This window comes from Lithobates pipiens, unplaced genomic scaffold (genome assembly GCF_037356315.1).
Source record: "Lithobates pipiens isolate NorthernLeopardFrog02 unplaced genomic scaffold, aLitPip1_a1.2 Scaffold_10, whole genome shotgun sequence".
NCBI lineage: Eukaryota > Metazoa > Chordata > Amphibia > Anura > Ranidae > Lithobates > Lithobates pipiens.
In genome coordinates this window covers 135,930,055-136,074,233 of record NW_027507686.1, presented here as the reverse complement: position 1 = coordinate 136,074,233, position 144,179 = coordinate 135,930,055, and positions in this window count along the sequence as shown.

The following is a 144,179-nucleotide window of genomic DNA, read 5'->3' as shown; positions in this document are numbered from 1 at the left end:
TCAAGAGCTTTCTCAGGCCAACCAACCTTCCTCAGACTCTTCCAAAGAAAAAGATGCAGGTCAGGATGACATTTATCCAGTTTGAGCCCTCCTTTTTTTTTTTTTTTTGCAATAAATTTTTATTGTGGTATACAAGAGAAAATAAAAAAAATATATAATGGAACAATAAAATAACAATACAAACTTACAATAAGCATAAATAAAATGGACATGCATTTAAGAAAAATAAATAAATTAATTAATTAAATAGGAACTTTAAATATCAAAATGCAGTATATGACAATAAAGATTCGCTAAATTATCGTAAGGATAATTGCGCATAGTCAGAGGATTTACAAAAGCAATTCCAAGAATCCCAAATCTTCCTAAAGATATCAGTAGTATCATTCGCTTGATGAATCAATTCTTCCATGCATTTAATTTTTTCTATACGATTAAACCAATCCAGAATGGATGGGGGAGTAGTAATGTTCCATAGAGCTGGAATACACATTTTTGCTGCATTAATTAAGTGTAGAGTAAGAGATTAATGATACATTTTTCTAGGGATATGAGAGTGATGTAAAAGCATCTGTGCTGGCGAGAAATCAATCGGGAATGTGGAAACTAGAGAAGTAATACGGTAGACTTCTTTCCAGAAAGGTTGAATAAGGGGGCAAGACCAAAAGATATGAAGTAAAGAGCCTTCTAAATCCATACATCTCCAACAATGAGAAGGTATGGAAGGAGAAAACTTATGTAGGGAAAGTGGAGTTTTGTACCACCTAGAGAAAATTTTAAAACCATTTTCCTGAGTAGAAACATTAATGGAACCTTTATGTATATAGGAATAAATCTTACTCCATTCTTTACTTGAAAGATCGAGAGAGAGATCTTGCTCCCATCGTTGACTGGCAACATTGGATTTGGAGTCAATATCAGAGAAAAAAAAAGAATACATTTTAGAAATAACGTGTTTTTGAGGTTCAGTTTGAGAGCATATTACTTCAAAGGAGGTTAGTGATTTTGTAAAAGCTATACGTTTGAGAGGGTTATTTAAAAAATTTCTTATTTGAAAGTATAGCCAGAAAGGGAAAGAACAACTTGAAGTCTGTAAATGTAAATCTGATAAATTTAAAAAGGAACCATCATGAAAAAATTGCATGGCCCTAACTATTTTATGGGGCCAATTAGACTTGAAAAAAGAGTTTAAAATACCTGGCGGGAAGTCAGGATTATCACAAATGGGTGTGAAGGGACCCGGAGAAGAAGAAATATTATGTTTTTTTACAAGCTTGATTGAATATTTGTATAGTATTGTGAATGAGATGATGTAGTCTGCAAGTGTGTGGTATATGAGCGGGAGAAATCCAAGGTAGTTGGTGAAGAGGAATATTAGTAAATGAATGTTCAATGGATATCCAATCTTTAATAGAAGAGTGAATATTCCAGTCAACTATTCTTGATAGGTGACAGGCCCAATAATATTTAGAAAAATTTGGAAGACCAATACCCCCTTTCAATTTAGGCATGGTCAGTCTATCAAATCTAATTCTTGGTCTGAGTTTACCCCACAGAAATAAAGAGCAAGCACTTCGGAGTGAGGGAAAAAAGGCGCGTGGTAGATTAATGGGTATAGTTTGAAAAAGATAAAGAAGTCTTGGAAGGATGTACATTTTTATTATAGAAGCTTTACCAAACCAGGAAAATATACCAGTGGACCAAGAATGTAAGTCTTTTTGCATATTTTGAAGGATGGGAACGTAATTTTTAGAGTAGAGTTTAGACAAATGAGAGGGTAATTGTATACCAAGGTAAGTGATTGAATCAGTATTCCATTTAAAAGGAAAATTTGATTTACATCGGGAAATATCATCAGCTTCTAGAGATATATTCAGAGCTTCGGATTTATTGAAATTTATTTGAAGATTAGATAGAAGTTTAAATGTGGCAAAGTCTTTAAGCAAGGATGGAATAGAAATATGAGGATTAGTAAGAAATAACAGAATGTCATCAGCAAAAGCTGCTAGTTTATAAGTGTTGTGGGCGATAGTAATTCCATGGATGTCAGGATTAGAATTCAGACAATGAAGTAAAGGTTCAAGAGTGAGTACAAAAATTAAAGGGGATAGGGGACATCCTTGACGAGTGCCATTGGAAATTGGAAAGGCGTTCGATAGGTGGCCATTAACTCTCACTCTCGCAGTCGGGGAGGAGTATAATGCATGAATAAATTGCAAACATGCGTTCGGGGAGACCAAATATTTTGAGAGCTTCAAACATATAATCCCAGGCCACTCTATCGAACGCCTTCTCCGCATCTAAAGATAAGAAAAAACCACGTTGTTGTGAGGAAGACAACCAATGATGTCGATTAATAGCTTTCGTTGTATTATCTTTTGCTTCTCTACCTGGAATGAAGCCTACTTGGTCTAATGAAATTAATGTGGGCAAGAAGGGTAAAAGACGATTGGCCAAAATTTTTGCATAAATCTTCAGATCCACATTCAGCAATGAAATTGGACGGTAATTAGAAATAAGGGATGGATCTTTATGAGGTTTAGGAATAACTGTTATATGAGCAGTAAGTAAATCAGGCGTAGCAGATTTGTGTAAAGATAAGAAATCTAAAGCATTTAGAAAATGTGGGCGGAGGATTTCTATAAAAGATTTGTAATAGCCCGAAGTTAGACCATCAGGTCCAGGACTCTTTCCAGGTTTTAACTGTTGAAGAGCCATATCAAGTTCTTTAGAAGAAATAGGTTGTGCTATAGTGAGAGAGTCTTGTTCAGAAAGTTTTCTCGTGGTATATTTAGATAAAAAATCTTGAATTTTTTTTATTTGGGTGTTTCGTTCAGAGTCTGAAATGGAGGGCAATAAATTGTATAGACGTGTATAATAATTAACAAAGTGATTAGCAATATCAGTATTAGTAACTAATTTGTGTCCCGTGGAAGTGGTGAGGGAATGAACAGTAGAACGTCTCTTCTTGAGTCTCAAAGCATTTGCTAATAGTTTCCTAGCTTTGTTCCCGTATTCATAAAAACGTTTTTGATTTAATATGTAATTGCGTTTATATTGATTGTGCAATTCGGCTAACAAATCTTTTCTAGCTTGAATAAGATCATTTAAAGAGGAAATAGCCTGTGAAGATTTATGTGCCATTTCCAAATACGAGATGTCAAGTTATTGATATATGATTGTTTTCTTTTTTTTTTGCGTTTTGTGGAAAGTGCAATAAAGTAACCTCTTATAACGCATTTGTGCGCTTCCCAGGACACTAAAGGTGAAACATCACGAGAGGTATTTTCAGCAAAATATTGATTCAGTCTCTCAACAAGGACGGGAGCAAATCTTTTATCTGTGAGAAGGGAGGGATCTAGACGCCAGATAGATGGTGTTGAAAGTACATCAGGAAATGACATGGACATGGAAATAGGGTGATGATCAGATAAAAACATAGGATCAATAGTGGCAGAAGTGAGGAAAGGTAGGTCTTTCTGAGAAAGAAATAGATAGTCAAGTCTAGAGTAACGTTTATGTGGTGCAGAATAAAAGGTGTAATCTTTCATTGTAGGGTATAGTGTACGCCATGTATCATGTAGAGATACATTTTGAAGTTGAGTTTTAATGGAGCGTAAAACTGTATAAGGGAGTGATGAGGAACCGGTAGATGTATCCTGAATAGGTATCAAGGGAACATTAAAATCCCCTCCTACAATGAGAATACCAGAATAAAAATCAGACAGTTTCTGCAAGGTTGATTTAAAAAATAGGGATTGTTTAGAATTAGGAACATAAACATTAGCTAAAGTGATAGGTTTACCATGAAGTGATCCTTTCAAAAAAAGATACCTTCCCTCTATGTCTATACAGGAGTCCAAAATTTGGAAAGGGCATTTAGCAGCAATTAAAATAGAAACCCCCTTGGATTTCGAATGGAGATTAGTGGCATGAAAAAAAGATGGATATCGGGCATCATGAAGTTTAGGAGTGGAATTCGTTTTAAAATGTGTTTCTTGTAAGAAAATTATATCAGCTTTGTTTTTATGCATATAGGAAAGCAATTGTGAACGTTTCTCTGGTACATTAAGACCTCTAATATTTAAGGAAATAATTTTAATGGTCGGCAAAGAAGATTTAATATGTGAATAAGCCATTGTACGATATGAGATGCAGGAGAAAAATAAGATAAAATATTATACTGCAAGTAAAAAAGAGAAAAGAAAAAAAAAAAAATTAAACAAATAAATAAATATATAAATAAATAGGTATGAGATCAAAAAGGGGTAAAACCGGGGATAAACAAGAACCCGCTTATTGATCCGTGAATGGTAGATAATAAATCTACCAAAATACCGGATATCGATCAGTGGTATGAGTAATAATGACATTTTTTTTATTATGAGTGAGAGTAGCGTATACCACTGTGAGAGAACGAGGTTGGACACAAAAAAGAGGTGTCTTTTAGTAATTAATAATAAATTTCCCGTTGAACAGAGATAATGAACAACATAAAATGGAGGAGGTATATACATAAAAAAAAATGAATAGAGTATTCGAAGAGTATCACAATGTAAAATATGGGTGTCATTAAAAAGTATGCTATGTTAAGCGCAATTTCTGTTTTTCCACTGTGTCCATATCGTACAAAGGTTAATATTTTTCAAAAAGAAAATTGTAGTCCCAATCTTTTATCATATTCCACCCAAACATTTACTCCTTCCTCCCTCCCCCCCCCCCCCCCCACTTCACTCTCCCCTATGGTAATAGCCATATAATCATAAATACAATAACTTCCTATAGAAAAACAAGAATTAATAATGATAAAATTAATATCAATTACACAGATATAGATAAACCAACAAATCCCGGAGGTCTACATGCCAAGGAAAAATAAATAAATAAAAATAACATTTGAAACATCCGACGATACTTCATAGAGGAACTAAACCACCGCAAAGGAGAAAAATGTGGCAGTGAGATCAGGTTGATTAAAACATGTAAAGAAAAGAAACAGATATAATTCATTACTAATGTATCGAGAATGAAATATAATGTATCATTTATCATAACAAGATTAGGAGAAGGGAGAAGAAAAATAAATAAATAAAAAAGAAAGGGAGGAGGAGAGAAAGGAAAGAAAGAAAAACAAAAGAAAACATCAAGCAGAGCAGGTAAATAGAAACAGCATTGGAAATCAAAGTAAGAAGTAATAAGCAGAGCATTAGAAAGTCAATGAAAGTCAATGACCCCTGCGGGCTCGGCGGGAATGAGGTGCTCTTGTGGAATGTGAATCACCGCCAGTATTAGCAGAAGCAGGATCCAAGGGACGTTGTTCCGACGGTGATCGTTGTCTGCGGTGACGAATTGTTTGGGTATCCATCTGTTCGCAATGAAGCTGGGCTGAGCCTGTTATCTGTGGACGAAAGTCCGCATACCAATCCGGAACTGCAGTAAAAGGGATATCCAGTGTAGAGCAGAAATGACGCAGATCTTCAGGCACTCTGAGTAGGGCTGTGCGGCCTAGTGATGACGCAGATAAACAAAAGGGAAATTTCCAGCGGTACGGAATACCGCGTTTACGGAGAACATCAAGAAGGGGTTTAAGTTCCCTGCGTCTCTGTAGTGTAATACCGGAAAGATCCTGGAATAGATGCAGTTCTGTGCCATTAAAAAGGATTTTAGAATCATTGCGAGCTTTTTTGAGAATGTCTTCTTTAAGCTGAAAGTCAATTAAGTGACAGATGACATCTCTAGGCGGATTAGATTCTCTACCTTTAGGTCTGAGAGCACGATGGAGTCTGTCTATTCCTAGAGGAGTTGCAGGGGGCTTTCCTAATAGATTATTGAATATAATCATAACAGTAGACTTAAGGTTGTCTGTATCAATTGATTCAGGAAGGCCTCTCAAGCGTAAATTATGACGTCTGCCACGATTGTCGAGATCTTCAATGTGTCTTTTGAAGTCACGTAGTTGAAGGGAGTGTGTATCAATATATTGATGAGCAGAGTTAATAGTAATAGAATGTTCATCTTGTATTTTTTCTATTGTAGTAACACGTCCAGCAATAGATTGGATATCAATGCGAAGATCAGATATAGCTGCCGTTAACGTAGTTTTAATATCTGCCGCAACTAAATGTAAATCCGAAATGCTGGGGTGTAGATTTTGCATAAGCATAATGTTATTATCAGACGACTGTGATAGGGAATTATCAGCCATAGGTATACCGGAATTTGATTGCGCAGTTGAAGATGAATCAACAGCAGTGGTATTGGACCGGAACATAGCCGGGATTGTAAGAGAGGAATAACAGCTCAGATTTCGGGGAGACCAAGTTTTTAAAACTTTTTTTTTGCATTGATACATGTCCCCTGGGGCAGGACCCGGGTCCCCAAACACTTTTTAGGACAGTAACTTGCATATTAGCCTTTAAAATTAGCACTTTAGATTTTGAACGTTGGAGTCCCATAGACTTTAATAGGGTTCTAAAGTTCACACGAAGTATGCTATATACTAGCTCCGTCGAATCTTCTTTATACATTCGACAGACACCATAAGCCTTCAAAGACAGATTCTACTGTAATTCATGTAGATTTTCGGACGAATGCAATTTTTGAACGAAAAATGAAATAAATAAAAACGAATTTCGGGAGTAACTAAATTAATTAATTTTTCGGACGAAAACTAAATTACGAAATGAAATATTTTACTCTGCACATGTCTACATTTGACCCCTAAAGAGTCCTCTGTAATTATAAGCCCAACTAATCATGGTTCAAAAAGTATGCCTTTCTCTGCTGCTAGTAAGGTACCGAATTGTCTTGGAGTTCTTCCCTTCACCTGTCAGCATCTGCATGCCTGGTGACTATCGGGATCATGGTCTCTCCTGTCCTTGTGTTGAATGGTTCAGTGATACTCTTTCCAGGGGTTTCTCTTCAACAGTGGATCAAGCTATTTATATCTCACAGACACCTAGTACAAATCTTCTCAGTTGCCAGACAGTGTCACAAGGTCAAGTTCTTTATCCAGCTCTGGAGAAGCTCAAGTTAGTGGCCTGGATTTTGAGAAGGTTTGCAGATTTAGGTTGCTCTTTAAGAATGGTAGTGTAAGGAAGTGCCCAGTGGAAAACACATTGCTGCTGCCTGAGCTGGTGCACATCTATGTGCATCATTGCACGGGTATGTGCATGCGATTCACAGCGCCAAACTGCCTATTTAAACAGGAGATGCAGACGGGACCAGTGCTGTCTGATCTTCAGCTTCCTGTGACCCCTGATCCTGTTGGACTTATCTTTCTCTCTGCCTGCTCCTGACCCCGGCTCACCTCTGACCTTGATCTTGCCTGCTCCTTTGAATACCACACTGCCCGATAGTTACTGACCCAACCTGTGACCCGACCTGCTTGCCTTTGCACCTGCTCATCCCCTTTCTGTGTGGAGATCCAGTCTGCCTGCACCTGCCTGTAGCCACACCCCTCTGGACTGATCGACTATCTTCCTGTTCCTGCATCTGGGCGTATGTGTGCGTCCAGATATCGGGTGTTCCAATCTCCAGCATGTCTGCTGTTCTGATCCTCCTGCCAGCTGGTCCTCATCCCTGCAGCATCAGGAATCTCTGAGTGGCCTTCCTAACAGCTGACCCGCCAGGCACTCATACCATTATGCACTCCCGTGCCACCTGTTTGCTCTACCAGGGGCCGCGAGTCAGATACGTAAGGGAGGCCTTCCTCTCCCATATCGGGCTCAACTGTCAGGTACATAGGGACGTGACTGGTAGATGCCCTCATGAAAGCAAGGAAGAGCAGCATGAACAAAGTCTACAACAAAGTCTAGCAAATTTCCAAGAATATGCTACTTCAGAAGTTTTCTCCAGGGAAGCAAGAGTCTGCCATGTCCTTAGTTTTCTTCAAAGAGGTCTCGATGTGGGCCTGAGAGCAAGCACACTCTAAGGACACATCTCTTCCACACTGGCCCTTAGGGGGACTCAGTGGACCTCTGATTCTTCAATTATTAAGGCTGTAGTAAAGCTAAGGTCTCCAAGAGCCCCCACATTTCTACATGGAACCTCACAATAGAACTCAACTACCTGTCTGCTCCAAAAATCCAGGGAGTTGTCACAATGGGAATTACAAGCCTTCCTGGTGGCAGTAGCCTCAGCTAGGAAGGTTTCTGAGTTGGTGGCTCTAGGGTATAAAAAGCCCTATAAATCCTTCCTGGCAGACAGTGTTATTTTGCTCCCGATGCTGGAATGTCTTCCAAAAGTCGCCTCAAGATTCCATTTAAGTCAAGAAATTGTGTTAAAAACAGTTGGTCCTCCCAGGAACGAATCACAAAATTCACGAACACGTGGGCATGTTGGATTCACTTTAAAACGACACCACGTTTCCGAACATATAGCCCTTGAATAGTGGAATCTGTGGCGATTGGACTGAAGGCCTTTTGACCCTCATGAGCAAACCGTACTGGAGAACGACTATTGATAACAGAAGAGATTCAACATAATGTCACCCCCCCCCTACCTCCCTGTCCTTCAATAGCCCCCCCCTTTTACCCTTCCCTTCTCCCTCTAAGTTTTCCTCGCCTCCCCCCCCCCCTGGGGATTTTCTTTTTGTTTTGTTTTTTGTTTTGTTTTTTTTTTGTTTTTTTTCTCTTTCTTCCCCCCTCTCTCTTCTCTTCTCTTTCTTTTCTCTCTTGCTCTTCCGTCCCCTTTTTGAAGTTTGAACCCTCCCCTGACTTATGGCACCCTACTACATAAGGCTCTACGGTGAATGTAAGGTTTATACCCTTTCTTTAGATAACTCCCTCACCTGCAGGGTTACCATCAGGGAGTTGATTCTTGTCTAGCTAAGGGAACTCCTTAACTTTAATATTGTACTTTCCTATCTGAATATTTCCTTCTAAAGTGTTGCACATATCTGTGATTATTGTACACTTATATTTTTGTATTTTAATAAATTTATTATGGAAAAAAAAAAAAAAAAACAGTTGGTCCAAAATAACCTGTGCACCCAATCTTTAAGTACAGCCACTGTGCCAGGAGTACCCTAAATGTGAAAAAGCTGCTACTTTAAAATAAGATAATATATAAAAAAATATTTACAATATGATATAAAGTAAATAGTAGTGCTGACGTAATAAACACTATAAATCAATAAACCCAGTGACATGTGATAGTGAAAACGAATACATTAATAAACACATGAAAAAAGAATAATAATAAGATCTGTGATTAAACAGTCCATAAATGAGACCAGAATGTCTCAAACGGAAGATAAAATTATCCTGATGGGAAATCTTCAAAGCTTTCAACACACTGCGTGCAATCACTGTTTCCACTCCCCTTTGGCTATGCACTCACCAAATAGAGATGCCTTGCACTCTCATGCTCAGCAAAACAGCATTAAACCTTAAAGGGCTAAACATCCAATGATATCCAGATGTGACACCCAATATCTTGGACTTTCCATATATAATAATAAAACAAAGTGCTCCAATAGTGCAGTATCAATGTGAAAAATGTACAGTATTTCAATTAAAAAGCTTCAAACATTGCACTCACATAAGCTAAGATCATTAAAGCATAAAGACATCTACTTGCAGCAGCAAGTACTGGTGAGGTATGGTCACAGCGGACACAGCATGTGTAAACTGAACATCACCAACGGGAGATTGTGCTCCTCGGAACGTCACTTCCATGACAACTGGTTCCACAACAACGGGTTGCAGTAAGGCAACATACAGCCATGGGACGTTGACTGTACGGCAACCATTTGTTGACCGTTGACGCTATACCGGTAGTGACATTCTGAGGAGTACAATCTCAGGAAGCACACATCATCAGAAAGCTCTTCCTGATGACATAGCATTATTAAATGTATGTAAAGGCACCTTCCGGTCACGTCACTTCTGGGTTCGAGCTTCTGGTTTGACTCTCAGCATCATTGGAACACACGCTCGCATTTAATAATAGAATCGATATTATGCTATTGGTCCTCCTCTTGTCTTCTATCGTACAGAAGTTATGGACCCATCCTCAATCTACTTATTCCAGTACTCCAATCGAGCAATCCCAGACCTTCTTTTTAGTTAAAGAAATCTGGTGAGCAGTTTTTCATTAGAGCACATTGGGTGTGATTTGGATTTCCTGTCAAGTGGTGTAGGAATGTCTGCACACTTCTGATTTGATTCAAGTTCACGTTTAATTTATTTATGGAAGAAACTATGGACTCTTTATTTGACATTTTGTATTTTTAATCACTCACCATTATTAATTCAATATCCATGATACATGGTCTGAAACTCTTTTGGTTAGCACGTTTTAGTGTCATTATCTATCGCCCCTATCAACACATTTCACTTTGTCTAGTAGCTTGCCTACATTAATTGGGGAGCAGCTTTATAGTTTTTATATATATTTGGCGCAAGGTTTATCTTTTTATTATGTACTCTCAAATACTTATTTTATTTCCATGTTTTTCTGGTATATTATTTATGCATTTATATTATGAGATTTGTGTCTTGAAATACTTTTATACCGAACCTTTTATTTGGTGTCTGTAGAATCTCAGGGACCACTGACTAGCTTAAAATTACTTCTCCTCTTCCTGCTGTTTTCTTGATAGGGCACTCATATTCTGTAAGCAGCTTACATATGACACAGCATCCCCTTAAACCATAGTCACTGCTGAGATCTCAGCAATATGTTTTGCTTTGAGCTTTATCATGGCATATGGAATCAGATTACCATCATGTTACTTATGCTGTGTTGCTTAGTCACTTTACATTAATACTACATGACGTTGCTTCTTTTGTTTCCTCTGTATTATAATATTTGTTTTCACTTTATACATGGCTGACATGCCCTTTTATTTTAGAAAAAGCCATCTATGAAATGAAAGGAAAATGAAGAAGTGTCTTTTCTCCATGAAATCATGATTTATCTGAAATGTACTTTTTGTACAACTAGCATTCACTGATCAGACGAGCATACAAATCTTTACCTGATTCATTCAAATTGAAATAATCATGTAGTATGTATGGAGGCTGTGGTTGTTTATCTCTTTCTGAAAATGCCAGTTTTCCTGCTCTAAATACAACGGCTTCAGTACTTTTATAGCCCCTGATCAAGAACAGATATACAGGTTTGGACCTCATTCTAACTTTTTAGAAAAAGCACTGACCCACATCAAAATTTAAGAAGGTGGCACCAGAGCTTATTTAGGACCACTCTAAGTTCTTGAAAGGTAAATATTTTTTTTTTTTATTGGATTATGTATTTTCTCCTCCTAGGTAATGCGCCCTCTGAGATAAATGATATTGACTAATAAGGAAGGGGTTAATCCCACATCCATTGGTTGATGGAGTTTGTAGTAGTATAAACACAAGTGCCAGCAGTTATGCACACATAGAAGTGCACAGTGTATTCTGTAATGCATGTCAATAGGCACAATTACACTGCAACTGTGATTTTCTGGTACTACTGTACAACGGGCAAATTTCACATGTTATGGCTGTATGCCGTAATATGAGGTCCTGTGCAAAATGCTCTCTGCCAATTTGTCTACATGTGCACATGTTCTAATGTTCTATGCTGGGTTCCAGTATTTGACATACACATTTCAGGCACTTTCTGTGCACATTTACCAGGAGAATTGTTTTAAATCATAATACATTGCATGGCTTTAGAACTGTGACAGATAGCCTTGGAAGCTTGGAAGGGCCAATTAGGGGACTTTTAAATAAGCCAGCCTGTCACAATAATTTTTATTTTTTCGGGGGGGGGGGGGGGGAGTGCAAAGAGTAGCCTTAGGCTAGCCATACATTATACAATCTTCTTGTACAATTTTCCTTTAGATTTACCAAAACAAAGTAATATGAGGTTGAACCTAAATACTTTCAATTTGTTGAAGGTAAATCTAAGGGAATTTGAATAAGAAAACTGTACACTTTATGGCCAGCATTAGTGTAAGTGAATTGGAAATTTTTGTAAGGAAATAATAGGGAATGCTAACAGACTAGGCCAGTTACAAAACTGTACTTTAATTCTGATTTCTGGCTGTTTAAGAAATCAATCTCTATCATTTGAGATCATCAATAAGGTTTAGCCGCTATCCCAGCCATAGCAATTTTTTTTTTCCAGCGCAACAAGTTCTTTTCTTTCAGAGGGTGGTTTTCAACAAAAGCACCCCTAGTATGATGAAAAAGTGAGCCAAATACAATAACATATAAAATATCATTAGATAATGTGATTTTATTTGTCAACAAAGCATATCCCTCTGAAGTCTGTGCTTGTCTCAATTAAGAGCACTACATTTCATTTCTGTCTGCTGCCTCATTCTTCTGCTATCTGCATGAGTCCCTTCTGACAAGTTTCCCTGCCACCAAGAGAAAAAGTATTAAGGGAGGAAGCTGCAGCTGATTGACAGCCTCAGCTCTGTTCCTGTGTAGTGTGTGAAGGGGGGGTGGTGTTCCTTCCCTTCAATCAGCTCTCAGAGCTCTCCTCACTGCACTGTGTGCAGTGTGTAATTTAAGCTCTCTGCACCATGTTTTCTGACAACCTTTTTACTTTTTTAAAAGGCATCATATATATACTAAATCTACAACTCAGCCCTGCTAATGTAAACATTAAAAACTTGACCTCTGGAAGTTTTTACCTCTTCCATGATCAGGGCATTTTCTGCTATTCAGCACTGTGCTAATTTAAATGGAAAGTGGATGTCCATGCAACACTGTACGCAAATTACATTTATATAATTTTCTTTATTCAAAGAGAGCTTTATTTTGGTGGTATTTGATCACCACTGGTTTTTCGTTTTTCTTTCTTTTTTTTTTTTTTATAAAAGAAAATTATGTATTCTGCTACATGTCTTTGGTTAAAAAAAAAAAAAAAAGTGATATTGCGCTAAGTGCATATAAAGTAAAAAAAATATGTGACTGACAGCAGCTCTCACAACAGCGTGTAGCGCTGTCAAACCACCCCCCTAATAATTAAAGTGCAAAAAAAATATAATGCAATAAAGATGAAAACTTGAAAAAATTAAAAATGTCCCAATTCCACGTCCATAAAGTGAACTCAGAAACGTGTGCTGATCCAATGCTCAATTTGCGAAGACACCCGGTGCTCCCCACAGGATAGATAGGGTAAGTATATCTACTTACCAGATTTTTAGACCCTCCGGGTTCTATATGCGCATTAGTAAGCTTTCACTGCTCACTATGGGCTCAACCGCATCCACTACCCAGCTTGCTTAGTTGGATTCCACAGATGTATACCCCACAGTTATCATCAGTCAAGGAAACTTCAGAGTTTGACGGTCACACATTCATCATATGAAAGAGGAAGATAAACTCATTGCGCAACATTCTTTTAAAAGCACACATGAGTTTATTACAAATTGTACTTACAACAAAACTGATACAATTAAGCTCAAAATGGAAACATTCATTTGTCCAGCACCCTCCATGAGTATTTGGAAGTCACCGCTGCTCCGTGCCTAGCCTGACATATGTTTTGTCCAATGGCATTTGTTCTGTGAGGCAGTAAGGGGCAGCGGTGCTCACATCACATCCTTATATTCAGAGAAAATTTCTGTTGCCAAACATGAGAGAGCGGTGCTGCTAGTATTCAAAACCAGCATGAACTGCACCGCCATATTTCCGTAGTCCAAGACAACTAACGTGTTGGCCATGTTCTAAGGGATCCACTGCGCTCCATTTCAGCAACATATAACCAAACGTATTGCCGTTTTAATCGGCATATACGATCGGTCCACACACTCATTTAAAAGTATACAGATCCTATATCTAAAACACAATTAATCCTACCATAACCATATCATCACTTACTAATAACCAAATAGCAGTATTAGTGCCGATCACTAGAGGGCAGCGTGTCCACTAACCAGCGTGGACCGCATCACCGTGTTACTGTAGCCAGAGGTTCCTCCCATGGCGGCTATGTTCCAAAGGATCCACTGCCCCCTATTCCAGCATCAATTGACCAAACGTATTGTTACCCTCAACTTAACATACATTCAATCTCCTCATATAATATTCCAATTACTCTAATGGCATATCTATATTAGTGCCTTATTTGGTGGATGGTAAATATTCTCTATAAAATACATATAGTAAAATAATAAACAAGGTAGTAAAGGTATTTGTAAAGGAGCGACATGCTGACGTCACCGCGTGTACGCAGGTCCCCCGGGCTGCTATTGAGAGCCGGCCGGCTTGATCTATTCCAAATGCTGTTTACTACTTAATTGTAAGTACAATTTTGTTCTTTTAAAGTGAAGAAAAATCAGGATTTACACTATGCAAGCCTTTATTATCTTTCCATTGGGACCTATTGAATACATTTGTGTATGAGGCTATTCATTGGTGAAGACACTAGGAGTAGCAGTGCACAGCACAGAGACCCGAGGCGGGGTAATAAGCCACAGGCTCATCTGATCTCCCGTAATAGGAGATCATTTATAGCTGGTAAGCAGCAGTGCATGCAGAGGTGGAGGCACTATCCTATTTTCCACTTCTTATATGTTTTTTTTGTTTGTGTCCCAATGTGGAGGAACACATTGATATATTACTTTCAACACATGGACTTTTTAGTTGGTTCTTTATCCGTCAAGGAATAAATAGTGACTCTTGCACTCTTTGCATCATTTTGGAGTATTTTAAATTTTCACATGTTACTTATATATTTTTTTATTTGACAATAATCTAAGCCAGTGTTTCTCAATCTTTTTACCTTGGAGGAACCCCTGGCAAAAAGTTTGAGATCTCGAGGAACCCCTGAAATGTTCACATCTACAGCTCACGGAACATTAGTATGATCAGCGAGCTGTTGATAACAAAAATTATTTGTAGAAATAGCATTAAATAAAATAATAAATATTAAAATGTACCTATTTAAAGTGAAACTAGTGCTTTCTTTTCCTGCAGAACTGATCCATTCAGATGACATTACATGGTACAGAGCATGGGACAGGGGACATTACATGGGACAGGAGACATTGCATGGGGCAGAGCACATTACAGGGGACATGATAGGGGACATTACATGGGGCAGAGCACATGACAGGGGACATTACATGGGGCAGAGCACATGACAGGGAACATTACATGGGGCAATGCACATGACACTGGGTACTAAAATTTATAGGTAAAGTTGATCCGGGGAAAATCCGATTGCCTCTCGGGGGATCAGGAAGGAATTTTTTCCCCTGCTTTAGCAAATTGGATCATGCTCTGCTGGGGTTTTTTGCCTTCCTGTGGATCAACTGTGGGTATAGAATTGGGTATATGGGCTGGTATAGGTATATATGTATGTATGTGTATATATATATATAGTATATATATATATATTTTTTTGGTTGAACTGGATGGACTTGTGTCTTTTTTCAACCTGACTAACTATGTAACTATGTAACTATGACAGGGGACATTACATGGGGCAGAGCACATTACATGAGGTAGAGCACATGACAGGAAACATTACTTGGGACAGGGCACGTGACAGGGGACATGACATGGGACAGGGGACATGACAGGGGGCATGACATGGGGCAGGGGATATGACAGGGGGCATTACTTGGGGCAGGGCACATGACAAGGGACATTACATGGGACAGGGCAAATGACAGAGGACATGACATGGGACAGGGGACATGACAGGGGACATTACATGGGGCAGAGGACATGACAGTGCACATTACATGGGATGGGGCACATTATATGGGACAGGGCACATTACAGGGGACAGGACAGGGGACATGACGTGGGACAGGGGACATTACATGGGAGAGGGGGCATTACATGGGACAGGGGGCATTACATGGCACAGGGTGTATTACATGGGACATGAGACATGGGACAGGGCACATGACAGGGGACATGGGACAGGGTACATGACAGGAGACATTACATGGGACGGTGCACATTACATGGGACAGGGCATATGATGGGGCACATTACATGGGACAGGGCACATGAAGGGGGGCATTACATGGGACAGAGCACATGACATGACATTACATGGGACAGGGGACATGACATGGGGCAGAGCACATGACAGGACATTATATGGGACAGGGAACAGGACATGGGACAGTGCACATTACATGGGGCAGAGCACATGACCGGACATTACATGGGACGGGGACATTACATGGGACAGGGCACATGACAGAGCGCATTACATGGGACAGTGCACATTACATGGGGCAGAGCACATGACAGGACATTACATGGGACAGGGGACATGACATGGGACAGGACACACAGCAGGGGACATTACATGGGGCAGAGCACATGACAGAGCACATTACATGGGACAGGGCACATGACAGAGCACATTACATGGGACTAGGGATGAGCCGAACACCCCCCGGTTCGGTTAGCACCAGAACTTTCGAACGGACCCCAAATTCGAACGAACTTTAGAACCCCATTGAAGTCTATGGGACTCGAACGTTCGAAATTAAAAGTGCTAATTTTAACGGCTAATATGCAAGATACTGTCCTAAAAAGGGTTTGGGGACCTGGCTCCTGCCCCAGGGGACATGGGTCAATGCCTAAAATGTTTTTAAAAATGGCCGTTTTGGCGGGAGCACTGATTTTAATGACGAATAAGGTAAAAAAAAAAGTGAAATATTCCTTTAAATATGGTGCCTGGGGGGTGTCTGTAGTATGCCTGTGAAGTGCCACGTGTTTCCCGTGTTTAGAACAGTCCCTGCACAAAATGACATTAAACGGAAATAACACCATTTAAAACTGCTTGCGGTTTTAATGTTATATCTGGTTCCTGCAATATGGTTGAAAATCATTGAGAAAAATGGCATGGGTAGCCCTCCCTGCCCATTACCAGCCTATTTGGGTCTTGTACGCATATTAAGGGGAACCCTGTACCCATATTAAAAAAAGGAAATGCGTGTGGCCCCCAGGCCCTATATACTCAGAACAGCAGTATACAGGCGGTGCAAACAAGACAGGGACTGTGTAGGTTTGTTGTGTTAAGTTGAATCTGTTTGTAATTTTCAACTGGTACATTTTTAAAGTGTAGCTCCAGTCAAAAAAACTATTTTTAAGCTTTTTGGAAAACATAGGGAAGGGTTATCACCCCTGTATAATTTGTTTTGTCGTCCATCTTTTTTCATCTCACTTGCTGTTATCTCCTTCCGTTTGCAAGTAGGAGATGTTTGTAAATTGGATGTTTGAAAGTAGGGGCCTGCCCTATATGCTCTGCAGAAATGGCGGAACAAGGTGTTGGTTTTGCCACAACATTGTAAGCCCTCAAAGTGACTCTTCGTGGGCGCTGGAGCGCCCTGCTGTGAACGATTATATCAAGAATTGTAATTACATGCCATTGTTGAACAGTGGTAGAAAAATTGACCTTTGGTGGTTGTGGTGCTGGTGCCACAACACTATAAGTCCTCACCGTTACTCTGGGTGGGCACAGGAAGGGGCCCTCCTGTGAAATATTATATCAAGAATTGTAATTACATGTCCCTGTTAAACAGGGGCAGAAAAATTTGGCCTTAGGCACTGCTGCTGGTGCCACCACACTGCAACCTCTCTCATATACTCTAGTTTTATTGCAGGAATTAGCCCTGCTGCAAAGCATTGCATCAAAAATTGTAATTAAACGCCCCTGTTAAACAGGGGCATAAAATTGGGCCTTAGGCACTGCTGCTGGTGCCACCACACTGCAACCTCTGCCATATACTCTAGTTTTATTGCAGGAATTAGCCCTGCTGCAAAGCATTGCATCAAAAATTGTAATTAAACGCCCCTGTTAAACAGGGGCAGAAAAATTGGGCCTTAGGCACTGGTGCTGGTGCCACCACACTGCAATCTCTTCCATATACTCTAGTTTTATTGCAGGAATTAGCCCTGCTGCAAAGCATTGCATCAAAAATTGTAATTAAACGCCCCTGTTAAACAGGGGCATAAAAATTGGGCCTTAGGCACTGGTGCTGGTGCCACCACACTGCAACCTCTTCCATATACTCTAGTTTTATTGCAGGAATTAGCCCTGCTGCAAAGCATTGCATCAAAAATTGGACTTAAACGCCCCTGTTAAACAGGAGCAGAAAAGTTGGGCCTTAGGCACTGGTGCTGGTGCCACCACACTGCAACCTCTCCCATATACTCTTGTTTGATTGCAGGAATTAGCCCTGCTGCAAAGCATTGCATCAAAAATTGTACTTAAACGCCCCTGTTAAACAGGAGCAGAAAAGTTGGGCCTTAGGCACTGGTGCTGGTGCCACCACACTGCAACCTCTCCCATATACTCTTGTTTGATTGCAGGAATTAGCCCTGCTGCAAAGCATTGCATCAAAAATTGTACTTAAACGCCCCTCTTAAACAGGGGCAGAAAAATTGTGCTGATGGCATCAATCAGAACCAGAAATGTTCTTCCAACATATCAGCGGAGGAGGAAGAGGATAGACAATCAACATAACAGGACAGTCACTCAGCATCAGCATAGGCAGTCTTGAAGGGATGTGATATTTCAAAAAAAATTATTCTGTTACATCAGCTTCAGGTGCTTGGTAGCTGTGGGTGATCCAAGACTGATTCATCTTGATGAAGGTCAGTCGATCAACTGATTCGGTGGACAGGCGCACCTGTGATCGGTTACAAAGCCTCCAGCAGCACTGATGGTGCATTCCGAAAGAAAGCTGGATGCAGGACAGGTCAGTAGCTCAATTGCATACCGTGCAAGCTCTGGCCAGTGATCCATCCTCAAGACCCAGTAAGCCAGAGGATTTTCGGTGGGAAAGGTGTCCAAGTCTGACCTCGCCCCTAGGTATTCCTGCACCATGTAAATCAGACGCTGGCGATGATTGCTGGAACCGATCATACCTTGGGACTGTGGACTAAAAAATTGTCTGAAAGCATCGGTCAGGTGGCCACCTTCTCCACCGCTCCTTCCTTGACTGACCAAAGCCTCAGTAACACGTTGTCCAGGACCCGGAGTTTGTAACCTCCCAGTCTCTGGGAACGCGTGGCACAGACCTTTCTGCAAGGGCTCCCAGAGATGTCTCATTCTCTGCTCCCTCTGCAATGGCAAGATAAGGTCCACAACATTACCCTTGTACCGTGGCTCAAGGAGAGTGGCCAGCCAGTAATAGTCCCTCTCCTTCATCTGAAGAATACGAGGTTCCTTCCGCAGGCTTTGCAGGATCAGGGAGGCCATGAAGTGTAGGTTAGCTGAGGCATTTGGTCCAGAGTCCTCTGGGTCACTAAGGACAACATGATCCACAGCCACCACCTCCTAGCCACGTACAAGTCCACGGGTTTCTTGGGACTGTAAATCATCCCTAAAAGACTGCTGCTGCTGAATGCCAGACTGCCACCTCCATGCTGACACAAGCCTCATCCTCCTCCTCCTCATCCTCTTCCTGTGTGATGGGTGGGACAGCAGGAACACTGTCTGGATAAAGGGGGCCTTGAGAGGCAAGGAAGTCCTCCTCTTCCTGCCTCTGTTCTGCCTCAAGTGCCCTGTCTATTATTCCATGCAGTGTATGCTCCAACAGGTGGACAAGAGGTACAGTGTCACTGATGCATGCACTGTCACTGCTCCCCATCCTCGTGGCCTCCTCAAATGGTGACAGGACAGTGCATGCATCCCTGATCATGCCCCGCTGGCATTGTGAAAAAAAACGAGCTCCCCTGACCCTGTCCTGGTGCCGTAGTCACACAAGTACTCATTGATGGCCCTCTGCTGAATGTGCAGCAGCTGCAGCATGGCCGACGTTGAGTTCCACCTGGTGGGCATGTCACATATAAGGCGGGTTTGAGCCCTTTTGGAGCTCAGTCAGCAAAACACTGGAATTAAATGATCGGTGGAAATGCACACAGACTTTCCTGGCCTGCCTTAGGACATCCTGTAAGCCCGGGTACCTGCCCAAGAACCGCTGCACCGCCAGGTTAAGGACGTGAGCCACACAGGGCACATGGGTCAGTTGTCCCTGTCGGAGGGCGGAGAGGAGGTTGGTGCCATTGTCGCAATCCACCATTCCTGGCTTAAGCTGGCATGGCGTCAACCACCTCTTGGCCTGCCCCTTCAGAGCTGACAAAATATCTGCCGCAGTGTGGCTCCTGTCCCCCAAACAAACCAGCACAAGCAAGGTATGGCATATTTTTGCCTGCATACTTGCATAGCCCCTTGAATGCCTACGGAGCACCGCTGGTTCAGAGGAAAGAGCACTGGAAGAGGCCATGGAGGAAGAAGAAGAGGATGGGGTGGAGGAGAGAGGTGTGTCACAACCAGTAGTAGAATTTTGGAGGCGTGGTGGCGGAACAACCTTCAACACTACTGCATTTTGTCCTGCATCCTTCCCAGCTGCCAGAAGAGTGACCCAATGGGTTGTGAAAGATAGGTAACATCCCTGTCCATGCCTGCTGGACAATGAGTCAGCGGTAATATGCACCTTACAGCTGACCGCTCTGTCCAACGAGGCCTGGACATTGCCTTCCACTTGCCGGTAGAGAGCTGGAATCGCATTCCATGAGAAAAAGTGGCATTTGGGGACCTGCCACTGAGGAAACTCACGAAAGGGGGCCGAGTCTACCTGTCACGTACCTTATAGTAGCGAGCCCGGATTGCGGAAAGAGGCCTCCCTTTACAACTCCCACTACCGATTTCCTGGTAATGTAACAGGGAACACAGGAGTAAGGAAGGGTACAGGTGCCTGGCAGGATCAGCAGATGAGAGGGATGACTTGGTGAGGTTCGGTTTTGCAGACTGGAGCACAACAGCAGGGGGAAAAGTCCAGTGGAACAAGTAATCACAGCGGATGGATCAGCAGGTAACTTATAACGAATGACACAGTTCAGTAAAGCAGGGAACTAATAGCAGGTGACACAGTTCAACGAAGCAGGTAACTTGCAGCAGATGAAACAGTTCAATATAGCAGGGAACTGGCAGCAGATGAAACAGTTCTATATAAGCAGGTAACCTGCAGCAGATGAAACAGTGCAGTGAAGCAGGCAACTTGCAGCAGATGAATCAGTTCAATAAGACAGGTAACTTGCAGCAGGTGAAACAGTGCAATATAGCAGGGAACTGGCAGCAGATGATACAGTTCAATACAAGCAGGTTACTTGCAGCAGATGATACAGTTCAATATAAGCAGGTTACTTGCAGCAGATGAAACAGTTCAATATAAGCAGGTTACTTGCAGCAGATGAACAGTTCAATATAAGCAGGTTCACCTTAGCAGATGGGTTGTCAAAAGCAAGCCGGGTCAGATATCAGACTGCAAGCGAAGTACAAGGGAACAGGCAGGAGAATTGTCACAACAAGCCGGGGTCGGGTGCAGGCAGATAGCAGATGGGTCACAGGCAGGCCGGGTCAATCAGAAACGAATGCTACGGATCAGGTTCACAGGTACAACGCTGTAGAGCAGACAGCAGAGACCATTAGCAAGAGACAGGTTTAAATAGTCCATTTGGCGCCAACACGCGCACTTGCGGTGACGCCCGCGTTTGTAAACCAGAAGACCTGGGGGTCAGTTTTTTCATGCGATTTTCATGACATTGCCCCCTCCCAGGGGGCAGCCTCCGGTGCCCCTTCGAGCACATTTTTCCGGATGGGCCCTTTTAAAGGATTGAATCAGATTTTTCGCATGAATGTTGTCCTCGGGCTCCCAGGAGTTCTCTTCGGGACCATATCCTTTCCATTTGATTAAGAACTGGTTCTGGTTTCCTCTTCTTCTGAAATTTAGGATGGCTTCTATTTCAAATTCTTCTTCACCATCTACCAAGATTGGATCAGGATAGATGGGCGTGGCTTAGCGGCGCATGTAGACGGTCGCACTTCTCTCCTGCTCCGCCGAAAATCCTGACACTTATCCAGTATATTTGAGGACACGCTCTGGAGCGAGCCCCGCTGTGACCGCCACGATACCGCGGAGGCGGCGACACGTCCCGAGGGGATCCGGGACGCTTAAATCCATGTCCAGGAGCGGTAAAGACTCCCGGAGCATGCAGGCCGAACTCTCCCAAGATGGCGCCTTGCCACAGCGCTCCTCCAGGGATCAATACAGGGAGGCTGCCCAGAAGCTTCTTTATGGAGGTAAAGCCTCGAAAGGGATGCCCTCTCCCCCCTCAGGTGCTGGGGATGCCATGAGCGATCACTCGGCTGCAGATGACGCGTTCCCGCTGGAGGATGCAGAGGGATTGTCCCCGGCCTGGAACGCTGTGAGTACACCACGGGGCGGCTTGGTGGGGCCTACTTCCCTTCCCTCTCCATCTGATGGCACGGAACCCACTCTCAGGGGCATTTTCTCCGCTGTAACCGCTTGCAATATGTCTATCTCAGCACTTGCTACTGAAGTGAAAGGGGTGAAAGCTGAGATTTCTTATGTGCGGCAGGACATGCAAAAGCTGCGGGAACGCACGGCAGCCATTGAAGGCAGAGTGAGTGCTATAGAGGATGATATCCCCCCTATGCAAAGAGACTTGCAATACAACTGTCACCTTACTGCACAGCATGCGTCTCGCCTAGACGACCTCGAAAATCGCATGAGACGAAACAATCCGTGCAATAGGCATCCCGGAGCGGGCTGAGGGCAAAGACCCGGTTGCATTTATTGAGAATTGGCTGCTTACAGTATTTGGCAAAGAGGCCTTTTCTCCACTCTTTGCGGTTGAACGTGCGCACAGGCCCTTGCCACCTGGCAATCATCCTAGGGCTTTCCTCTTTAAACTGTTGAATTACAAGGACAGGGACGCTATACTATCCAAGGCCAGAACCATGGGAGGCACACTGGCTATTGACAATGCTAAAGTTTCCTTGTACCCAGATTTTTCAGCTGAGCTGCAGAAGCAACGTGCAAAGTTCATTGATGTAAAGAAAAGATTGCGGGAGCTTAACCTTCCTTATGCCATGCTTTACCCAGCGCGCCTCAGAGTTGTTGCTCTGGGAGAAACCCATTTCTTTGATCGGCCTACCAACGCAGCTCAATGGTTGGACAGAGAAGATAGGGCCCTCAAAGCTAACCGAGTGCAACACAATGCCCCGGCCTGAGGAGAAGGCCCCGGGGACCTGGACGCCGCTGACTGCCTTGAAGTAACTACCTCTAATTCTGCAATGGCCATGTACGGGCTCGTTCTGTTTGAACTATTTTTTATCCCCCTTTTTTTTATTACATGTCTGATCTCTGTCCTACAATAGGCGTAAGGCGGCAAAGGGAGACCAACTGTCACGATACACCCTACGCGACACGGCGCACTCTTCAGGTGCTGTTGATGTGAAGCTCCTAGTTGAACTAACCTGTGGGTTTCATGGGAGCTTCCTCTGCCTTCCCCCCCCCCTCAGCAGACGCAGGGGGTTTGTTTGTTACGCAGCCCAAGCGGCTGGGGGCCCTGTTGGTCCCACACATAGAACTGAGCTTGCAGTCTGTCATCTACAATCGCAAAGTGTTCCAAGGTTTCTACCGTTCCTTTTTTGACTCTTCCACTCCTCTGCTCATAGTAGTCATGATGTTCGCCTATGTACGGATATTTATTTGCAAACTGGGTAATTTTGATGCTCTATTAACTGTAACTCTTCCTTGGTGCAATGCCATGTCCTTTTTGGAGGTGGGGTCGTACCGAGTATTGTATGTTATCCTGACATTATTTGTGGTAGGCCCCAATGGCGGTTGAGCTAAATGTCCTCACTTGGAATGTGCGGGGTCTAGGTAATCCGGTGAAAAAAATAGCTGTATTACGCCATTTAAAATCAATGAATGCAAGTGTTGTGTGTCTGCAGGAAACGCATTTTGCGGCTGATCCCCCCCCTAGCCTGAGCCCGCGCATGTATGATGTTCAGTACCACTCCACATACTCCTCATACTCCAGGGGGGTAAGCGTGCTTGTACGTAAAGGTGTCCGGTTTCAATGCTCTCAGGTACAGATTGACCCAGGTGGCAGATATATTTTTTTACTGTGCAAGGTCCATAGGTTAACCTGCATCCTGGCTAATATTTATGTGCCTCCGCCGTACTCGGCGGGGGTTCTCGGGAGCCTGGCAAAATTTATGGCACAATATCAGGAGGTTCCACTACTGGCAGTGGGAGACTTCAACAACTATTTGAGTCATACCAAAGACAAGTTCCCCATACCCAGTAACGTGGAGCCAGGCGCAGCGGGTTGTACTCCTTTTGCCAGGGTATTGCAGGAATTGGGGCTGACCGACGTATGGCGTAGCAGGAACCCGAACCTTAAAAAGTATTCTTGCCACTCGGCCTCCTATGGAGGCCTCTCTAGAATAGACCTGGGCCTGGGTAATGACAGGATGTTGCCACATATTAAAGACTCGGACTACGCTGACAGACACCTTTCTGACCACTCCTCGCTCCGCATCCGGGTATCTTTTCCTGATATGGTTGGGTGCACGGTTTGGAAGCTTAACCCCTTCTGGCTTACGCTGTTCCCGGAGCCAGATCCACTCCGGGACGCGATTAAAACCTTTCTACTGGATAATGTTGACACTACGAATCTGGGGGTGGTGTGGGATGCCTTGAAGGCTTACACAAGGGGGCAATGCATACAAATTATCAATCGAATCAAAACAGACACTAAAGCTTGGGAGGTGACGGTGCGCGGAGTGGTCTCCGAAACAGAAGACAGGTATATTGCCAATCCCACAGACGACACAAAAAGGGCATGGTTAGGAGCACAATCCATGTCTAGGCAACTGGCGTTGCAGCTGGCTGAAAATAAGCGCTTTTTTCTGCGACAGACACACTTCGAGGAGGGTGAGGCGACTGGACATATGCTGGCGGTTATGGCGCGAGCGCAATAGTCGTCTTCCACCATTTCGGCTATCTGCGACGACCAGGGGATTGAATATTCTTCCACCTCAGACATTGTTCGTGTTTTTAAAGATTTTCATGAGGACCTGTATACATCTAAAGTGAGACCCACGGAGGGGGAGATTGGGGACTTTCTAAATAGAAGCGAACTCCCGGCCCTGTCATTAGAAGACACTGCCATGCTTAATGCGCCACTGACAGAGGAAGAACTGGGTGTGGCTCTGTCACACTCCCAAAATAACAAATCGCCAGGGATGGATGGCCTTCCGTCTGAATTTTATAAACGGTACCCCTGTACTTTACTCCCCACCCTTTTGAAAGTTTATACTGAGGCTCTTGAGCGAGGGTTTCTGCCGAGTTCCATGAATGAGGCAATTATTGTGGTCTTGTTGAAACCAGGCAAGGAGGCTAGATCCCCGGGCTCGTATAGGCCTATATCCTTGCTGACAGCGGATGTTAAGCTGCTGGCAAGGGTATTGGCGAACAGACTGGCCAAGGTGATACATAAATTAGTGCATACAGACCAATCCGGATTTATCCCTTCTAGATCCACAGCGCAAAATATTAGGAGGCTCTTTTTGAACCTGCAAATCCCAACAGATGACACTGGCAACAGAGCAATTTTCTCCCTTGACGCAGCTAAGGCCTTTGACAGTGTTGAGTGGCCTTATCTGTGGCAAGTGCTGCGGTGTATGGGACTGGGAGACACTTTTATTAAATGGGTTCAGTTGCTATATGCTAGGCCCACAGCGAGACTTAGGGTGAATGGGGACTTGTCGGAGCCGTTTTCATTGTACAGGGGCACTCGGCAGGGGTGCCCTCTATCACCCCTGTTGTTTGCTCTAGCTCTGGAGCCACTGGCAGCTAGGATACGTGGGGACAAAGATATAATTGGGTTCCAAAGATCTATGGGTACGGATGTGGTGTCCCTGTACGCTGACGACACCCTGCTGTACCTAGGTGACACGCAGGGATCTTTACAAGGAAGTTATGGGCCTTATTAAGGCCTTTGGGGAATTGTCAGGTTTTGCCATCAATTGGGATAAGTCAGTGCTGATGCCTTTGGACCCCTTACTCGTCCCTCTCCCTGGTTGTGCAGCGATGGTCCAGATAGTGACTGAATTTAAGTATTTGGGGGTGCAGATGACCCCGGACCCTTCCCACTATATTGCGCGCAACTTGGCCCCCCTTCTTGGCAACTTTAGGAAAAAATGCACGGCCTGGTGCAAACTACCTCTGTTGATTGCCGGGAGAATTAACTTAATTAAAATGATTTGGGCTCCGCAATTACTATATATATTCAATAATTCCCTGGTGTGGATCCCTAGGAGATGGTTTGAAAAAATTGAGTCGCAATTTCGGGAGTTGATTTGGAGGAAAAAAGCAGCTAGGATTAAGTTATCTACCCTCCAGTACAATAAGGAAGAAGGTGGGATGGCGGTCCCGCATCCCAGGACTTACTTTTTAGCATCCCAACTGCAACAGCTAGGGGGGTGGGGTTTGACAGACCTGACCGACCCTATCCGTAAACTGTTAGACATTAAGGGGGACAGCGAAACTGCGCTTACGAGGTTGGAGGCGGGTTACCCGCACCTAGATTCAAAGGCCCCCACTGTGCAACTGTTGAATACTCTGTGGCCGTATGTCAAAAAGACACTCGGATTACGGGGGTACTTGCCCGACACGCCTAGATGGCGCAACAAACAATTCAAAGAACTTCAGAAACTGACAGGCTTCGGCAACTGGGAAAGGGCGGGTATTAAGTCTCCCAGCTGTATGCAGGTCATATATTTAAGTTGTTCTCTGATATTCAAATAGAATTTGGGGTTCCGCACAACAATTTCTTTAAATACCTACAGCTGCGCCATGCGTTGCAAATACAGGCAAGGTCCACTGTGCTGCGGCCTGCAGATCACGCTATTCTTCAATCCATCCTTATAAAGGAGGACAGGAAGGGGATGATCTCGAGCTGCTACAGTATACTCCTTGCACGAATACAGGACCCTGCTAAGCTGCCATGTAGACAGGGGTGGGAGGCAGATCTTGGCCCCATTGACGGGGAAAAATGGGAATTGTGTCTAGCGGCGACCCCTTTGGTCTCACAAATTGTCACAATTATACCTGTTACATAGGGCCTATAGGACACCCAAGAGACTCCACTCATGGGGCATCAGAGATTCCCCCCTGTGCCCAAAGTGTGAGACAGACCATGGTGATCTTCTTCATATGCTGTGGAAGTGCCCCAAGCTTTTTAGATTCTGGAAGGAGGTTACAGTTATGATTTCTACAGTATATAGTGTGACCATCCCAATGGATCCGGCCGTCTGTCGGCTGGGTGCCCTGGAAGATGATACGCTGACTTCACACACACACACCGCAGTCCTCAGATTGCTCTATGAGGCACGTAAACTGATTGCCCAACGGTGGATTACCCCAAGGGTGCCTACCAGGGGGCAATGGGTGGACAGTGTGAGCAACTTATTAATTAAAGAAAAATTAACATACCAGCATAGGAAAGTCCCACAAAAATTTTATTTAATGTGGCAAGCATGGCTGGAGGTTCCGGGGTTGGTCCCCTACCAACTTATCAAAGATAGACTGATTCTGGGATAGACACTCGGAGCACGATTGCCCAAAGGCTGCTGATAGGGACAGAGAGTGAGCCGTACGAAAACAAGCCATTTCTGTTATTGGAGGAGGGAACGTTGGAATACCACTTTATTATGCTGTTCTTATCTAGAATGTGTACACAGGAAACTAAAAGTACTGCAAAGGGTTACTTTGAATGTAATGTTGTTTTTGACATATTAGTTGCTATGTTTTTTTTCTATCTAAGATACATGATATTGGTATTGTTGCACAGTGGATAGCCTGGTGTATAAGGAATGACGGGGAGAGTCAGTGGACAGAATAATGGTACGTTGTAATAAGAACCTGGGAATAACGAGGGTATGTACCGAAAGGGATTAAATGCACACATGCAATGGAATGGGTTGTGAAAGCATTCTTTTTGGGACTTGATTATTCTCTCACTGCATCTTACGTTGTTGTAATCAATGTTTTGCTTTTGTTTCCTTATGTCTTTTTCTGCACTGTCTGGTGTATATTTTGTACTGTGCAACAAGCGAAATAAAAGTTATTTTCTGAAAAAAAAAAAAGATTGGATCAGGAGGAATGGTATTTCGGTTAGGAAATGGATTAGGGGTGAAAGGTTTCAATAAGGACACATGGAATACTGGATGGACCTTTAGTGAGTCTGGAAGTTCTAGTTCAAAAGCAACTTCGTTAATCTTCCTTTTGACTGGAAAAGGTCCTAAAAATTTGGGACCTAGTTTCCTTGAAGTGCACGCCATCTTCAAGTTTACCGTGGATAGCTACACCAAATCACCGGGTACCAGTACTAACTCCCCTCATCTCTTTTTGTCAAAGGTTGTCTTGCTGTGCTCTTGAGTTCTAGTCATTGTTTCTTGCAGAAGTTTGTTGTTGGTTGAGAAAAAGTTCATCTTTTCCTGGACTGCTGGCACTGAGCATTCAGGAAGGGAGTTGGGTAAAAATGAAGGGTGGAAGCCGTAATTGGCAAAAAAGGGCGTCTGTTTGGTGGCGCAATGAAGAGAATTGTTGCACGCGAATTCAGCTACTGGAAGCAGGGAGATCCAATCATTTTGTGCAAAAGAGGAAAAACAGCATAAATATTGTTCAAGGGTTTGGTTCGTCCTCTCAGTCTGCCCATTGGACTGGGGATGATAGGCGGATGAAAAAGACAGTTCGATATTCAAAGCCTTGCAGAGGGACTTCCAGAATCGAGAGGTGAACTGTACCCCTCGATCCGAAACTATATTGGCTGGTACCCCATGGAGCCTAATGATTTTTCTTAACGAATACTTGTGCAGTTTCAGAGGCTGAGGGGGTACCCTTCATGGGAATAAAATGTGCCATCTTTGACAGACGATCAACCACCACAAAGATAGTGGTATGATCGTCTGCCGGAGGCAACTCAACAATGAAATCTGGGGACAGCATTTTCCATGGCCCGTCCGGAATAGACAGTGGTTTAAGTAGGCCCCAGGCCTTAGTCTTACAGCTCTTACTTCTGATGCACGTAGTGCAGGTGTTCACATATTTCTTGCAATCTTCCCGTAATTGAGGCCACCAAAAAGTACGTTGAACCAAATCAATGGTTCTAGTGATATCAAAATGCCCGGCGAGTGCGTGGTCATGACACAGCTCTAAGATGGATACCTGCAGAGTTTCAGGGATGTAGATATTGTCTTTATACCACAGTAACCCACCTATGGCTAGTAGTTCTGGTTCTGAAAAAGGTCTTTGTCCCATGGAGGCTTGTCTAAGTCGGGAGAGAAGATCTTCCTGAAGCAGAAGGAAATTCCCATGAGCGAGAATGATATCTGGAGGAGAAATTTCCTGGGACTTGTGGAACATCCGTGACAAGGCATCTGGTTTTATGTTCTTAGACCCTGGGCGATAAGTTACATGAAAAGAGAACTGGGAGAATAAGAGTGCCCACCTGGCTTGTCTTGGTTTTAGTCTTTTTGCAGATCTTAAGTACTCCAGGTTCTTGTGATCGGTAAATATTAAAATTGGATGAGAAGCTCCTTCTAACAAATAGCGCCATTCTTCTAATGCACATTTAATCGCTAACAGCTCCCGGTCTCCAACATCGTAATTTTTCTCGGCGGCTGATAGATTGCACAAAAAGAAAGCCACAGAATGGAGCAGGGCCCTAGTTCCTTGTCTTTGGGATAATATAGCCCCTACGGCGATTTCGGATGCATCCACTTCCACTAAAACGAATGGCAGGGAGGAATCTGGATGTTTTAAAATAGGAGAGGAGGTGAAAAGTCCCTTGAGAGCCTCGAATGCTTCTTGAGCTTCAGAGGTCCAATGAAAACGGGTTCCTTGTCTAGTTAGTTGTGTGATGGGTGCAACAATAGCCGAGAAACCCTTTATAAATTTGTGATAGAAGTTGGCGAATCCAATAAAACGTTGGATTCCTTTCCTGTCTACAGGGGTTGGCCAGTCCAAAATCACAGCGATCTTCTGGGGGTCCATTTTTATACCTTTACTAGAAATAATCAGTCCCAAGAATGGTATACTTTCCTGTTCGAACAAACACTTATCTGCTTTTGCATATAGTCCGTGTTGGTGGAGTCGACCCAACACGCTTTTGACATGCATGCGATGGGTTTCAAGGGAGGAAGAAAAAATTAGAATATCATCTAAGTAAACGACAGCGAATAAGTCCAGAAAGTCCCGGAGCACATCATTGATAAAATATTGGAAATGCCTTTTGTTTACTGAACACGTCTAGGAATTCATGGTAAACTTCGGGAATGGCCTGACGTAATTCGATCTCTGAGTCGATAGATAATAAGGTTGCTGGTCTCAGGGAACTGGAGGAACCACAGCATTTCTGGCAGTAAGGTGAAGAGAAAGTAACTTTCCCTGTGGCCCAATTTATGGTTGGGTTGTGGGCCTGTAGCCAGGGCATCCCAAGTATTACAGGAAAGAGTGGAGAGGTGATAATGTCCATACGGAGGAGTTCTCAATGCGAACCAGAGATAACAGTAGATAGAGGTGCAGTTTCTTGAATTACAGGACCAGATTTAATAGCGGAGCCATCAGCCAAATGGATATAAAGTCCATGGGTTTTAGGCAGGAGAGGAATCTGATGTTGGGCAGCAAAGGATGAATCCATAAAACAGCTGCATGCCCCGGAATCAATAATGGCGGACGTCTGTAAAGTCTTTCCTGGGAACTGAAAGGAGGCAGAAATGGTAAGGTGAGATGAGAACTTTATTAAAGAGTCTGGGAGACCAGGAGGCATGGATGGACACTTACGGAGATTAATAGGGCAGTTCCTGACGTAATTTGTCCAGATTCCCCGCAATAGAGACATAGATTATTATTCCACGTCGTTTAAGTTCTTCGGGGGTAAGAGATGGTCGCAAGACCCCAAGTTGCATAGGCTCAGGTGTGTCAGACGTGGCCCCGGGTCGGGTGGCAGGTGTTGGATGTAAATGCCTTGGGGCCTTTGAAAGCATCCAAGTTTGGCGAGAGAAACCCGTGGCCCTCTCGGCTCTCCTTTCTCTCAGACGACGATCGATCTGTATTGCCAAGTCAATTAGTGCGTTTAAGGTCTGTGGAACACCGACTCTAGCAAGCTCATCTTTCAAGGAATCAGAGAGTTCCATGCGGAACTGATGACGGAGAGCAGCATCATTCCAATTTGTATCCGCGCCCCACCGCCTGAACGCGGCCACATAATCTTCGACCTCCCTTCGTCCCTGCTGGAGGGTCCGCAAGGCGGTTTCTGCAGTCGCTGAAAGTTGGGGATCTTCGTATAATTGAGCCATTGCATCAAAGAAGGTAGTAAGATTGGCCAAAACTGCGTCCTTCTGTTCTAAAAGACGGTGGGCCCAGGTCTGGGGGTCCCCAGAGAGTAAAGATACCACAAAACCCACCTTGGTGGCCTCCAAAGAAAAGGTCCGTGGTTGGAGGGCAAAATACAATTCACAGGAGTTACGGAAGGCCCTGAAGCCACTGCGATTCCCAGAAAATCGTTCAGGTGTAGGAACTTTAGGTTCTGGTGGTAGCATCACAACTGTAGGTGCTGGTCCTGCTTCAGCTGAAGAAGCTGATGGTTGAGGGGCTCCCAAGGGTCCAGAGGGGTTGGAAAGGGTGATCACCCATTCTTCCAGCTGGGTGTAGCCTTGCTGGAGGTTCTTAACTGCCTCAGAAAGTCCTGCCAGGTGTTGACAAATTTCTTCCATGGCGGAGGCTCCCCGCTCCGGCTCAGACATGGCTGTCTGCTACTGTCACGTACCTTATAGTAGCGAGCCCGGATTGCGGAAAGAGGCCTCCCTTTACAACTCCCACTACCGATTTCCTGGTAATGTAACAAGGAACACAGGAGTAAGGAGGGGTACAGGTGCCTGACAGGATCAACAGATGAGAGGGATGACTTGGTGAGGTTCGGTTTTGCAGACTGGAGCACAACAGCAGGGGGAAAAGTCCAGTGAAACAAGTAATCACAGCGGATGGATCAGCAGGTAACTTATAACAAATGACACAGTTCAGTAAAGCAGGGAACTAATAGCAGGTGACACAGTTCAATGAAGCAGGTAACTTGCAGCAGATGAAACAGTTCAATATAGCAGGGAACTGGCAGCAGATGAAACAGTTCTATATAAGCAGGTAACCTGCAGCAGATGAAACAGTGCAGTGAAGCAGGCAACTTGCAGCAGATGAATCAGTTCAATAAGACAGGTAACTTGCAGCAGGTGAAACTGTTCAATATAGCAGGGAACTGGCAGCAGATGATACAGTTCAATACAAGCAGGTTACTTGCAGCAGATGAACAGTTCAATATAAGCAGGTTGCTTGCAGCAGATGATACAGTTCAATATAAGCAGGTTACTTGCAGGTTACTTGCAGGTTACTTGCAGCAGATGAACAGTTCAATATAAGCAGGTTCACCTTAGCAGATGGGTTGTCAAACGCAAGCCGGGTCAGATATCAGACTGGAAGCGAAGTACAAGGGAACAGGCAGGAGAATCGTCACAACAAGCCGGGGTTGGGTACAGGCAGATAGCAGATGGGTCAATCAGAAATTAACGCTACAGATCAGGTTCACAGGTATAACGCTGTAGAGCAGACAGCAGAGACCATTAGCAAGAGACAGGTTTAAATAGTCCGTTTGGCGCCGACACGGACGCGCGCCTGCGACCGCGCACGTGCACACGCACCCGCGCATGAACGCACAAGAGCGCGCACCCGCGGTGACGCCCGCGATCGTGAACCAGAAGACCTGGGGGTCAGTTTTTTCATGCGATTTTCATGACACTACTAACTGAAAAGGCAGCAGTTGAAGTGCTAGCAATTTAGCCAAGCTAGCATTCAACTGCTGGGCATGTGGATGGCTGGGAGTGAACTTCTTTTGACAGTCCAGAAGCTGGGGCAGGGAAATTTGCCTGCTACAATCGGACGTGGGTGTACCCGCAAGTACTTGGCTTTGACACACCTAATTCTACACCTTCATTCCTCTCAGTGCAGGTTTCAGAGAGGACTGAAGGTCTAGTGGGGTTGGAGATCCCAGCTGATGAGGAGCAAGGAGAGGTCCGCTTTGTTCTTTGGTGTGGGTCTTTAAGGTATGCTTACCAACGAGCTGCATGGCAGGTCAACATCTGTCTGGTCAAGCATGTGCTGATGTTTTGGCCACGCGAGATACGCTTGAGACATATGTTGCAAATAGCAGCGGTGCGATCTGATGCACTCGTCTCAAAAAGGGCCCACACCAAAGAACTTTTGGAGTAACGCACAGAGGCAGCGCCCTGCACAGGTGGAGCTCTGCGGTGTGATTCAGTCGGTGTGCTTCCCCTAAGCTGGCCCCCGGAGGGCATCCTGCCTCGTTGGAGATGTGCCTCCTCCTCCTCTCTCCTATCAGGCACCCACGTGGAGTCAGTGACGTCATCATCCCCTCCCTCTTCATCACAGGAGCAAACCTGACAGTATGCTGCAGCTGGTGGAACATGACTGCCAGATTGCTGTCCTTCTTGAGTATCTCCTCTCTCTGTGCTCACGTTACTGCCTTCCTCTAGCTGTGTATCATCTAGACACGGGCAACGTAAATAAATTTGTTTCGTTTCATTCTGTTACGGTTCCTATTAGAATTAATTTGTACTTCGTAATTCGTGTCCGAAATTCTATTTCGATTCGTACGAAATACGAATTGACGTTAGGTTTGTTAACTTGTACGAACGTTCTTTACGATGAATTTAAAGGCAAATATATATATACCTCAATATGACAGTCGATGCTGATGGAAGTTTGGTTTTTATCCGAAATTCCGCTTTGTGGGTGTGCGCTGCTCAGCCCACCTTCTCCACCAGGTGGTAACTGACAGTTTTCGGTTGGTGGAGACCATTTCTGGCAGTGATGGAAGGCTGTCCAAAGTGGTGGACTCTTCTTGGAAGATGGCTGGCCACTTCCATCGGAGTGTGAGGGACAGCCACCTCCTCAGGGTGGAACAGAGGAAGGCAGGCCTTCCAGAACACTGCCTAAAACAGGATGTGGGGACAAGGTGGAATTCAACCCTAGCAATGCTGGAACGCATCCTTGAGCAGCAGAAGGCTCTCCATGCCATGGCCTGTGATCATAACATTGGCATGGAGAGACCTTTAGGCAGGGAGGACTGGACCATAATTGGGCAGATTGTGGCTTTCCTCAAACCTTTCCTCTTTGTCACAGAACACCTAAGCCGTGAGGATGCCAGCATTGGTCATGTGCTCCCACTCTTCAACCACCTTCAGAGCAAATTGGAGCAGTTCAAGTCGGCTGAGGAACCTTTGCCTTGTGGTGGCCCTCAATCTGATGTGTTGGCTCTGCTAATCATATTTCTGATGGAGTTGGGCAGGCACACGCAGGAGTTAACCGCCTCTTGCCGAGAACTGATTCTGGCTGCCATGTGTGACCCTCGCATCAAGGGCAAAATGGCTATGCAGTGTAGTGCTCTGACAACATGACAGGACAGATTAACCACTTTCAGACCGGACCAATTTGCTGGTCAAAGACCAGACCACTTTTTGCGATTCGGCACTGCGTCGCTTTAACTGACAATTGCGCGGTCGTGCGACGTGGCTCCCAAACAAAATTAACGTCCTTTTTTTCCCACAAATAGAGCTTTCTTTTGGTGGTATTTGATCACCCCTGCGGTTTTTATTTTTTGCGCTATAAACAAAAATAGAGCGACAATTTTGAAAAAAATGCATTATTTTTTACTTTTTGTTATAATAAATATCCCCCAGAAATATATAAAAAAACATTTTTTTCCCTCAGTTTAGGCCGATACGTATTCTTCTACATATTTTTGGTAAAAAAAAATCGCAATAAGCAATTATTGATTGGTTTGCGCAAAAGTTATAGCGTTTAAAAAATAGGCATAGTTTTATAGCATTTTTATTAATAATTTTTTATTCTTTTTTTTTTTCTAGTAATGGCGGCGATCAGAAATTTTTATTGTGACTGCGACATTGTGGGGGACACATCGGACATTTTTGACACATTTTTGGGACCATTGTCATTTATACAGTAATCACTGCTATATAAATGCAGTGATGCCTGTGTAAATGACACTGGCAGTGAAGGGGTTAACCAGTGGGTGGCAGTGTAGGGGTTAAGTGTTCCTAGGGGTGTGTTACTAACTGTGGGGGGGTTGGGCTTTCATTTAGTGAACACTGATCTCTGCTCCAATCACATGGATCAGAGATCAGCATCACTAGTTGCTAGGCAGAATGGAGAAATGCTGTTTACAACAACATTTCTTAATTTGGCCGCTCCGTGAGACGATCGCGGGTATGCCCACGGCGATCGAGTCCGCGGGTCCCGCGACCGGACTCACGGGGATCCCGACCATCGCGGGAGCGCGCCACCGCCGGCGCGCTCCCAATGGCAGGGCGGCAAATTTAAAGGGACGTACATGTACGCCCATTTGCCTGCCCATGCCATTCTGTTGACGTACATCGTCGTGCGCTGGTCGGCAAGTGGTTAATTGACAGGGTGCGTCAGAGGCAAAGGCAGATGGTAAGGCTGGGAAAGGAGAAAGAGGAGGAAGAAGATATTGAAGACCCCCTCTCCCATGCATCATCTAGTGAAGTGAGCAGAGCTCCTGCCAGCAGAGCATCTTCTGTCTTGGCTGAGGCATTTGACACCCTAACGGGAACCTCCAGCATAGTGCGCCCCAAGAAACCCATATCAGCAAAGGAGGTTGTCATGTTCTATTTGTCAGCCCCACCAGTGCACCCCACCACAGATCCAATGTTTTTTTCGGTAGGAGAAGAGTGAGGAGTGGCCTGCCCTGGCAGATATTGCCAAGGAGCTACTGTCCTGCCCTCCGAAAAGTGTCCAGAGTGAGCAGGTGTTTTCTGTGATGGGAAACATCCTGTCACCCCAAATATCCCAGTTGTCCCCCCAGCTAATGGAGCAGTTAGCATTTTTGAAAATCAATTTGCCAAAGCCGGGGTACCCCTCCCTCACTCTGAACATTCCTTGAACTGACTGTCTGCAGCCGAGCTGGCCATTTGGTCTTTTTTTTTTTAAAAGAGTATTTATTGAGAAATAAATAAAGATAACAGTACAGATGCAACAGAGACATGTACGATATAGTGGGACCATCATCACAGATGAGGCGCATAAGAAATGAGAGCAGATTGTAGCTGTATCATAATGAACTTATACCATAGACTGAAATACTTGAACCAAACAGAAGGTAGTGAAACTAGTAGAACAAAGCAGCAATCTGACAGTAACTGGATGGATCCTGAGTTAAGAGTTAGTTGCGAAAGTAATATATATATACCAGGATAATGGCATTTCCCATATCATAGGATCAGGGGTAGCTACTGAATGTAGAAAAGAAAAAAAAAGGGGGGGGGGAAGAGGGGGGACACATACATAAAGAAATAAAAGGGTAAAGAAGGGGGGGGGGGGTATGAGATTTTTGTGTAAAGTCCCTGAGGTAGGAGGTTCCAAGGGGCAGTCCCAGAGGTCAGTAGGTTGCTGGGCGCAAATTAGACAGTAGATGGGGGGGGATCTGTCCCCGAGTTCAGTTGTCGAGCGCCGTAGTAGAAAAAGGTGAAGTGGTCCATGTTAATGATGTCCACCGGAGGGAGAGTAGCAGATATGAAGGGAAGCCACAGTGCATAGAAGCGTGACTTCGCTTTTTCGTCCCGAAAATTTGCGCTACATCGGTCCTTATATAGGAGTGAAAGGAGTTCTTTCTGTGTCTGAGCGACGGAGGGAGGAAGAGATGAAGTCCAGCTCTTTAGAATGGATTTCCATTTGGACTTAATGTGTCCCAATGTGTCCCAATGTGCTTCAATATGCCTTGATGTGTCCTGATGTGCCGTGATGTACCGCAATGTGCTCCAATATTCCCTGATGTGCCCCAATGTCCCCTGATGTGCCCCAATGTGCCCTGGTGTTCCCCAATGTGCCATGATGTTCCCCAATGTATCCCAATGTGCCCTGATATGCCCCGATGTGCCCCAATGTGCTCCAATATGCCCTGATGTGCCCCAATGTGCCCTGATGTGCTCCAATATGCCCTGATGTGCCCCAATGTGCCCTGATGTGCTCCAATGTGCCCAGATGTGCCTTAATGGGCCCTTGTGTGCCCCCACCATTCTTTTCATTTACACATATGACTGCTAGAACAGATAAAAAGACATTTAGGGAAATTGATCAAAACTGGAGTGAACAGAATCTGGAGCATTTGCCCATGGCAACCAATCAGCTTCTCTTCAGTTCGTTCCGTTAAAATTTGAAAATAAAAGAGAGAAGCGGATTGTCTGCCATGCACTGCTGGTCCAGTTTTTGCCTGCTCCAGTTTTGATAGATCCCCCACACTGTTTGGGGTCACCGGGGATGTGCAGAGAGCACATGTGTGGTAACACCAAACAATTTCCAGTGACCCTGCACATCCCCGGTGACCCCATACAGTGCGGGGATCAAAACTGGAGCAGGCAAAAACTTGAGCAGCTGTGCATGGCAGCCATGTGCTCACTATGAGGGGCTCCCACCATCCCTGTGCTGTGCTGACTTCCTCCTGGGGCTGTACCCCTGCTGAGCTTAGTATGTCAGCACAGTACAGGGATGATGGAAGCCCCTCATAATGAGCATAATGAGTCGTCGACGACGACTGATTCGAAATTCGTAAACAGAAGTTCGTATTTCATACAAAATTTGGGCTCATGACAATTCGTATTTCGTTTCCTCCCGAACGTACGAATTTAGGGAAATTCGAACGAATTTGAGATTCATACGAAACTAATTGTACATGTCTTGTATCATCATCAGAGCCTTCAAAATGCTGGGCATCCTCCTGGAGCATGTACTCAACACTGTGCTCAAACAGTTTGGGGGACTCCTCAGGAGGACATGGTGGGTCTAGGGAAGAAGTGACTGATGACATTGAGACGAGGGAAGAGGGCGCGTTGGCAGCTGCTTTGTTAGTAACATGAGCCTGGGTGAGAGAGGATGAGGAGGGTGAGGTGGGCTTGGTCATCCACTATACCAAGTTTTCAGCATGATGCGGCTCAACACATCCAGCTGCCGAAAATAAGGACAAGCGTGTCACATGGCCACGTGCTGAAGACGATGCACCACGTCCACGACCAGCACTGTTCTCTCTAGACACAGAGCCTGCTTGCCCTCTTTTATTGGCTTGTGACTGTCTGCCTCTCCTTGTTGGCCTTCCAGACATAGTAATGGCCTGCAGGGAGATGAGAAAACCAGCAATTGGGTAGCACTTTAACTCCTGCAGGTGCCTGTATTAGAGAACACCAGCAATAAAGGGTAGATACAGGTGTATACTGTGCTGGAGGCACACAACACCCACTTTAACTCCTGCAGATGCTTGTGTTAGAGAACACCAGCAATAAAGGATACAGTGGGGATCGAAAGTTTGGGCACCCCAGGTAAAAATGTGTATTAATGTGCATAACGAAGCCAAGGAAAGATGGTAAAATCTCTAAATGGCATCAAATTAAAGATTAGACATTCTTATAATATGTCAAAAAAAGTTAGATTTTATTTCCATCATTTACACTTTCAAAATTACAGAAAACAAAAAAATGGCATCTGCAAAAGTTTGGGCACCCTGCAGAATTTATAGCATGCGCTGCCCCCTTTGCAAAGCTGAGACCTGCCAGTGTCATGGATTGTTCTCAATTATTGTCTGGGAAGACCAAGTGATGTCAATCTCAAATGTTTTAAATGGCCAGACTCATCTGACCTTGCCCCAACAATCAGCACCATGGGTTCTTCTAAGCAGTTGTCTAAAAAACTGAAACTGAAAATAGTTGACGCTCACAAAGCTGGAGAAGGCTATAAGAAGATAGCAAAGCGTTTTCAGATGTCAATATCCTCTGTTCAGAATGTAATTAAGAAATGGCAGTCATCAGGAACAGTGGAAGTTAAAGCAAGATCTGGAAGACCAAGAAAATTATCAGACAGAACAGCTCGCAGGATTGTGAGAAAAGCAATTCAAAACCCACATTTGACTGCTTTTTTGTTTTCTGTAAGTTTGAACGTGTAAATGATGGAAAAAAAAACTAACTTTTTTTGACATATTATAAGAATGAATGTCTAATCTGTAATTTGATGCCATTTGGAGATTTTTCCATCTTTCCTTGGCTTCGTTATGCACATTAATACACATTTTTACCTGGGGTGCCCAAACTTTTGATCCCCACTGTAGATACAGGTGTATACTGTGCTGGAGGCACACAACACCCACTTACTCCTGTAGATGCCTGCATTAGCGAACCCCAGTAAAAAAGGGTAGCTTCAGGTGTATACTGTGCTGGAGGCACACAACACCCACTTTAACTCCTGCAGATGCCTGTATTAGAGAAAACCAGAATTAAAGGGTAGATACAGGTGTATGCTGTGCTGGAGGCACACAACACCCACTAACTCCTGCAGATGCCTGTATTAGAGAACACCAGCAATAAAGGGTAGATACAGGTATATACTGTGCTGGAGGCACACAACACCCACTTTAACTCCTGCAGATGCCTGTATTAGAGAACACCTGCAATAAAGGGTAGATACAGGTGTATACTGTGCTGGAGGCACACAACACCCACTTTAACTCCTGCAGATGCCTGTATTAGAGAACACCAGCAATAAAGGGTAGATAAAGGTGTATACTGTGCTGGGGGCACACAACACCCACTTAGCCCTTATACACACGGTCGGAGATTCCGTCGGAATGTGTCCGATCGGATCGTTTTTTCGGATATTCCGACTGTGTGTGGTCTGTATTGGACTGTTTCCATCGGAATATCCGTCGGACCAACTTTTACAACTTGCCGGAAATATTTTCCGACAAAATGCTCCGATCGAACATACTCCGATCATGTGTAGAGAATTCCGATCGGACAAAGTGCCATGCATGCTCAGATCAAATTCCTACACCAAAGCTATTGGCTACTAGCGTGAACATAGTCCCGTCGTAATGAAATAACGTCATCATGTCGGATTTTCCCTCAACTTTGTCCGACCGTGTGTACACAACAGTTTCGGACAAAATCCGACGGATTTGGTTGTCGGATTCTCCGACCGTGTGTACAAGGGCTAACTCCTGCAGATGCCTGTATTAGAGAACACCAACAGTAAAGGGTAGATACAGGTGTATACTGTGCTGGAGGCACACAACACCCACTAACTCCTGCAGATGCCTGTATTAGAGAACACCAGCGATAAATGGTAGATAAAGATGTATACTGTGCTGGAGGCACACAAAACCCACTAACTCCTGCAGATGCCTTTATTAGAGAAGACCAGCAATAAAGGGTAGATACAGGTGTATACTGTGCTGGAGGCACACAACACCCACTAACTCTTTCAGATGCCTGTATTAGAGAACACCAGCAATAAAGGGTAGATACAGGTGTATACTGTACTGGAGGCACACAACACCCACTTTAACTCCTGCAGATGCCTGTATTAGAGAATACCAGCAATAAAGGGTAGATACAGGTGTATACTGTGCTGGAGGCACTCAACACCCACTTTAACTCCTGCAGATGCCTGTATTAGAGAACACCAGCAATAAAGGGTAGATACAGGTGTATACTGTGCTGGAGGCACACAACACCCACTTTAACTCCTGCAGATGCCTGTATTAGAGAACACCAGCAATAAAGGGTAGATACAGGTGTATACTGTGCTGGAGGCACACAACACCCACTTACTCCTGCAGATGCCTGTATTAGAGAACACCAGCAATAAAGGGTAGATACAGGTGTATACTGTGCTGGAGGCACACAACACCCACTAACTCCTGCAGATGCCTGAGAAAAGAACACACTGTCCCTGCCTATCTTGCTTTTTCCCTGCACACCGGAACGCACTACACAAGTCCCCTGCGCTGGCGGCCTTATATAGTGTGGGGCATGTACTAAACCTCCTTAGCTATAATTGGCCACAGGAATCCTGCAGATGCCTTTATTAGAGAACACCAGCAATAAAGGGTAGATACAGGTGTATACTGTGCTGGAGGCACACAACACCCACTAACTCTTTCAGATGCCTGTATTAGAGAACACCAGCAATAAAGGGTAGATACAGGTGTATACTGTACTGGAGGCACACAACACCCACTTTAACTCCTGCAGATGCCTGTATTAGAGAACACCAGCAATAAAGGGTAGATACAGGTGTATACTGTGCTGGAGGCACTCAACACCCACTTTAACTCCTGCAGATGCCTGTATTAGAGAACACCAGCAATAAAGGGTAGATACAGGTGTATACTGTGCTGGAGGCACACAACACCCACTTTTAACTCCTGCAGATGCCTGTATTAGAGAACACCAGCAATAAAGGGTAGATACAGGTGTATACTGTGCTGGAGGCACACAACACCCACTAACTCCTGCAGATGCCTGAGAAAAGAACACACTGTCCCTGCCTATCTTGCTTTTTCCCTGCACACCGGAACGCACTACACAAGTCCGCTGCGCTGGCGGCCTTATATAGTGTGGGGCATGTACTAAACCTCCTTAGCTATAATTGGCCACAGGAATCCTGCCTGTGGCCAATTATGGCTCTCCTCGCTGCCGGCACTGTGATTGACCAAGCATGCAGGGTCACAGTGCATGCTTGGCCAATCATGAGCCAGCAATGCACTGCGATGGCGCAGTGCATTGTGGGCCATGAGCGCCACATGATTTTGGCGCAAATGGCCCATAACGCTCAGTATTCGCCGAAAGGGCGAACAGCCGGTGTTTGAGTTGAACATGCATTCGACTCGAACACCAAGCTCATCCCTAGTTAAGATCAACGGCACAATCATTGGTCCCTCCACACATGCCAGGGTGCTGGGTTTAATCCTTGGCTCTGACCTCTCCTGAAGCCTCCACATCTAATCACTGACTAAATCCTGCTGCCTTAACCTCCGCAACATCTCCAGAATTCGACCCTTCCTAACTAATGACACCACAAAGCGACTTATTCACCCCTTGATTATTTCCCGCCTTGACTACTGCAACTCTGTCCTTAATGGCCTACCCTTATGCAGGCTATCCCCCCTTTAGTCTATTATGAATGCTGCTGCTAGACTAATACACCTCACTAATCGATCCGTGACTGCTGCCCCTCTCTGCCAATCCATTCACTGGCTTCCCCTACCCCACTGTATAAAATTCAAAATGCTAACCACTACATACAAAGCCATCCACAACATCGCCCCCAGCTACATCACCAACCTCATCTGCAGATATCGCCCAAATCATCCCCTCCGCTCCTTCCATGACTGCTCTCTAGCTCCCTTGTTACCTCCTCTCATGCTTGCATTCAGGTCATCTCCAGAGCCTCTCCCATCCTCTGGAACTCCCTGCCCCAGTATATCCGATCAGCCCTAACCTGTCCACCTTAAAGGGATCCCTGAAAACACACTTATTCAGGGAAGTCTATCCCACACCCACCTAACCGTCTCCGAGCCACCCCCATCAAATCATTCCCTGCATCTATTACCCTTTGTACCCTTTGTACCACCACCCCCTCCCTTTAGAATGTAAGGCCCTCTTGTCCCTTCTGTATTGAACTGTACAGTAATTAAACTATATAAATCATGTATAATAATAATAATCAGAACCGATCAGCAGATCCAGGCCAGAAATCATTGGCTGGACCTGAAGACTGATCGGTTCTGTAACAAAACTGATTGTCGCAGGCACGGCCCCTGCCCATGGGCGTGAGCTCTTTATGGGTATGGCAATTCTTGCAGTGGTTCCATTCTGCTGCCGTATATCGGCGTGAGCTGGTCGGGAAACGGTTAAAGGAATATTTCATGTTTATTGTTTTATTTTAAGCATTATTAAAATCACTGCTCCTGAAAAAATTATTCTTTTTAAAAACTTTTTTTTTTGCATTGATGCATGTCCCCTAGCCACTTTCAGACCGGACCATTTTGCTGGTAAATGACCAGAGGTCTTTTTACACTTTGGCACTGCGCTGCTTTAACTGGTAATTGCGCGGTCATGCAATGTTGTACCCAAACGAAATTTGCGTCCTTTTCTTCCCACAAATAGAGCTTTCTTTTAAAGGTATTTGACTGACTCTGCGATTTTTATTTTTTGCGATATAAACGTAAAAATACCGCAAATTTTGAAAAAAAATGATATTTTCTACTTTTTGTTATTAGAAAAATCCAATAAACTCAATTTTAGTCATACATTTAGGCCAAAATGTATTCAGCCACATGTCTTTGGTAAAAAAAAAGTCAATAATTGTATATTTATTGGTTTGCGCAAAAGTTGTCACATCTACAAACTAAGGTACATTTTCTGGAATTTACGCAGCTTTTATTTTATGACTGCCTATCTCATTTCTTGAGGTGCTAAAATGGCAGGGCAGTACAAAACCCCCCCAAATGACCCCATTTTGGAAAGTAGACACCCTAAGGAAATTGATAAGAGGCATGTTGAGCCCATTGAATATTTTATTTTTTTGCCGCAAGCGATTGAATAATGACAAAAAAAAAAATTTTTTTTTTTTTTTACACAAAGTTGTCACTAAATGATATATTGCTCACACATGCCATGGTTATATGTGGAATTGTACCCCAAAATACATTCTGCTGCTTCTCCTGAGTACGGGGATACCACATGTGGTCGACTTTTTGGAAGCCTAGCCGCGTACGGGGCCCCGAAAGCCAAGCACCGCCTTCAGGATTTCTAAGGGCATACATATGTCATTTTACTCCTCACTACCTATCACAGTTTTGAAGGCCATAAAATGCCAAGATGGCACAAAACCCCCACAAATGACCCCATTTTAGAAAGTAGACACCCCAAGCTATTTGCTGAGAGGCATGTTGAGTCCATGGAATATTTTATATTTTGCCACAAGTTGCGGGAAAATGACAAACTTTATAAATTTTTCACAAAGTTGTCACTAAATGATATATTGCTTACACATGCTATGGGCATATGTGAAATTACACCCCAAAATAAATTCTGCTGCTTCTCCTGAGTACGGGGATACCACATGTGTGGGATTTTTTGGGAGCCTAGCCGCGTACGGGGCCCCGAAAACCAAGCACCGCCTTCAGGCTTTCTAAGGCCGTAAATTTTTAATTTCACGCCTCACTACCTATTACAGTTTTGAAGGCCATAAAATGCCAAGATGGCACAAAACCCCCACAAATGACCCCATTTTAGAAAGTAGACACCCCAAGCTATTTGCTGAGAGGCATGTTGAGTCCATGGAATATTTTATATTTTGCCGCAAGTTGCGGGAAAATTACAAACTTTTTTTATTTTTTTATTTTTTTTCACAAAGTTGTCACTAAATGATATATTGCTCACGCATGCCATGGGCATATGTGAAATGACACCCCAAAATAAATTCTGCTGCTTCTCCTGAGTACGGGGATACCACATATGTGGGACTTTTTGGGAGCCTAGCTGCGTACGGGGCCCCAAAAGCCAAGAACCGCCTTCAGGCTTTCTAAGGGCGTAAATCTTTGATTTCACGCCTCACTACCTATTACAGTTTTGAAGGCCATAAAATGCCAAGATGGCACAAAACACCCACAAATGACCCCATTTTAGAAAGTAGACACCCCAAGCTATTTGCTGAGAGGCATGTTGAGTCCATGGAATATTTTATATTTTGCCGCAAGTTGCGGGAAATTTACAAACTTTTTTTTTTTTATTTTTTTTTTCACAAAGTTGTCACTAAATGATATATTGCTCATGCATGCCATGGGCATATGTAAAATGACACCCCAAAATAAATTCTGCTGCTTCTCCTGAGTACGGGGATACCACATGTGTGGGATTTTTTGGGAGCCTAGGTGCGTACGGGGCCCCGAAAGCCAAGAACCGCCTTCAGGCTTTCTAAGGGCGTAAATCTTTGATTTCATGCCTCACTACCTATTACAGTTTTGAAGGCCATAAAATGCCAAGATGGCACAAAACCCCCACAAATGACCCCATTTTAGAAAGTAGACACCCCAAGCTATTTGCTGAGAGGCATGTTGAGTCCATGGAATATTTTATATTTTGCCACAAGTTGCGGGAAAATTACAAACTTTTATTTTTTTTTCACAAAGTTGTCACTAAATGATATATTGCTCACACATGCCAGGGACATATGTGAAATGACACCCCAAAATAAATTCTGCTGCTTCTCCTGAGTACGGGGATACCACATGTGTGGGACTTTTTGAGAGCCTAGTCGCGTACGGGGCCCCGAAAACCAAGAACCGCCTTCAGGATTTCTAAGGGTGTAAATTTTGGATTTTACACCTCACTACCTATCACAGTTTTGAAGGCCATAAAATGCCAAAATAGCACAAAACCCCCCAAAATGACCCCATTTTGGAAAGTAGACACCCCAAGCTATTTGCCGAGAGGCATGGTGAGTATTTTGCAGCTCTCATTTGTTTTTGAAAATGAAGAAAAAAAAAAATAATGTATATTTTTTTTCTTTTTTTCAATTTTCAAAACTTTGTGACAAAAATGAAGGTCTGCAAAATACTAACCATACCTCTCGGCAAATAGCTTGGGGTGTCTCCTTTCCAAAATGGGGTCACTTGGGGGGATTTTGTGCTATCTGGGCATTCCATGGCCTCCGAAACTGTGATAGGCAGTGAGGAATGAAATCTAAAATTTACACCCTTAGAAATCCTGAAGGTGGTGCTTGGATTTTGGGGTACCGTACGCGGTTAGGCTCCCAAAAGGTCTCACACTTGTGGTATCCCCGTACTCAGGAGAAGCAACAGAATGTATTTTGGGGTGTAATTTTACATATAACCATGGCATGTTTGAGCAATATATCATTTAATGACAACTTTGTGCAAAAAAAAAAAAAAAAATAATAATAATGTATTTTTTCCACAACTTTTGTCAAAATATAAAATATTCCATGGACTCGACCTGCCTCTCAGCAAATAGCTTGGGGTGTCTACTTTCTAAAATGGGGTCATTTGGGGGGGTTTTGAACTGTCCTGGCATTTTATGCACAACATTTAGAAGCTTATGTCACACATCACCCACTCTTCTAACCACTTGAAGAAAAAGCCCTTTCTGACACTTTTTGTTTACATGAAAAAATATTTTTTTTTGCAAGAAAATTACTTTGAACCCCCAAACATGTAGTGTTTTTTTAAAGCAAAAGCCCTACCGATTAAAATGGTGGGTGTTTCATATTTTTTTTTCACACGGTATTTGCGCGGCGATTTTTCAAACGCATTTTTTGGGGAAAAAACACACTTTTTTTTATTTTAATGCACTAAAAATCACTATATTGCCCAAATGTTTGATGAAATAAAAAATATGATCTTAGGCCGAGTACATGGATACCAAACACGACATGCTTTAAAATTGCGCAGAAACGTGCAGCGGCGACAAACTACGTACATTTTTAAAAGCCTTTAAATGCCTTTACAGGTGACCACTTTAGATTTACGGAGGAGGTCTACTGCTAAAATTAGTACCCTCGATCTGACCTTCGCGGTGATACCTCACATGCATGGTGCAATTGCTGTTTACATATGCCACCAGACCAACGCTTGTGTTCCGCGTTGCGCCTTAGCAGGGGGGGACAGGGGTGGTTTTTTTTTTTTTTTTTTTTTTATTATTTATTTTGCTTTTTTTTTTTTTTTTAAACTGTTCCTTTCATTTATATATATTTTTTTATGATTTTTATTGTTATCTCAGGGAATATAAATATCCCCTATGATTGCAATAGGTAGTGACAGGTACTCTTTTTTAAAAAAATTAGGGTCTATCAGACCCTAGATCTCTCCTCTGTCCTCAAAGCATCTGACCACACCAAGATCGGTGTGATAAAATGCTTTCCCAATTTCCCAATGGCGCTGTTTACATCCCGCAAAATCTAAGTCATGAAATGCTCGTAGCTTCCGGTGTCTTAGGCCATAGAGATGATTGGAGCCATTCTGGTCTCTGATCAGCTCTATGGTCAGCTGGCGGAACCACCGGCTGCATTCTCAGGTTCCCTGTTGGGACAGGAGAGCCTGAGAAAACCATGGAAGATGGTGCGGGGGGGGGGACATTCCCTCCCACTGCTTGTAAAAGTAGTCTAGAGGCTAATTAGCCACTAGGATTGCTTTTACATAAAAGCCGACCGCTGGCTGAAAAGAATGATACCAAGATGATACCTAAACCTGCAGGCATCATTCTGGTATAAGCACTCAAAGTCCCGCAACATACCAGTATGTTGCTGGAACTGGTTGGGCATATATTGTATTTTTTTTTTCATGCAGCCTGTGGGCTGAACGAAAAAAAAATATTGATCGGTGGGCATGCCCACCATTAGATACCACCCTTCATCCACCCACTTTCTAATGGTGGGCATACATGCACCATTTATATATGCCGAAGCATGGGGGCATCCTCCCGCAAAAGGTAGGAGCAGATCGTTCCTCCACCCCGTATGCCCCCATGCTTCGGCATATATGCTCTTTTTTAACTGTGGTGGTGAAATCACCCCCGACAGTGCTGGAGTCGCGGCTTTATGTATCGTGGGAGCAAACGCTGTTGCTGTCAAGATAAATAAATCCGCTCTGCAGCAGAATGGCGTACCTGCTAAGCAAATGATGGTTAACAATAAAACAAAGTAACATTACAGTATAACAGTAGGACTTACCATACCTGCAAAGCAAATACAAAAAAAATCGCAAAAAATAACACATTTAACACAATCTGTGCCTAAAATATATATATGCCGAAGCATGGGGGCATCCTCCCGCAAAAAAGTTATGCCGCGTACATACATTCAAACTTTTCCACGGGCAAGCCCTCCGTCGGAATTTTGACTGTATGTACGCGGCATTAGGAGCAAAATCGATCCTCCACCCCTTATGCCCCCATGCTTCGGCATATATGCTCTTTTTTAACTGTGGTGGTGAAATCACCTCCGACAGCGCTGGAGTCGTGGCTTTACATATCGTGGGAGCAAACGCTGTTGCTGTCAAGATAAATAAATCCACGCTACAGCTGAATGGCGTACCTGAAAACAAAAAATGGTTAACAATAAAACATTGCAGAATAGAATACAGTACAAAGGAGCAGAACAATAGAGAGAGAATAGAGAGAGAGAGAACAATAAAACGACAACTATTTTTGGTTTTTTTATTTTATATTTTTTTTGGTTTTTTTGGTTTTTTTACTTTTTTTTTTTTTTTTTTTTTTAACACTTTTTTTTGTAACTTTAACACTTTTTCTGTTGTAACGGTTCCAGCGGTTTGGGTCTCTCAAAATGTGATGGCATCTTGGGAGACCCTGTGAACGTGTGCCTAGCTTGTGCAATGCTGTACCCTGCGCTAATACTCAACTAGTTCATGGTAGCGTTCAAAACACTCACCCTGACAAAGACCAGGCTGGTCAGGACAGCGGGGACAATAAGAACGGGTGTCACGCCTAAATCCGCGCTTGCTACAGACACGACATCTTTTTTGGGGGGCTCGTTGGGTAGGGGTACTCGGGATGACATAAGAATAATGCCTCTCATGCAGCCGGCTTACTGCATCTGGTAGGGGAAGGTGAGGTGGAGCACCGTCTGGATACAGAAGGGCTCTGACGATATCCTCCTGGAATTTGAGGAAGGATCCAGTCCGTCCTGAAGCTTTGTGTAGTACATAAGCATTCAGTATAGCCAATTGGAATAAATAAACAGACACTTTTTTGTACCAGCGTCTGGACTTACGGGCAACTAGATACGGCGCCAACAACTGGTCATTGAGGTCCACCCCTCCCATGTTAAGGTTATATTTGTGGACACAGAGGGGTTTCTCCACAACACCAGTCGCCGTAGAAATTTGGACCGTCGTGTCTGCATGAAGGGAGGTAAGAACGAAAACATTCTTATTATCCCTCCACTTCATAGCGAGCAAATTATTACTGCGCAAGCAGGCTCTCTCCCCCAGCCTAAGACGGGACTCTACAAGCCGCTGGGGAAAGCCCCGGCGATTAGGTCGCACGGTGCCACATGCTCCAATCTGCTGATCAAACAAGTGACTAAAGAGTGGCACGCTTGTGTAATAATTGTCCACGTACAAGTGGTACCCCTTTCCGAATAAGGGTGACACCAAGTCCCACACTATCTTGCCAGCGCTTCCTATGTAATCAGGGCAGTTCTCCGGCTCTACGTGACTATCTCTTCCCTCATAAACCATGAAACTACGTGTATAGCCTGTGGCCCTGTCACAGAGCTTATACATCTTGACCCCGTATCTGGAACGCTTGTTGGGGACGTATTGTTTGAAGGACAAGCGACCAGAAAATTTAATCAGGGACTCATCAACGCAGACAACTTGATCGGGAGTAAACAAGGCTGCAAAACGTTGGTTGAAGTGGTTTATGAGGGGCCGAATTTTGTAGAGCCGATCATACTCAGGGTCTCCACGAGGACGACAGAGTTCATTGTCGCTGAAGTGCATGAACCGCAAAATCATCTCGTATCGTGCCCTGGACATGGAAGCAGAGAACACGCGCATATGGTGAATTGGGTCAATGGACCAATATGACCGCAACTCACTCTTTTTGGTTATGCCCATGTTGAGGGAGAGGCCCAGAAAGATTTTAAATTCGGAAACCGTAACTGGTTTCCATTGTCTGGCAAGGGCGGACTGGGGAATAGTGGCGATGTGTTGAGCAGCGTACAAATTGGTTTGGTCCACAATAGATCTAAAGAGATCTTCGGTGAAAAACAGTGAGTAAAAGTCAAGTGTCGTAAAATCAACTGTTTCCACGTTAATGCCAGGTTGGCCAGTGAATGGGGGAAGTACGGGTTCTGCAGAAGTGGTGGGCACCCAAATAGGATTGGCGAATTCTGCAGGAAGGGCACTATGGGTACGACGGGCCTGTCTTTGTCTTCTTCTTGGTGGCAGCGGGACACTACTTGTGCTTGCCACCTCGCCAGCTTGAACTGCACTTATGGGACTCGCCACGTCACCACGTGTTACTGCAGTGCTGGATGTAGGTCCAGGGTGTACTAGGCCGCTGGTGCTTGCCAGTTCACCAGAAGGTTGAGCGGCTCTAGTACGTCTCTGCTCCATACGAGTGACCTGCGGTTCCTGCACCTCAACAACAGAATACATACGGGATTGGGCACACCTGTTCTTAACAGCGGCCTCATCTCCGTCGTCAGAGCTATCTGTCATGGAGCCGCTGTCCTCTACAGGATCGTATTCTGAGCCTGAATCTGACAGATGAGTGACGTCCTCTTCACTATCTGTCATGCTCAGAAACGTGTAGGCCTCATCACTAGTGTACCTTCGCTTTGCCATTTTGGGCTCTAAATTTAGGGGTACACTAGTGAGACTCACAGGTAAAAAAGCACCTAGCCTGTCAGCGACTGTTTCAAAACGCTACAAAAAAAACTGTTAGCGATCGCAGGGATCAAGCCTGACTCTGCGAACGCTGCAGTTATGTGTGTTGTGTTTTGTAAGTGACAGTGATCGATCGATACTGCACTTGGGTGGGCTGGGCTGGGCTTGGCGGAGGGGCTAAACGCAGGTGCTAGCGGGTATCTGGGCTGATCCCGCTAACAATGCGTTTTGGGAAACCTAAAATGCTGGCAACGCTAATATATATCTGATCAGATACTATATTACTAAGGGAGGTGTATGCTTTGCGCGTGGGTGTTAGCGGTACTGGCACTAACCTGACGCTGGGGCGACGCAGGCCTTATCTGACCCTAAAAAACTTATATCACCCGCCGGGTGATCAGGGGGTTAAACCTTTATTAGGTAATAAATGGCGGGTGCCCTGAAACAAAAAAATATAACTAACCAACCAGCGTCACCTGTAACAGTTATATGGTGATCACTGGTGAAAGGGTTAACTGGGGGGCAATCAGGGGGCTATGCGGTAGTATATGGGGGTCCCTGACGCTATAAAAAGCTGCGGCGAACCCAAATACTTACCTGCCTATCTAGCGTCACCTGTGACACTAATACAGCGATCAGAAAAAAATCGCTTATTAGTGACACTGGCGACGGGGGGTGATCACGGGGTTAAACCTTTATTGGGGGGGTTAGGGGGGCACCCTAGAGCTAAAGGGGGCTAGCCCTAACTGCCCTAACAGTTATTACAGTCACAAATGACACCAATGCAAAAAAAAAAAAAAAAAAAAAAAAAAAAAAAAAAATGCACTTGGTGTCACTGTGACTGGGGGGGGCAGGGGTGATTGGGGGTGATTGGGGGGTGATCAGGGGGGTGAAAAGTGTGCCTGGCGTGTTCTACTGTTAGTGTAGTGTTAGGTGCAACTCACCGATCCGCTCTCCTCGGTGCCGGAACGAAAAAGACCGACACGAGGAGAGAATACATCACTTCCTCTCCTGTGTTTACATTACAGGAGAGGAAGTGATGTCACGGGGGATTTTCATTCGTCGGGAGCGATCGCGAGGGGGTGGCCATGAATGAATGGCCGTCCCCTCGTCCGGGATCGCTCCCGAACGAAAACCGACCGCCGCAGGCACCGGGCGGGGGCCCGATCGGGCCCCCGACCCGCGGGAGGCAAATCACGTACATGTACGTGCTTATGCCTGCCCGTGCCATTCTGCCGACGTACATCGGCGTTAGGCGGTCGGCAAGTGGCTAGGGAAGTACCCAAGTCCACATACACTTTTTATGGAAATAACATGAGAATAAGCCTTTAAAATTAAACATAATTTTTCATGTTCGTGTCCCATAGACTTTAATAGGGTTCACATGTTCACTAGAACATTTTGCCTGTTCGAGGTCTTTTGGTGCGAACTGAACCGGGTGGTATTCGTGTTCAGCCCATCCCTAGTGATAACAATTTTACAAAAGCAGAGGCAAAGAAAATGCAATATTACCCAACAGAGCATGGAGACAAAGAGGTGAATATTTTAAACCTTAAAGCAAGAAATCAAAAATCCTTGTATAGAAATATCCCATAAACACATTCCGATTTATTTTATAAAGGTATACACACTTATTGTATAAAAGTCTATAGAAAAAAAGCTATTGAAACAACAATATACCTGTACCAACATTTAAAATCACAAACAATACACAATTCTATGGCTTTATAAAGAATATATTGTGCTCATATAGAGAAAGAATACTCTTTCCTTGGCTGAAAAAGACCTGAGTCTTAGGCCGCGTACACACGCGCGGACTGTTCGCCCAACCTTGTTCGTCAAACAGTTTCGGCAAACAGTCCGCTCAAAATTTGCATGAGCGGACTTGCCCACACACGAGCGGACTGTTTCAGCGAACTGTTTGCCAAACAGTTCGCTCAACTTTTGAAATGAACGGACTCGCCCACGTAAGGCGGAGGCAAGTCCGCCCATTTCGAGCGCGTGTGCAGGTAGGCGGGGCCCGCGACGGAGACGTCGCGGGCTCCGCCGCCTGGAATGGACTTAAAGGGGAACCCCAACGCCGAAAAAAATCGGCGTGGGGGTCCCCCCAAAGTCCACAACAGACCCTTGTCCGAGCACGCTACCCGGCCGGCCAGGAAAGGGGGGCGAGCGAGCGCGCCCCCCCTCCTGAGCCGTACCAGGCCGCGTGCCCTCAACATGGGGGGTGCCTTTGGGAAGGGGGGGCCGCGCGCCCCCCCCACCCCAAAGCACCTTGTCCCCATGTTGATGAGGACAAGGGCCTCTTCCCGACAACCAACGGCCGTTGGTTGTCGGGGTCTGCGGGCGGGGGGCTTATCGGAATCCGGGAGCCCCCTTTAAGAAGGGGCCCCCCGGATACCGGCCCCCCACCCTATGTGAATGAGTATGGGGTACAATGTACCCCTACCCATTCACCTGTAAAATAAAAGTACCCAAAAAATAAACACAACACACGAGAAAAAATATTTTATTGCACAGCTCCGGGGGTCTTCCGTCTTCGGGGGTCTTCTCGCCGGACTCCTCCGCTATCTTCATGTAGCTCTTTTACTAGCGGAGGAGTCCAGCTTTCTTCCTCCCCGCCGCCGGCCTCTTCTCCCGACTTCGGGGGTCTTGTCCCCCTCTTCGGTTCTTCTGCCGGGCCACCGCGCCTTCTTGTAGCTCTTTTACAGGCGGTGGCCCGGTCTTCTGTCGCCGCCGCCTTCCGTTCTTCTGCCGGGCCACCGCGCCTTCTTATAGCTCTTTTGCAGGCGGTGGCCCGGTCTTCTGTCGCCGCTGTCGCCGTCGCTGCCTTCCGTTCTTCTTCTTCTTCTTGTTCTTCTTCTTCTCCAGGAGATGTTGACACGACGCTCTCTCCGGCCGGAATGCCAGAGCCGCCCTGCGCTGCCACTTATATAGTGACAATGGGGCGGTGTCACATGGTATATGTCACATGGGTTGGTCACATGGGTTGATGTCACATGGTGACCCCGCCCCCTTACGATGTCATAGTCCCCATGTGACATCAACCCATGTGACAGTTTTTCGGAATTTCCAAAAGACTTTGTCCGTCAAACTGTCCGCTGAAACTGTCCGCTGAAAGCCCACACACGAGCGGACTGTCCGCCCAAACACTGTTCAGCGGACAAAGTTGGGCGAACAGTCCGCCCGTGTGTACGCGGCCTTAGAAATGTTTGCAATATAATGTAAACGCAGTATAAAATTCAGTATTCGTAAACCCAGTGCTAAGGTTAGTATAACATTAGTAAATGGAAGTAAACAATGGAGATGGGCTTCCTAGCATATTTTGTTGTAGATATAGACATGCTATCTGAAACTGATTTCGAACAAGCGTATCTTGTATGGTCCTTTAATGCAAATCAACCAGGTGAGGATTAAGCCCTGTTCCAGGCATTCGGAACCTTATTTGTGCTTTTGGGAGTATTTTTATTTTATTATTTAATTCTCCTTCTGTTTGTTTGCCTTTTCAATAGGTGGACAACTTTTTCTTCTGATGTTACATTTCCTGGTCCCACGTGGTCCAGTCTTAATGAACTCTCTATGATGGACTTTTGGTTTTTGTGCATCATGATGCATTTATTGTGCAACATTTTCAGTTTATGGATGTTTTGTAACATACTGTGGGAAAACTTTTCAATAAAAATGTATTATGAAAAAAAAAAAAAGGAAGTAAACAATATGTCAACATAGCTGAACTATGTGAGTTATCAAAGTTTTAAAAAAAAAATTTTTAAAAACCTCCAGCCATGAGTGTAAGAAACTCCAAGGAAAAAGGGATGTAAGTATACAAAACAACAATGTAAAATTAAAAATAATTAAGCACCAAAATGCATGATTTACAGATAATTGGTACTGCTGATTAATAAAACAGGAGTGAGATATCAGGTGACATCATTGGCCAAATATATTTATGACAATATTTGGTTAGTGACATAACTCAGGATCCTTGCCAGCAGGTCTACAAACAACAGTAATGGCAGTAGGTAATATCCCAATGGCAGTAATTAGCTACTTTTAAAAAAACCTTGGAAACTTACCTTGAAAAAAAAAGCCTGAAAAACACAATAAAATGCTGTTTCAATAGACTTTAATGGGGCGTGGCACTATGTCTGGGATTAGCAGACATTTTGCTGGGTTTTCCAAATCTCCTGCGAACCAAACTTTGCCCAGTTATTTATCCCTGTTGAGTAGTAGCAGATATATGGAACATATACAGTTATACACAGTAGGTTTTCATACCCTGGCCATATTAGGTCAGTGACATCTTAAGCATCCCTGCCCTTTTTTGTTCACATGTAGCTGTGGAGCAGGGACTATGCCTCAGCTGCAGCTGATTGGGCGGGTGAATATTCAATGTGACAGTGTCACGGTCAGGAGTGAGGCCGAGATGCTGAGAGGGCTCCCCTTGCGGCCGAGTGCAGCGCAACCCTGAAGTTGACACAGGGATGCAGTGCCCACAGGTTGCCAGGTGGTAGCAGCAGAGGTCAGGTACCGGGTAAGCAAGCCTCTAGGGGCAACTGTGCTAGGAAGTCCAAGAGTGGGCAGCAGAAGTCCGGAGAGTGGTCAAGACAGGCCGGGATCAGGTGCAGGAAGCAGATCAGGAGCGTCGGGTACAAGCCAGGAGTCAGAGCCAGGAGAATAACAGGAGCAGGTCAAGCAAGCCGGGTCGGTACACAGGAGGTCGGAATAACAGGAAAACACGGGTACAGGTTTCACAGGAGAGCTGACGATAATCCAGCGATGCAGCACTGTTAGGCAAACGTTTAAATAGGCGAGATGACCGGGTCACGTCGTGAGCGCGTCGGGGCGATCGTACGGCTACGTCGAGTACGTTGTGTATTCGTAGCATCACCGCGTATGCCCGCCCGGTTAGACGTAGCGTCGGTCGTTCGTCTTGAAACTACTTTGCGCTTACGTAGGCGCTGACGCGCGCTAACACGAACGTACCTCGTGAGATTGCGGCTATTTCCCTGACAGACAGCTTTCCACTAGTTCTGCTGGACTGAGTTCAGCCTGAGTGTGGATCAAACCCAATACTTCCCTAGTCACAACCATAAATGGTATGTTTGGAGAGGATTCAACAAGGACTATAAAGAGATGCACACCTACTCGTTCTAAGGTATGTATTTCATAATGAGCTAATATGCAGTGCATACTAGCTCATTATGCCTTTTCCTTTGCAGGTCAGGAAAAAAAAAAACTTCAGCGGGTATACAACCGCTTTAAGAAGACCCTTTAGTGGCTGCAGCAGAAAAATTAAAGGTTCTGGAGTGGCTATCACAAATTACTTACCTCAACATCATTGTGCCACTTTGGGGAGACCTTAAACATGCAAATCATGCCAGACAAACTAAACATTTTGATGATCTGAAGGTTTTTGCCATGAACAATGAGCCAGTTTTACCCTATGAAAAAATAAAGGGCATAATTTACAACTACCAGAATATTAAAAACTATGGGTATGTAAAATTCTAACAGGGTCGTATTTTTCTCTTTTGCTATGAATTAATGATTGTGCTTTTCTCTGATGCTTAACCTGTACACATATATGCAGCCTCTGGATAGGCTGATTTTAAGGCAGAGCAGCTGCATATATGCATCCATATAGAAGGGCTTTCTGTGCTGAGAGCACACTCCATGTGCACTCCCAGCACAGTAACTGAAATGTCACAGAAAACCCTAGATGCATGATTGCAATCAGGAGTTTTTAATCCAAATACCAGGAGGGGGAGGTGGGCATTCCAATCATGTGACCAATGTGATTGGTTCTCACAGTGGTCACATGATCCAAATGCCCACCTCCACCTCCTGGCACAAAGAGCCAGGTCTGGCGGTGGGAAAGGGGTTAATAGTTAAATAAGAATTACAATAAAAATAAAGACAAAAAAAAATTCTAAATATAATAATATATAATATAAGTACAAAATATCAAATCAAGGCAATTGTACTATTGCAAAAATGAATTCCTCATTATCCGTGAATTCCACTGTAATAGGTAACCAGTCAGACACATGACCTTTGCCACTTCCAACAAAAATCATCAAAATTAAGGCTTCCAGAACAACAAGCCGTCTCTAAATTAAATCATTTATTGAGTTATGCAAATATGTTCTGATCTGCATAACTGTGTAAGAGAACTACAGATTTTATAAATAAACAAATAAATACATGAAAGAAAAAAAGAAAGAAAGAAAGACAGGGACAAGCCCAATAATGCTTTTGACAATGCTGTACACAAAGCAAATGGAAGGATTATATCCATTAATCTGGTAAGAAAACTCAGGCAGGGGTTTCTTTCATACAAAAAGAAAAAAAATCAATACTTTATGTGACTATTTTATGAAGCCTCAGCCAGAAACCTTGAAATTCTTCAAGATAAAATGTAGCAAAAAAATAATAATAATATAGCATATACAATTGCAACAATATTGTAGTGTATTTGTTAATTAAAAAGATATCTTTCCTTTTCAATCTACAGCTGCTGTAATTTTCTGTAAAATTCAATGCAACATGGCAACTTGGAGCTGTTCTGTACACTGTTAGTGTACAGAACACCTATAGAAATATAATTTCCTTGTATAATTGGCTTGCTGATTTTCTCAGACGCACTAAAATACAAGTCTTATGCCCTGTACACACGGTTGGCAATTCTAACGGAAAAGATCCAATCGGATTATATTGTCGGAAAATCCGATCGTGTGTGGGCTCTATCGAACTTTTTCTGTCAGAAATTCTGAGGGAAAAAATTTGCAAGCAGGATCTAACATTTTCAGACAAAAAAATCAGTTCTGACTTTTTCCGATCGCTTGTAGAGAATTCTGATGGACAAAGTGCCACGCATGCTCAGATCAAATTACAAGACCAAAGCTATTGGCTACTAGCCTCTAAGTAGTCCCCGTCGTACGCAATGAACGTCGCAACGTTCCGTAACGATCGGACCAATCGTGTGTATGCAACACCAGTTTCGGACAAAATCCATCGGAAAAAATTGTTGAAGGCCACCGTAAGTCTCCCACAGGGGGGTGGCTTCCGTCATTCAACCATGGGGGGGTGCTGTTAGTTTGTACCACCCCCCACAATTTAGAGCACCATCCACCACTGCTACCTAGTATGAGCCCTTGCTGGTGCTTGCTATACCATTTTGAGGACCAGGAATGGTCACTGAGGGCTTTCCAAAGCACAGCACTTGGCTGGTGATGTTTGTAACTTTGTTCTTACGCACATAAGACAATGAGGTCTGCTTGTCAGTGGATTATGTTATCCCTACTACCTTTTTATAGATTCTTTTTATTCAGTCTTTTCACACATATTATACATACATAAAACATAGAGGTCGAGAGGGCAACATACACTCTTTCCTCTTAGCCACACAGGGCTAACATTGGCACTAACATAGTCTAACTAACCACTTAAGTGGAATCTAACAACCCCTCCCCCCCAAAACTCAACCATCTGCATTAGTCCAGGATAAATGTTGCACCAGAAAATTTTCATCAGAACTTTGTGTCACTTGTCCATCTGAAATATTTGGGTATAGTCCGTAGAGTGATCATATATACATGCAGAGCAGGTTCTTCATTATTGGTATTAAAAATCTAAATCACCTAATTCCTATGGGAGAGATTGTGAAATCTTTTAGGCTAGATTTAGTTGTATCAACTCACATTTGCTGAGGAGTCCAACCATGGTTGCCATACCTTGTAGAATTTTTTCTTGCGGCCCCTAGAAATGTACGTAGCCTTATAGAGGTGGATTGCTGAGTTCATCAGACCTTTCCAGTATGCTATTGTAGGAGCATTTGCCTTTTTCCAATGCAATAGAATAGCCTTCCTACCATAGAACAGCCCGATATTAAGTAAAGTGCGGTGAGCCAAAGAAGGGACGACCTCCTCTACTAAACCTATGAGGCATTCTGTTGGGGTTGTAGGGATTCGGATACTGAGAAACTCTGATAAGCAGGAGGTGATCACGGGCCAGAAACTCCTGATCCGCTAGCAACTCCAGAAAATGTGCTCTGCATTTGCAGGCTAGGAAGAGCACCGCCAACATTCATCTGTAGCAGAGGAATAAATGTGTGCCAACCTGGCTGGAGTATAATAGATCCTATGTAGATACTTAAAAAGTATAGGGCCGTCCCTAGCAGATACTAGGTGCTTAAAAGGATGGTCCCATTGGAGGAGGAGGCACATCTCCAATGAGGCAGGATGCCCTCCGGGGGCCAACTTAGGGGCAGCACACCGACAGGCTCCACATCAGATCACACCACTGCTATTTGCAACATATGTCTCAAGCGTATATCACGTGGCCAAAACATCAGCTGCTTGGGCACCACATGCTTGACCAGACATATGTTGACCTGCCATGCAGCTCGTTGGTAAGCGAGTTTAAAGACCCACACCAAAGAACAAAGCGGGCCTCTCCTTGCTCCTCATCAGCTGGTATTTCCATCCCCACTAGACCTTCAGTCCTCTCTGAAACCTGCACTGAGAGGAATGAAGGTGTAGAATTAGGTGTGTCACAGCCAAGTACTTGTGGGCACTCTGCTAGCAGTACACCCACGTCCGATTGTAGCAGGCAGATTTCCCTGCCCCAGCTTCTGGACCGTAGAAAGAAGTTCACTCCCAGCCATGCACATGCCCAGCGGTTGAATGCTAGCTTGGCTAAATTGCTAGCACTTCAACTGCTGCCTTTTCAGTTGGTAGACTTGGCCCCCTTCCGTGAGTTTTTGCAATGTGCAGTTCCTCAGTGGCAGATCCCCAAACGCCACTTTTTCTCATGGAAGGCGATTCCGGCTCTCTACCGGCATGTGGAAGGCAATGTCTATGCCTCGCTGGACAGGGTGGTCAGCGGTAAGGTGCATATTACCGCTGACTCATGGTCCAGCAGGCATGGACAGGGAGGTTTCCTATATTTCCCGGTGCATTGGGTGACTCTTCTGGCAGCTGGGAAGGATGCAGGACAAGGTGCAGTAGTGTTGGAGGTTGTTCCGCCACCACGCCTCCAAATTGCTACTACTGGTTGTGACACACCTCTCTCCTCCACCCCCTCCTCTTCTTCTTCTTCCATGGCCTCTTCCAGTGCTCTGTCCCCGGAACCAGCTGTGCTCCGTAGGCGTTCAAGGGGCTACACAAGTATGCAGGCAAAATGATGCCATGCCGTGCTTGTGCTAGTTTGTTTGGGGGACAGGAGCCACACAGGTGCAGATATTTTGTCAGCTCTGCAGGGGCAGGCCAAGAGGTGGTTGACGCCACGCCAGCTTAAGCCAGGAATGGTGGTTTGCGACAATGGCACCAACCTCCTCTCCGCCCTCTGACAGGAACAACTGACCCATGTGCCCTGTATGGCTCATGTCATTAACCTGGTGGTGCAGCGGTTCTTGGGTAGGTACCAGAGCTTACAGGATGTCCTGAGGCAGGCCAGGAAAGTAACATAGTAACATAGTTAGTCAGTTTGAAAAAAGACCATCCAGTTCAACCACAAAAACAATTAAATAATAATATCATCCAATCTCATATACCCAATTCTATACCCACAGTTGATCCAGAGGAAGGCAAAAAACCCCAGCAGAGCATGATCCAATTTGCTAAAGCAGGGGAAGAAAATTCCTTCCAGATCCCCCGAGAGGCAATCAGATTTTCCCTGGATCAATTTTACCTATAAATGTTAGTACCCAGTTATATTATGTACACTTAGGAAATAATCCAGGCCCTTCTTAAAGCAATCCATTGAGCTGGCCAGAACCACCTATGCAGGGAGTCTATTCCACATTTTCAGAGCTCTTAGCCCTTGTACACACGGACGGAGATTCCGACGGAATGTGTCCGATCGGAACGTTTTGTCGGACATTCTGACTGAGTGTGGTCTGCATCGGACTGTTTCTATCGGAATATCCGTCGGACCAAATTTTCCAACTTGCCGCAAATATTTTCAGACAAAATGCTCCGATCGGACATACTCCGATCATGTGTAGAGAATTCCGATTGGACAAAGTGCCACGCATGCTCAGATCAAATTCCTACATCGAAGCTATTGGCTACTAGCCTGAACGTAGTCCCATCGTAACAAAATTACGTCATCACGTTCTGAAAGATCGGATTTTCTGACTACTTAGTCCGACCGTGTGTATGCAGCAGTTTTGGACAAGATCCATCGGACAAAATCCGACGGATTTGGTTGTCGGAATGTCCGACCGTGTGTACAAGGGCTAACTGTGAAGAAACCTTTCCGTATTTGGAGATTAAATCTCTTTTCCTCTAGACGTAAAGTGTGCCCTCTTGTCCTCTTTGTTGACTGTAAAGTGAATAACTGGACAACAAGTTCACTATATGGAACCCTTATATATTTGTACATGTTGATCATCATATCCCCCCTTAATTTCCTCTTATCAAGAGTGAATAAATTCAGTTACTCTAATCTTTCCTCATAGCTGAGTTCCTCCATGCCTTTTATCAGTTTGGTTGCCCTCTCCAGTTCCCCGATATCCTTTTTGAGAACTGGTGCCCAAAACTGAACTGCATATTCCAGATGAGGTCTTACTAATGATTTGAAAAGGGGCAACATGATATCTCTCTCTCTGGAGTCCATACCTCTCTTAATACAGGAAAGGACTTTGCTTGCTATGGAAACGGCAGCTTGGCATTGCATGCTATTATTGAGATTATGATCTATCAAAACCCCCAGATCCTTCTCCACTATGGATTCCCCCAGTTGTACTCCACCTAGCATGTATGATGCATGCATATTCTTAGCCCCCAAGTGCATAACTTTACATTTTTCAACATTAAACCTCATCTGCCACACAGTCGCCCAATTAGACAGAGCATTGAGGTCGGCTTGTAAATTGGAGACATCCTGTAAGGACATTATTCCACTGCATAGCTTGGTGTCATCTGCAAAGAGGGAAATGTTACTTTTGATCCCAGACCCAATATCATTTATAAAGATATTAAAAAGTAAGGGTCCCAGCACTGAACCTTGGTGTACACCACTGATAACCTTAGACCATTCAGAGTAAGAATCATTAACCACTACTTCCTGAATTATGTTTTTTAGCCAGTTTTCTATCCATTTACAAACTGATATTTCTAAACCTGTAGACTTTACCTTACACGTGAGCCGTGTGTGCGGAACTTTATCGAATGCTTTTGCAAAGTCCAAGTATACCATGTCCACCGCCATCCCTCTGTCCAAGGTTTTACTTACCACCTCATAAAAATAAATCAGGTTTGTCTGACAACTTCTGTATTTCATGAATCCATGCTGTCTATTGCTTAAAATATTTTTTTCCTGCAAGAACTCGTCTATGTGGTCTCAACGTTGGCCATGCTGCAGCGGATGCACATGCAGCAGAGGGCCATCAATGAGTACCTGTGTGACTACGGCACCATGACAGGGTCAGGGGAGCTCGGTTTTTTTCACCACGCCAGTGGGGCATGATCGGGTATGCATGCACTGTCCTGTCACCATTTGAGGAGGCCACAAGGATAATGAGCAGTGACAGTGCATGCATCAGTGACACTGTACCTCTTCTCCAACTGTTGGAGCATACGCTGCGTGGAATAATGGACAGGGTGCTTGAGGCAGAACAGAGGCAGGAAGAGAAGGACTTGCTTGCCTCTCAAGGCCCCCTTTATCCAGAAAGTGTTCCTGCTGTCCCACCCATCACACAGGAAGAGGATGAGGAGGAGGAGGAGGCTTGTGTCAGCATGGAGGTGGAGCCTGGCACTTAGCATCAGCAGCAGCAGCAGCAGTCTTTTAGGGATGATTTACAGTCCCAATAAACATGTGGACTTGTACGTGGCTGGAAGAAGGTGGCTGCGGATCATGTTGTCCTTAGTGACCCAGAGGACTCCGGACCGAATGCCTCAGCTTACCTACACTGCATGTCCTCCCTGATCCTGCAAAGCCTGCGGAAGGATCCTTGTATTCTTTGGATCAAGAAGATGGACCATTACTGGCTGGCCACTCTCCTTGATCCACGGTACAAGGGTAAGGTTGTGGACCTTATCTTGCCCTCGCAGAGGGAGCAGAGGATGAGATATCTCCGGGAGGCCTTGCAGAAAGGTCTGTGCAACGCGTTCCCAGAGACTGGGAGGTTCCAAACTCTTGGTCCTGGACAACATGCTGCTGAGGCTTCGGTCAGTCACAGAAGGGGCGGTGGAGAAGGTGACCATCTGACCGATACGTTCAGACAATTTTTTAGTCCACAGGCCCAAGGTATGATCAGTTCCAGCAACCATCGCCAGCATCTTATTTACATGGTGCAGGAATACCTAGGGGCAAGGTCAGACTTGGACACCTTTCCCACCGAAAATCCTCTGGCTTACTGGGTCTTGAGGATGGATCACTGGCCAGAGCTTGCACAGTATGCAATTGAGCTACTGGCCTCTCCTGCATCCAGCGTTCTTTCGGAACGCACCTTCAGTGCTGCTGGAGGCTTTGTAACTGATTACAGGTTGTGCCTGCCCACCGACTCGATAGATCGACTGACCTTCATAAAGATGAATCAGTCTTGGATCACCACCAGCTACCAAGCACCTGAAGCTGATGTAACACAAATAATTTTTTTTTAAATGTCATCCCTTCAAGACTGTCTATGCTGATGCTGAGTGACTGTCCTGTTATGTTGACTGACTATCCTCTTCCTCCTCAATGATCCTGTTGATAGCTTGAAAGAACATTTTTGGTTCTGGGTGATGCTAACAGCCCAATTTTTCAGCCCTTGTTTAACAGGGGCGTGTAATTACAACTTTGGATACAATGCTTTGCATCAGGGCTCATTCCTGCACTCCAACTAGAGTATATGGGAGAGGTTGCAGTGCCGTGGCACCAGCACCAATGCCTAAGGCCCAATTTTTCAGCCCCTGTTTAACAGGGGCATGTAATACAATTTTTGATGCAATGCTTTGCAGCAGGGCTCATTCCTGCACTCCAACTAGAGCATATGGGCGAGGTTGCAGTGTCGTGGCACTAGCACCAGTGCCTAAGGCCCAATTTTTCCGCCCCTGTTTAACAGGGGCCTGTAATTATAATTCTTGATAAAAATAGTTCCTGTGCCCACCGAGTGTAACTGTGAGGACTTATAGTGTTGTGGCACCAGCACCACCACCACAACCACCAAAAGCCCAATTTTTCTACCACTGTTCAACAATGGCATGTAATTACAATTCTTGATATAATCGTTCACAGCAGGGCGCTCCAGCACCCACCAAGAGTCACTTCGAGGGCTTACAGTGTTGTGGTAACACCAACACCTTAGACCCACATTTCTGTAGAGCATATAGGGCAGGCCCCTACGTTCAAACATCCAACTTACAAATGTCTCCTACTTGCACACGGAAGGAGACAACAGGAAGTGAGATGAAAAAAGAGGGGAGACAAAAAAAATATATACAGGGGTGATAACGCTTTCCTATGTTTTCCAAAAAGTTTAAAAATAGATTTTTGGACTGGTGCTACACTTTAAAAATGTACCAGTTGAAAATTACAAACAGATTCTACTTAACACAACAAACCTACACAGTCCCTGTGTTGTTTGCACTGCCTGTATACTGCTGTTCTGAGTATATAGGGCCTGGGGGCCCCACGCCTTTTCGTTTTTTTAATTTGGGTACGCGGTTCCCCTTAATATCTGTAGAAGACCCAAAGGGGCTGGTAATGGGCAGGGAGGGCTACTCATGCAATTTTTCTCAATGATTTTCATCCGTATTGCTGGAACCAGATATTGCATTAAAACCGCAAGCAGTTTTAAATGACTTTTTTTTCGTTAAATGTCATTTTGTGCAGGGACTGTTCTAAACTCGGGAAACACGTGGCACTTAACAGGCATACTATGGACACGCCCCAGGCACGATATTTAACCACTTCCTGATCGGTGCACGCCGATGTACATCGGCAGAATGGCACAGGCAGGTATATTGGCGTACAGGTACGTCCATTTCTATATGGCGCTTGAGTCCGGTCGTGGGTCCCGCGGACTCGATCACCCCGGGGATACCTGCGATCGTCTCACAGGGAAGCTGAACGTGGAGATGCCGTTGTAAACAGCATCTCCCCATTCTGCCTTGCAACAAGTGACACTGATCTTTGCTCCATTGATTGGAGCAGAGATCAGTGTTCACTAACACAAAGCCCAGCCCCCCGCAGTTAGTAACATGCCGCTAGGAACACTTAACCCTTACACTGCCACCCCCCTGGTTAACCCCTTCACTGCCAGTGTCATTTACATAGCAATCAGTGCATTCGTATAGCACTGATTGCTGTATAAATGGCAATGGTCCCAAAAATGTGTCAAAAATGTCCGATGTGTCCGCCATAATGTTGCAGTTACGATAAAAATCGCTGATCACCGCCATTACTAGTAAAAAAAATATATTAATAAAAATGCCATAAAATTAACCTCTATTTTTTAAACGCGATAACTTTTGCACAAACCAATCAATAATAGCTTATTGTGATTTATTTTAACAAAAAATATGTAGAAGAATACGTATCGGCCTAAATCGAGGGAAAAACTGTTTTTTTATATCTTTTTGGGGGATATTTATTATAACAAAAAGTAAAAAATAATGCATTTTTTTTCAAAATTATCGCTCTATTTTTGTATATAGCACAAAAAATAAAAACCGCAGGGGTGACCAAATACCACCAAAAGAAAGCTCTATTTGTGGGAAAAAAAATACATCAATTTTGTTTCGGAGCCATATCGCATGACCGCGCAGTTGTCAGTTAAAGCGACGCAGTGCTGAATTGCAAAAAGTGGTCTGGTCTTAAGCCAGCAAAATGGTCCGGTCTGAAAGTGGTTAAAGGAATATTTCACTTTTTTTTCACTTTAATTGTCATTAAAATCAGTGCTCCCGAAAAAACAGCAGTTTTTAAAAAAATGTTGGGCATTGACCCATGTCCCCTGGGGCAGGAGCCGGGTCCCCAAACCCTTTTTAAGACAATGTCTTGCATATTAGCCATTAAAATTAGCACTTTTTATTTCGAACTCTCGAGTCCCATAGACTTCAATGGGGTTCTAAAGTTCGCACACATTTTTTCCGTTTGAAAGTTCTGGTGCGAACCGAACCGGGAGGGGGGGGTGTTCAGCTCATCCCTAGTTGTAAATCCCAGAAAAAGTGAGAGTTAGGTAAACTATGTCTTGCTTTTAGTTGATCAAACGTTAAGTGTTCTCCCTCTCTTCTAATATCTCCTAGTACTTTAAACCCCTACTAGCCCAAACCCTGGGATCTGGCAGGGAATAGAATTGAGGTAGGTAGGTTCATCCATAATGGGGCAGATGGAGTGATTCCCACATAACTGGGAGACATTTGAGTCATGGGTATTTCCCAAGCTTTAATTGTTGCCTTCATGGATTCCATTAGAGGTAAATTAGAATTTGGGCCACTATAGAGTGCAAGTCTCAAACTTTCATAGGAGCCCAAATGAGCAGTCTCAAGGACCGTGGCCGCGTCCCCATCCTCCACCAACAACCAGCGTCTTGCAAAGACCATCTGACCAGCTAAGTAGTACATCTGCCAATCTGGCTGCCCCCATGGTTCCTGAAGTACCTTTATGCTTATGCAGGGTGATTTGAGAGACCACAGAAAGGAACTAATAATACCATTCAGTTTATGAAAGAATGATTTGGGGTCACAGAATTGAGAGTGCCTTAGGAAATACAGAATTACTGGCAAGAACTTTATTTTCAGAAGATGTATACGTCCTAATAGATATAGAGGAAGCCGTTTCCAAGCCTGTATTTTTTGGGTCAGGCGAGAAACTAGTGGTAGAAGGTTTAGTGGTATATGATCCGGTACATTAAAAACACAAGGAGAGGGGCGCCTCTGGCGTAGATATAAAATACAGTTTTTATTAATACATTCTATATATAGGCAACTCACATTTTGTAGTAGATTAAAAGCATAAGGTTGAAATCCATCAGGGAGTCATCAGGTCTGTCATGCACTCATTCCGCTCACAGGGAATGCCTTGCCATGTGATGAGAGCACACCGCTAATTGTAAGAAGACACTGCGCCTTCAAAACGAGGCTTGGAGCGATGTTGTGGACGGGCACGACGAGATGACGTCACTGGTAAGCACTGCATTTCCTGAGCGTTCGGTTCGCGATGATGGGGCGGCCACGCTCCTTCATCAGGCTGGTGATGGATAAGGAGAGGGAGGCTAAAATACTAAAGGACTGGGGGAGTGGCTATGCAAAAAATGAACCGCACTAAGAGACAGCCCGTCCCTCAACAGAGCTACAGGCAGAAATAAAAATGAATGAGAGAACAAACCAAACAGAATTAATTAGATTAAAAAATAGTAACACATTGGTATTAAATTGATATTAAGCTTAAATGTGCCAAATCATGAATAATGTAACTAAGGAAATATATCTAAATAAATGTATAAATAAGTATATATTGAAAAATATATACACACAAAAATAAATAAAAATATTTTAAATAAAAATAAAATATGTTATTCGAGCAAAACCATGGATATATTACCAATGTAAAAACGACATATGTAAAATACATGATTAGGTTAAAAGTAGCTAACTTAATAAAAAATAATTAAAATAATTGAAGATAATCAGGGTTAATACTCCTGGGCAAAGGGGCCAATAGATAATTATTAATTAATTAAAAAACAAGAATTAGTAAAATGAATGGTGATAATAGAAGGATGCAAAATTAATTAATTAATTAATAGTTATCAAAAATATGGAATATTCTTTTTTTTTTAAATATATATTTTTTAAAAGAATATGTGTCTCAATGGGTAAAAAAGAAAGGTATAGCGAAAAGGTGTATGGGGTGCCACATCCCGATTAAACATAAGTAGAGAGCTGAAAAGGAGGGGGGCACACAAGCCCAAAAAGGGGAGGAAGTGGGGAAGGGAAAGGAAAAGTGGGGAGGGGGGAAGAAAAGGGAAAAAATTAATTAGGGGAACATCCAACATTTTATGAATGGATAGTTTTATTACCAAGGAAGAATGCATAATCAAAGTTGCATTAGCAATATGAGATGAAATTGTATGGGCTATAAATTAAAAACAGTAAAAAAAACAGTAAAAAGGGCAAAAAAGTAAAAAGGAGAGAAAAAAGGGGTGGAAGAAAGAAAAGAAATGAAATGAATAAGCCTAAAGATGGCGGCAATCTCGATACACTTCTCTATACATTAATACCCCCGTTGAGAGTACGTCCAAAGTATAAATCTTCAGTAGACCCTTGATGTAATTGGGAAAAGTGTCTGGGGACACTATGTGGGTCAGTGGCCCCCTCAATAAGTATCTCATGTTCAAATCTTTGTCTCAAGGCCCCGATGGTCCTACCTACATAAATCAGGCCACATGGGCAACTAAGTCCATAGACCACAAAGTCAGAGGAACAAGGAACAGTTGAAAAATTCCTTCAACATATATGTTTTGTCCATGGTGGACAAATTCGCAAGTTTTGCATAATGCCTTTCGGCATTGATAAGTTGCGATTGGCTTGAATTTGCTGGGTGCAATCTTAGTCTTCAAATTCGGGGCCCTCCGGTTATTTTAGGGTGAGTTGGGAGTGATGATTTTAGATGGGGATCTTGCCGTAGGATACACCAATGTTTACATAGTATCCATTCTATGTTTTTATATTTATTGTGAAAAGTAGTTATAAACCTGCTGGAACAGTCTTTAGGTGGTTGACTCGTTTTAGCAGGTTTCCCATGGAGATATTATTTAAATGCATCATCGACCAAGGACTCTGGGTATTTTTTGTCTATAAACTTTGTTTTGAGAGATGAACTGAGTTCTATATATAGTCGGAATTGTTGGTACAATTCTGTCAGAGCCAACAGAATTGACCTTTCGGAATATTCTTAATCCATTTTGGATAATGGCAACTATTAAAATGCAGATAAGAGTTACCAGCGGTTGGTTTATTGTAATTTTTGGAAATGATGGTTTGGCCCTCATGTCCTAACTCTAGGTCCAGGAAGGCCATAGTGTCAGGATCCATGACTGACGTAAAAGACAATCCATAGGGAGTGTCATTCCAATATTGAACGAAAGGGGTAATAAGATCAGGGGCACCATCCCAGATGATGATCACATTACCCCTTTCGTTCAATATTGTAATGACATCAATATATCTCCCAAAGAAAATGATATTTTCTGCCAAGGGGTTGTTTTGGTGAATATAATTGGATTCCCAGAATCCCATAGCAAGGTTAGCATATGAGGGCGCAAAGTTTGCCCCCATAGCTGTACCTTGGATTTGCTGGTAAAATTCGCCATCAAAAGTAAAATAATTGTGCGTCAGACAGAACTTTACTGCCTCAATGATAAATCCTGCCTGGCGCGTATTAATCAAAGGATCCTTACACAAAAATTGTTCAAGTGCCATAAGTCCAAATGTATGGGGAATTGAGGTATATAGGGAACAAACGTCGAGTGAAAGCCAGATGTATGAAGGTTCCCACCGATAGGGTGACAAGAGTTCTAAAAGATGTGACCCATCACGAATAAAAGACTGCAATTGTAAGACTATTGGTTGTAAAAACTGGTCTATGTATAGGCTGAACCCAATAGTGACACTGTCCATTGCCGCCACAATTTTCTGCCTGAAGGCTGTTCTAGATTTTTGTGTATTTTCGTCAAATAGTAGCAATATGGATCTGATAATGCAGCAACAACTAACCTTGAAATGCTTATCGCTAAATGTCAAAGGTTTAAACCTTCCAGAGAAGAGATCGCGGGTACTAACAGCCTTGACGAAACACAGAGCTCACTTTCTACTCTTGCAAGAAACACACTTCCGTACTGCCACTATACCCAAGCTTGCAAACCACATTTACAATAGGTCGCTACATTCCACCAAACAGCAGCTAAAACTAAAGGGGTCAATCCTTATTTGCCAAACACGCTGACTTTCAGCTTAAAGAGTCCAAAATAGATCCGGAGGGCAGATATCTCTTTATCAAGGGCACATTTGCGTCTAAACCAATCACACTGGCTAACATTTACTGTCCCAATGAACGTCAGCTATCCTTCCTCAGAACTGTTTACGACTTATTAGCCTCCTTCCAAGAAGGCATAGTGATACTGGGGGGAGACTTCAACGTACCAATGAATCCTCTCCTAGACACCTCCACGGGGATGTCTTCACTCCCGTACTGTGTGCTACGCCAAATTAAAATACAACTTCAAACCCTGACCTTACACATCACCTGGCGGACCCTATTCCCAACTGTCAAGGACTATACTTTCTTCTCCTCACCACACCAAAAGCACTCTAGATTGGACTACTTCTTCCTGTCCCAACGCCACCTGGACTAACTTTCCCAAGCGTCCATAGAACCGATGTTTCTATCGGACCACCATCCCATCACAATGAATGAATGAATGAATGAATGAATGAAATACTTGTATAGCGCACAATGCGAACTGAATCGCCTCTAGGCGCTGTGGCGAGCTTTGATCATCTGCTAAAAGAGGAAGGTCTTGAGTTTTTTCCTAAATGCCAGGTGATTTTCTTCCAGGCGGATGTTGATTGGTAGAGACTTCCATAGCCGAGGCCCTTGGACAGCGAATCTCCGATCCCCCTTGGATTTATACTGGGCTTTGGGCACGAGAAGGAGGTTTTTGTTGGCTGATCGAAGACTGCGGTTTGGTGTGTAATGATTTCTTTTCTCCATTAGGTATTGCGGAGCTTCTCTATGCGCGCATTTGTGGCTCTCACTTTCAAGGAATCAACCCCCAAATCCAAAATGTGGAGGCTGAACCCCTCCCTTCTAAAAGACCCGGCAATTCTGCAACAGATACGCACGTGACTCCAACTATATTTCAAAAAAATCTATCCCCTGACGTGTCGCCCCTTACCCTTTGGGAGGCCCATAAGTGTGTCATTAGAGGGAAACTAATCTCCCTAGCAACCACCTCTAAAATGAAAAGCCAAGAACAGATTAAGACCCTTATCGAACTAATACATAACCTCGAAAGGACACACAAACAGGCCACCTCCCTATCAACACTCCAGGATCTTACACAAGCATGCTCCACGCTCCTAGACGAGCTAGGGAAACGCACCAGAAGACGATACATCCTGGGCCAAAAAATATTTTATGAGCACGGTAACAAAAGCGGGAGACTCCTAGCCTGCACGATACAGGCAGCCAAGTCCCAGACTACAATCCACCAGATACGACACAGCAAAGTTAACATACTCTCTACAATCACGGACATTGCCAAACACTTTGAAACATTTTACTCTAAACTCTACAATTTGCCACGAGACAAGACAGGGACACCTAAGGCAGGCGACCATAATGGCAAAATAAAAGACTTCCTATCCCAATACTGCCCTAAACCAATCACACCCCATCAAGCGTGAGAGCCCTCTCTCTCCAGAGGAACTCCTCTTGGCAGTTAAGCAAATGAAAGTAGGTAGAAGCCCAGGGCCAGATGGTCTTCCTCCTATGTACTACAAGACCTTTACAGATGAATTGACGCCTCCCCTATTACAGACATTCAACGTGCTAGCTAACCCCAATGCCTCTCCAGGTCGCATGCTGGAAGCACACATAACAGTTATCCCCAAAATTGGTAAGGACCCAATGTAAGTATCAAACTATAGACCCATATCACTACTTAACGTTGATATTAAACTGCATGCAAAGATGCTCGCAACAGACTGCTTCCTCTTATTCCTGACCTCATGTTATCTATCAAGTGGGCTTCATCCCCGGGAGGGAACCCAGGGATAACACTATCCGTACACTGAATCTACAGCCCTGGCTTAACTCAACATGGCCCCAAGGGTACTTTCTGTCCCTCGATGCTGAGAAGGGTGGCCTGGGACTACATGAAGGCTGTACTGAAAGGAGGGGGACTCCTTCCACACATGTGCTCCCATATTGACACCTTGTATGCAAACCCTTCAGCTAAGGTAAAAGTCAATGGCCTCCTGTCAGACGCCTTCTCCATCAGTAACAGGACGCGACAGGGCTGCCCTCTGTCACCCTTAATCTTCGTCCTGACACTTGTGCCCCTGCTAAACAGACTAAGAGCCAACCCTGACATAAAAGGATGCCTTGTAGGTGATAGGGAGTTTAAGGTTGCAGCCTTCGCTGACGATATCTTGTTGTCACTACAGTCCCTGCGTATTTCCCTATCTAATCTTCTCAGTGATTTGAAACATTTCGGGGGGTTTATCAAACGTAAAGATCAACTACTCTAAATCATACTCCCTTAATGTCTCACTTCTGCCACAAGAAACTACTCACTGTCAGGACTCCTTTCCATTTAGATGGAAAAAAGATAGCATCACTTATCTGGGTGTCCAAATTACAAGACAATTGTCAGAGTTATACAAGCAAAACTTTTTGCCCGCGCTCACCAAAATTCAAACGGAACTAAATGACTGGGCCAACCTAAATGTCTCCTGGTTCAGCAAGGCTACTTTAATAAAGAAAATCGTACTCCCCAACTCTTGTACCTGATGCAAACAATCCCGATTCACCTCCCTCCTTCATTCTTTGCAACGTATAAAAAGACATGTACCACCTTTATCTGGAAGAACTCAGCCCCTCGTATTAAATACTCCCGCATAAATCTGGCTAAAACAAAAGGAGGGATTGGTCTTCCGGACCTCCCCAAATACCACTTAGCATGCTACCTAACCAGAGTGGTGGACTGGCGGATACACAAGGCCGGAAAGGCTTGGATTCCTCTGGAGAATCATTTCACAGACGGCCTGTTGCACTCCCTTCCCTGGCTTACCCCAAATCATTGGAAGCCAGTCACCAAATCTCATCCACTCATCTTCCCCTCTCTAGTGGCCTTCAACTAAAGCTTTGCGTCTCTTCAAAGTGTCCTCGCGACCGGGACCCCTGACCCCCCTACGCAACAACCCAGATTTTCTCCCAGAAGAATCCACTTCTTTCTTAAAAAGAGAGTGGCCACACGAGGAGGTGTTAGCTCACCACTTCTTCCACAAAGGTAGACCACGCTCATACGAAACCTAGCTGCACTGTCCCCGACCCGCAGTTTCCCTTTCTGGTCTTATAGGCAATTGAGGCATTTTCTCGCCTCAGAAGACCCAGCCACCACTTGGTGTAGACAACTTCTCCCATTTGTGCGTCTATGTACAAGCAATACCTCGTTGAGACATCTGATAGCAAGCATATATGAACTACTTCAAGATGGGCCTGACCAGACACTGAAGGCACACACACTTAGTTCCTGGGAAAAAGACTTGCAGATTAGCCTTACAAATGATCAGAGGGAAGACATATTTACTTACGCTCATAAAGGTTCAATGAATGTAGCAATTCAAGAAAATGGATATAAGATTGCAACTAAATGGTACAGGACCCCTGCTAGATTACATAAATTCTCTCCTGCAATTCCCAACATATGCTGGAGATGCAAGACAGCGACAGGCTCTATGCTTCATATCTGGTGGGAATGCCCCTTAATACAACCCTTTTGGCAGGAAGTTCACTCCATTATTTCACAGGTCACCACCTACACCTTAAACTATAACCCAGCACAATATCTCCTCCACCTTACGACTCTCCCTAAACAGACCTATCTCAAATCACTAGCCATGCATATGGTTAATGCAGCCAGGCTGTGTATCCCTACAGACTGGCGATCTACTGATGTTCCCCCATCCGGCAATGGCTGTCCAGAGTTGCTAAGATAGAGGAGATGGAGGAGCTGATATATACCTCACAAGAACGTTTACAGAAATTCTCAACTATCTGGGCTTGCTGTAAACACTTCCAAACCACGGACAAATATAAGGCATTATTTCCCCCACTACATAGGGACACTTTAATTAACTTATAAAACTAAGAGATGCAATGTCGGCGGGGGGGAGGAGGGGGCCGGGAAGGGCACCCACCTCCTCTCTCTTCTCCTTTCCCCCTTATACCCCTTCTTCTGATAGTCTTCCATCCCCTACCCCTCTCTCCTTGACCCTCTCCTGCCTACCCACTTAAAAATTAAATACGTTTGTTGATATGCTATGACGATCTTTGTTTAGCACTGTTCTATTAGCACTTTTTGTACTTGATGTTTACCTGTTTCGCTTGTGTGTATGCTATGCATCTTTCAATAAAATCTTTTATGGAAAAAACAAAAAGAAATATGGAATTTGATAAAAATGATTTTGCCAAAAGGAACTTTCCAGTTTGGTAATGATTCCATCTTGAAGAGCAGAGGAAATCAATACATCAGCTTCCTTGGCGAATGCTGTCGTGGGATCTTTGGTTAATTTCACATATGTAGCCTTGTCTGAAAGAGAGAAGTTACATAACTTTAGTAGGTTTGCATAAACGACCCTGTAAAAGCTTTCGATATATGGATGGGCCCTTGGATTGTGTGGGAAAAAAGATAGACTTAGGTTTTAGTGACATGTGAACAATTGGAGGAGACAAAGCTAGATGCTGTAGGTATATCAAAATCATCAATATCAAAGAAAGTTGAATCTGAAAAAGATTCAGATAAGAAGGTAGTCGATACTGTTGAAGAAATGGCATCAGGATCAATAGGATTATTTTTATATTTTTCTTGTTTTATATGGTAATGTCTCTTGAGAGTGAGATTCCGTATATAACTATTTAAATCTTTAAAGAGGACAAAAGGATTAGGTTTATTCCCCCGATGCAAAATTAAGTTAAAATTAAGTGTCAGCAGATGAGAGAATATGGGAGGATAAATTGAATATCTTTAGTTTTTGGTGTTTCAGCACATTTGCGTAGCTTTTTGGTTCCTCCACCTCTACAGCCTATTTTGTGAGCTTTCTTTTTCTTGGGTTTGAGGTTGGAGGAGGACTCAACACTAAAAAAATAAGAAGGTGTAGTGCAGTCTACTGGAGCCGATTCATTACTGTTACTGAGAGCAATAAGTGGGAGGACACCAGCATGTCCAGAAGTAGAACAACACTCTCCTGATTGTTCCATGGGTTCTGAAGGTGTCTGTTTATTGTTAGTAGACATGGATTTGATGACTTTATTCCTAACAACAGGGGGTGCTGGGATCAAAGATTCATCAACACAAGGGATAAGTTTGGAAATTCCTGATTGCAATGGTAATGATGGGCTGGATGACCTGTTATAAAATTGATTAAGGGCACTAATTAATCCACTGGTTTTGGCATTGGCATTTTCATTTTTTTTTCTGAAGGGAGAATGCAAGCTGGATTGACGAGACTGAAATTAACATGAATTCTATAATCTGGTACATTAGTCGTGACCTTTACCCCCAGGTACGTGATGGTGGAAATCCATTGCAGTGGGAGATTGTCCTCATTTACCCTTTGCGCCCTTGGACCCAACGGTAGTATTGAAGACTTGGTCCAATTCACCCGAAGAGCCGAGAAGGAGGCAAACTTGTTGAGTATGCGCAAGGGAGCTTGTAGCGATGTTCTTGGGTCTCTGAGGATCAGAAGCAGGTCATCCGCATAGAGAGCAAGGCTCTCCTGTATGGAACCCACCTGAATGGCACCCACTTCCTGAGACTGACGTAATGCTCTCGCTATAGGCTCCATCATTAGGGTAAAGAGGAAGGGGGAAAGAGGGCAGCCCTGTCTAGTTCCGCTTCCTACTGCAAAAAGCCTTGAAGTTAGGAGCCCCAACCAAATTGCAACCCATGGGCCAGTGTACACTAAAGTGACCCATCACCGGAAATTAGGTCCAAAACCCATACTCTCCAATACCCTGTGCATATATAGCCAGTCGACTGAATCAAAGGCTTTTTCAATGTTGATAGACACTATAACTTTTTCTGGAGTTTCTGTAGTATCTAATTGTAAATGAGTGAACAATCTCCGAAGGTTGGTGTTCTTAGACTTCCCAGGCATAAATCCCGTCAATGTCCACCAGTTATGGAATGACCATGGCCAGTCGTGATGCCAACACTTTGGTTAGTATCTTTAAATCTACATTTAGTAAAGCATTTAGTAAAGCAATGGGCGGTAGGACGGTAGGACTCTTGTGTGGTTTCAATAGCAGGACCATATATCATTCATCATTGAACTCGGGAGGGCTCTATTTTTAAGGCAATGGTCAAAAAGGGCACTGAGTCTTGGGGCTAATTGTGCCATATACTGCTGATAGAAATCTGCCGGGAAGTCATCCAGGCCGGAGACTTGTGTGTGGTGGAAAAGCTACTATTGCTGCTTCTATTTCTAGAGCAGATATATCAGCATCTAGAAGTGTAACATCTGAGTCTGATAACATGGGGAGAGAGAGGTTACTCAATAGCCCATCCAGCTCACCAGTATCGTATGCAGGTATAGGAGAGTATAATGTAGTATAGTACTGCACAAAATCCTCTAGAATTTCGGAAGGGACTGAAACCTCACTCCCTCCAGCAGTTTTAATGATAGGAATACTAACTGGTGTTCTTTTGTCTGCCGCTAAAAGGGCTAGAAGTTTGTAATTTTTTTCCCCTTGAGCAAATAGGGTCTTCTTCCCAACCTCATCTCGGCCCAATTCTGAGGAGTGGACAGAAACAAGTCGCTGAGTCTCCAAAAGAGCCGTGTAATTAGGCTCCGTCAGAGAGTCAGTATGCGCACCTGCGCACTCTCTTTCCTTATTTAGGAGTGGTTCCCCTTGTGCATTTTTGTCTAACATGGCAGCCTTGGTCGCAGAGATGCATTTACCTCTTGTCACAACTTTAAATGCATCCCAAACTATGGACGGATCAGCCGTATCCACATTGGTTTACCAATAGGCTGTCATGGAGCCTTGTACCTGTGAGTGACTTGTTCTTCTTGTAACCAGTCCAGTGACACTTCCAGCCTCCCCGCTTCCCCCCAATTGGGAGTGCCAGGGTGACCAAAAGTGGACAGTGATCTGAAGTTCCCCCAGCCAGATATTCCGTCCCTCTAGCAAACCTTAGCAGCGAAGGGCTGCCAAATGCTAAATCTATTCTGGCAGATGATCTATGTGTGCCAGAGAGATAATATAATAATATATAAATAAAATCTAGCACTGGGATGCCTCCAATGCCACAACTCAGTGAGGCCTGACACAGACATCCTGTTACATAAATCCGTTGAGGTCGGAATATTGGCATTGGAGGAATCCAGCGCAGGATCCAAATTGGCATTAAAATCCCCCAGAAGTATGACAGGAAGGTCAAGGAAAGGGGCTAGTTTCACCATAAGGTTATAAAGCACCTGTATCTGTATAGGAGGGGGCAAGTATATATTCACTATCAACATTTTCTGGTAGTTTATATCCAGCACCACAGCCACATATCGACCCCCGGGTCAGATAACACCTGATGGATCGTGCAAGGGAAAGCTTTGCTAATTAGAATGGAGGTTCCTCTAGCTTATGTGGAATATGTAGAGTGGAGTGCTCTCTGAATCCAAGCCTTATGCAGGGATAGAATTTTACTTCCCTCCAGGTGGGTCTCTGCAGGAGGATGACATGCGGCTTTACCTGTTTAAGGTACTGAAAAACAGCTGCTCTTTTAAATTTACTATTCAATCCCCTTACATTCCAGAACACTATCTTAAGGTTGCTATCCATTGGTAATAGACCAAGAAATAAGCAGAATATATGAACCAGTGGCTTCCCAGACCCTGGGACATACCTCCAGATTTAAAGCAATAATTGGTGCAACATATCTAGAAAAGTATTCCAGTAACATGTTAGATGGTAAACCCCCTCCCCCCTGCTGTTATACCAGAAACTTACAACCAAAAAATTAAAAACAAAAACAAAGCCAAAAACAGTCTGGTATGCAGCTTGTATCCAAAGAACCAAAAAACTGAAGAGATCCAACCAGTGGTGTCGAAAACTCGGCATTGTCAGATGAAACAACTGTATTTCTTCACGCAGATCTCCGTGTCCAACAGGGATAGGTGTGGAGACTCTTCATAAAAACAAACTGTGAGGGGTAAGTGTGTGTCCAACGTAAAGGTGCTCCTGCTGTGGCTCCGGTACTAGTGGAAGGAGAACGGTAGGATAATAAAGTTCAGGATGTGAAAGATCCGTGCATTAAATAATCTTATGTGACAGGAACTCTTTATCTCAAAGCGGTCAGCCAGTCGTCAGCCTTGGATGGGGTGTAAACAAAATGGACATTACCATCATGTTGAACCCAGAGTCGGCTGGGGTAGAGCATGCCGTATTTAATGTTTTTTGCTCTAAGCCTTTTGCGGATATCATTGAAGGATTTCCACTTCCTCTGTAGCTCAGCCGAGAAATCAGGGACGAGGAGGATGGAGGCATTGCCGTATGGTAGTATGGGATGCTTATGAGCTTCAGCTAAGATCCTGTCTCTGTCCCTGTAATTGAAAAAGTGGACTAGGAAGGGTCAGGGGAAATTCCCAGGGACAGCTCGGCCTGTGGGTACCCGGTGGGCTCTCTCCACCACATACGTAGGGGTAACAGCTGTAAGACCCAGTAGGCCCTTGAAGAACTCCTCTGCAAATTCTGCTGGATGGTCCCCCTTCTCTCCCTCAGGCAGGCCAAGGACTCTTATATTGTTCTTCCGGAGTCGATTTTCATCATCGTTAGATTTTGAGACCAGGACCTGTACCGTGTGCTGTAGCTCAGTGATGGATGTGCCGTGTTTGGCAGTAAGATCTTCGGTCGCAGAGATCCGAAACTCAGACTCTTTCATTCACCCCCTGAACTTATCCAGGTCGTTCCTTATCAGTTTACATTCTTCAGCGAGGTGGCCTATGCACATTAGTAGTGAGGTCCTGCTCTGTTCAATAGCTGTAAGAATTGTGGCAGTACTATCTTGGGGTAAGGGGGCAGATGTCGCCACCACTGGAGCGTCTCTGGGATCCATTTTAGTTTGGCTAATAGGGCCTGAAGCCTCCTGGCCAAGGAGAAGGAGATGGCAGAGGATTCTGCTGTGGAGTCGACTTGGCAGACTTCTTCTTTGAGGGCATATGCCCCAGAGAAGTCACAGGCAGCACCTACGGGGGTTGGCAGGGGATACCCAGATGGAGCTCTTGATCAGGCCCTAGGTTCTGTTGTCAGGCGTGTGCTGGCTCCCCCCACCTGGTAGTGGGATGAGCAGGAGGCTAGAGATATGAAGACGGTGCTGCTGGGCCCCCTAATGTGAGCAGTCCCTTACAGTATAGCAGGATGGGGGCTGAGAAGAAGGCGGCTGTCACCAGGCCTCCACAGGCCACAGCCGTCTCCTACAGACGCTAACGGCTGAGTGGAATAAGCCCCAGGAAGTCACAGACCAGAGGTGTGGGTCGTATTCACCAGCAGCCCTCCACCCTCTGTCAAATCCGTAGGTGACCGTCATCTAATGAGGATGTCTGACCAGAGGATATTAGGCATGGAGGGCCCAGGGAGCTGGGATAGAAGCAGGAGGATGGAAAGGATGTTGGGCCTTGGGACCCTCCAGCCAGCTCACAGAGGCAGTCTCCACCTGGCAGTCTATTGGTGTGCAGCGGGGAGGTGGAGGACATCAGGGCAGCTTAGGGCAGCAGTGTCTGCACTCCGGAGCTCCACTCAGGAAAGTGCGGTGGGCGGCAGGCTTCACTAGGCCGCACCAGGCCAGACCAAGCCGTGGCCACTACAGGCGATCCCGGTGGCCCGGTGGACCACTCAGAGGGCAGAACAGATGGTGAGGAAAATCCCTTACCTCACTGCCAGGCCAGGAATGGCTCCCTTCAACAGGATGTAGGCCGGAAAGATGGCGGCGAACACAGACCTGTAGGAACCCCGTCTCCCCGGCCGATACTGGCACAGGCTGCAACGGGGTGTGTAGAGGAACAATCAGGCAGTTGACATGTCTGTTTACTGATTGCCAGGTGCACGGATGGCTAAGGATGATTTTTAGGATAGCCGGAGCGCTCTCCTCAAACGTCTGGTGCCTTTCACATCCGGACACGCTCCCCTACTACCTTTTTAGAGGCTTTATCATTATACCTTCATGTGTGGTGGGTCGTTCTCATGAGCCGGCAGGCATGGCCCTCATCTGGAGACTTTTTTCTGTTGTTTTTTTTCCTCGATGGTGCACTTAACAGCTATATATCATCGCTGAAATTAAACGCTACATACTGTATATGCGTGTTGGGTATGGAGGAAGCGGGGGTTCCCGTGAAAAGCGTTGACCTATCCACCATCAAACATATATACAAATTTTCTGTCCCATGATATATACCATAATGCTTTGCACTGTATAATACCAATTTCCATGTTCTTTATGGCAAAAGGCGTTTTTTAAATATTATGTAACTTTAATAAAATTATTTTGTATTTTAAATATTTTGTGCATGGTGTGTTCTCAGAGGCATACTCAAAATCCTACCCCTTTTTGTCCTTTCTTTTTCCATCAAATATATATAAACATGATCCTGAGCACGGTTGCCGCCCTTTAGCAGGAAAATGCTATAGGGCGGTAAGCAAGTGATTTCAGAAATGTCATTCAGAAATAATACATGTTACAGATTGGCAGCAAATATGGTCTTCTACTGGAGATTCTACCATCATGTGGTCCCTTCTTCCTTGATAAAGCCTGCTTTGTTCCAGGATTGGGAAGTATGGGCATCATGGGAATTCACCTATTGATTGATATAGCACTTACAAAAAGCTACCCTATGGCCCCTTTCACATGGGCCAGATCCAGTTTTGCTCAGCAGGGGATCCATTTGCTGATCCCTTGCTGAACTGAGAGAAGAGGCCATATGACAGGTCCATAACCACTCCACTTATGCAGAGCAGACCATGTGGACACAGCCTGCTCTACTCTATTGGAAGCAGGTTGGAAACAGACCAGCTATCTGTTTACATCTGACTTCCCACAGAAGAGAATGAAGGGTTCGATCTCGTTCGGCTGAAAAACAGATAGCCGTACCCAGTCATGCCTCTCGTGTGAAAGGGGATTTAGCCATCACCTCTGCCAGAAAAGTTTGTTTTGTATATTGTTTTTTATTTTTTGTTGATATGTTGGAACTGTATTTCTTTGTTTAATCTATGTTAAGCAAATTTGATTTTGGAGAAAGGCTTCCCTTTAAAAACAATGTGCTTTTGTTTCAGGGGTGATACTTTGGGGTTGTAATGTCTTTTGGGATTTTTGTAGCTTTTTTTATATAATAGGTCATTTTTTTAGGTTTGTGATGCTGAAAGTGCATTCACTTGTTAATTTAAGAGGCCCTCCAGTCATATATGTGAGAATTCAAAGTCAGCAGCTGACTTTCAATAAACAGACCCTCACCTGTCCAGGGATCCATCACTGTCCCTACCCTAGCTGATTTCTTCACAGATCTTCAGTTCCCGGTGTCGAGATCTTAACTGTGGGCAGCCGGTTGTGACTCCTTGTGGTGGCTCACTGCGCATGCATGAGCTGCCCTTCACTTTGTGAATGACCCCACAGTTTTCTGGGACCTGTGACTTGTCCCAGAAAGCTGTGGGCAGGGAGGGGGGTGGAGCTTTTGGGTGAAGTTCTGCTTTCATTTGTTAATCATTTGACCTCCAGAAGATTTTACTACATTCATGAACTGAGCATTTTTTGCTATTTGGTACTTCGCTATATTAACTGGCAATTGCTGCGCGTTCTTGCAACACTGTACGCAAATTAAATTTATGTAGTTTTTTTTCCCATAAATAGAGCATTATTTTAGTGGTATTTGATCACCACTGGGTTTTTCTATTTTTTGCAATTTAAACGAATAACAAAGGAACATTTTGAAAAAAATAATATTTTTTCTTTTCTGTTATAAAACATATCCAATAAAAAATATAAAAAAATATAATTTCTTCATGAATTTAGGCCAAAATGTATTCTGCTTCATGTCTTTTTTTTTTCACTAGTAATGGTGGTGATCAGTGACTCATATTGGGAATGTGATCATATGTCGGGTAATCTTACATTACCTGGTGCTGGCTGGGGGGTATACTAACTGACACTGACAACAAAAGTGACACTAATACATTACACTATCAATGTGTAATGTATGTGTTATGTGCTGCTTTTACTACTAGATCTTGCTGTTTTTTTCCTACTTTACAATCCCAGCACTACACAAAGTTGAAAGACAGCTCCCTGAGCTGTCTTTAGATATATAAAGGAAGGGACAGGGATAGTGGTGACACCATTGCCAAAATATCTCCATAGCCATATTTAAGCAATGTTATTGCCCAAATATGGCAGTTTTGCCATATTTCTGAAATTATATAATGATCCATTTCCCGTTATTTGGTTACATGCCCAGGAATTCCCACCCTTGCAAACATGGGGCAAACATCCACACCCATCCCTAAATGCTATTTGCCCTTGACAAAGAGAAGGAGGAGTAATGTAGAAAAAAATGCATTAGCAGTAGGGATGAGCCAAACATCCCCCAGTTCGGTTCTCACCAGAACAAGTGAACAGGCAAAATTTTGAGCTAACATGCAAACCCTATTAAAGTCTTTGGGATATGAACATGAAGAATGTTCATTTTAAAGGCTTATATGCAAGTTATTGCCATAAAAAGTGTATGAGGACCTGGGTACTGCCCTAAGGGGCATGTATCGATGCAAAAAAAGTTTTTAAAACAACCGGTTATTCAGGAGCAGTGATTTTAATAATGCTTAAAGTGCAAAAATTAAAAAGATTGTGCATTGGGGGTCCCCTTATGCCGCATATACACGTAGCCGACTATCCGGCGGACTTAGTCCGACTGACTTCCTGCCGGACTGTCCACCGGACTTTCCGAACGGGCTACTTGCCCACATACAGCACTTTTTCAGCGGACTAATACGGCGTACTAAGTCCGCCGTACTATCCGCGGCGAGGAAGAAAGCCGGGCTCCTCCGCTAGTAAAAGAGCTAGAAGAAGATAGCGGAGGAGTCCGGCAAGAAGACCCCCGAAGAGGGAAGACCCCCAGAGCTGTACAATAAACTATTTTAACCCTTGTGTGTTGTGTTTTTTTTTACTTTTTTTACAGGTAAATGGGTAGGGGTACATTGTACCCCATACTCATTCACATAGGGTGGGGGGCCGGGATCCGGGGGCCCCCTTATTAACCCCTTGACCACTGGGCACTTAAACACCCTTAATAACCAGACCAATTTTTAGCTTTCGGTGCTCTCACATTTTGAATGACAATGTAACACTGGACCTATATGAAATTTTTGCCCTTTTTTTCACACAAATAGAGCTTTCTTTTGGTGGTATTTAATCACCGCTCAGTTTTTTATTTTTTGTGCTATAAAAGAAAAAATACCGAAAAATTCTATAAAAAAATTAATTTTTCTTTGTTTCTGTTATAAAATTTAGCAGATTAGTAATTTTTTCTTCATAAATTTTGGCCAAAATTTATACTACTATATATCTTTGGTAAAAATAAGTACAAATTGGTGGATATTAGTTGGTCTTTGTGAAAGTTATAGAGTCCACAAGCTATGGTGCCAATATCTGAAAATTGATCACACTCGAAGTACTGACGGCCTATTTCAATTTGTGAGACCCTAACATGCCAGAAAAGTACAAATACCCCCCAAATTATCCCTTTTTGGAAAGAAGACATTCCAATGTATTTAGTAAGATGAGTTTTTTGAAGTTGTCATTTTTTCCCACAATTCTTTGCAAAATCAAGATTTTTTTTACTTTTTTTTTCACAAAATTGTCATATTATCAGTTTATTTCTCAAACACAGCATATGCATACCACAAATTACACCCCAAAACACATTCTGCTATTACTCCCGAGTACGGCGATACCACATGTGTGAGACTTTTACACAGCGTGGCCACATACAGAGGCCCAACATGCAGGGAGCGCAATCAGGCGTTCTGGAGCACCCAGGACAATTCTGACATTTCTCTCCTACATGTAAAAATCATCATTTATTTGCTAGAAAATTACATAGAATCCCAAAACATTATATATGTTTTTTTAGCAAACACCCTGGAGAATACAATGGTGGTCGTTGCAACTTTTTATCTCGCACGGTATTTGCGCAGCAATTTTTTTGAATGTTTTTTTGGAAAAAAAAACTGTTTTGTGATTAAAAAAAAAAAATACAGTAAAGTTAGCCCAATTTTTGCATAATGTGAAAGATGAAGCTACGCTGAGTAAATAGATACCTAACATGTCACTCTTCAAAATTGCACACGCTCGTGGAATGGCGCCAAACGTCGCTACTTAGAAAATCTCCATAGGCGACGCTTTAAAATTTTTTTTACTGGTTATATGTTTTGAGTTACAGAGGAGGTCTAGGGCTAGAATTATTGCTCTCGCTCTAACGTTCGCAGCAATACCTCACATGTGTGGTTTGAACACCGTTTTCATATGTGGGTGGGACTTACGTATGCGTTCGCTTCTGCATGCGAGCACTTGGGGACAGGGGCGCTTTAAAATTTTTTTATTTTTTTATTGTTCATTGTACTTTATTTATTTTAGTTTGACATTTTTTTCCCCAAAAATAAATTTTTTGATCACTTTTATTCCTATTACAAGGAATGTAAACATCCCTTGTAATAGGAATATGACATGACAGGTCCTCTTTACAGTGAGATATAAGACCCCACATCTCACCTCTAGGCTGTAAAGCCTGAAATAAAAAAATAAAAAAGATTCTGGCTTTGATCGTATTGGTGAGTCGGTAGAAGCACCGGAGGGCGGCGGGAGGGGGGGATGTCTATGGCTGGGTATTGCAGGGTATCACCGACTATGGCTGGGTATTGCAGGGTATCTCCGAGTATGGCTGGGTATCTCCGAGTATGGCAATTTATGGCAGGGTATTGCAGAGTATTGGCAGGGTATTGCAGAGTATTGGCTGGAATTTTACTGCAGAGTATTGGCGGGTACTGCAAAGTATTGGAGGGTAGTGCAGAGTATTAGCTGGTATTGCAGAGTATTGGCGGGTGTTGCAGAGTATTGGCGGGTGTTGGAGAGTATTGCAGAGTATTTGTGGGTATTGCAGAGTATTGCAGAGTATTTGCGGGTATTGCAGAGTATTTGCGGGTATTGCAGAGTATTGCAGAGTATTTGTGGGTATTGCAGAGTATTGCAGAGTATTTGTGGGTATTGCAGAGTATTGCAGGGTATTGCAGAGTATTTGCTGGTACTGCAGAGTATTGCAGGGTATTACAGAGTATTGCAGGGTATTTCAGAGTAATGGCAGGGAACTGAGGGGTTACATTTTGGTGAGCAGCGCTGTGGGCACTGCAGATACAGCCCACAGCGCTGCTGACACCGATCTCTTCCCCCTCCACTGTACCGATCGGTACAGAGAGGGGGAGGGAGGAACCGGCGTCATAACATGATGATGTCTGTTTACAAGTGATCACTCCGTCATTTGACGGAGCGATCACATGGTAAACGGCCGCGATGCTCTCGAGTGCACGCCCCAGGGGGCGCGCGAGAGCGGAATTCTGGGAGGACGTCATATGACGGCCTCCCAGAGTTAAATAACCGCCCTGTAGCCATCATTTGGCTATGGGCCGGTTGTTAAGTGGTTAAAGGGGTCTCCCGGATTCCGATAAGCCCCCCGCCCGCAGACCCCGACAACCAACGGCCAGGGTTGTCGGGAAGAGGCCCTTGTCCTCATCAACATGGGGACAAGGTGCTTTGGGGTGGGGGGGCCACGCGGCCCCCCCTTCCCCAAGGCACCCCCCATGTTGAGGGAACGTGGCCTGTTATGGTTCAGGAGAGGGGGGCGCTCGCTCGTCCCCCCCTTTCCTGGCCGGCCGGGTAGCGTGCTCAGACAAGGGTCTGATGTGGACCTGGGGTTTTTTTTCGGCGTTGGGGTTCCCCTTTAAGTCCATACCAGGTGGCGGGGCCAGCGACATCTCCTTCACGGGCCCCACCTACCTGGAGATGTGCTCAAAATGAGCTGACTTTTCTCCGGGGCGGGAAAAGTCCGTTCATTTCAAAAGTACGGCGGACTGGCATACGCATGGCCGGATTGTCCGCCGAAATGCAAGTCCGGCGGGAAGATTGGAGTGCAAAACTACTTTCTAAGTCCGCCGTACTTTCGGGTAAAAAAAGTCCGCCAGAGGCTACACACGAGGGGATTGTCTGGCGGACTTGAGTTTGCCGGACTTTTCCACCCGATTGTTTGATTGTGTGTACGCGGCATTAGTCTGCCTGTAAATTGGCGCATCTGTGTGATGTGTATAACAGTGCGGCAGCAAAATGACATTTCTAAAAAAATTTAATTTAAATGTAATTTAACTGCTTCAGCCGTGGTAGATTTTACCCCCTTCCTGACAAGAGCACTTTTTGCGATTCTTTAATTGACACTTTAATTGACAATTGCACAGTCATGCACTGTTGCTCCCAAACAAAATTGATGTCCCTTTTTTCCCACAAATAGAGCTTTCTTTTGGTGGTATTTGATCACCTCTGCTTTTTGTATTGTTTGCCCTATGAACAAAAAAAGAGCGACAATTTTGAAAAAAAAATCAATATTGCTAGAATAAATATCCCCCAAAAATATATAAAAAAACTATTGTTTTCCTCAGTTTAGGCCAATATGTATTCTTCTACATATTTTTGGTAAAATAAAAAAGCAATATGCGTATATCGATTGGTTTGTGCAAAAGTTATAGTGTTTACAATATAGGGGATAGTTGTATGGCATTTTTATTATTATTTTTTTTTACTAGTAATGGCGACGATCTGCGATTTTTATCGGGACTGTGACATTATGGCAGACATGTCCGACAATTATGACACATTTTTGGGACCATTGGCATTTTTACAGCGACCATTCCTCTATGGCCTCTTCCTCTGCAGATTTGTCCTCATAACCAGCGGTGCTCTGTAGAGGTTGAAGGGGCTATGCAAGCACTCAGGCAAAAAGATGCCATGCAGTGCTTGAGTTGGTCTGCTTAGGGGGACAGGAGCCACACTGGGGCAGAGATTCTGTCAGCTCTGCAGGGGCAGACTCAGAGGTGGTTGACGCCATGCCAGCTTCAGCCAGGAATGGTGGTTTGCGACAATGGCACCAACCTCCTCTCTGCCCTCCAACAGGGACACTTGACCCCCTGTTTGGCTCACAACCTTAAATTGGTGGTGCAGCGGTTCTTGTGCAGGTACTCGGGCTTACAGGATCTCCTAAGGGAAGCCAGGAAATATAACTGAGAAAGATATAATTTTGCCCCTGTTCAAATCATTAGTAAGATCTCATCTGGAATATGCCGTTCAGTTTTGGGCACCAGTTCTCAAAAAGGATATCGGGGAACTGGAGAAAGTGCAGAGAAGGGCAACCAAACTGATAAGAGGCATGGAGGAACTCAGCTATGAGGAAAGATTAGAGGAACTGAATTTATTCTCTCTTGATAAGAGGAGATTAAGGGGGATATGATCAACATGTACAAATATATAAGGAGTCCATATAGTGAACTTGGTGTTGAGTTATTCACTTTACAGTGTAATATGTGTGAAATATTATGAAATAATTACGATATTTCAAAGTCTTAAGTATATGTTGAAATCAATCAATTCTTGTGAGACGAATTTCCTTAATTAGATCTGAGTCAGCGTAATTCAAAAATGTGTATTTATTTGTACACATTTAAATACAAAAGGATGCTTACAAAAATAGTACAATGTTAATCATTTGTATAAAGTTATTGCATGTATGGAATAACCCTTTGTCTGCAGTGAAGAGAGATGAATTAGCTTGCCTGTTTTGATCTTTCAAGAATACCTCTGCCTCGTGGCAAGGGCAGGAAACAACAGGACCTTCTCCTTGTGTGTGTAAAATTCAAGAGCCCCCCTTCCTCCCAGCACTTCTCATTATATTAACCAGGCTCTAATCTCCCGCCCGAAAGATAACTCCTCCTCCACAGAGGTGGGAGGCCTAAGAGTGGTTGTAACAGAGCTAACATGTGTTACTACTTAAAATGCAATTCTAGCTTCTAATGAACTGGCAGGAAATGGGTGTGAGTCTGTCTCTAAGAAAAATATGTCTCAATTACATAGGCCTTCTCACTTACACATAAAATGACTTTCTAAAAACATATATATAATGAACTAGATAAGTTTACATAAACAATATCACTTTACATAGCCCTTGAAAGTATATATAAAATATACAATATTCATCAAAATCCTGACAGGTTTTAAATATTTACTTTTCCAGCTATGCAAGCCATAACACAGAATTAATTGACTCAAGGTTTTTTCATTCACACAGTATAATATGGGAATATTATTATCCTGAATAAAGTATAATAAAGCCAATTAAAATTTAGATATTAAGAATATAACATTCCCCTCTGAAATATGAATACTAATCATATTTTTCAGATTAAAATTCATCCATCATCATTCATGTCACATTCAAACAAACTTTGATTCAATAACTCCAAATGTCTTGTCCTGCACAATTGGATTCATACCTTCAAAACCCAATTTTCCTCTTTAATTTACTTTGTAACAAGTCATCTCCTTTCTTAATATCACTTCTAATTCGATAATATAATTTTTTCATTCTAAACATTAAACATAACTGGAATATCAGGAATAACATGATAATAATAAAAATAATTACAATAGGATGTGATAAAATATTTCCTGCTGCTGAAGTTATCGAAGTTTTTCCCCACATGGATACACTATTACTAAATCTTTTCCACCAATTACTTCCTGAAAATTCTGACCATTGATGTGATATTTCTTGCAAATTACCTTGTTCATGTTTAAACAATACTTCTGCATTCTGCAATTCCTTAGCCAAAGCTATTAATAAACCTTGATCCTTTTGAATTATATTTGCCCATTTTTCCCATGGAAATTCATCTATTTGAGAAATATTATACTGTGTAGGAAGAGCGCTAATATTTTTCATAAACATATTTGTTAAATTTGTTCTCAATCCATTAATACTTATTGCAACAATATCTCCTTCTATACAATACAACCCTTGATTTAGGTTTTCTGTATTTGTACAAGAAGAGAAAAAAGTTTTAACCCTTTCTGTATCTGACATAATTTGAAAACAAACCTTCTTTTTATCTACACGAGTAACTAATTCAGAATTAATTTTATTTTCAATTCTTGCTGAACATAATGTATGATTATGATAACAAGAATGAAATATGCTTTTATCTTGATTAGATAAACATATAATTTTAGACTGGAATTGTAAACATGATGACAAATCTAATTGTTCTAATTCAGAATTTTCATTGTTAAATACAAAATCTGTATACTGTAATTTATAGTATAATAATTGTGTATTACTGACAGGTAATCCCAAAACAGTGATTGGAACCAAAATTTGTTCTTTTCCGGCTATTGGAATCATAGAAGAACTATAACATATGTCCTGCTTGCATCCTATCCATTTATTTACCCATAAATCTGTATGATTTATCGCATATAAATATTCTTTGGGCAAATACTGTAAAATGCCAAGAGGAGTTATTCCACTCTGAAATGCTTGCGCAATTATTTTAAAATTAGTGGAATATTCCGTTTGAATCTCTAAACATGCTCTGGCTATATGAGAATGTTGTTCACTTCTCATCAAATCAAGAGTAATATTTTGAAGATGTAAAATAGATGGACCCATTATATTAGCAGTTTTAATTACCATATTTTCTAAAATCTGATTTAAATGTCTTTGTATTTTAATACCATTACTTCCCACTAAACCAGCGGTTTCTAGATCAGACTTTAAAGTATTAATATCCATACTATTTGTTATACTCCCGATTGTGCCAATCCCTCCTAAAATACCTTCAACAATACCACGCTTATTCCTGTTATAATTTCTATTATTAATTCCAAACCATCTCTCAATACCCAATTCCATATTAACCAGATGTCCTTGACATTGTGGAAACCTTGTAGAAATTTTCCATTCTGAAACATTAAAGTTCCACAAAACAATGACAAACTTTCCCTCTCTCAAAAGAGTTCTGGATTGGAAATGGTTAATCTGAAAAGGACTTGCAGAGAAACTTTTCTTATTGACACATGGAGTTTTCCTTGGAGACATAACAACAACACTTGCCTTTGCACATTTCACCGGATAATTTTCTATTGATATGCAACATTCATATATACCAGTATCATTCAAAGATACTCTCATTTGTTGATAAACAAATGTATCATTGATCCAATTCACACTACCAAAAATTCCTTTATGAATTATGATAGTTGAACTATAAAGAAAACTACCCAAAAACTCACCATTCCTTTTCCAAGTCAACAATGAATTTTGAGGTAAAGATATTTTTGTATCACATATCAAATGCAAATTATCTTTATCTTCCATAATTTTCAAAGATTGTGGGAAAATATTAATTTCTGGAACAATCTTATCAACTATAAAGATATCGATTTTGACCCTTATTTCAGTAAATTTTCTTATAACTTTAAAATCCCAAGTTCTTACAATGTCTCCTTTTTCATCTCCAATGATGTCTAAATATTTTGGATTTAATATCTTTACAAAACTTTGAAAAAGATAATAAAATTGATCAAAGGAATAAAGTATTTTCCCAGATCTTGTCATAATATTAGTAACATCTCCAGACCAAATTGTTGACTCATTACCCTTTAAAAATATAGACCAGAAACTCCTCAACAATATGTTACACTCAAAAGTTCCAGTTTTGTTATTTAGTCTATAAGATCCCTGCATTTTAACAAACTTAGTTTTGGATTCTATTTTAACTTTGATGTCAATATCATTGCTGTGAATGAAATACAATTGTAAACAACAACGATATCCATCACCAATACATAAAAATCCATACAAATCTTCTGCTGTATTAATATCAACATCTCTAAAATTATGATTTTTATCATATGCACTAATATCAATAACTCTATCATTTTTGTCCTTTGTAATGATATCAATGTTCTTATTTTTCAGTTCATCTGCATTGATATCAATGTCTACATCTCTCTTATTTCTGAATAACATATGATCTTTGTTGTGTAATTCTTCATTCCTGTTAGTCTTTATATAACTTGAGCAGTTCTTGATATATCTTATCACAAATAAAATTGTCACTAGGGAAAAGATGCATCCTGTAGTGATGATACACTTCCTCTCTTTAAAACTTTTCATTTGTTGTGCTGACATCTTTTTCTTTTGGAATACGCACTTTCTTCAGGTTCGATTTTTATTTTTAATTCCTGAAAAAATAAAGGCAGCATCATTATCTTGGAATATAAAATTTGTTATACCCACATTTTTCTTTCTGCATACTTGTTTCACTGAACTAAGAAAGTATTTGTACCCCTTGAACATCCCAAAATGCCCATGGACTTTCCCAATTACTTTTCCATGTTTCAACTCCTGAAACTCTGACGTGTCACCATCTCTGGGTGTGGCCTCACATGTAACAATTCTTTAATCATTTTTTATCTTTTCTGTCTTAGACTTGTGTCAACAATATCTAATTTTATCTTAAATAAACCTTTCTGTTCCTGGTCTACTTAATAGACCGCTTATCTTATACAAAAGATAATTTTTGGTTTAACAACAAAATAACAAAATGTTACAAAAAACAATATCAATTGTAAAATATCAAAAAATAGATTATTCTTACAATGAAGATTAAATCCGATATGTGCGTGGATTTAATAACAATCCTTCATGATATATAAATATATGTCTTATGTGTACTGTAATGAAACTTCCACTGGAATGTGTGTACTCCATTATTGTCTGTGTCCACTCCTTCTAAAACAAAAAACCACAGCCCCCACCTTTTTTTACTTCTAAAGGTTTTTCTGAGCACGACAGTTCTACAGAATGAGTATTTTCCCTCCCACCTTTCTAAAACAATGGGTGTCTCATTCTAAATTCCTAAGGGTTGCTATGAATAACCCTTTGTATAAAACCATTTTAAACATACACAAACCTTTTTACCTTATCAATATATATACAAATTATTTCTTAATCAAGAAACATTGTAATATAAAAACTTATATTTTTAACTAACAAAGACACTTTTTATCATGAATTAACTTTCTTTTTCAAACTTAGAAATATGAGGAGGAACCATTTTGTAACTTTTCTTCAACCAATTATAACTCCACGAGGCAATACACACGCCATTTTACTTTTTCTTTTAAACTCAAAAGGAGAATACTTTGTAGCATCAGAAATTGTGCTTCTTACATCCATTAAAAATAACTGGAACAACATCAACCCAAATATTTCCTTTGTCCAACAACCTTTATCAATCCTAGATTTAATTATCCGATACATCCTCACAATAATACCTACAAACTGTGAATGTTACCACACATGAAATCTCTATTCTATTCCCTGATATTACACATTCTCTGTCACTACTGAGGTTTGCTGATATATCCCAAACTAGAAAAACATGATTATTCAACCTCTAAACAATAGTTAAAGCATCATCATTAGTGAATCCCACCTGAAGGTGTTGTGATATATATAAAAACACGAAAATCCTTTTTTGTCATGACACAAACTTATGGTCTAATGACCCAAATAATAACTCTGTGGCACCCTATGAGAATAAAAAAGATCGTGACCTTTTTTTCCTCTGAAATTAAAGGAATCTGTGTGTCCATTTTTTCACAACATTAATAGATACCATTCCAGGTTGAATTACTAACTCTCCATGCAAAAGCTGCTTCCTTTGCCAATGAATCTGCTGTTCTGTTACCTACAGATAACTCACTATCTTTTTATGTGATGGAATTTTTACAATAACATATGCAAAAGAATTACTCTCTGCAAGGTCAAAAACTACTTCTAATGTCTCTTTCTGCACAAGAGTCTTATTGGATGAATCCACAAAACCTCTACATAGATAACGTACAACATATGAACTATCACTATAAATCACTAATGAACCTTTCTTCTCTTCCTTGTCAATACTATCTCAATATCTTTAAACAAACCTGTATCCATTTTGGTCTGACTCCAAAGACTTTTATGTGCTCTAACTGATTGTTCCAATTCGAGATTGGTTCCTGTGTGTGGCCAATTAAAATCTGAAGACATGTCAGCGACTGCTGTACAAATACTTCCAACGTTACTGTACTTTGAGGAATCTATTAACATAGATTTGGGCCTAGATGAATCTTTCCATATAGTAGAATTACTTAAATCAATAATCCAATCTAATTTACTAATCACATCCATGCCTAAAATATTCTCTGTATTTTGGCAACACCATATGTCTATATTTGTTTTTAAAATTCCGGGAATTTCGAGAGTCACATCAGAAACTTTAACTGCAACTGTATTTTCTTTTCCATTGAAATCAATTAAATTACATTTTGGAAAATCAATATTCACAGATAATTTGTTTTTAGTTAAACTGAGTTCAGATCCTAAATCTATTAACCATTTAGTATTCTTACCATTTAATAAACCATGTAACCATGGCCTTCCACTTTCATCTATTAAAAGTGAAGTCACATATTTTAATGTTGGAGGTGACTCAGAACCTTTTTTCCTAAATCCTGATAACATTTCCTGTCTGTTCTGAAGCTTTAGCTCCGCCTATGGCATGTATCTCATCATCTCTGTCTCTCTGAGTACCATGCTGACTGAATACAACCCTTTCAATGTTCAGCTTGAACAAAACAAAAATAAAAACTTAATACTCATGACAATAACACATAGATAAAAATATTAAAATTATATCAAAGTCCTCAATAATATTCCAAACGTCAAAACCAAATCTTTTTAAACTCATATCAATCCTTATTCATAGCCATTAAACGTCAACCAGAAAATTCTTACCATATCTGCAGTTTAATTTAAGGACTGCTGACTGTTTTCAGAGTATTATATGCTACATAATTAAACCTTTCCTGTCTTAATGAACTATTTTCAGTTTGCAATCTTTGTCTTTGGGTCTTAGAAGAAAAATGAATTTGCTTATTATGACCTCTATACCTCAGATTACTGTGCCAACGTACAGAATAAACTTCTTGACGCCTGGGCAAAATTTTCGGATAATACAACCTCTTTTGTGTATTATTATTATTCAACTTTTTATAGACTTTCCTCTGAGCATATGGCGATGAAAATCTACATTTCTGTTTAATATCAGTATTATTTAAGTCAACTGACTTCCCACTCTCATTGTCTGAGGAAATATTAACATTTGACTCTTTACAGGATATGACGTTCACATCTGCCTTAGTCACATGTTCACCATCCTCCATCTTTGAACACTGAACATGTGCAGGAATCTCAGCTTGCAATAATTGGGTCTTAAGCAAATTTAAAACATTTCCATGCACACAGCTTTCCAAAAAACCTATTTGATTTTCATTTTCTTTAAGAGATTGCAATAATGCATCAATTCTATGTTCCAATTCAATTTTTTCAGTCAATAATTGTTCAGTATATTTCTTCTCCTGCTCTGCTGCAATTTCTATTTCATTCTCTAAATTTTCAATATATGTACAAAAAGTCTCACAACTTGAACAACTAGATTCAAAAAGTACATTTTCAGTTACACTTTGACTTTGTTTTCCTGGCATATCAAACACCATATCATTATAACTTTTAACAAGTTTCATTATATTACGTCCTTTTTTCTTTGTTTTAACTAATGAGAATCTATCCTTCTCAATGTCAGCATTTGCCTGAAAGCATTGATCATACATTAATTTCCATAAAACAGCATCAGAGACCTGTTTCGATAAACCTTTAAATTCTAATGTACTTTCATCAGCTAAAACAGCTACAAATTCCATAATTACGTTTCTACTCACCAAATAAAAAACCCGTCAGTTTTTTCCTGGAAATTCTCCGGTCTTTCACAATCAATCGATCGATTTTTCTTCTAGGTTCTTTTTCAATCTTTGCGAAGTTTAATCTCTGTTCATCAATTCATTCCCCTCTGATCACAAGGAGTGAAGTTGAAAAAAAACTTCCGACTTATGATTGACTGGCTGCAGGTCGCCAATTGTAATATGTGTGAAATATTATGAAATAATTACGATATTTCAAAGTCTTAAGTATATGTTGAAATCAATCAATTCTTGTGAGACGAATTTCCTTAATTAGATCTGAGTCAGCGTAATTCAAAAATGTGTATTTATTTGTACACATTTAAATACAAAAGGATGCTTACAAAAATAGTACAATGTTAATCATTTGTATAAAGTTATTGCATGTATGGAATAACCCTTTGTCTGCAGTGAAGAGAGATGAATTAGCTTGCCTGTTTTGATCTTTCAAGAATACCTCTGCCTCGTGGCAAGGGCAGGAAACAACAGGACCTTCTCCTTGTGTGTGTAAAATTCAAGAGCCCCCCTTCCTCCCAGCACTTCTCATTATATTAACCAGGCTCTAATCTCCCGCCCGAAAGATAACTCCTCCTCCACAGAGGTGGGAGGCCTAAGAGTGGTTGTAACAGAGCTAACATGTGTTACTACTTAAAATGCAATTCTAGCTTCTAATGAACTGGCAGGAAATTGGTGTGAGTCTGTCTCTAAGAAAAATATGTCTCAATTACATAGGCCTTCTCACTTACACATAAAATGACTTTCTAAAAACATATATATAATGAACTAGATAAGTTTACATAAACAATATCACTTTACATAGCCCTTGAAAGTATATATAAAATATACAATATTCATCAAAATCCTGACAGGTTTTAAATATTTACTTTTCCAGCTATGCAAGCCATAACACAGAATTAATTGACTCAAGGTTTTTTCATTCACACAGTATAATATGGGAATATTATTATCCTGAATAAAGTATAATAAAGCCAATTAAAATTTAGATATTAAGAATATAACATACAGTCAACAAAGAGGACAAGGGGGCACTCTTTATGTCTAGAGGAAAAGAGATTTCATCTCCAAATATGGAAAGGTTTTTTCACAGTAAGAGCTGTGAAAATATGGAATAAACTCCCTGCAGAGGTGGTCCTGGCCAGCTCAGTGGATTGCTTTAAGAAGGGCCTGGATTATTTCCTAAATGTACATAATATAACTGGGTACAAATATTTATAGGTAAAGTTAATCCGGGGAAAATCCGATTGCCTCTCGGGGGATCAGGAAGGAATTTTTTCCCCTGCTTTAGCAAATTGAATCATGCTCTTCTGGGGTTTGTTGCCTTCTTCTGGATCAACTGTGGGTATAGAATTGGGTATATGGGATTGTATGATATTATTATTAATTTTTTTTTTTCTTTGTGGTTGAACTTCATGGACATGTGTCTTTTTTCAACCTGACTAATTATGTATCTATGTAACTATGTAACTATAACTGGGTACTAACATTTATAGGTAAAGTTGATCCAGGGAAAATCCGAGTGCCTCTTGGGCAATCCGGAAGGAATTTTTTTCCCCTGCTGTAGCAAATTGGAGCATGTTCTGCTGGGGTTTTTTTTTTTGCCTTCCTCTGGATCAATTGTGGGCATAAAATTGGGTATATTGGATTGTACGATTATTTTTTTATTTTATTTATTTGTTTTTAAGGTTGAACTGGATGGACTTGTGTCTTTTTTCAACCTGACTAACTATGTAACTATGTCTGTGGGTATTTCCGCCGGTCATATAATGCCAGTGTTTGGCTGACCTTCAAAAGGAATGCAACCTGCCCAAGAACCACCTCATTTGTGACATGCCTACCAGGTGAAACTCAACATTGGCAATGCTGCAGCGGCTGCACACACAGCACAGGGCCATCAGTGAGTACCTGTGGGAGTATGGCACCAGGACAGGGTCAGGGGAGCTTGGCCTTTTTTCGCCACACCAGTGGCTACAGATCAAGGATGCATGCACTGTCCTGTCACCATTTGAGGAGGCCATGAGGATGGTGTGCAGTGACAGTGCATGCATCATTGATACTGTCCCTCTTGTATTCCTGTTGAAGCACATGGTTTGTGGAATAATGGACAGGGCACTTGAGGCAGAACAGAGGGAGGAAGAGGAAAACTTCCTTACCTCTCAGGGCTCATTTTATCCAGACAGTATTCCCGCGGGCCCGACCCGGGATTGTTTTCAGTCCCCAAAAACCCATGGACTTGTATGTGGCTGGGAGGATATGGCTGTGGCTTATGTCATCCTTAGTGACCCAGAGGACTCGGATCAAATGCCTCAGCAAACCTTCGCTGCATGGCCTTCCTGATCCTGCAAAGCCTTAGAAAGGACCCTCAAATTCATGGTATCAAGGAGAGGGATTATTACTGGCTGGCAATCTTTTTTCACGTTACATGGGTAAGGTTGCAGAACTTATCCAGCCTTTGCAGAGGGAGCAGAGGATGAAACATCTTCAGGAGGCCTTGCAGAAAGGTTTGTGCAATGCTTTTCCAGAGCCTAGGAGGTTACAATTTCCTGGTCCTCCTGGACAACATGTTGCTGAGGCTTCAGTCACAGGAGGAGTGGTGAAGGTGGCCGCCTGACCGATGCGTTCAGACATTTCTTTAGTCCACAGCCCTAAGGTCTGATCGGTTCCAGCAGCCATTACCAGCATCTGATTTACATGGTGCAGGAATATCTAGGGGCAAGATCAGACTTGTAGACCTTACAGCCGAAAATCCACTGGGTTGCTGGGTCTTGAGGATGGATCACTGGCCAGAGCTTGCATAATATGCAATTAAGCTACTGGCCTCTCCTGCATCCAGCATTCTTTCTGAACACACATTCAGTTCTGCTGAAGGCTTTCTAACTGATCACAGAGTGCACCTGTCCACAGACTCAGTTGATCGGCTCACCTTCATAAAAATGAACCAGTCTTGGATCACCAGCTACCAAGCACCTTATGCTGATGTAACTGATTCATTTTTCAATGAATATGAGATCCCTTGAAGATTACCTATGCTGAGTGACTATCCTATTCCTCCTCAATGTTCATGTTGATAGCTTCTAACAACATTTTTGTTTCAGGGCACCACCACCAGTGCCTAAGGCCCAGTTTTTCTGCCCCTGTTTAACAGGGGCATATAATTCTATTTTTTGCTGTAATATTTCACAGCAGGGCTCGTTCTTGCCCTCGACTAGAGTATGTGTGAGGGGTTGCAGTGCTGTGGCACCACCGCCACTGCCTAAGACCCAATTTTTCTGCCCCTGTTTAACAGGGGCATGTAATTACAATATTTGCTCTAATATTTCACAGCAGGACTCCTTCCTACACTCAACAACAGAATCTGGGAGGGGTTACAGTGTTGTGGCACCACCACCACTGCCTAAGACCCTCTTTTTCTGCCCCTGTTTAACAGGGGCATGTAATTACAATTTTTTATCTAATATTTCACACCAGCTCCCACAAAGAGTAACTGTCAGGGCTTACAGTGTTCTGGTACCACCAACATCTAAGGCCCAATTTTCTGCAGAGTAGGAAGTAAGAGTAGGAAGGGAAATTCTCTCCTATAAGAGTTAATATGGGAAAAAAGGTGTCTCCACTGATGCTTTATCATCAATCCTTATTTCCCTAATAACCTCAAATTTTCAAAATCCAATTATCATTGGGGCAGAAAGTGAGGTGAACTCTTCTGAACAGGAGCACAGACAGCAAAACAAATGTTACAGGGGTGTTAACCTGTCATGTACTTGGTGGTAGAGCCCAGAATGCAGGGATCATCTTCTCATATGCCTCTGGCTCGAGACCTCCTGGTAGAGGAGACAGGGGCTCAAGAGTGCAAAGGAGCACAATTGCCTGACAGGTGGCTGGTGCTGGGGCTTGTCTGGACCTCCGAAGTGGCCAAAAAAAAGAGACTGGCAGGAAAGAGTGGACAGGAACACCGGAACAGCAGGCAGCAAGGAGGTACAGATTCAACTTAAGAACAAACCTACAGTCCCTGTCTTGTTTGGACCGCCTGTATACTGCTGTTCAGAGTATATAGGGCCTGGAGGCCACCCACCTTTTATTTTTTTTTATTTGGGTGCAGGTTTCCCCTTAATATCCATACAAGACCCAAAGGGCCTAGTAATGGGTTGGGGGGAGGGGGGTACCCATGCCGTTTTTCTCAATAATTTTCATCTATATTGCCAGGACCCAACATTACATTACAGCCGTAAGCAGTTTTAAATTACTTTTATTCCTTTAGAAATGTCATTTTGTGCAGGGACTGTTCTAAACATGGGAATCACGTGCAAATTTACAGGCATACTATAGTCACCCCCCAGGTATGATATTTAAAGGAATATATCACTTTTATTTTTGTCACTTAAGCATTATTAAAATCAATGCTCCCAAAAAAACTTTACTTTTTAAAACTTTTTTTTTGCATTGATAATGTCCCCCGGGTCAGGGATGCCCCTGGACGACGTAACCTATTACGAAACACGTAGGGAGGAGCGATGCGCTGATGTCACCTTGTGTCTATGTATGATCCAGGTAGGACGGGTTTGTTGTGATGTGCATTTGGCCGGCGCAACCAACTTAAGGCCTGACTTACTCTGCGTTTGTAAGTGTGTTTTTTATTTATTTTAACATGATTAAAAATTAGGGTTTTACACTATTTGGAGCCTTCTTATTTTTTATATACATCAATACTTACCCATGAGTTTGGATTGATTGGGGATGATTCGGAGGCCAGTAGTCCATGTTTCATGCGGTGGAGGTCATATGTACCAGTGGAGGAATGTGATGGCTGGAGAAGCTGCTATATTATTTTTACGCTGTTTGTGACCTTCTGGATTGGGGGTGAGAAATTTCTGGTAAGGAGCCAATCATAGGTGGTGGTGGATTTGGCATGGCTCATATTTTTGAAGATATTTGTGGATGGACTTCATTCATTTCTTTACATCTATTTCACATATGGGTGCACATTTTTAATTGCTGGACTCTATTCTGTGGGACTTATTCTTGATTTGATTAATTTGAGATTGATTTTCATTATTTTATCCATTATCTCTATTTATTTTTCACTTGCACATTTATTTTGCTCACGATTTATGTGGTATACATGTTAATTATTGGATATCTCATTTGTGTTCATTTTGGATCTGATGTATATTTCTGTCACCTGAGATTTGATTTTTTACAGGTTTTTGCATTAGACACCAACACATTAACTCTGTTTTGATCACCATCAAGGGTGTTTAAGAGTGGTGTGACCTTCGAGTTATTTTTGTGGGCAGCTTAAGTCTGACCCCAGTAGTGAGGCCACATTCTATGTATAGTAACATTGGTATTTTATCATTTCCTATGGCACAGACACTTTAGTGCAGGAGTAAGTCAACTGCTTGGAGAATAAGCGGACATGGACCTCTGCTGTATAGATATCCTGCTGGCAGTCTCGTACTCCTACTGCTGATTAGATCCAAGCCCCTCTGGCTTGGCCTACCTGAAACAGCTGTGCCTTGGACCTGTCCCTCAGACCACACTTCTTCTGGGTGGTTCTGGATCCTCTTTTGCCCCCAAACATGCTGGGATATGTAGTTCAGAAGCTGAATCACTATATTACATGGCTGTTGCTTTGGACTACACATCCCAAAGTTACTAGCTTCCTGCATGTAAGCGTATGTGTTCTCCTGGCTTTAGTTCTCCTGCTGTTAACCGGAGGAAAGATAGTGCAACATATCTTCATTATCACAGAAAGAAAGATATAATATGACATGCTCCATCATCACATTACTGTAGTTCAAAGCATGACTACATTATAGCCATGAAAGTGAGATCTTTTGAGTACAGTAAAGTAATACAGGTCAACACAACTACAAGGCCAATGATGTATGTCTCTACCAATCATGGAGTGTTTTCTGCAGTGTTAAGCAATAGGATACCACAAGCCCCACATCACAGACAGCATTTTATATTACCATGTATAAGGCAGGCTGTGGTGTGGTATAAACACTGGGGTGTCTAGTGGAGTGCAGATAAAAGAATGTTTTACTCTGCAATCAAAAGGGCCCCTTAGTTTCACATATGTATTCAAAATTATATCAAAAAAGGTGCACTGTGAGCACAAACCATTGCACTTGCAGTGCACCCATGTGTATTAGCAAAGCAAATTAATATTTGTTTTGCTAGCATAGAACCACCTCTTAGCCAATCAGGAAGCCTGGATGTAATACCGGGAACCTGATTGGCTGAAGATAGAGGCGATTCCATTGGCCGCCATGCAAAACAGGAAGAAGGCGCGCACGAAGGACACAGCATCCATTACCATGCTACACATCCCACAGCATCCATTACCATGCTATACATCCCACAGCTCGCTGCCTGACCTGCTGCTGGTCAGACAGTGGGTGGGCAGGTGGGCACAGTGGCTGCATATTATGGGCAAAAAGGCTGCAATTGATGGAGCACATTTGGCTGCATTTGCGGGGCACAGTGGCTACATATGATGGGCACAGAGGCTGCATATGATGGGCACAGAGGCTGCATATGATGCGCACAGTTGGCTGCATATGATGGGCACAGTTGCCTGTATATGATGGGCACAGTGGCTGCATATGATAGGCACAGTTGGTTGCATATTATGGGGACATTTAGATGCATATGATGTGCACAGAGTCTGCATATGATGGCCAGAGTGGCTGCATATGATAGGCACAGTGGCTGAAATTGATGTTTTTGTTTCAGTATTTTTCAGAGTTTTTCAGTTCGTTTGCGCCCTCCCCCCCAAAAAATAAATGTTTTAGCACCAGCTGCCCCACTGTTATACACAAATAAAATAATTAATAATATTTACCTGACTGACTGTTAGTGAAAAGCTAATAATATTTTACAAAAACTGAAAGTCTTTTGGTGTACTTAAATAAAGGGTTAACAAAATAGCTTTGGAATGCAATAACAATGTGCCCTACAGGCATTTAATTATGAGAGATGAAGTTAACAAAAGTGTAAAGCAAGATTTTGATAGTGTAAGCATATAGATTTTATACAATATATAAGTTCATTTCAAAAAATCTATACTTTGGGTTAAACCATTTAAGGTGATTGGCAGGAGTCTTATTGCTTCTACAGTGTACACGATGACCTCTAGCATGTAGCTTTTCATGTGGGTTTTCTGTGCATTATTACTAACTACTGTAGCAACTCTTTAAAGGACACACCAAGTCTAATAGTGCATTTAAGTAAAAGGATTACTAGATTAGCACAATACCTTTTAGAGCTACTGAGAATAGTTAGAGCATATTTAATGTGTGTGCACATGTGTCTTTTGCTACAGCCTATAAATAAATAAATAAGTGTATATATCTAATATGTGTTGCATTGAACATAGGTTGCTTATCTACTTATCTACTTATCTACTGCTTATCTACTTATGCCACAATTCATATATCTATTGGATGTTGCATAAACATAGGTTGCTGACGCCACTAGCTCACGTGTTTGTTCCGGAAGTATTGGGCGCTACATATCGAGACCGGCCGGCTCGAATCTGTTACGCGACTTGTTTAAGTGACACTCTGTAAGTGCACAATCTGTATTTTTACTTTATTAAATTATTTGGGTTTTACACTATTGCGAGTTTTATCTCCTTTATGAAAACCGATGAGAGGAAGTTTGTTTGGAGGCTGGGAGAAATAACGGGTTCCTGTATCGTCTTGTATCCACCTGTGAATACCCTGGACTGGGGGAGTCAGTCACTTGCGCTGTATGGTTCTCTGTAACAAGGAACCATACACCTTTGGTAAGCGGCAGTAATATCTGTGGTGGAGGTCGTGCACTATTCACATAAATTTTGGATGGTTTGCTGTCACTGTATCACCGTGGAGTTATTGCAAACTTATTTTCCTCTAAAGACTTTATGGACATTATAATATACTTTTCTCACAGTTTATATTTATGTTTCACTAATGTATTAAGTTAATTGTATTTTTGGAAAAAATTCTTTTTTTATTTTATTTTTTACTACCCACACAGTTTGATTGGTTGGTTTTTGGTTATTAGATTAATCAACTATTATCTATGTTGTTTTTATTAGCAATAGGGATTTACACTTGTTATCTTCATTGATACATTACAGTCCATTCCTACGCAATTTAATTTCTTTTTGCACAGGATTGACAAAATTACTTTTTCAGTTATCCACATTGGTGTAACTTTGCTCATATTTCATATTTTTTATTCTAGCGCAACCCACTCTTTTTTTTCTTTCATGCCAAATGTAGTATAACATTTGGGTTTGCTGCTCACTTTTCTTTAATTATTTTTTATTTGACAAGCGCGGTTTTTCCTCTTTTTTCTTATCTATTTGTGTCATAAGCTTTTTGTCCAATTTGGAATGCAGCCCGTAGTACTTAGTCAAGTAGCACTGTCTACATGCTTGGGCGTAAAAATATGCAGTTAGAATACTGTTTGTATGTACATGTAATTGGATACAGAACAAAGATTACTGTATGTGCATGTAGTTATAGTGTGGCGACTATGCAGCCAATGAATTAAAGATTTTAGGTTGTGCTAGATCAGAATCAGACTATTTTGAGATAGTGTTAAATATTAAGAATCTATGTTTCTATATTTATGGTAAGGCTCTGAATTAAAACTAAACAGCCTCCAGGATTTATTGTCAAAATTTAATTTAACTAGCTGTTAGAAGCTGATTGGCTACCATGCACAACTGCACCAGATTTTGCATGCTCCCGTTTTAGTAAATCAACCCCGGTATGCCTCTGATTTTACATTAAAGGGCTTTGCAAACAAATACTTTTCTTCATAAATTTCCGCCAAAGTGTATTCTGCTACACTTCTTTGGTAAAAATAACCCAAACCAGTAAATATTATTTAGTATGTGTATATGGTATCGTCTACAAACTATGCTATATATCAGTGGTCTCCAAACTGTAGCCCTGGGCCTGATGCGATCCTCTGCTTGCCTTTATCTAGACTTGGGACACTATTGCTCCCATGGATACAAGACACTATTCTGCCAACCAACATCAACAATAGGAAACCATTTCCTCTAATGATACCAATGATGGGCCACTGCTCCAAAAGTAGTGATGTTTACGCCCACTAATGGCAGGAAAATTTCCACTTCTGCTAGCCAGAGGCGTTGCTAGGGGGTGGCTATTGGGGCTATAGCCCAGAGTCTCTCACCAGGTGCAGATGTGGGCACCATGCAGATAAATAACATCATGGCCATTTTACTTCCCCCACACTGGTTGCTAGAACCGCCCAGCATCTAGCAACCAGTGATGTCATGTAACCTGAGTGACACAATGTGAGCCCGAGGCAGTGGAGTCACTGGGGGGGCAGGGGGTGCTTGCTGCACCCGGGTGACACCCACCAAAGGGGTGACACCCATGGGTAGTGGCACCGCTAACACCGCCTGCTGCCCTACACTCTTGGGTTTTGACGACTATCTCCCTGAGCAGAGCGGGGTGATGCCATCTCCCTCTGTTTACATCCACTCAGGAGGAGCAGGAGCCAGAGGGACACACCACTGTGTACAGTATACCATCCATGCTGTTCTGAGGTCTGTACACTTTACTGTACACTTTACTATACAGTATGTAGGTGGACATGTGCATGGAGGAGGTGTGTCTATACTGATGGCGGGGTCTGCTCTGAGTGGGGTCTCTATACTGATGGCGGGGTCTGCACTGAGGGGGGTGTCGATACTGATGGGGGAGGTCTATACTGAGGGAGAGGGCTGGTCTGTACTGAGGGGGAGTCTGTACTGATGGAGGGGGGTTGTCTGTACTGAGGGGTGATCTGTACTGATGGAGGGAGGTGGTCTGTACCATGACTGCAGCCTCTGCACCTCCTGTACCATGCTCACAGCCTCTGCATCTCTTGTACCATGCCAGCAGCCTCTGCATTTCCTGTACCATGCCCGCAGCCTCTGCATCACTTCTGTACCATCAAAATATATATTATATACATACACACAAACAAGCACACACACATTTATATTATATACATGTGTATGACTTTCTTTACTTTGCTGCTATGGGCTCTAGCCCCAGATCTTTTGTAGACCTAGCAACACCCCTGCTGCTAGCCATAGTCTGGAGAACAATAAAATGTTCCTTCATTTACAAAGTTTGGAGAACCTGCTATATATATTTGGAAATTGATCGATCCTGATGTACTGATGGCCTATCTTGTTTCTTGAGACCCCTAAAATGTCAGGACAATACCCCCCAAATGACCTCTTTTGGAAAGTAGACATTATTAGGTATTAAGCAAGAGGCATGACAAGTTTTTTGAAGTTGTAACTTTGAGTCACAATTTTTTTGAGAATGAAAAAGTTAAACAAAATGTGTTTTTTTTTCAAATTTTATTTTACATACTGTCACCAGTGCAGCACAATGTCCTTGTATGACTGGTGTGGTGGGGATGAGGGATACTGACTGGTGAGATGTAAAAATATATTTTCTATTACATTTTTTTAACTTTTTAATTTTTGTTTATGTTTCTTTTCTCTTTTTAATTTTCTTTTTTTACATCCTTTCATCAGAGTAGCTCAGTGTCACCATACTACTGTACTACTCTGGTGGGTGATCAGGATTTTTTTTTTTACATTATCATTGCTTATAAGCAATAGTTAACTGTCATGAATGACTTTCCGTTCCAGACAGCTTGATTATTGGGTACAGCTAATCACGTGGTACAAGGTGCTGTGATTGACCCAGGCACCATTTGATAACTGTGGGCCAATCACGGCATTAAAATAATAAGCAAAACAGTCATGAATGAAGGTCATTCATTGCTGTTTTGTTTACATTGTAACATATGATTGCTATGACTGGCCAGGTACTGATACTCATTGAAGAGGGAATCTCCCCTATATGGGGTTTTCTAGGCAGCAAGTGAATGAAAAAAGTTCTACAAAAGGATTAAGAATAAACTTCAATTTTATTAAACAAAATATCAAAAAAGATTTTAAATGATAAACGTTAGAAAATGATTGGTTAAAATAAGAGCTGTGGTACAGGAAATATACACACTACAGCATCAACTGTAAACTGACACGTTTCGACCCCGCCGGGTCTTCTTCAGAGGATTTGTATCCTGTAAAAACGATAACATAAATTGAAATTCATATATTATATTTTGTGGTTCTTTAGTATGAATTTCAATTTATGCTATCGCTTTTATAGCATACAAATCCTCTGAAGAAGACCCAGACAAAATCCCAGCCCAGACAAAATCAAAGAGAACTGGAATGAGGAGCCGGAGCTTCACTTACAGATCTGCTATCCTAATTAGGCCAGACTGGTTATTGCCTTAATTGGAACGTGTTATATTGAACTTGAAATGAAACCAAGCATACAAGGTGAAAAGGATGAAGAACTGAAAATAGAAAGAAAAAGAAAGCCTGAACTCTAGCAGTAGTATGGGAGATCATAAGTGGGTATAGAGAAACAATGCCCAAGGTTCCCAGATTAGTTCAATTTCCCTGGCCTTGTCCTGTAAGACACTAACAAGTTTTTCTTGAGTAATTATCCAGGAGATCTTCTATTTTGCTGCTAATAAGGAAACTGAGAGCTGTTTCCAGGCTCGGGCTATTGGAATTTTAGCTCCCAATAGCATGTAGAAGAGAAGAGATTGGATATGTTTGGGGTGCTATCCACCCACATATTTAATAAAGCAATTTGAGGGGTTTATGGAATGTCACAACCTGTAACCTTGTGTCGTATATGAAAAAAAATTGTTCCAGAAACCTTGGATAGGACCACTTTGTGTGAAAAAAAGTGCCTATGTGGCCACAGCCTCAAAAACAGAGAGGGGTAGCGAGTCAGGCTACATTTGAGCTAGATGTGTAGGAGCATGGTACCCAGAATCCCTCTGATTGGGGCATTTCAAATTTTCTGACACAGTAGCTAGCTGAAAAAAGCCTCCATAGAATTTAAGAAATTACCTATGCAAAACAGTCCTTAATTTAACCACCGCTGAGATGCTTTAATGTTTAATCCCAGGGGAAATTGTGGGTTATGGTAGAGATGCACTGGGACCTAAATTTAGAGATTAACAAGGGATGTTTGTGTAACCTGTTACATAAGGCTAAGGAGTGCGAGAGGGTAGGTGCAAGGATCAGGGCCTACTTTTGGGGGAACACCAAATAAGGTAGTCTAACATATAATGAGGGACCACCTGTCATTTCATTAGGATCTGACCTGGTTAATAATAATAATAATAATTATATAATAATTGCTGCATTCACATACCAAACCTGTATTGCATGCAATGTTCTGAATTTGATGTTCTGATAAATATACCTTTTACTATTGTAGAGCTTGACTGCAATTACCTTCCTGATGAAGCGAGCAATGTCCCACAAAGCACGTCAAAGGGACAGCAAGCAACTCCTCACCCAAGTTTTGTTTACAATCGTTTTTAATGGGAAGATCATAAACATCATGTACAGAAAAAGCAAATGTGCACATTACATAGAAAAATGGTTCAGTGGAGAGGTGTAACAATAATCTAAATTAGTAAACAGCGGTGTTATAATATAGCATTTTTTGAAAAATAATCAAAAAGTACTAATATTGATTACTGGGGAGATATGAAAAGGGGATAGAAAACTGTCTTACAGGGGGCATGGCCGAACCTCACGGGAAGATGGATGCAATTTCAATAGCCGATCCGCTATAGTGAAACCAGTCAGTGACTTCCCGGTGTCATTGTCATGGGGAACATTTCATGGACATCCTCTGCCTGCCGTTCTCATTCACCGTGGAATCATCAGAGCGGTATGATCAATAGTATCCCCACTCATTTCCTCACACAGGGGCCTAACATGCCGGCGTCACAACAATTTACCTCACAGACAGCTCCGTTACCTCAAATGAGTTTGCCGGAATTGTCGCAGGAATAAATACCAGCTGACTTTGGCATCCCGGCGGCTTCAGCTTCTGCAATGACACATCTGAGCCTTTTGGATCTTAAGGCTGTGGTGGCAGATATTAAGGATACACTGTCCGCTGCCATAGCAGATCTGCATCTAGATATTCACGCCATAACTGACAGAGTCCTTGAAGTGGAAAACATCACCTCACAACATCATACCATTTTGTGCAAGATGTCACATAAAGTTGATACCCATACGTTACAGCTAAGGTACATACAAAGACATACGGAAGATTTAGATAACAGGGGCAGAAGACATAACCTGAGAGTTAGAGGATTAACAGAGGCTGTAGATTCAGAACAACTACAGTCCACCATCACTACTATATTCACTGATTTACTTGGCAGACCAGCACACACCAATATTGCAATGGAACGAATCCATAGAGCTCTCAAACCCAAGGGCAGAGAGAATGATCCCCCCAGAGATGTTGTGTGTTGTTTGGTTGATTACAGACTTAAAGAAGACATTCTTCGCAAAGCAAGATCTAGAATTCATCTCACACACGGTGGCTTGGAAATTCATATATATCAAGATTTATCAGGTATTACTTTGCGAAACAGGAGAGACCTAAAACCCCTGCTGGACACCTTGCGTGCCAAAAACATACCGTACAGGTGGAAATTCCCCTTTGGGCTCTCTGCTACATTTCAAGGGCGTACGGCTTTGCTAAGGGTACCTGAGGAAATACCTTCTTTTTGTGCTACTATGGGCATTCCCCTGGTAGAAGTCCCAAATTGGTACGCAGAATTTAGAAAGCCCATGGCAAAGAGAGAACAATGTCCCGCAGAACCGAGACTTGAATCGAAACTCAAGAGATTATATTTTGCCGATGTAGATCTTCATCAGATACCAGGTCATCAACTTCCAACAGAAGACATCACCATACTGATACTAATTCACCTGAACCTCCACGTCCACAAAGGGCCAGAAGGGACCAAGGATCACAACGCGAGTGCACTCAACTACGCTGACATTAATGACCTTTTTTCGGTCCCACCATTTCTTCCTTCTGATGCTCTGTCTTATGATAGATTCCTAGTTCAGTAAGAACTTTATGAAGTTAGATCTATTTTCCCCTGTTTCAGTTAACAGTTTCACGTACCATACTTTGTTTTATTAGTCAGATATTTATACCATCATCCCCACTGAGAGGGTCGACATAATACTATGTTAGGAGGGAAAAATGCTTCCTCGAATAAGACGACGCAAATTAAACAATACTTGCCTTAGACAACACAATTTTAATGGGGAAAAGGAAAGGAAAAGAGGAAGGGAAAAGAAGAGAAGAGGGAGAAAAAGGGAAAGAAGAAGGGAAAAAAAAAGAAAAAAAGGAGAAAAGCTCCTATAATTTTGAAAATGCAATGGCATACTACTGATGAGATTGATCATGCTATTTAAATATAGTTTGCTTGACCTAGCTTATTTCACTTATCTAGGGAAGTTGTTGATTCACCTATAGAGATGTTCTTTATACTGTAAGACCTAGATAATTAATTTCTAATATTGGTAAGATATTGGTATATTTATGATAATATAATTGTTATGCTAGGTTTTGTGTTTTAAAAAAAAAAAAAACTTGGTCAATCTATCTTATGTACTTTTCTCTTGGCATATTTAATTCTAGAGTTACTAATTAAATCTATAACCTCATACAAATTGTTATGTAACACCCCCTTCTGTATGTATACAAGGGTTTAAGAATTAGTTCATTCAGATGAGCAGTGCTCCAACACCCCTACCAATTAAATGACCGGATCTAAAGGGAAAAAATAAATAAATATATGGTTTCCCAATATATACACTATTATATGCTAATGGCATTGATAAAAGCAGTGCATCCATTTACACCTTATCCTATTTTACGTGTGGTCTTCTCCAACCCCACCACAGTAGTTTGGATCAGAGAGGGCCCGTTTTACAGAAACCTTCTCTGACCTTACTCTGTACCTCTCCAAATACATTTCCACAGGCTCAGGGTAATACCCGATGCCTGTTCGGTCCTTGCTCCAGACATATTATTACCTTAAGCTCTCATATTTTAAATTCCAGGTATTGCCTATCCCCCTTCCTAAATTTTTTCATTGTTAACTTGAACGCAATAAAAACTCAACAGTCTGTGCATATCATTCCTATATCTAAAATGCATTACACCCCTTCCCAGGTTAAGCTATACTCCTTGAATATAAAGGGACCAAACACCCCTGAAAAGAGATCACAGCTATTTATGGTCCTAAAAAAAGCTAAAGCAGATATTGTCTACCTTCAAGAAATGCATTTTAGATCAGTTAAAATTCCCAAACTGTTTAATGTGGATTACCCAACAGTATATCACGCTACTAATCCAGACTCTAACTCAAAGGGAATATATATTCTCATATCCAAAAACTGCCCATTATAAATTCAAGACACACTGATTGATGGCAATGCGAGGTATATTTTTTTAAAGGGCAAATTATATAATAAACCCATTACTTTGGCTAACTTATATGTCCCCAACAAACAACATGTCCAATATTTTTACGAAGCCTTACAAGAACTAAATATATTCCAAACAGGTATGCTTATAGTCGGGGCGACTTCAATCTAGCCCTTAACCCCTCCCTTGATACATCCTCAGGTGCCTCCTCTATCACACATTGGGCCCTCAGGGCAATAAAAACACAACTCTTGAATTTGGAGCTGCATGACACATGGCGCACATTGAATCCAAATGTTAAAGATGTTACATTTTATTCCCCTCCACACCTCAGATATACAAGAATAGATTATTTTTCTTGTCACAAAGGGACTTAGATTCACTCCAGAAAGCTACAATTGATCCAATGGTAATATCGGATCACCACCTCATCTCTATTACACTCACATTCTCACCTTCCCACACAAGACATTTAATCTGCAGAACGAACACCGCTATTTTATCAGACACAAGAAACATGAAATGTTTACACAATCGCTTAGTGCAATATTTTTAGGAGAATACTTCTTCTGAAATCACCCCTCTTACCCTAAATGTGTCATACGAGGAGAAATGATCTCCATAAATGCACAACAACGCAAAACTAGACAAGCATTGATATCCAAATTATCAGAAAGGATTCATTCTCTTTAGAAAAAGCATAAGCAAACATTGGTTGATAAAACTTTTCAAGAACTACTAAAAACAAGGGAGGAACTTCTAGAAGAACTAGGGAAAAACAATAAGACGTAAATTTGCTTTTGCACAATTTTTTTTTTACAAATTTGGGAATTTGGGAATAAGTCCAGCAAAATATTGGCCAAAGCCATCCAATCTAATAAATTCATTATTTATCAGACCCACAAGGGAATAAAATTGAATCCTCCAGTGACATCGCAAATCGGTTCCAGCAATTCTTTTGTAAACTTTACAATTTACATACCCAACCACAGCCGGATTCAAATAATGGCTTCTTAACCCAATATAGTCCAAATCCGATCCCTGAAGATGAAGCTGATAAATTAGATTAGATAGTAAACCTCTTACTAAAGAAGAAACTTTAGAAGCCCTTAAGCTAATTAAACCAAATAAAAGCCCTGGCCCAGACGGCTTACCAGTTAGCTATTACAAATCATTTGCAGAAATTCTCATACCGCAGTTCCTAGAAACCTTTAATTCCCTGGAGACAACTCCGAATCAAAATAAAGACCTTCTAGAAGCTCACATAGTAGTAATACCAAAACCAAATAAAGATGCATCTTTGGTTTCTAACTACAGAACAATCTCTCTAATAAATGTGGATGTTAAACTTTACTCACAAATTTTAGCTAACCGTATATTTTCCTTGCTCCCTTCACTAATTACTTTAGATCAAGTGGGCTTTTTCCCTGGCTGAGAGGCTAGGGATAACACCCTAAAGGCACTCAACATCCACCATTGGCTCACGTCTTCCAATACTCCTGGTTTCTTTCTCTCCCTCGACGCGGAGAAGGTGTTCAATAGAGTGGCCTGGGACTCCATGATAGAAGTTCTGCACAAATTGGGATTCAGAGAACGCATGCTGAATTACATTCTGACTCTATATTCGTCACCCCAACTGCAAGAATAAGGGCTAATGGCCTTCTGTCGGACGCCTTCTCCGTGTCGAATGGGACCAGACAGGGGTGCCCCTTGTCTCCCCTTATATTTATACTAACTATAGAGCCCATTCTTCGTAAACTTAGAGCCAACCAAGATATTAAAGGAATTGAAATAGCAAAATCCCAATATAAAATTGCGGCTTATGCCGATGATATTCTTTTATTTCTCACAAATCCCATCACCACACTTCCCAACTTATTGAAGGATTTCACCCTATTTAAATAAATTTCTAATTTCCAAATAAATTTCTCCAAATCTAAAGCACTCAACATTTCCCTACCCGATTCCATTGTGTCACAATGCAAAGCCAATTTTCCATTTGGATGGGATACTTCTACTATAACCTACCTGGGGATTCAATTACCATCTAAATGATCTGATATTTATCATAAGAATTTCACTCCTATTTTAAAGACATTACAAAAGAATCTCCTAGATTGCAATAAAGGCAATTTTTCATGGTTCGGAAGAGCTGCGATTATAAAAATGAACATACTCCCTAGAATCTTATACTTACTTCAAACAATTCCTATCAAATTACCATTAACATTCTTCTCCACCTACAAAAGATTATGCTTAAAATTCATATGAGCAGATAAACCATCAAGGGTAAATTGGGGGAAGCTAGTGTCCCCGAAATTGGGGGGGGGGGAAAGGTCTCCCAGACATCCTAAAATATTATTGGGCCTGCCGTTTAACTAGAATAATAGTTTGGCACTTACATACCAAAACAAAAGCTTGGATTGGTGTTGAACAAGCTTTCTCTCACCTTCCCCTGAGTCATTTACCTTGGATTAAACCAAATAAAACTCCAAGAGAACATAAATCACATCCGCTAATAGCTCCCACAATACAAATTTTTCATTGGGTTTGTAAGAAGATGAATATTGCCTCAGTACCGGGTCCGTTAACCCCAATTAACCAGAATCCGGACTTTCCCCCAGGTCTCACACTCAGAATTGACTCTAGTTTGTCTACACAGGGTTCCATGAGAGCTGAATCTTTTTACTACAATGGTCAAATGATATCTTTTCAAGAGGTTTTGACTCAGTACCCTGAGGTGGACATCTATTTTTACAAATATCTTCAAATAAGATACTTTTTGCAAAGCTCTAAAACCCAATTTCAATGGTACAGAGACCATACGCAGTTTGAGGCTCTGTGCTCCAAACTGGACCCTCAAAGACATGTCATTTCAATTGCGTATTCGCTATTGTTCCCAGATACACCTTTCAAAAAGGACACCTTATGTATGAAATGGGAAAGTGAACTGTCCAAAGAATTTACGCAAGAAGAGTGGAACAATATGTTCACACACATTCATAAAGGCACCCTGAATGTTACCGCTCAAGAAAATGTTTACAAGATATACTCTCAATGGTATAGAACCCCGGATAAAATCCATAAATTTTACCCTTCTATCCCCTCAACTTGTTGGAGATGTAACTCAGCAAATGGTTCTCTTCTCCACATCTGGTGGGAATGCTCCTTAATCCAGTCATATTGGAAAGAAGTTCGTAAACTCATCACAAAAATTACAACAGATACACCAGTATATACACCAGCTCAATATCTCCTACATCATACAGTATGTCTATTTCACAATCAATATACAAAAGATCTATAACACTACACCTCATAAATGCAGCTAAACTATGCATCCCAGTCCATTGGCATTCCTCCACTTCCCCTAAAATCTCGGAATGGCTACGAAGAATAGGGAAAATAGCTGAAATGGAGGACCTTATATCTCAAAAGAAAGATACATTTACCAAATTTCAAAAAACGTGGTCATGCTGGTTACATTTCAAAAATTCGATTACATACTCCACTTTAATGTCTAACCCAGTATAGCTTGACCTGGGAGAACCCAACCCTAATATACTGCTATAGTCCAGCACCCTACAAACTAGATGGCTTTTCAACCTTTTACAAACCTGACCATATGCTTTGATTAAAACAAGGCTTATACTTACACAGACCATTGTTTCTTTAATAAGTCTCTAAGGAAAATTAAACCAAACCCATGTACAGTTAGTTCCAATTTGGGGTGCATGTCGTATTAAGAAAAGAAAGGATCTTTTAAAGCTCCTTTTAGACACACTTTCATGCGAATCTATAAGATCTGATGGTCTGTGACAAGGTCAACTCCATAACTGCGCCTGTAGAATTCATAACTCTCCAAAAAAAAAAAAAAAAGGAAAGGAGAAAAAATAAATAAAAAGATTGCTCTTATTATTCTAAAAATTATATTTTGTGACTTTAAAGTAATTTTGGCTAGTTTTTTCCGACTTACCTTTAAGATAAGATTGAATACCATCGTATCTATGAATAATATATTAACCACTTTGCGCCCAGGCCAATTCCAACATTTCTCTTCTACATGTAAAATTCATAATTTTTTTGCTAGAAAATTACATAGAACCCCAAACATTATATGTTTTTTTAGCAAAGACCCTAGAGAATACATTGGCAGTTGTTGCAACTTTTTATCTTGCACGGTATTTGCGCAGCAATTTTTCAAACATGCTTTTTTCAGAAAAAAACATGTTTCATGCTTTAAAAAAAGAACAGTAAAGTTAGCCCAATTTTTTGCATAATGTGAAAGATGAAGATACGCAGAGTAAATAGGTACCCAACATGTCAAGCTTCAAAATTGCACACGCTAGTGGAATGGCGCCAAACTTTGGTATTTAAAAATCCCCATAGGCGACGCTTTAAATTTTTTTACAGGTTACCTATTTTGCGTTACAGAGGAGAGCATTATTGCTCTCGCGCTAACGCTTGCAGTGATACCTCACATGTGGAGTTTGCGCACTGTTTTCATATGTGGGCGGGACTTATGTATGCGTTCGCTTCTGCATATGAGCTCACGGGGACAGGGGTGCTTTATTTTTTATTTTTTTTATTGTTCATTTTACTTTTATATTTTTAGTTTGACACTTTAAAAAAAAATGTATTACTTTATTAATGTAAACATCCCTTGTAATAGGAATATGGCATGATCGGACATATTTACAGTGAGATATGGGGTCAGTAAGACCCCACATCTCACCTCTAGGCTGGGAAGCCTGAAAACAGCCGAGGCGGCGCCGTTATTTGAATGCAGAGGCCGGGCGTGACATCATAACATCCCGCCCGGCCTCCGAACTATCATAGAGACTCCGGTGTCCATCTGGTCCACCGGAAATCTCTATGATCATTATTCGGAGGCCGGCGGTTCTTGTGACCGATGGAAGCGGTGAGTCGGTAGAAGCACCGGAGGGTGGCGGGAGGGGACGTAAGAACTATCAAGCGGTGGAACAGTCGCTATGATCATTCTTATGTGTAGAGAATCGCCGGCTGAAAATGCCGATATCTGAATGATGTCCGTAGCCTCAGGCATCATTCAGATATAACCGCGGAAAGTCGAGGCCGTCCCAGGACGTCCATCCGGCACGAAGTGGTTAATAGAGTTTGGATAGATATTAACTTTAAATTAAATGGGTTATGCCCTCATTTGCACATAGTTAGATCCCAACGTAGATGTGATGATGGAGTAATTAAATAACAGGTCTTATAAATTAATGATTAAATAAATAAAAATAAGAATAGAACTTATAATATTAATCTATAAAGAGTTCTTATTGAAAAATTTCATGATATAGCTCATTCTTACAGGATGATCTTGTTTTTCTGTCATGTGAATATTTACTGATTACTACTGATTTCATTATATCTAAATACTGTAGTTCACAATTGTATCTTTATTAGCTTTTATTTTATGTATGTATGTTATATGCAAACTCCTTAATAAACATATTGAAACAAAAAGAAAACTTCTTACATTGGCAAGTAATGTGCAATAACAGATGATATATAGTTGAAGATGAGGTACCAATACAGTATGAGGAGTATAATACCTGGGTGTTAGTTCAAGGTATATCCCAAAATTTAAAACAAATTCAAAAATATGCATCTTGGAGTGTGTGATGGATATGTTCTGAGAGTTTGATAATTTCCATTCTGGAAAGTACCTGGGCCCAAATAAGGTTAGGTGATTTCCAGCTAAGTGCAATCATCTATCGTGTTGAACTGAATAGGGAGTATAATAATCTGTTGCAGGAGATAGGAATGTTTGGTGATTGTTTTGCCTGTAGCAAGTGTTACTTTATAGGTAGCTGCCTGCCAAATTGGTGGAAGAAATTTGCAACTCCAAAAAGTATGTAGAAAGAAACTTGGTCTGTGCATCCCCTGAAACAATTAGGAGAGGATGGAGGATAAAAGGAGTGTATTTTGGTAGGGGTGATTGTGTTGAGGCCTCCCTGATTGAAACTGAGTGTTTGCATTTACGCAGGTTGTCAATCATGGAGATCCAGTCCTCTATATCATTGGAGCATTCCAATTCCTCTTTCCATTGCAACATTGGTTTAGATTTTTCAGGGAGATGAAGATTGTTGAAGTGTTTATAAAGATGAGATATCAAACCTTTGTCTCTTGGGGATGTAATGCAAATGTGTTCAAATTGTGTATTAGGAGAGTGAATAGTTAGTGAGTAATATTCTCCAAAGAAGCTTTTCAGTTGTATATAGCGGGAGACTTCTGAGGGAGGATAGTTATACTTAGCTTGTTGAAATTTTAATGAGGGAAATTTCATTAGTGGGAAGGGATCTAAGGGATCTAAGTGTTGTAAGGTTGTTTTTTATCCATAAGACAAATGGGTTCATCTCCTTGAAAGCTGGTGAAAATCTAGAGTCACTCGAAAACGAGGCCAATGGTGGTATCAAGGATGAGAGTTTAAAAGTAATTTTGGGAGAATCGTCATCTTAACAGCACAGATTCTACCAAGAAAAGGTATTTGGTATGACGGTGCAAATTGGTTTGGAAAAGTGATTTGTAGGATGCTGTAATATATATACCTAGGTATCTGCAGATTGAGAACACCATATGAAAGAAAATTTGTGTTGTAATGAGGCTATTGTGATGGAAGAGAAGTTGATAGGTAGGGCTGAATATTTAGTTATATTGATTCCTAGACCAGATAGATTGTAGAATATGTAGAGTTCAGATTAGTGGATATGATAGGAACAAGAGAGCGTTGTCTGCATACAGACTTAATTTGTATTCATTGGGGCTCTTTGTATATCCTTTAATGCTGGTGTTATTTCTTTTTCTTTTGTTACACAAAGCTTTTATTGATTGAACAGAATAAAATATTACATCATAACATCAGTGTTATTTCTAATTTCATATGCAAGGGGTTCAATCGCTAGTGCAAATAGTAAGGGGGATAAAGGAAATCCCTGCCTGGTGCCTCTTTTTAGAGGAAAGAATTCAGAATTATTGCCTGGTATTTTGATCCTAGTTTGGGGGGGTATGGCAAAGAGCGTTGAATCTGTGTATAAATTTATCCGAGATGCCAAATTTGGGGAGTAGGTAATTGAGGTATGACCAGCTAACGCTGTCAAAGGCTTTATAAATATCTAGACTAAGTAGGCAAATCGGGTGGAAATGTAAATTTGCATCTTGAATGACATTAGTGACAAGCCTGATGTTATCTATAATTTGTCAATCCAGAAAGAACCCAGTGTGCACTAAAGAAGTGACCACAGTTGTGGGTCTATCTGCCAACATACGACCAACATTTTTTAAATGTTCGTTGGGGACTGAGATGGGATGAAAATTTTGTGGAAGGATGTGGTCTTTATATGGTTTTGGTATTAATGACATATTCGCTAAAAGCTTCTCACCTGGGGAATTGGTTATCTTGTAAAACCTGGTTGTATAATTTAGTTAATCTGGAACTAACATTAGAGTGATTTTTCTATAATAGGTGGTGGAGTAACCGTCTGGGCCTGGGGCTGTGGAAGATTTAAGAGCTTTGATGAGTTTTGTTATTTCCAATTCTGTGTAGGGTTCATTAAGGGAGGTTAAATCTGTTGGCTGGTGAAAGTTGGGAGTTGAAGTCCATCTAACCATTTATATGATTCAGAAAGGGGGTCCATCTAAAGCTGGGTAGGCAGCTAGATTGAAATTGCCTCCCCATATGAGGTGTGGGTAGGTATATTTGTCTGAAATCTCAACATAAAAAAAAATTAAAAAGGAGGATTGCGATTCATATGGAGTATAAACTGACATAATTGTCAGCGAGCATCCATTTATGGAACCCTTTATAATTAGATATCTACTGTCATCATATTTATATAAATTATGTATTTAAAAAACTATAGCATTACAAATAAATATAGTGACCTCACAAGATTTGGAGGGGAATGTGGCATAGTGGAATTGGATGTAGGTCTTGTCAAAATATTGTGGATTGTTTGAGGATGCAAAGTGGATTTCTTGTAATAAAATTATAACTGCCCCTAATCTTTTGTAGCGACAAAATGCTTTTTTGCATTTGTTCAAATGTTCAAATCCTTGGACATTATGTGAAAATATCCTAATACCCATTGATAAAGGAGGGGGTGAATGCTAGAATTATTATATAGAAGGGAAACAAGAATTTGGATGGATAGTAATTTGAATAACCACTGAGTGAATATTGCTCAAAGAAGTTTGGTGTAGGAAATATTACTAACTATAACAATCCATGTGCTTGTATGATGATATACACAGATTTTTGTCTTTTTAACTATTTGAACAAAGGTTTAACACATGTTAAATAAAGTTTTGATATTTTTTATATATCTTTTGTGGTACCTACTACCTTCAAATTACTCCATTGTTTAGTTAGGGCATTGTTTTGCATATAGGTCTCCTAGGAGATGTTGGAGGAGAGGTTTATGGGAAGGCTGGAGGAATTTTTACACTAGGATTGTGGGGGGGAGTGAATTACATTATAATGGACCAGACAAGTCAGACAGGGGTCAGCCCCTATTGGTGGGTGGAATGGAGAAAGATGGGGAGAAGGCTTTGGCAGATGATATAAAGGTTCCTATGTTACAATCAACCATTGGAAATGGTACTATTTGTACTAAAATAAAAAAATATACAACTTACGTTTGCAAAATTATTTCTGGTTATGGTCTCTTTTGGAAAGACAAAGAAAAATGGAGGGTGGTGGTGTCTGTCTCTATGTGAGAAGTGATCTCAAACTGAGTGTAAAAGAGGACCTAGTTGACAGTGAGTATGATGAGTTGAAGCATTAAGGGTGGAACTGTACATGGGTGTGCGTACTACAAAGGTTATCATTGGAGTTTGTTATAGACCTCACAGTGTTTTTGAGGAGGTGGAGACTTATCTCCTTGCACCGATGGAAAGGGCTACGAGGGCTGGAACAGTAATAATAATTGACTGGAGTACTGGCACTGCTGAGACAGTTAAAGAGGAAATAAACCCTGATGAGTTTACTTCCTCTTTCATTCCCTGCAAAGGTAAAGCATAATGGACTACTATGCATCGCATAATAGTCCATTATGTGTCACTTACCTGACACAGAAGCCAGCGAAGTCACCGCTGTCCCCTGTAGTCTGGCGCATCCATCTTCTCGGTGGGGTCTCGCTGCTCTGTCACTGTCATTCGGCGAAGCCGTCACTCCCGCGCATGCGCACGGGAGCCGCCACTCGCGGCATATTCGCCGTTGACGGTGCCGCGCTCAGTGCGCTGTCTACGGCGCCTGTCTTTGGGCAAATATCTTCTAAACCATGTAGGTTTAGGAGATATTTCTTGGACTTACAGGTAAGCCTTAATCTAGGCTTACCTGTAGGTCAAAGTGTGTTGAAAGGGTTTACAACCACTTTAAAGGGAAAAAATGTATAAACCTATTACAAAACAATTTTTTGGTCCAGTTTATTGAGGCCCCCGACTAGGAATGACACTTCGCTGGACCCGGTAATCTCAAACCATGAAGAACTTATTACCAATATTCATATAAAAGAGCATCTGGGTAGAAGTAACCATAACATGATTTCATCTAATGTTACCTGTAAGCAACAAACACATTCGGGAAAGATAAAAACGCTTAGCTTTTTAACCACTTCAATACAGGGCACTTTCGCCCCCTTCCTTCCCAGCCCAATTTTCAGCTTTCAGCGCTCTAGCGCTTTCAGTGACAATTGCGCGGTCATGCTACACTGTACCCAAATGAAATTTTTATCATTTTGTTCGCACAAATAGAGCTTTATTTTGGTGTTATTTATTCACGACTCCGTTTTTTATTTTTTGCGATATAAGCGCAAAAAAGCGGAAATTTGGAAAAAAAAAACAATATTTTCTTTTTTCTACTTCAATAAAAATCCAATAAAATCAAATTTTGTCATAAATTTAAGCCAAAATGTATTCTGCTACATGTTTTTGGTAAAAAAAAATCCGTTAAGTGTATAATAATTGGTTTGTGTGATCACGGACATATGTACGCAAATGATCATGTACATATGTGTGCAGGTGATCACGTACATATGTGTGCAGATAATCATTGGGACATGTGATTTTAGTGGGACATATGTGGGGGACATGTTTTTATTATTAGGGGCATGTGTTTTTATTATTTGGGGACATGTATGTTTTGGGGACATGTGTGGGGACATTGTGTTTATACTGTGTGATGTGTTTACTGTGTGGTGTGTTTACTGTGTACACTAGACTGGTGATCAGTGAGTAAAAAGCTGTAAAAAGCAGCTCATACTCACTGATCAGCAGCCGGCTGCAGCGATCTGCTCTCCTCTCCTCAGCGATGACTTCTGTGTGAGGAGAGGAGGAGCCGATTGCCTAGCAACCGGCTGTTTGTTTACATCACATGACGGCCGTGATTGGACACGGCCGTCATGTGATCAGGAGGGCCAATCACAGAGCCCTCCTGCCGATCTGAGATGCGCCGTGTCCGGGTGACACGGGCGCATCGGGATCGCGCCGCTGCGCGGGCGCGCGCGCACGCGGGCGCGCGCGCACGCGATCCCGCTACTCCTGAATGACGTTCCTGAACGTCCTATCAGGAGTAGGCGGCTCCCACCCGGCCGTATATGTGCATTGGCCGGGTGGGAAGTGGTTAAGGGAGCAAATTTTCAGAAGATGAGGGCTGCTCTCCAGGAATTAGACTGGGAAGGAATATTGGCATCAATGGACATATTCCCATGGACAATATGTTTAAAAGGCTAAAAATAAAACCTATGTGGCTTACGGCCAAAGTAAAAATGGCTATAATTAATAAAAAAATAACTTTAAATAACTAAATTAAATAACTAAAAAATACAAAAATGAAGGAACAAAATAATTGTTTAAATGCTATAAAGAATATAAGAGAATATGTAAAAAAGGAAATCAAGGGTGCAAAAATTTAAAACAAATGGCAGATTGCAAAAGATAGTAAATATATTAATAGTAAAAAGTCATGTCTGAGCATGTAGGTCCTTTATAAAATAATCTAGAGTTGGTGACTGGGGACAAAGAGGCACATTTATTAAATACTTTCTTCACCCCTGTGTATACAAGGGAGCATGGGGGAGTTCACGTCCATAATGGGGATGGAATTGACACAGCCCCAAATGTTCCACAATGGCTGAAAAGTGATATAGTCCAGAAATATTTAGACAGCATAAAGGTGGATAAAGGATCTGGACCAGATGGTATCCACCCATGGATCCTAAAATAATTGAGCTCTGTCATTTCAAAGCCATTGTTTCTAATTTTTTAGGACTTGTTAATGACTGGAGAGGTACCACTGGATTGGCGTAGAGCCAATGTGGTGCCCATATTTAAAAAGTATTTTCCAAGTAACTATAAACCTGTAATGCCACGTACACATGAGTGGAATGTCCGACAGAAAAAGTCAGATGGGAGCTTTTCATCGTATATTCCGATTGTGTGTATGGCTGATCTGACTTTTTACGCTGAAAATTCTGATGGACCTAGAAATGGAACATGTTCTAAATATTTCCAACGGAACCACTTCATATCAGGAAAACCGATCGTCTGTATGCTGTTTCGATGGACCAAAAACAACGCATGCTCTGAAGTAAGTACGAGATGGAACGCTCTGTGTGGTAAAACTAACATTCATTATGGAGCTAGCACATTCCTCAAGCAGCAAATTCTGTGATCTTTTAATGTAGTGCATTCTTTTCTTCTTTTAATGCTGGAAGAATGTTGTTTTGCTGCTCATATTCACATAGAGTTCTCACAAACTTTTTTCTTCATTATTTCTTCATTATTTCTCCTGATCTCATAAATAACATTCTATATTTTGAAGTCACAATCTCCATAATAATGTTTACAATTCATTTTTATAGTCATCTTTTATTTTATTTTTAATTTCATCAAGATCTCCTTTTTTTCGGGTTATTGAAAAATTATTTTCTAGTGATCTTCATATATAATTTTAATTTTTAGGTGTCAAGTTACCACAATTACATTGTTGGTGTCCCTTGTTAATTTGACATTGTCTTTTAGAAATCTACCTGCCTACTCACAAACAAACTGTCCTATTTGAAGAAAAACACATAGAAACGTATTTTCAGAAAATAAAATCTTAATTTATTCTGGGTAACCAAATAAAGAGGGAGGCAACGCTGGAGAAACTTGGAATTTGCAAAGCCCTTTGGCCCCCAGGGCACAAATCAATTCTGTGGAAAAGAAAATTGGTAGCTTGAGGAGTCCATATAAATTGGAGCCCAATCTGGTCCAGGACTCCCAAAGATTAGGACCAGCAGCAGATTACATATCTGTCCCCAGGCTGTGGTACTACACCAGCCTGAGTCTTCTGTCAGACCAGACTGAACCCAGGCCATCACTTTCTTCTCTTTGCTGCAGCCTTCCCCCCACGCTTCTCCGCAGCCTTCCTTGGAGGCTGTGGCTCTGGTGATGGACTTGTGGCAGGAGGAGGAGGAGGAGGAGGAGGATGGGCTTGCTCATATATGTGGCTGTTCTCAGTCAGCTGGCCCCTCAACCCCTTCTGAAGGGCATCAGAAATAATTCCCTCACAGAGGAGGCGTTGGCTCTACTCCAATTTCAGCAATCTTGTGTCTAGATAGCAGCCATAGGCCTCTTCAGCGTTGGGGGGGGGGCTCCTGAGGACATCACATGCTTCCCTAATGATGCCCAGTGCTGCCTCCTCTGTCATCGTCCCCTTCTTGGGCCTTTTGGTTGTAAGGCAGAGGGGAGGCACCTGGTATTGGATGAGGCTCCTACTGGGCCCTCTCACCTCCTGGCTGCAACTGGGCCCACCCTCCTCCTGGCTGCCACTGGGAACGGCCTCCTCCTGGCTGCCACTGGGAACGGTTTCCTCCTGGCTGCCACTGGGCACGGCCTCCTGGCTGCCACCGGGCATGGCCTCCTCCTGTCTGACACTTTCCGGACCCTCCTCCTGGCTGAGCTCATCTTGTGTATAAAGAATAGGGATGAGCCCAACACCCCCCGGTTCGGTTTGCACCAGAACTTTCGAACGGATCCCAAATTTGTACGAACTTTAGAACCCCAATGAAGTCTATGGGACTCGAACGTTCGAAATTAAAAGTGCTAATTTTAACGGCTAATATGCAAGATGCTGTCCTAAAAAGGGTTTGGGGACCTGGCTCCTGCCCCAGGGGACATGGGTCAATGTCTAAACTGTTTTTAAAAATGTCCGTTTTGGCAGAAGCACTGATTTTAATAACGATTAAAGTGAAAAAAAAGTGAAATATTCCTTTAAATATCCTGCCTGGGGGGTATCTGTAGTATGCCTGTGAAGTGCCACGTGTTTCCCGTGTTTAGAACAGTCCCTGCACAAAATGACATTAAACGGAGATAACATCATTTAAAACTGCTTGCGGTTTTAATGTTATATCTGGTTCCTGCAATATGGTTGAAAATCATTGAGAAAAATGGCATGGGTAGCCCTCCCTGCCCATTACCAGCCCCTTTGGGTCTTGTACGCATATTAAGGGGAACCCCGTACCCATATTAAAAAAAGGAAATGCGTGTGGCCCCCAGGCCCTATATACTCAGAACAGCAGTATACAGGCGGTGCAAACAAGACAGGGACTGTGTAGGCTTGTTGTGTTAAGTTGAATCTGTTTGTAATTTTCAACTGGTACATTTTTAAAGTGTAGCTCCAGTCAAAAAAACTATTTTTAAGCTTTTTGGAAAACATAGGGAAGGGTTATCACCCCCGTATAATTAGTTTTGTCGTACATCTTTTTTCATCTCACTTGCTGTTGTCTCCTTCCGTTGCAAGTAGGAGATGTTTTTAAGTTGGATGTTTGAAAGTAGGGGCCTTCCCTATATGCTTTGCAGAAATGGCGGAACAAGGTGTTGGTTTTGCCACAACATTGTAAGCCCTCAAAGTGACTCTTGGTGGGCGCTGGAGCGCCCTGCTGTGAACGATTATATCAAGAATTGTAATTACATGCCATTGTTGAACAGTGGTAGAAAAATTGACCTTTGGTGGTTGTGGTGCTGGTGCCACAACACTATAAGTCCTCACAGTTACTCTGGGTGGGCATAGTAACGGGCCCTCCAGTGAAATATTATATCACAAATTGTAATTAAATGCCCCTGTTAAACAGGGGCAGAAAAATTGGGCCTTAGGCACTGGTGCTGGTGCCACGACACTGCAACCTCTCCCGTATACTCTAGTTTTATTGTAGAAATTAGCCCTGCTGCAAAGCATTGCATCAAAAATTGTAATTAAACGCCCCTGTTAAACAGGGGCAGAAAAATTGGGCCTTAGGCACTGGTGCTGGTGCCACGACACTGCAACCTCTCCCATATACTCTAGTTTTATTGCAGGAATCAGCCCTGCTGCAAAGCATTGCATCAAAAATTGTAATTAAACGCCCCTGTTAAACAGGGGCAGAAAAATTGGGCCTTAGGCACTGGTGCTGGTGCCACGACACTGCAACCTCTCCCATATACTCTAGTTTTATTGCAGGAATTAGCCCTGCTGCAAAGCATTGCATCAAAAATTGTAATTAAACGCCCCTGTTAAACAGGGGCAGACAAATTGGGCCTTAGGCACTGGTGCTGGCGCCACGACACTGCAACCTCTCCCATATACTCTAGTTTTATTGCAGGAATTAGCCCTGCTGCAAAGCATTGCATCAAAAATTGTAATTAAACGCCCCTGTTAAACAGGGGCAGAAAAATTGGGCCTTAGGCACTGGTGCTGGTGCCACCACACTGCAACCTCTCCCATATACTCTAGTTTTATTGCAGGAATTAGCCCTGCTGCAAAGCATTGCATCAAAAATTGTAATTAAATGCCCCTCTTAAACAGGGGCAGAAAAATTGGGCCTTAGGCACTGGTGCTGGTGCCACGACACTGCAACCTCTCCCATATACTCTAGTTTTATTGCAGGAATTAGCCCTGCTGAAAAGCATTGCATCAAAAATTGTAATTAAACGCCCCTGTTAAACAGGGGCAGAAAAATTGGGCCTTAGGCACTGGTGCTGGTGCCACCACACTGCAACCTCTCCCATATACTCTAGTTGTATTGCAGGAATTAGCCCTGCTGAAAGCATTGCATCAAAAATTGTAATTAAACGCCCCTGTTAAACAGGGGCAGAAAAATTGGGCCTTAGGCACTGGTGCTGGTGCCACCACACTGCAACCTCTCCCATATACTCTAGTTTTATTGCAGGAATTAGCCCTGCTGCAAAGCATTGCATCAAAAATTGTAATTAAATGCCCCTGTTAAACAGGGGCAAAAAAATTGGGCCTTAGGCACTGGTGCTGGTGCCACGACACTGCAACCTCTCCCATATACTCTAGTTTTATTGCAGGAATTAGCCCTACTGCAAAGCATTGCATCAAAAATTGTAAGTAAACGCCCCTGTTAAACAGGGGCAGAAAAATTGGGCTGATGGCATCCCCCAGAACCAGAAATGTTCTTCCAACATATCAGCGGAGGAGGAAGAGGATAGACAATCACCATAACAGGACAGTCACTCAGCATCAACATAGTCTTGAAGGGATGTGATATTTCAAAAAAAATTGTTCGGTTACATCAGCTTCAGGTGCTTGGTAGCTGTGGGTTATCCAAGACTGATTCATCTTGATGAAGGTCAGTCGATCAACTGATTCGGTGGACAGGCGCACCCTGTGATCAGTAACAAAGCCACCAGCAGCACTGAAGGTGCGTTCCGAAAGAGCGCTGGATGCAGGATAGGCCAGTAGCTCAATTGCATAATGTGCAAGCTCTGGCCAGTGATCCATCCTCAAGACCCAGTAAGCCAGAGGATTTTTGGTGGGAAAGGTGTCCAAGTCTGACCTTGCCCCTAGGTATTCCTGCACCATGTAAATCAGACGCTGGCGATGGTTGCTGGAACCGATCATACCTTGGGGCTGCGGACTAAAAAATTGTCGGAAAGCATCAGTCAGACGGCCACCTTCTCCACCGCTCCTTCTGACCGATGCCTCAGCAACACGTTGTCCAGGACCAGGAGTCTGTAACCTCCCAGTCTCTGGGAACGCGTTGCACAGACCTTTCTGCAAGGCCTCCCGGAGATGTCTTATCCTCTGCTCCCTCTGCGATGGCAAGATAAGGACGGCAACCTTACCCTTGTACCGTGGATCAAGGAGAGTGGCCAGCCAGTAGTGGTCCCTCTCCTTGATCCGAAGAATACGAGGATCCTTCCGCAGGCTTTGCAGGATCAGGGAGGCCATGCAGCGTAGGTTAGCTGAGGCATTCGGTCCGGAGTCCTCTGGGTCACTAAGGACAACATGATCCGCAGCTACCTCCTCCCAGCCATGTACAAGTCCACGGGTTTCTTGGGACTGTAAATCATCCCTACAAGACTGCTGCTGCTGCTGATGCTGAGTGCCAGCCTCCACCTTCATGCTGACACAATCATCCTCCTCCTCCTCCTCTTCCTCCTCCTCATCCTCTTCCTGTGTGATGGGTGGCACAGCAGGAACACTGTCTGGATAAAGGGGGCCTTGAGAGGCAAGGAAGTCCTCCTCTTCCTGCCTCTGTTCTGCCTCAAGTGCCCTGTCCATTATTCCACGCAGCGTATGCTCCAAGAAGTGGACAAGAGGTACAGTGTCACTGATGCATGCACTGTCACTGCTCACCATCCTTGTGGCCTCCTCAAACGGTGACAGGACAGTGCATGTATCCCTGATCATGCCCCACTGGCGTGGTGAGAAAAAACCAAGCTCCCCTGACCCTGTCCTGGTGCCGTAGTCGCACAGGTACTCATTGATGGCCCTCTGCTGACTGTGCAGCCGCTGCAGCATGGCCAACGTTGAGTTCCACCTGGTGGGCATGTCACATATAAGGCGGTTCTTGGGCAGGTTCAACTCCTTTTGGAGCTCAGCCAGCCGAGCACAGCCATTAAATGATCGGCGGAAATGCACACAAACTTTCCTGGCCTGCTTCAGGACATCCTGTAAGCCAGGGTACCTGCCCAAGAACCACTGCACCACCAGGTTAAGGACGTGAGCTACACAGGGCACATGGGTCAGTTGTCCCTGTCGGAGGGCGGAGAGGAGGTTGGTGCCATTGTCGCAAACCACCATTCCTGGCTTAAGCTGGCGTGGCGTCAACCACCTCTTGGCCTGCCCCTGCAGAGCTGACAAAACATCCGCCCCAGTGTGGCTCCTGTCCCCCAAACAAACCAGCGCAAGCACGGCATGGCATTGTTTTGCCTGCGTACTTGCGTAGCCCCTGGAACGCCTACGGAGCACCGCTGGTTCTGAGGACAGAGCACTGGAAGAGGCCATGGAGGAAGAAGAAGAGGAGGTGGTGGAGGAGAGAGGTGTGTCACAACCAATAGTAGCATTTTGAAGGCGTGGTGGCAGAACAACCTCCAACACTACTGCACCTTGTCCTGCATCCTTCCCAGCTGCCAGAAGAGTGACCCAATGGGCCGTGAAAGACAGGTAACGTCCCTGTCCATGCCTGCTGGACCATGAGTCAGCGGTAATATGCACCTTACCACTGACCGCCCTGTCCAGCGAGGCAAGGACATTGCCTTCCACATGCCGGTAGAGAGCCGGAATCGCCTTCCGTGAGAAAAAGTGGCGTTTGGGGACCTGCCACTGAGGAACCGTAAAAACTCACGAAAGGGGGCCGAGTCTACCAACTGAAAAGGCAGCAGTTGAAGTGCTAGAAATTTAGCCAAGCTAGCATTCAACCGCTGGGCATGTGGATGGCTGGGAGTGAACTTCTTTCGCCGGTCCAGCAGCTGGGGCAGGGACATTTGCCTGCTATAATCGGACGTGGGTGTACTGCTAGCAGAGTGCCCGGAAGCACTTGGCTGTGACACACCTAATTCTACACCTTCATTCCTCTCAGAGCAGGTTTCAGAGAGGACTGAAGGTCTAGTGGGGTTGGAGATGCCAGCTGATGAGGAGCAAGGAGAGGTCCGCTTTGTTCTTTGGTGTGGTTCTTTGAGGTACGCTTGCCAACGAGCTGCATGGCAGGTCAACATATGTCCGGTCAAGCATGTGGTGCCCAAGCGGCTGATGTTTTGGCCACGCGAGATACGCTTGAGACATATGTTGCAAATAGCAGCGGTGCGATCTGATGCACTCGTCTCAAAAAAGGCCCACACCAAAGAACTTTTAGAATAACGCGCAGAGGCAGCGCCCTGCACAGGCGGAGCTCTGCTTTGTGATTCAGTCGGTGTGCTGCCCCTAAGCTGGCCCCCGGAGGGCATCCTGCCTCGTTGGACATGTGCCTTCTCCTCCTCCTCCTCCTCCCCCTCCTCCTCCCCCTCCTCCTCCCCCTCTCTCCTTCCAGGCACCCACGTGGAGTCAGTGCCCTCATCATCCCCTCCCTCTTCATCGCTGTAGCAAACCTGGCAGTTTGCTGCAGCTTGTGGAACATGACTGCCAGATTGCTGTCCTTCTTGAGCATCCCCTCTCTCTGCATTCACGCTACTGCCTTCCTCTAGCTGAGTGTCATCATCAGAGCCTACAAAACACTGGGCATCCTCCTGGAGCATGTACCCAACACTGTGCTCAAAGAGTTCAGGAGACTCCTCAGGAGGACGTGGTGGGTCTAGGGAAGGAGTCACTGATGATGACATTGAGAGGAGGGTAGACGATGCGTTGGCAGCTGCTTTGCTAGTACCCTGAGACTGGGTGAGAGAGGATGAGGAGGATGAAGAGGGCTTGGTCATCCACTCTACCAAGTCGTTGGCATGTTTAGGCTCAACATGTCCAGCTGCCGAAAAGAAGGACAAGCGTGTCCCATGGCCACGTGCTGATGACGATGCACCGCGTCCACGACCAGCACTGTTGTCTCTAGACACAGAGCCTGCTTGCCCTCTTTTATCGGCTCGTGCCTGTCTGCCTCTCCTTGCTGGCCTTCCAGACATGGTAATGGCCTGAAGGGAGTTGGGTAAAACAGCAATTGGGTAGTATATATTGTGCTGGAGGCACACAACACCCACTAACTCCTGCAGATGCCTTTATTATAGAACACCAGCAATAAAGGGTAGATAAAGGGGTATACTGTACTGGAGGCACACAACACCCACTAAGCCCTGCAGATGGCTCTATTAGAGAACAGCAATAAAGGGTAGATACAGGTGTATATTGTGCTGGAGGCACACAACACCCACTAACTCCTGCAGATGCCTTTATTATAGAACACCAGCAATAGGGTAAATACAGATGTATACTGTGCTGTGCTGGAGGCACACACAACTTCCAATAACTCCTGCAGATGGCAGATGGCTCAAATAGAGAAGAGCCATGTAGGTGGATATAGCACAAGCTCCTAACACTGACTGCAAGCTCTATTATAAAAGATATATCGCTAGCTATATAGGTGAGGTGAATATAGCGGTGTATACTGCGGTCAGGGCACGCAGAAAACAACCACTACAGAAGAGCAAGATCTAAAAATCGTCCAATAACGATCGGTGTATACTGTGTTGAAGGTACACAGAACACCCACTAACTGCTTCAGACGCCAACACACTACACAAGGCCACCACGCTGGCGGCCTTATATAGTGTGGGGCGTGTACTACACAGCCTGAGCTATGATTGGCCACAGGCATCCAGCCTGTGGCCAATCATGGCTCTCCTCGCTGCCGGCGCTGTGATTGGCCAAGCATGCGGGGTCACAGTGCATGCTTGGCCAATCATGAGCCAGCAATGCACTGCGCCATCGCAGTGCATTGTGGGCCGTGAGCACCACACGAATTTGGCGCGAACGGCCCATAATGTTCGGAATTCGCCGAACGGGCAAACAGCCGATGTTCGAGTCGAGCGTATGTTCGACTCGAACACGAAGCTCATCCCTAATAAAGAAGGGACATAGCTTTAGTTTTTGTTTCATCAATCACACACAATTTTCAGCTCATGACTTTTGAATGTTTTGAATGTTAAGAAATAGAAAAGACTATCATTCTGACCCCAGCATTTTTCATTCTTGTCCCAAACATTTTTGGCCACTATTCTCTATTGATATGTATACATCACTTTTTTAAAATTATTAATTTTTTAGCAATTATAACATCTATTTAACGTCATTAATATTAGGAAAATATGTTTGCCTAAAAATAAATACCTGTCTCCAGCTGGGCACATCCACCTCTTCCAGGATAGAAGGCCCAGGTTGTTCCTCATCAGCCTCTGCTGGGGTTGAGGGAAGGGTAGAAAGAGATTCCCTGCCTTCAGTCTGGTCATCCAGAAACCACAGTTTGTTGAAGTACCACAGCCTGGGGACAGACACTTGCACTGCTGATGCTCTTGATCAGAGTGATTTCTGGATCAAATGATTGTCCTTCTTATACATGTTTCTCAAGATCCCAATATTCTTTTCCAAGAATACAATGGTTGCATCGGGGACCTGAGTCTTCACAAATTCCAGAAGTTTCTCCAGTGTTGACCTCCTAGCTTGTTTATAATAACATAAGCTGTGTTTTACCTCACACAAATTCCTCATTTCCCTGTACTTGTCAATGAAACTGGCCATAAATTCAGGGTCCTTAACCACTTAAGCCCCGGACCAATTGTCAGCCTAAAGACCAGAGGTCTTTTTACAATTTCGCACTGCATTGCTTTAACTGGTAATTGCGCGGTCATGCAATATTGTACCCAAACGAAATTTGCGTCCTTTTCTTCCCACAAATAGAGCTTTCTTTTGATGGTATTTGATTGCCTCTACGATATTATTTTTTTACGATATAAAAGGAAAAAGACTGCCATTTAAAAAAAAGATATTTCTACTTTTTGTTATAAGAAAAATCAAATAAACAAAATTTTAGTCATACATTTAGGACAAAATGTATTCAGCCACATGTCTTTAGTAAAAAAAATGTCAATAAGCGTATATTTATTGGTTTGCGCAAAAGTTATAGTGTCTACAAACTAGAGTACATTTTCTGGAATTTACATAGCTTTTAATTTATGACTGCCTATCTTATTTCTTGAGGTGCTAAGAAATGAGATAGTGGAAAGTAATGGAAAGTAAACACCCCAAGGAAATTGCTGAGGGGCATGTTGAGCCCATTGAATATTTCTTTTTTTTGTCCCAAGTGATTGAATAATGACACACAAAAAAAAAGTTTACAAAAAGTTGTCACTAAATGATATATTGCTCACACATGCCATAGTTATATGTGGAATTGCACTCCAAAATATATTTTGCTGATTCTCCTGAGTACGGGGATACCACATATGTGGGACTTTTTGGGAGTCTAACCGTGTACGGCACCCCGAAAACCAATCACTGCCTTCAGGATTTCTAATGCCGTGTACACACGTAGCCGTCTATCCGACGGACTTAGTCTGGCGGACTTCCCGCCAGACTGTCCGTCTGACTTTCCGATCGGGCTACTTGCCCACACACGGCACTTTTTCAGCGGACTAATACGGCGTACTAAGTCCGCCGTACTATCAGCCCTACTTTTGAAATGAACGGACTCTCCGGGCCAGAAAAGTCCGCTCATTTCAAAAGTACGGTGGACTGGCACACACACGGCCGGATTGTCTGCCGAAATGCGAGTCCGGCGGGAAGATTGGAGTGCAAAACTACTTTCTAAGTCCGCCGTACTTTCGGGTCAAAAAAGTATGCCGGAGGCTACACACGGGGGGATTGCCTGGCGGACTTGAGTTTGCCGGACTTTTCCACCCGCTTGTTTGATCGTGTGTACGCGGTATAAGGGTGCAAATTTTTGATTTCACTCCTCACTACCTATCACAGTTTCGAAGGCCATAAAATGCCAAAATAGCACAAAACCCCCCAAATGGCCCCATTTTGTAAAGTAGACACCCCAAGCTATTTACTGAGAGGCATGTCGAGTCCATGAAATATTTTATATTTTTCCACAAGTTGCAGGAATATTACAATTTATTTTTTTATTTTTTGCACAAAGTTGTCACTAAGTGATATATTGCTCACACATGCTATGGGCATAAGTGAAATTACACCCCAAAATAAATTCTGCTGCTTCTCCCAAGTGCAGGGATACCACATGTGGGGGACTTTTTGGGAGCCTAGCCACGTACAGGACCCCGAAAACCAAGCACTGCCTCCAGGATTTAAATATAAAACGCTACCAAAAAAAAACTGTTAGCGATCTCTGGGATCAGGCCTGACTCTGTGAACGGTGCAGTTATGTGTTTAGTGTTTTGTAAGTGACAGTGATCGATCGATACTGCACTTGGGTGGGCTGGGTGGAGGGGCAAAATGCAGGTGCTAGCAGGTATCTGGGCTGATCCCGCTAACAATGCGTTTTTTTGGAACCCTAAACTGCTGGGGACGCTAGTATAGATCTGATCAGATCAGATATTGATCTGTTCAGATACTATACCACTACGGGAGGTGTATGCTTTGCGCGTGGGTGTTAGCGGTACTGGCACTAACCTAGCACTGCCTGGGGCGACGCAGACCCTGACCCTAAAACCTAATTGATATCACCCGACGGGTGATCAGGGAGTTAAACCTTTATTGGGTAATAAATGGTGGGTGCCCTGATGCTATAAAAAGCAAACTAACTAACCAGAGTCACCCGTAACACTTTTACGGTGATCACTGGTGAAAGGGTTAACTAGGGGCAATCAGGGGGTTAAAATCTTTATTGGGTAGTATATGGGGGTACCTAACGCTATAAAAACCTGGCGGTGAACATAAAAAATAACTAGCTACACTAGGCACCAGTGACACTAATGCAGCGATCAGAAAAACGATCACTTAGTGACACTGGCAAAAGGGGGTGAAAGGGTTAACTAGGGGCAATCAGGGGGGTAAAACCTTTATTAGGTAATATATGGGGGTCCTGGACGCTATATAAAAATTCACCAGGAGCGATCGAGAGGGGATGGCCAGAAACCAACGGCCATCCCCTCATCCCAGATCGCTCCTGAAGCGAAACGGACTGCCGCAGCCAGCGGGAGTGGGTCCGATCGGACCCCCCACCCGCTGGAAGGCAAGCACGTACATGTACGTGCTTGTGCCTGTCAGTGCCATTGTGCCGACGTATATTGACATGCGGCGGTCCTTAAGTGGTTAAAGTGATTCATATTTTCTGTAAGACATTACACCAAACAAAAACACTAAGGCCGCGTACACACGCGCGGACTGTTTGCCCAACCTTGTTCGTCAAACAGTTTCGGCAAACAGTCCGCTCAAAATTTGCATGAGCGGACTTGCCCACACACGAGCGGACTGTTTCAACGAACTGTTTGCCAAACAGTCCGCTCAACTTTTGAAATGAACGGACTCGCCCACGTAAGGCGGAGGCAAATCCGCCCATTTCGAGCGCGTGTACAGGTAGACGGGGCCCGCGAAGGAGACGTCGCGGGCTCCGCCGCCTGGAATGGGCTTAAAGGGGAACCCCAACGCCGAAAAAAATCGGCGTGGGGGTTCCCCCAAAGTCCACACCAGACCCTTGTCCGAGCACGCTACCCGGCCGGCCAGGAAAGGGGGGCGAGCGAGCGCGCCCCCCCTCCTGAGCCGTACCAGGCCGCGTGCCCTCAACATGGGGGGGTGCCTTGGGGAAGGGGGGGCCGCGCGGCCCCCCCACCCCAAAGCACCTTGTCCCCATGTTGATGAGGACAAGGGCCTCTTCCCGACAACCCTGGCCGTTGGTTGTCGGGGTCTGCGGGCGGGGGGCTTATCGGAATCCGGGAGCCCCCTTTAAGAAGGGGGCCCCCGGATACCGGCCCCCCACCCTATGTGAATGAGTATGGGGTACAATGTACCCCTACCCATTCACCTGTGAAATAAAGTACAAAAAAAAACACAACACAGGGAAAAAATATTTTATTGCACAGCTCCGGGGGTCTTCCGTCTTCGGGGGTCTTCTCGCCGGACTCCTCCGCTATCTGTGTGTAGCTCTTTTACTAGCGGAGGAGTCCGGCTTTCTTCCTCCCCGCCGCCGGCCTCTTCTCCCGACTTCGGGGGTCTTGTCCCCCTCTTCGGTTCTTCTGCCGGGCCACCGCGCCTTCTTGTAGCTCTTTTGCAGGCGGTGGCCCGGTCTTCTGTCGCCGCTGCCTTCCGTTCTTCTGTCGCCGCCTTCGGTTCTTCTGCCGGGCCACTGCGCCTTCTTGTAGCTCTTTTACAGGCGGTGGCCCGGTCTTCTGTCGCCGCTGTCGTCGCCGCCGCCGCCGCCTTCCGTTCTTGTTCTTCTTCTTGTTCTTCTTCTTCTTCCCCAGGAGATGTTGACTCGACGAGCTCTCCGGCCGGAATGCCAGAGCCGCGCTGTGCGGTCACTTATATAGTGACAATGGGGCGGTGTCACATGGTATATGTCACATGGGTTGGTCACATGGTGACCCCGCCCCCTTACGATGTCATAGTCCCCATGTGACATCAACCCATGTGACCAACCCATGTGACATATACCATGTGACACCGCCCCATTGTCACTATATAAGTGACCGCACAGCGCGGCTCTGGCATTCCGGCCGGAGAGCTCGTCGAGTCAACATCTCCTGGGGAAGAAGAAGAAGAACAAGAAGAAGAACAAGAACGGAAGGCGGCGGCGACGGCGACGACAGCGGCGACAGAAGACCGGGCCACCGTCTGTAAAAGAGCTACAAGAAGGCGCGGTGGCCCGGCAGAAGAACCGAAGGCGGCGACAGAAGAACGGAAGGCAGCGGCGACAGAAGACCGGGCCACCGCCTGCAAAAGAGCTACAAGAAGGCGCGGTGGCCCGGCAGAAGAACCGAAGAGGGGGACAAGACCCCCGAAGTCGGGAGAAGAGGCCGGCGGCGGGGAGGAAGAAAGCCGGACTCCTCCGCTAGTAAAAGAGCTACACACAGATAGCGGAGGAGTCCGGCGAGAAGACCCCCGAAGACGGAAGACCCCCGGAGCTGTGCAATAAAATATTTTTTCCCTGTGTTGTGTTTTTTTTTGTACTTTATTTCACAGGTGAATGGGTAGGGGTACATTGTACCCCATACTCATTCACATAGGGTGGGGGGCCGGTATCCGGGGGCCCCCTTCTTAAAGGGGGCTCCCGGATTCCGATAAGCCCCCCGCCCGCAGACCCCGACAACCAACGGCCAGGGTTGTCGGGAAGAGGCCCTTGTCCTCATCAACATGGGGACAAGGTGCTTTGGGGTGGGGGGGGCCGCGCGGCCCCCCCTTCCCCAAGGCACCCCCCCATGTTGAGGGCACGCGGCCTGGTACGGCTCAGGAGGGGGGGCGCGCTCGCTCGCCCCCCTTTCCTGGCCGGCCGGGTAGCGTGCTCGGACAAGGGTCTGGTGTGGACTTTGGGGGAACCCCCACGCCGATTTTTTTCGGCGTTGGGGTTCCCCTTTAAGCCCATTCCAGGCGGCGGAGCCCGCGACGTTTCCTTCGCGGGCCCCGCCTACCTGTACACGCGCTCGAAATGGGCGGACTTTCCGAGCGGGAACAGTCCGCTCATTTCGAAAGTACAGCGGACAGGCCCACACACGGGCGGACTGTTCGCTCAAACACAGTTTCAGCGGACAGTTTTTCGGAATTTCCGAAAGACTTTGTCCGTCCAACTGTCCGCTGAAACTGTCCACTGAAAGCCCACGCACGAGCGGACTGTCCGCCCAAACACTGTTCAGCGGACAAGGTTGGGCGAACAGTCCGCCCGTGTGTACGCGGCCTAATATCAGCCTAAACTATCATAATCTTATCCCAATTAGGGAGGAGCTGAACACCCCCCGGTTCGGTACGCACCAGAACTTTCGAACGGACCCCAAATTCGAACGAACTTTAGAACCCCCTTGAAGTCTATGGGACTCGAACGTTCGAAATTAAAAGTGCTAATTATAACGGCTAATATGCAAGATACTGTCCTAAAAAGGGTTTGGGGACCTGGCTCCTGCCCCAGGGGACATGGGTCAATGCCTAAAATGTTTTTAAAAATGGCCGTTTTGGCGGGAGCACTGATTTTAATGACGATTAAAGTGAAAACAAAAAAAGTGAAATATTCCTTTAAATATGGTGCCTGGGGGGTGGCTGTAGTATGCCTGTGAAGTGCCACGTGTTTCCCATGTTTAGAACAGTCCCTGCACAAAATGACATTAAACGAAAATAACACCATTTAAAACTGCGTGCGGTTTTAATGTTATATCTGGTTCCTGCAATATGGTTGAAAATCATTGAGAAAAATGGCATGGGTAGCCCTCCCTGCCCATTACCAGCCTATTTGGGTCTTGTAATCATATTAAGGGGAACCCTGTACCCATATTAAAAAAAGTAAATGCGTGTGGCCCCCAGGCCCTATATACTCAGAACAGCATTATACAGGCGGTGCAAACAAGACAAGGACTGTGTAGGTTTGTTGTGTTAAGTTGAATCTGTTTGTAATTTTCAACTAGTACATTTTTAAAGTGTAGCTCCAGTCAAAAGAACTATTTTTTAGCTTTTTGGAAAACATAGGGAAGGGTTATCACCCCTGTATAATTTGTTTTGTCTTCCATCTTTTTTCATCTCACTTGCTGTTGTCTCCTTCCGTTTGCAAGTAGGAGATGTTTGTAAATTGGATGTTTGAAAGTAGGGGCCTGCCCTATATGCTCTGCAGAAATGGCGGAACAAGGTGTTGGTTTTGCCACAACATTGTAAGCCCTTAAAGTGACTCTTGGTGGGCGCTGGAGCGTCCTGCTGTGAATGATTATATCAAGAATTGTAATTACATGCCATTGTTGAACAGTGGTAGAAAAATTGACCTTTGGTGGTTGTGGTGCTGGTGCCACAACACTATAAGTCCTCACCGTTACTCTGGGTGGGCACAGGAAGGGGCCCTCCTGTGAAATATTATATCAAGAATTGTAATTACATATCCCTGTTAAACAGGGGCAGAAAAATTGGGCCTTAGGCACTGCTGCTGGTGCCACCACACTGCAACCTCTCCCATATACTCTAGTTTTATTGCAGGAATTAGCCCTGCTGCAAAGCATTGCATCAAAAATTGTACTTAAACGCCCCTGTTAAACAGGGGCAGAAATATTGGGCCTTAGGCACTAGTGCTGGTGCCACCACACTCCAACCTCTGCCATATACTCTAGTTTTATTGCAGGAATTAGCCCTGCTGCAAAGCATTGCATCAAAATTTTTTATTAAACGCCCCTGTTAAACAGGGGCAGAAAAATTGGGCCTTAGGCACTGGTGCTGGTGCCACCACACTGCAACCTCTTCCATATACTCTAGTTTTATTGCAGGAATTAGCCTTGCTGCAAAGCATTGCATCAAAAATTGTAATTAAACGCTCCTGTTAAACAGGGGCAGAAAAATTGGGCCTTAGGCACTGGTGCTGGTGCCACCACACTGCAACCTCTTCCATATACTCTAGTTTTATTGCAGGAATTAGCCCTGCTGCAAAGCATTGCATCAAAAATTGTACTTAAACGCCCCTGTTAAACAGGGGCAGAAAAATTGGGCCTTAGGCACTGGTGCTGGTGCCACCACACTGCAACCTCTTCCATATACTCTAGTTTTATTGCAGGAATTAGCCATGCTGCAAAGTATTGCATCAAAAATTGTAATTATACGCCCCTGTTAAACAGGGGCAGAAAAATTGGGCCTTAGGCACTGGTGCTGGTGCCACCACACTGCAACCTCTCCCATATACTCTTGTTTGATTGCAGGAATTAGCCCTGCTGCAAAGCATTGCATCAAAAATTGTACTTAAACGCCCCTCTTAAACAGGGACAGAAAAATTGTGCTGATGGCATCAACCAGAACCAGAAATGTTCTTCCAACATATCAGCGGAGGAGGAAGAGGATAGACAATCAACATAACAGGACAGTCACTCAGCATCAGCATAGGCAGTCTTGAAGGGATGTGATATTTCAAAAAAAAATATTCTGTTACATCAGCTTCAGGTGCTTGGTAGCTGTGGGTGATCCAAGACTGATTCATCTTGATGAAGGTCAGTCGATCAACTGATTCGGTGGACAGGCGCACCCTGTGATCGGTAACAAAGCCACCAGCAGCACTGAAGGTGCGTTCCGAAAGAACGCTGGATGCAGGACAGGCCAGTAGCTCAATTGCATACTGTGCAAGCTCTGGCCAGTGATCCATCCTCAAGATCCAGTAAGCCAGAGGATTTTCGGTGGAATCCGAGGATCCTTCCGCAGGCTTTGCAGGATCAGGGAGGCCATGCAGCGTAGGTTAGCTGAGGCATTCGGTCCGGAGTCCTCTGGGTCACTAAGGACAACATGATCCGCAGCTACCTCCTCCCAGCCACGTACAAGTCCACGTGTTTCTTGGGACTGTAAATCATCCCTACAAGACTGCTGCTGCTGCTGCTGCTGCTGCTGAGTGCCAGCCTCCACCTCCACGCTGACACAATCATCCTCCTCCTCCTCTTCCTCCTCCTCATCCTCTTCCTGTGTGATGGGTGGCACAGCAGGAACACTGTCTGGATAAAGGGGGCCTTGAGAGGCAAGGAAGTCCTCCTCTTCCTGCCTCTGTTCTGCCTCAAGTGCCCTGTCCATTATTCCACGCAACGTATGCTCCAAGAGGTGGACAAGAGGTACAGTGTCACTGATGCATGCACTGTCACTGCTCACCATCCTTGTGGCCTCCTCAAACGGTGACAGGACAGTGCATGCATCCCTGATCATGCCCCACTGGCGTGGTGAGAAAAAACCGAGCTCCCCTGACTCTGTCCTGGTGCCGTAGTCGCACAAGTACTCATTGATGGCCCTCTGCTGCGTGTGCAGCCGCTGCAGCACGGCCAACGTTGAGTTCCACCTGGTGGGCATGTCACATATAAGGCAGTTCTTGGGCAGGTTCAACTCCTTTTGGAGCTCAGCCAGCCGAGCACAGGCATTACATGATCGGCGGAAATGCACACAGACTTTCCTGGCCTGCTTCAGGACATCCTGTAAGCCGGGGTACCTGCCCAAAAACTGCTGCACCACCAGGTTAAGAACGTGAGCTACACAGGGCACATGTGCCAGTTGTCCCTGTCGGAGGGCGGAGAGGAGGTTGGTGCCATTGTCACAAACCACCATTCCTGGCTTAAGCTGGCGTGGCGTCAACCACCTCTCGGCCTGCCCCTGCAGAGCTGACAAAACATCCGCCCCAGTGTGGCTCCTGTCCCCCAAACAAACCAGCGCAAGCACGGCATGGCATCGTTTTGCCTGCGTACTTGCGTAGCCCCTGGAACGCCTACGAAGCACCACTGGTTCTGAGGACAGAGCACTGGAAGAGGCCATGGAGGAAGAAGAAGAGGAGGGGGTGGAGGAGAGAGGTGTGTCACAACCAATAGTAGCATTTTGGAGGCGTGGTGGCGGAACAACCTCCAACACTACTGCACCTTGTCCTGCATCCTTCCCAGCTGCCAGAAGAGTGACCCAATGAGCCGTGAAAGACAGGTAACGTCCCTGTCCATGACTGCTGGACCATGAGTCAGCGGTAATATGCACCTTACCGCTGACCGCCCTGTCCAGCTAGGCAAGGACATTGCCTTCCACATGCCGGTAGAGAGCCGGAATCGCCTTCCGTGAGAAAAAGTGGTGTTTGGGGACCTGCCACTGAGGAACCGTACAAACTCACGGAAGGGGGCCGAGTCTACCAATTGAAAAGGCAGCAGTTGAAGTGCTAGCAATTTAGCCAAGCTAGCATTCAACCGCTGGGCATGTGGATGGCTGGGAGTGAACTTCTTTCGCCGGTCCAGCAGCTGGGGCAGGGACATTTGCCTGCTATAATCGGACGTGGGTGTACCACTAGCAGAGTTCCCGGAAGCACTTGGCTGTGACACACCTAATTCTACACCTTCATTCCTCTCAGAGCAGGTTTCAGAGAGGACTGAAGGTCTAGTGGGGTTGGAGATGCCAGCTGATGAGGAGCAAGGAGAGGTCCGCTTTGTTCTTTTGTGTGGGTCTTTGAGGTACGCTTGCCTGTCAGGTCAACATATGTCTGGTCAAGCATGTGGTGCCCAAGCGGCTGATGTTTTGGCCACGCGAGATACGCTTGAGACATATGTTGCAAATAGCAGCGGTGCGATCTGATGCACTCGTCTCAAAAAAGGCCCACACCAAAGAACTTTTAGAATAACGCGCAGAGGCAGCGCCCTGCACAGGCGGAGCTCTGCGGTGTGATTCAGTCGGTGTGCTGCCCCTAAGCTGGCCCCCGGAGGGCATCCTGCCTCGTTGGACATGTGCCTCCTCCTCCTCCTCCTCCTCTCTCCTTCCAGGCACCCACGTGGAGTCAGTGCCCTCATCATCCCCTCCCTCTTCATTGCTGTAGCAAACCTGGCAGTATGCTGCAGCTTGTGGAACATGACTGCCAGATTGCTGTCCTTCTTGAGCATCCCCTCTCTCTGCGCTCACTCTACTGCCTTCCTCTAGCTGAGTGTCATCATCAGAGCCCACAAAACACTGGGCATCCTCCTGGAGCATGTACCCAACACTGTGCTCAAAGAGTTCAGGAGACTCCTCAGGAGGACGTGGTGGGTCTAGGGAAGGAGTCACTGATGATGACATTGAGAGGAGGGAAGACGATGCGTTGGCAGCTGCTTTGCTAATACCCTGAGACTGGGTGAGAGAGGATGAGGAGGATGAAGAGGGCTTGGTCATCCACTCTACCAAGTCGTTGGCATGTTGCGGCTCAACATGTCCAGCTGCCGAAAAGAAGGACAAGCGTGTCCCATGGCCACGTGCTGATGACGATGCACTGCGTCCACGACCAGCACTGTTGTCTCTAGACACAGAGCCTGCTCGCCCTCTTTTATCGTCTCGCGCCTGTCTGCCTCTCCTTGCTGGCCTTCCAGACATGGTAATAGCCTGAAGGGAGTTGGGTAAAAAAGCAGTTGGGTAGTGTATATTGTGCTAGAGGCACACAACACCCACTAACTCCTGCAGATGCCTTTATTATAGAACACCAGAGATAAAGGGGTATATACAGATGTATACTGTGCTGTGCTGGAGGCACACACAACTTCCAATAACTCCTGCAGATGGCAAGTGGTCTCAAATAGAGGAGAGCTATGTAGGTGGATATAGCGGTATGTACTGGGTACAGAGCACGCAGACAGCACGCACTAGCTCCTAACACTACTGACTGCAAGCTCTATTATAAAAGATAGATCACTAGCTATATAGGTGAGGTGAATATAGCGGTGTATACTGCGGTCAGGGCACGCAGACAACAACCACTACACAACAGCAAGATCGAAAATCGGCCGAAAACGATCGGTGTGTACTGTGTTGAAGGTACACAGAACACCCACTAACTCCTGCAGATGCCTTTATTATAGAACACCAGAGATAAAGGGGTATATACAGATGTATACTGTGCTGTGCTGGAGGCACACACAACTTCCAATAACTCCTGCAGATGGCAAGTGGGCTCAAATAGAGAACAGCTATGTAGGTGGATATAGCGGTATGTACTGGGTACAGAGCACGCAGACAGCACGCACTAGCTCCTAACACTACTGACTGCAAGCTCTATTATAAAAGATAGATCACTAGCTATATAGGTGAGGTGAATATAGCGGTGTATACTGCGGTCAGGGCACGCAGACAACAACCACTACACAACAGCAAGATCGAAAATCGGCCGAAAACGATCGGTGTGTACTGTGTTGAAGGTACACAGAACACCCACTGCTTCAGACGCCAACACACTACACAAGGCCGCCACGCTGGCGGCCTTATGTAGTGTGGGGCGTGCACTACACAGCCTGAGCTATGATTGGCCACAGGCATCCTGCATGCGGGGTCACAGTGCATGCTTGGCCAATCATGAGCCAGCAATGCACTGCGCCATAGCAGTGCATTGTGGGCCGTGAGCGCCACACGAATTTGGCGCGAACGGACCAAAATGTTCGGACTTCGCCGAACGGACGAACGGCCGATGTTCGAGTCGAACGTATGTTCGACTCGAACGCGAAGCTCATCCCTAATCCCAATATAGGCCTCAATCTTGAAGCAGTATAGGTCACTGATGTACCAAAGTTAAGATTTTACCTTCGTTAGAACATTCGCCCTCCTTCCTCAGCACAACGATCATACATACAACACACATGTTACTTTATATACACTGCGCATGCGTCACATGCGTTGCCAACCCCTGATGTTCTTTCTAGTGTATTTCTTGCCCCTTCTCTTCAACATGCAGTAGGAGCAACATGGTGGAGACACAGCAGGTGTGTGATTGGAGTAACGAGGAGGAGGAAAGCCCGGAGGCCGAAACGTCCTGATCCCGGAGGTGATGATTTAAGGCTATAAATATGTAATTTCTTGAGATGGTGGAGATGGTGGACATCTTGAGGAGGAGCATCTATGATGGCAAGAATGGACAGAACACCAACCCGAATGTTTGAAAGGCCAAAATTATTAGGAAAGTTGTGAGTCTGCACACAAATTTTGGGGTATGACGGACAAAGGAGCAAATAAGAAAACACTGGTCAGACCTGATACTGAGGGAGCTGGATCAGTATAGGAGGATCAATATAGGAGTATAGTAGGATCAAGAGAGTGCTTTGTAAAGTAAGTAGTTGCTGTGTGTTCCAATTATTTGTTATTACTTTCATGCTGCTTTCTTTACTGTAGGACATTTTAAAATGGCAAGTTTCAGGTTAGTGGGCACAGTAATCGGTCATAGGATTTATACGATGTTTTCGGCAGATACAGGTTAAATACATTTGGTCATGCCTAAATATCTGTGAGCTAAAGTATACCTTTTTTTTCATTCTTATAGGGGACCAAAGACTTGGAGGACACCTCTCAACAGAGGACACCAGGAACCCCCCACCTGACAAAGAATTGGAACTCCCCAAAAAAACACACCCTGAGGATCTGGAGAAAAGAAAGGTGGAGGAAGTGGGCGAACTTGTCACCATAACAGGTGAGTGTCTGACACCTCATCTTCAGGTAACATATGTATGCCTGCATATTTAATAATAAATGTTTTTCCCAAAATGTTTAGGTGATTTGCTGGTTGTGGAAGAGCAAGCTCTAAAATTCACAAGTGGAAGTGCACAACTCCTAATCCAAGACATCATGACATGGAATCGTGAAATCGACCTTATAAGAAACAAACTCAATTTTCTTGAACAAAAAATAAAGAACATGATTGATGTGTTGGGGAGAATTTAAAAGTTCTTGAAAATGCAAACATTTTCATTATTGTTCTAAACCAACTTGTTTTGTAATTATTAAAAGCCAAATTTTGAAGATGCACACAGTGTGTCAACATGTGCTATCTGCCATCAGGGGATATGAATGTACATGTTTTTCATGGACGTGTTTTGGGGGTGCCACCCCTTCCTCCCAAATGAAGTAGGTGAGAGGAAGGGGTTGCACCCCCAAAACACGTCCATTGATCTCCCATGATGGCAGATAGCACATGTTGAAATTAGGCATGGGATCAGGAGGGAAATACCCATTTTGTCTCCCAAATTGTGTGCATCTTCAAAATGTGGCCTTTACAGGGGTGACATCAGCCCATCTGATGGGCGCAATATCCAGAGATTTAGGACATACTATAATGTCTGATAATGCCTTCTGGTTTTCTACGTGGAACTTTGTATGTTCCAGAATTTTGTATGTTATATGCTATTAAACATGCCTATTTTGAACAAAAAAAATAAAAAATTGAAAAATACAGAACAAAATTTAATACCCAAAATTTTGAAAAGGCACATGTGTAAAAACTTTGCTCATCAATAATGTGTGGCTTCTTAATTAAATGGCCACTACCCGTTTTTGAAGTAATTTTGTCTTTACAGTGACAATGGGGCTTATTTACTAAAGGAAAATCCACTTGGCACTACTAATGCACTAGGAGAACCTAGGAGACAGGCAAAAAAAAAAACACAAGCAATAAAGAAAAATCAGGATTTAATCAGATAATTTAGATGTTGTCTGGCATAGCAATGGCCCCCTACCCATAAAATAATTGACATATTTCTGCTGAACTTCACAGCGCTTTGGGGGGCCAAGCCAGTACAGCCAGTATCCAGGCCTGTCAGGGGATTAATAGGAAGTCCGGCCTCAGGCCCAACTGGGGCAATATAATTTTGGGCATTTTTCCTTAAAAAATTGTGCAATATGCAGCAGGATAGGACGATATGGTTGATTTTGTAGTCCACCATATGGATTGCTGTCAGAAACAGGCGTAACTGGCTGGCCATTATCCTGAAGGTATTCTCAACAACTTTTCTCACCAGCCGGTAGTTAAAAACCCTCCTCTCCAGGGTGAGTGCCTTTTGGGGGAATGGCCTCATCAGGTGCTCACCCAGACCAAATGCTTCATCAGCAATAAAGACGAATGGGAGTCCTTCCATGTTGTCCGCATCAGGTGGCAATGCCAGGCCACCAGTCTGGAGTCTGGGCAAAGACTCCTCCATCTGGCGTTCAGCCATTCTTCCCCATGTCCACATAGAGGAACTCATATTGTGCCGACACCACCGCCATTAACACTATACTATTAAACCCCTTATAGTTATAATAGTAAGACCCTGAATGGGGTGGTGGCACGATGTGGACATGCTACCCATCTATAGCCCCCTCCACAGTTGGGAAAGTGCCAACGGTCGGCAAAATGGGATGCCACAGTCTGCAATTCCTGTGGCGTTGAAGGGAACTGTGGAGTCAAAACAGAAAAAAATATAAGTACTTTTGCACATAACATTGCAATCAGATCAAACAAAAAAATTCCTGCCCAACATCAGTATAACATTTTTTTTTTTTTTTTTTTTTTTGAAATATAGATGTTTATTGGGTTTTAACATGAAATACAGATGACTTTACGGTATAATATCATCAAAAAGTATACATTCGTTGACAAATCAATCAATAACAGAATTGACCTAGAGTGGGTCATAAGCAATACAAAATAAACAGCAAAAAGAAAAGTGAAGTACTGTACTATACAGGAATTAGCAAGTAGTAGAGAAGTTGTCTTGTTGCATGTGTAATCCTAGGGGACTTTAGAACCTCCT